This window comes from Sciurus carolinensis, chromosome 6 (assembly GCF_902686445.1).
Source record: "Sciurus carolinensis chromosome 6, mSciCar1.2, whole genome shotgun sequence".
In the NCBI taxonomy this organism is placed as follows: Eukaryota; Metazoa; Chordata; class Mammalia; order Rodentia; family Sciuridae; genus Sciurus; species Sciurus carolinensis.
The window spans coordinates 45,622,707-45,755,769 of NC_062218.1; the positions used below are offsets into that span (position 1 = coordinate 45,622,707).

At 37.6% G+C, this 133,063-nt stretch overlaps 1 protein-coding gene across 1 annotated transcript; it reads left to right on the forward strand.

Annotated features, from left to right (window-relative positions):
- The first annotated feature begins 18,176 nt into the window (after positions 1–18,176).
- Positions 18,177–89,151, forward strand: Map3k1 (mitogen-activated protein kinase kinase kinase 1). Its single transcript, XM_047555677.1, is given in 29 exon segments — positions 18,177–19,082; positions 56,785–56,935; positions 59,793–59,993; positions 63,654–63,839; positions 64,189–64,278; positions 64,280–64,320; positions 64,649–64,801; positions 71,262–71,352; positions 71,354–71,384; positions 71,970–72,051; positions 72,162–72,207; positions 72,209–72,346; positions 74,252–74,293; positions 74,295–74,348; positions 74,350–74,419; positions 74,422–74,531; positions 76,612–76,733; positions 78,696–78,787; positions 79,076–79,207; positions 79,210–79,264; positions 79,581–80,732; positions 80,734–80,863; positions 81,222–81,374; positions 82,119–82,281; positions 83,843–83,974; positions 85,934–86,076; positions 86,762–86,893; positions 89,003–89,120; positions 89,123–89,151. Coding segments are annotated over 29 exon segments (4,527 nt in total). The 5' UTR covers positions 18,177–18,594.
- Positions 89,152–133,063: the final 43,912 nt, after the last annotated feature.

The window sequence follows — 133,063 nt, forward strand, 5'->3', positions numbered from 1 at the left end:
GTCATATAGTAATGAAACCTCCCAGTCTTCAGCAACCTGATGCATGAGAGGTATCTGACAATGAGCTTCAAGTCTCTAGCAGGCATCTCAGGATGGGATTTGCCCCACACAAAGATTGGAGCTAAGGCTTCCAGGATTATCCAAGATGGCCACTCTGGCTTCGAAATGTGTTGGCAAATGGGGAACTGCAGCTCAGGGTGTGGACGTGGTCAACTGGAGGTCCTGGAGGTGGGGTGTGGTTGGTCAGGCAGGGGTCCTGGAGGTCAGGTGTGTTTGGTGTGGTTGCGGGATCCTGGAGGCCGGGTGCAATCAGTCGGTCTGGGGTCCCGGTGATAGGGCGCAGTCAGTTGGTCTGATGGTCCTGGCAGCAGGGAGCAGTCAGTCAATGTGAGGGCCCCAGAGGCAGGGAGTGATGGTAGGGCTGAGGGATCCTGGAGACGGGGCTCAGTCAGTCTGGCCAGGGGTCCTATGGGGCCTGGCTGTTGTCTCCTATGTGTATCTTTTAAAAAATTTTTTACAGACTGCATTTTGATTCATTGTACACAAATGGGGTACATCGTTTCATTTCTATGGTTGTGCACAATGTAGATTCACACCATTTGTGTAATCATACATATACGTAGGGCAATGATGTCTGTCTCATTCCACCATTTTTCATAACCAACTACCTCTCATTTCCCTGATGCCATCCTAAGCTTTCCATTGCCTATCCTGTTCTAGAATTGAGTCACCGATCCTCCAAGGCCACCTCATCAAGGGGATGTCATCCTGACAGGAAGGTGGTAAAACGGGGTAAAAGTTCACTGCTATGTTTGCCTAGTTCCTTCTTTTCCCTTGAGCCAGCGGGAAAGATGGATTTGCACTCCAGATTCTTGTGGTAGTGTTTCAAGTGCAATAAAGTTGATTCATCACTGTTTCAAGAAAAAACAGACTTGGGGTGTACTGACAGGACTTTCAGATCGTCAGGCTAAAGCCATTATTTTATGTTATTTCTAATTCAGTAACATGGAAGTATCAAGGGAGAAAAGATAAAAACCCATGCCAAGTGCTACTGTAGAAAGTCTCCCCATTTCGCCACGCATTTAAACAAATTAGATACTGATGATACTTCAAGTACAAAATACTGCAGGCCTATTCTGCCCTTTTGAGTTCAGTTAAATTTATACTTACCTGGTAAAAGGAAGCACACCAGGAAGGAGCATCACAAACTTGTTTAAACTTAAGAGCTGAGAAACAGAGATTTTAATCTGCAATTTTTCTCCAATGACAAGATACTGCTTCCTCTCTCTCTCTCTCTCTCTCTCTCTCTCTCTCTCTCTTTCCCTCCTTGGTATTGGGGATTGAACCCAGGGGCGCTCAACCACTTGCCACATCCCTATCTCTTTTTGGTATTTTATTTAGAGACAGGGTCTCACTGAGTTGCTTAGCGCCTTGCTAAGTTGCTGAGGCTGGCTTTTGACCATGGGATCCTTCTGCTTCAGCCTCCTGAGCTGCTGGGATTACAGGGGTGTGCCACCACACCAGGCTAAGACATTGCTTTTTTATGAGCTCTTTTTTTTAATCCCTGGTCAGTTTTGATCTCCTCATGTGTCCCTCTCCAGTGGACTTGTACTGGCCCTACTGGATGCAAACAGCAAAAAAAAAAAAAAAAAAAAAAAAAAAAAAATAGCATTGAAGATGAAGTCTCAGTAAAGCCTCACCTGTATTCAGGTATTCTGACATTACATCGTTTTCAGTGGAACTTTCCAATCAGACTCAGTCCAAAACTTAATTTAGGGTAAAAGTTTGATTAACATTCCTTCAATTATAAGACCTTTATAAATCGAAGTGCTTTCTTGGCATCTTTGTTATTCTTTTTTCCTTCCATAGGCAGGCAAGTATCTTTAAAGGAGGAGAAAGGGCTGAACTTTGCCAGTGACTCAATAAAAAGGTGAACATTAAGTACTCAGTTTGCAAAGCTGGGAAAATGTAAAAGTGAAAATATTACACCAGTGTTTGAGTGTCCTGAATGCTTGCCACACATGTTGGATAATCCTAGTGAAATAGGTACAAACCTACATTGAAACTCCAGCCCCACATTAGGCATGATGCTAATGAGGAGATGACAGGCAAGAACCCCATTTGAGTAACTCAGCATCATTCAAATAAATCCTGTTACTTTTGACACCTATTAAACTTCCAGCCCCAGTGAAATGCTGGGAAATTTTGTGTTGCTGCTCAGAAAAAGATTGACTGAGGAACTGTGAGTGATAACTACACTATCACTGCTCAAAAACAAAACAAAACAAAACTTCAATTGCATGGTACCCTATAAGCACTTGATAAAAATTTTCTGACTGATTAAGAGGTGCCTCTTAATTAATTAATTATTAATTAAAGGACATTTATTTTTCCTGAAAGCAGCAGTGTACAGTGGCAAGAATATGAGTTAGAAATCTATCCTTCTAATTTGCCAGTTAAGTTCTTTGAGACAAGATATGCAATCTCCCTATGGCTCCATTTCCAAGTCTGTAAAATGGGAAGAACTCTGTCTACCACAAAGAAGAGCCGTCGGGGAATTCAATGGGCTGGCAGTCTGCAAAAGGCCCAACACATGGAACACCCTTAATAAATGTGAGTTGAATCAAATCCTTAATTATTTATTCTCAGGAAAGAGTTTGTCCCTAATGTTCATCTTTCCACCAATATTTGTGATAACACATTTATTTTTGTTCTCTGGATTATCTAGTTGTCCTGCTCCCTTAAAAACAATCAACTCGTTTGGTGAAATACAAAAGCAAGCAAAAATTTTTTTAAAAATTAAATATTTGGGTGGCAACAAAAACAATTAAAATGTTCTTGGAGATGTTAATATGCTCACAGAGCCAACCAAGCTCTGTCAGGGAGACAGTGAATCTGAAAGCGACATCCCTGGAGAAGGGCCGCTGTAGCTTTTAACAAAGAACACAACTGATTTTAATTTTATGCCATCCTCTTACAAGAATGGCTTCATGAAAGTTAGTCACCTAGCCTAACATTATCATTGTTGATTACATTAATATGAAAAGTTAAGACAGATGCTGAGATACTTCCCTTCAAATAAAATGAAAATAGCATCCAAGGAAAAAGGAAGAGATACTAGGGAAGGAGCCAGGAGTCTGCTGAATTAAAGGGGCCACTTTAAACAGATGCTCAGCCACTCAGGAGACTGACAGCTCCAGGATGTGACAGGCCAGACAGTCTGGGAGCTGCCTCTTCCCTTCTGCCAGAGCAGATGATGATCAGCAACTGACACATGAATAGAGGAGTTAGGCCTGTACCTGGAACTGCAGCGATGAGCTCTTGTTCCAGCCAACAAGCCTGCAGAGCAGTTGGAGAATAGAAAAATGCAAATATCTGGACCTCCTCAGTCATCCACTGGGAGCCTAACTAAGCTGGCTGTTTCGGGAAGATCAGGAATTACCCTTAGGAAAAGATGGCAATTTAAAAACTAGCCCAGAATGGTTCTTTTATTTCAGGAGGTTTTGATTTCTAAAGGCATGCAAATGTAATTTTTGCCCCTGAACATTTTAATATTTAAAAAAAAAATTTTTAGCTTCCTCAAAATTAGATTGCGCTTATTTTTTTGGCCAATACCCTATCTCTAAAGAAGGAAGTGAATCTCTAAAACAAAACTTTCAGAAGATCTGAGATACCAAAAGTGATTTAAACACTATGAAACAATAATTTCCATGATCTGACTCTGCCTCGTTCAGTGTTTTTCATATGTTAATGAGCTATGCCATTACTCAGGGACTTTATGCTACTCTATTTAGTAATAAAGAAGGTAGGGGTAATTTCCCAAGCATTTTGAGCCCTTCTCAAAGAAAAGTCATCCTTAATTTACTTTTCCCCCATCTCAGACTGGGATAGGATACGACTTGCATTATAGTCCACAAAGCTGAGGAAAATAAACACTTCCATGTAAGCTTCCACACATTACCATGTTGTGCTGCAGTGTGACCCCGCAGATTCTGCCCACTAAATCACCTGACCCTGCAAGTGCATCCCACAATTTCCAAGAACTCTATGACAAGGGGAGGGCTCTCCACCCAGCACGCCCTGTGTATTAGAGTCAGTGCTGCAACAGTATGTTTACTATTGCATCTCAAAATTATATTTGTAATTTAATTAGGAATGGAAGTCAATGATGGGTATCTCATTAGGAAATGCAGACTGGTACTAAACTCAATCTAAAAATCAAGACCAATTCCCCATTTCACAAGTTGTAATTTTTTTTCCAGTGTGGTATTTGGACTTAGTGCCTCACATCTTCTCAGCCTATCTGTACTTCCCCTCTAGCTATAGTCTCATGCTAGTTGTGGCCCGAGAGCGCATCACTCTAGTCCTGTATCTTTATCTCTCACTTCTGCCCCAGGAGAAGGATGCCTGTGGTCACCTGATCGGTTTTTGCACAGGTGCAAACCTTGAAATGTAGGAGATTAACATCTCCTGGCAATGTTTGTCCAATGAGGATAGTTGCTGGTGGAAGTGTTATTCTACCCTTGCCCATTCCTCAGGTGAACAATTGCCAGGCACAATCAACATAACCCTTCAGAAAGTTCCCTTGGGATCAAGCCCCACCCATCCAAACGGAGGAAACCATCACCAGCGAGAGAGGGCTCCCCTGGCTGACTTCCCCCTCCTTACACCTGTTCCTCTCAGGCTCTGCTTTTTGCAGGTAAAGGGTAAATTCCTACCAATGGTGGTTGTTTCTTCTTGATCTCAACAACCTCCAACATTCTCTGCCTTTTTAAATATTGTCAATCTGATAATAAATAAATAAATTTCACTGTTTTAAGGTACGTGTGTATGCATAAGTCAAACATTTTTAAAAACCACAATCAAGAATCAGTAATTTCTTCTAAAATCAAAATCATAGAAAAATACTTTGTTGCTTCCTTTTTCTCTCCTAGATAAAGTTTTTGTTTTTTTTTTTTTTCACCCAGCAAGGATATAGCCTAACCAGAAGTGTTTCCTACTGCCTGATGGCCCTTGAAATGTTCAAGCAAGATAAACAAATAATGGCTATGTAATCTGAATTTATGCTTTCTCCTGTACGTGACAGGCTTCCATAAAATGATAGAGCTGGAACGAGTATTAAATGTCATCTAGTTCACTTTCCTCACTTTGAAAATGAAACACGGGGCCAGTAAAGAGAAGTAACTCATGATTCATTCAACATGCCTCCAACAGTGGTGGCCCCAAATGGGGACTCTCAACTCTTTGGTGCTTTTCCTACTAAATACTGCTGCCCTTTCTTTATAAATGATCATTTGGTTTTTCTAAAGCATCCTCACTCATAGTTCCTGGTAAAAATTATTAGTCACCTCTCTATTGCTGTGACAAAATAACTGAGATAATAAATTTCATAAAGGAAACTTATTGACTCACAGTTTCAAGGGTTCTAGTACTTGGTCACTTAGGCCTGTTTGGGCCTGTGGTGACACAGTGCATCATGGAAGGAGCATCTGGAGAGAAGGCTGGTTTATCTCATGGCTGCAAGGAATCAAAGAGAAAGGAAGAGGAAGCGACCAGGGTCCCAATATCCCCTGAGGACACACTCCCAATGATCTAACTTCCTTTCAGAATGCCACACCTCCTAAAGCTTCCACCACCTCCAGAAAGTGCCACAGACTAGTAACCAAGCCTTCAACACATGGGACTTCAGGGGACATTCAAGATCCATCCAAATTATTGCAAACTCCATTTATCGTTGAAATAAGACCAAAAAACCAAAAAGGTATAATTTAGCTGAGTGTGATGGTACACATCTAAAATCTAGCTACGTGGGAAGCTGAGGCAGGAGGATCATGAATTTTAGGCCAGCTCAGGAAACACAGCAAGAACACCATCTGAATGAATAAATGTTTTAATTTCACCATAGAAGCATCATAAAGGACTAGTTTTTAAGATAAAATAAACAGAAAGGTTACATCTTTGTAAGCAACTTTGTAATGATGAGCCCCTGAGAGTTTTCTGCTGTTTATTACTGGAAGGTTGGGATCCTAACATATATGGCACTTCTGTGGTGACATAAAACATGAGGTCAACACAAGCATCTAAATATATCACAAAACAAAATGGAGAGTTGCTAATGCAAAATCAAAATCAATCAACAAAGAGTATCAGGTATCTTAAATTTTTGAGAAGCCTCTATTCACAAGGAAAAAGGAACCTGGAAATCTGTATCTCACAAGACTGCATTCCAGAATTAAATGTGTCTGTTTGGAAATATTAGATCTCCTGAAATTTTCACATGTATTTTTTTTATGAATGACAAAATTATACCTAATGATAATTAAAAGTCATTGGAGGCTGGAGCGGTAAACACGGACAACTGGGATCATCGTAGAGGAGGCGGCTCAGCACAGCGCTTGGACTCGGAGCAACCACTGGGGCTCCGGGCGGCTGCCTGAGGAGGAGCTGCATGGCGAGCTGTTTGGACTCAGAACGACCGCTGCTGAACACCAGGGGGTTGCCTGGAGGAAGAGGAGGAACATGGCGGGTTGCTTGGTCTAGGAGTGACTGCATCAGAGCCACAGGCGGTTGCCAGAGGAGGAGCTGCATGGCGAGCTGTTTGAACTCAGAACGACTGCTCCAGAACACCAGTGGCCTGCCTGGAGGAGGAGCGCGGTGGGTCGCTTGGTCTAGGAGTGACTGCATCAGAGCTACAGGCGGTTGCCAGAGGAGGAGGCGAGTGGTGAGTTGATTGGACTAAAAGCGACCGCTCCTGAACACCGGTGGCCTGCCTGGAGGAGGAGCGCGGTGGGTCACTTGGTCTCGGAGCCACCGCTCCTGAACACCCGGGGGGCTACCCCGAGGAGGAGGAGGAGGAACAGGGTGGGTCACTTGGACTCGGAGTGACTGCCTAGGGCTACGGGCGGTTGGCAGGAGGAGGAGACGCGAAGTGAGTTGCTTGGACTCCTAGTGACTGCGTCGGAAACTGGGCGGCTGTCCGGAGGAAGAGGTGTGTGGCGGGTCTCTGGGTCTCGGAGCTATTGTACGGGGCTCCAGGTGGCGGCTCAGAGGAGGGGCTGCATAGCCAGGTGATTAGGTGCAGAGCAGGGTCCCAGGAGCTAGGTGGCTTCTTGCTGGAAGAGCCGCACAGAGACACGCCTAGGGGCGGAGCGAAGTTTCCAGGACTGTGGGCAGATTCTCTGGGAGAGGCAGCCTAAGGAGACTCGCCTGCGAAGGGTGAGGCTCCCAGGCCCAGGACTTAGGTCCGGGCCCCTGGGAACATTGCAGAGGAAGACAGCCCAGCCCAGGCGGTAGTTGTAGATTGAGGGGAACCTCTAGGAGGGCAACTGACCAGCGAGACGTCCCCACCGAGTGAGTCTTCCCTGCTGGGGGAGGATTTCCCACAGGGACATAAAACCAGAGACACAGGCACAAACAGGCCTTGCCTCAGCCCGCAGTCTAGTTCCCCATTGGATGACCATTGGTCAACAAGTGGAGGCACCTCTGCCCACTAGCAGGGAATATATGCCACCTGAGGGTCACCACCCCTAGAGAGGCAGCTTCTTCGTGGAGCTCCGCATTATCAACTTCCTCCAAGACTTCAGGCTACTGAAGGATAAGAGGGGATATACTAGCAATCTTCAGGGACATTATAAGTCGATAGAGGAAATCTGCAATATCTTAATGACCCACTGATTCCTGAACAATATGAGAAAACAAGGGAAGAAAATGCCCCAAACAAATCTAGATGTTACATCAATAAAATCCAACGACAGCATGGCAGAAGAAATGACAGAAAGGGAGTTCAGAATGAACATAATTAAAATGATTAGGGAAGCAAATGATGAGATGAAAGAGCAAATGCAGTCATTGAATGATCGCACCAATCAACAGTTAACAGAGCAAATTCAGGAAGCAAAAGATCATTTCAATAAAGAGTTAGAGATATTGAAAAAAAAACCAAACAGAAATCCTTGAAATGAAGGAAACAATAAACCAAATTAAGAACTCCATAGAAAGCATAACCAATAGGATAGAACACCTGTAAGACAGAACTTCAGATATTGAAGACAAAATATTTAATCTTGAAAACAAAGTTGAACAGAGAAGATGGTAAGAAATCATGAACAGAATCTGCAAGAACTATGGAATATCATGAAAAGGCCAAATTTGAGAATTATTGGGATTGAGGAAGGCTTAGAGAAACAAACCAAAGGAATGAACAACCTATTCAATGAGATAATTTCAGAAAATTTCCCAAATCTGAAGAATGAAAAGGAAAATCAAGTCCAAGAGGCTTATAGGACTCCAAATACACAAAATTACAACAGACCCACACCAAGGCACATTATAATGAAAATACCTAACATACAAAATAAAGACAGAATTTTAAAGGCTGTGAGAGAAAAGAACCAAATTACATTCAGGGGGAAACCAATGCGGATATCAGCAGATTTTTCAATCCAGACCCTAAAAGCTAGAAGGGCCTGGAACAACATTTTTCAAGCTCTGAAAGAAAATGGATGCCAACCAAGAATCTTATACCCAGCAAAACTTACCTTCAAATTTGACGATGAAATAAAATCATTCCATGATAAACAAAAGCTAAAAGAATTTACAAAAAGAAAGCCAGCATTACAGAATATTCTCAGCAAAATATTTCATGAGGAAGAGATAAAAAACGAAGAAGCAAATCAGAAAAGGGAGGAATTATCCTAAAGGAACTGGCAATTAAAGGAGGAACCAAGATGTGTCAAAAATTTTAAGTATGAACCAAATGACTGGGAATACAAATCATATCTCAATAATAACCCTGAATGTTAACGGCCTGAATTCATCAATCAAAAGACATAGACTGGCAGATTGGATTAAAAAGAAAGATCCAACAATATGTTGCCTGCAAGAGACTCACCTCATAGAAAGAGATACCCATAGACTAAAGGTGAAAGGATGAGGAAAAACATACCATGCACATGGACTCAGCAAAAAAGCTGGAGTATCCATCCTCATTTCAGATAATGTGGACTTCAAGCCAATGTGAGTCAGAAGGGATAAAGAAGGACATTTCATACTGCTTAAGGGAAGCACAAATCAGCAAGATATAACAATCATAAACATCTATGCCCCAAACAGTGGCTCATCCATGTATGTTAAACAAATCCTTCTCAATTTTAGAAACCAAATAGACCATAACACAATAATACTAGGTGATTTTAACAGGCCTCTCTCACCACTGGACAGATCTTCCAAACAAAAATTGAACAAAGAAACCATAGATCTCAATAACACAATCAATAATTTAGACTTAACAGACATTTATAGAATATACCATCCAACCAAGAGCGAATACACTTTCTTCTCAGCAGCACATGGATCCTTCTCTAAAATAGACCATATATTATGCCACAAAGCTAATGTCAGCAAACACAAGAAGATAGAGACACTACCTTGCATTCTATCAGATCATAATGGATTGAAGTTAGAAATAAATGAAAGAGTAAAAAACAGAAACTACTCCAACACCTAGAGAGTAAACAATATGCTATTATATGATGAATGGATAACAGAAGATATTAGGAAGGAAATTAAAAAATTCTTAGAAGTAAACGAGAACAAAGAAACATCATATCAAAATCTCTGGGACACTATGAAAGCAGTACTTAGAGGAAGATTTATTTCATGGAGCGCATTTAATAAAAGAAATAAAACTCAAAAAATAAATGACCTAACACTACAGCTCAAAGCCCTAGAAAAAGAAGAACAGACCAACACCAAAAGTAGTAGAAGACAGAAAATAGTTAAACTGAGAGCTGAAATCAACGAAATTGAAACGAAAGAAACAATACAAAAAATTGACAAAATAAATAGTTGGTTCTTTGAAAAAATAAACAAAATTGATAAACCTTTAGCCACACTAACAAAGAGAAGACGAGAGAAAACCCAAATCACTAAAATTCGGAATGAACAAGGAAATATCACAACAGACAAGACTGAAATACAAAACATAATTAGAAGCTATTTTGAAAATCTATACTCCAACAAAATAGAAAATTTCGAAGACATCAACAGGTTTCTAGAGACATATGAATTGCCTAAACTGAACGAGGAGGACATACACAATTTAAATAGACCGATTTCAAGTAATGAAATAGAAGAAGTCATCAAAAGCCTACCAACAAAGAAAAGTCCAGGACCAGATGGGTTCTCAGCCGAGTTCTACAAAACCTTTAAAGAAGAGCTCATTCCAATACTTCTCAAAGTATTCCAGAAAATAGAAGAGGAGGGAACCCTCCCAAACTCATTCTATGAAGCCAATATTACCCTGATTCCTAAACCAGACAGAGACATATCAAGGAAAGAAAATTTCAGACCAATATCCTTAATGAACATCGACGCAAAAATTCTCAACAAAATTTTAGCAAATCGCATACAAAAACATATTAAAAAGATAGTGCACCATGATCAAGTGGTTTTCATCCCAGGGATGCAAGGTTGGTTCAACATCAGGAAATCAATAAATGTCATTCACCATATCAATAGACTTAAAGTCAAGAATCACATGATTATTTCGATAGATGCAGAAAAAGCATTTGATAAAATACAGCACCCCTTCATGCTCAAAACACTAGAAAAAATAGGGATAGTGGGAACATTCTTTAACATTGTAAAGGCCATCTACGCTAAGTCCATGGCTAATATCGTTCTAAATGGTGAAAAACTGAAAGCATTACCTCTAAAAACTGGAACAAGGCAGGGATGCCCTCTTTCACCACTTCTATTCAATATCGTCCTTGAAACTCTAGCCAGAGCAATTAGACAGACCAAAGAAATTAAAGGGATATGAATAGGAAAAGAAGAACTCAAACTATCCCTATTTACTGATGATATGATTGTATACTTAGAGGAACCAGGAAATTCCACCAGAAAACTTTTAGATCTCATAAGTGAAATCAGTAAAGTAGCGGGATATAAGATCAATGCACATAAATCTAAGGCATTTTTATACATAAGCGATGAATCTTCAGAAAGAGAAATTAGGAAAACTACCCCATTCACAATAGCTTCGAAAAAAATAAAATACTTGGGAATCAATCTCACAAAAGAGGTGAAAGACCTCTACAATGAGAACTACAGAACACTAAAGAAAGAAATTAAAGAAAACCTTAGAAGATGGAAAGATCTCCCATGTTCTTGGATAGGAAGAATTAATATTGTCAAAATGGCCATACTACCAAAAGTGCTATACAGATTCAATGCAATTCCAATTAAAATCCCAATGATGTACCTTACACAAATAGAGCAAGAAATTATGAAATTCATCTGGAAGAATAAAAAACCCAGAATAGCTAAAGCAATCCTTGGCAGAAAGAATGAAGCAGGGGGTATCGCAATACCAGATCTTCAACTCTACTACAAAGCAATAGTAACAAAAACGGCATGATATTGGTACCAAAATAGAAAGGTGGATCAATGGTACAGAATAGAGGACATGGACACAAACCCAAATAAATACAATTTTCTCATACTAGACAAAGGGGCCAAAAATATGCAATGGAGAAAAGATAGCCTCTTCAACAAATGGTGCTGGGAGAATTGGAAATCCATATGCAACAGAATGAAACTAAACCCATATCTCTCACCATGCACGAAAATAAACTCAACATGGATTAAGGATCTCGGAATCAGACCAGAGACCTTGCATCTTATAGAAGAAAAAGTAGGTCCAGAGCTTCAACATGTCGGCTTAGGACCAGACTTCCTCAACAGGACTCCCATAGCACAAGAAATAAAAGCAAGAATCAATAACTGGGATAGATTCAAACTAAAAAGTTTTCTCTCAGCAAAGGAAACTATCAGCAATGCGAAGAAAGAGCCTACAGAGTGGGAGAAAATCTTTGCCAATCATACTTCAGATAGAGCACTAATCTCCAGAATCTATAAAGAACTCAAAAAACTCTATACCAAGTATGCAAATAATCCAATCGACAAATGGGCTAAGGAAATGAATAGACACTTCACAGAAGAAGATCTACAAGCAATCAACAAACATATGGAAAAATGTTCAACATCTCTAGTAATAAGAGAAATGCAAATCAAAACCACCCTAAGATTCCATCTCACCCCAATTAGAATGGCGATTATCAAGAATACAAGCAACAATAGGTGTAGGCAAGGATGTGGGGAGAAAGGTACACTCATACATTGCTGGTGGGGCTGCAAATTAGTGCAGCCACTCTGGAAAGCAGTGTAGAGACTCCTTAGAAAACTTGGAATGGAACCACCATTTGACCCAGCTATCCCACTCCTTGGCCTATACCCAAAGGACTTAAAATCAGCATATTACAGAGATACAGCCACATCAATGTTCATAGTTGCTCAGTTCACAATAGCCAGATTGTGGAACCAACCTAGATGTCCTTCAATTGATGAATGGATAAAGAAAATGTGGTATATATATATATACAATGGAATATTACTCAGCCATAAAGAATGATAAAATTATGGCATTTGCAGGCAAATGGATGAAATTGGAGAATATCATGCTAAGTGAGATAAGCCAATCTCAAAAAACCAAGGGACGAATGATATCGCTAATATGAGGATGATGACACATAATGGGGGGTGGGAGGGGTTAATGTTAGGGTTAGAGTTAGGGTTAGGGAGGGGGGCAAGAATGGAGGAAGGAAGGACTGTATAGAGGGAAAAGAGGGGTGGGAGGGGTGGGGGGGAAGGGAAAAAATGGCAGAATGAATCAAACAACATTACCCTATGTAAATTTATGATTACACAAATGGTATGCCTTTACTCCATGTACAAACAGAAAAACAACATGTATCTCATTTGTTTACAATAATAAAAAAAAAAGTCATTGGAGGTGATTTATATATTTGAATCAAGTGAGTTTTAAATGCATTATTTTAATTCCTACTATAGTAAAATAACCTATAAGTCCTCCTTAAGTATAGGGAGGAGATAGTAAAGTGCCTACTAACTGCTCTGCACCTTCAATAATTTCAACTTTTTTATTGTCATCTCCTGTCCTACTTTGAATTCTAGTTGATTCGGGAGGTGACACAAACACTAACAAGGGAGTGGGGAGATAAGACAGGGAAGTGAGCTGACAAAGGTTGTTTTCCAGCTGGTTACCACTGTGGGTGATCAGAGTTTAATCCTGCTGGGGAAAAAAAAAAATTCGAGAAACCATTGTGGAACACACTCCTGAATTATCTCATCCACAGGGCAAGAGAGCTGGTATGTTGATCATTGTTTAACAACCAGCTCTGGGAAAGGGTAAGAGAACCCTGATTTGTAGCATTTGTCAATTTCTATGGCGTAAATACTCTCCATGTTGCCGATTTCAAGCTACGAGTGTGACATCGCTGAAGTTGGGGTTGAGAAGAAGCATTGCACTCTGGGTTCCCATAGGTCCATGCAAGTCACCTCCAGTTGCGACTCCTGTCAAGTCTCCCCATCACTGGCCTCAAGCTGCACAGAATCTGATGGTGGGGGCACCCACTTCCAGCCTGTCATTTAGTCAACAAAGTAAGCTTCAGAGGCTAGATAGATATGGGTGTGCTGCCATGGAAATCCGGCTTATGTGTACCAAAGTAGTGGCGAGGATGAGGGAAAGGGTGAGGCTCCAAAGGTGACTACTACATTCACATGTTAATGACTGAAGTGTGTACAGTCAAAGGTCACATCGCCAGTCAGGGAAGAGCTGAGATTCAGACACAGGCCTGGCTGATACTCAAACCCTCCTGTCTTTATGTCGCACTGCTTTGCCCATAGAAAGCTTTATGTCTCACCATGCATTAGTGAACAAAGAAAATTATATTGTATTATTTAGAATAAACTGCTATACCAAATAGATATAAACATGTAATGGTTCAAGACAATATCATTTTATTCCTGGGAAGAAACTGATGTCGTCTGGGAGCCTAGGGGTCTAGGGGGACTGTCCTCAGTCCAGATGTTCCAGGGACCCCTTTATTCCCTTGCTCTGCAATCTCTTGGGCCATTGTAGTCATTTGTATCCAGCTGTGCCATTTCTTTTAAATTGGCAGCTCACATACCTAGCTGAAAGGCATGCTGGAACACATAGTTCCTGGCTGGGCAGAGGTTTCCCAGTGGCTTCCAGTACACTTGCATGGTAATGGATGGGAGAGTAGAGAATTTTGTGGGCAGCTGTCTCTACATTTTTCTGTAGACTATTTAAGCTAAGCTATTATTTTCCTTTTTTAAAATAATTAATTTTAAGACCTATAGTAATTCAAAGGTCAATTTTTCTGTCTGGTCTACAAGAAAAAAAATTTCATATAGAAAAGTTGGTATAACTTAAAACTTTGAGTTTTAAAAAATGTAAAGTGGGCTGGGGCTGTAGCTCAGTGATAGAGCACTTACCTTGAACGTGTGATGTACTGGGTTTGATCCTCAGCACCACATAACAAATAAATGAAAAATTAAGATTTCATTCTCCCCTCCAAAATACTTTTTTTAAAGAAGTAAAGTGCAGTATCCTTTCTCCATTCAAAGGGGTACATTGGTGAAGATCCTCATGGTATAATTTTCACTTCAATGTTTAAGGCATTAGGGAATAAAAGCTGCATGGAGACAAGAACTTTGAAAGATCTGGTGAATATTTTTATGTTCACTAAGAAAGTAAGAACTAACTACAGAAAAACAATAAAGATATTCTAGATTTTTTAGTAATAATGAGCATATATTACAGCTTTGAGGTTAAAAGAATGGTCTTTGGAGCCCATTCTAAGTTGAAATTTTGTCTCTGCTGCTCCTCAGCTGAAAACCCTTCGTTTTGGACTTCAGTTTCTTCATCTGTAAAATGGAGATGCTGATAGTGTCTACTGCACAGGGTTATTATGTAGATTAAATAAGTCAATATTCATTAAGTGTTTGTCACTGACCTGGCACATAGTTGATTTTTTTTTTTTTTTTTTTTTTTTTTTTTTTGCGGTGCTGGGGATCGAACCCAGGGGCTTGTGCTTGTAAAGCAAGCACTCTACCGACTGAGCTATCTCCCTAGCCCTCAATACATGTTAATTATCTTAATAGTAATTTTTAGCAGACTTTGCAGTCTAGAGACTTCCAGGATTCTCTTCCTACAACCCTTCAGATTTGTTTTATGTGTTGCAGGTGGTACACGCCTAGAGACATTTTTTTCTCTCTTTTTAAGGGTTTTCATTCTGAATGTTCAATACTGTTTGACTTTATGACCCTTAGAACCACCTTGACCCAAATGCCCTTCTCAAGTTTCCACTTCCTGCCTCCCTTTACCAATAATCTTCACAGAGGCCTCCGAAGCACAGTGAAGTGGAGGCTAGTTGGGAGACTTGCTACTATAATGTCACCTACAGTGCCCTTGTAGACGACCAGTTACCACACAGACAACTGGATTTCCTGACTTAAAACATCTGGGAACACCTGGGAAGTGTGGTGTCTGGAAAAAACATGGAGAAACAAAGCTCCAGCCCCATCTCTTCTGCAAGTATTACATAATAAAGATCAACAAGTGTGAGAGAATAGCTTTTGACCTACTCTCAAGGTTACATTCTTAGGTTTCTATGTTCATCTAAGGTAGATGTCACAAATAGAGCTATGATATGAACAAATTCACATACTGATGGACCTGAAATTCTGTGAGTCAGACCAATAAATACCCACTAATAAAACTGCAGATGAGACTGTTTTGAATAAATGAAGAAAAACAAATAACATCCCCCAGGAGGGAAAAAATTTGTTGCATGTTCACAATAGGTGCTTGATAAACAAATAATGAATGATGTACAACACTCTGAAACTGAAACATTTCTGCCAGTTATACATCTTTTCATTTTAATGCCTGTGATATTTATGCACAACCAAAAAATGTCAAATGTTTAACTGAATTCTTCAAATGAACTTGGCATAGGAACTGAAGTGTGACTTAAGCAATTCCCAGAAGCACTGTGTGGGAGCAGCCATCTGTAAAGCATTGGTGTAAATATTACTGAAATCATCATGGTGTGTAGGAAATCACTACAAGGTTTATATCTGGGTGAGAATAAAGAGCTTGGAAATGCTAACTGGAGTTTTTAGTTTAGAAGCAACCTTGTAAGACATATGTCTCCTTTATATCATTAAAGAAATCAAATTAAGGTAAGTCAGAGTCAACAGTAGCTTTGACATATGCCTCTGTGCAGTGATATAAAGTAGGATTCAAGCAGCACCAAAACCAAAGCAAGAGGCTTAATCATGCTTAAGACTCAGAAAGTTGGGTAGGAATCCTTGGAGTCAAATGCTCTTCAAAACAGACTTCCTAGTAACATATTCAAAGGAAGGACACCCTTTTGAGTCACGCTGGTCCTTTGGTGGATTGTCTCTAAGAAATTCAGTGTGTCCACTTGCAGATGCATAACAACAGCCAGAATGTTTCCATACAAGAAAAATTAATCAAAGCAACAGAATCCATAGGAAAGACCAGCACTTAGGTTTCTGCCTCATGTTGCATAATGGATGGAGACTATCACTGCTTGTTGATTGTGTTGCATTTGGTCCCCAGTTTCAATCATGCTACAGATAGAGGCAAAGTCAACCTCTTGCTGGAATCCCATTTTTACTCTGCTACTCTGGTTAAACAAAATTGGCCGGAAGTTGGAACCATTTTGAAAGGTTAAAGGGTTCCACTTACTTTTCTCACTTGGGTACCTAAGTAAGTGTGCAAATTCAAAGAATTTTTGGATCTAAAAAACAATGAGGAAAGTTTATCCCTTTCAGTTTAGGACTTGATGGGTGTGACAATCTGGGAAGACGTGGGAAATAGCTACCGTTTGGTTTGGATGATACGCTTGACTACCTTAAAAAAGCATATAATTATAATCTAAATGTAGACCCCCAAAATTAACAGATTTATCTAAATTTCAAAATTTGCATCGTTGGATGTAATGATCTAAAACTATCTTATGGCAGATGTCAGAGCAATATTCAAAACATTGAATATGAAATCAGGACCCTTTTAAGAATTCCTCTTATGTCACCTTGTTTTTCAGTTAACGTTATGCCTGAGAAGGGGTCTTTCATTTGATCTATTCTCGAGAAGTCAAAATAATTATTTTGTAGATTGTTCAAGTTTTGTCTAGATACATTAAGACTGACTCGATAGCTCTCTCCTTTCTCGGTGTAAGAAACCCCTTCTACTCCTCCCCCTGCCCCTTGCCTTAATTAATGTTTCACAAAATAAATCTAAAGACATTGCTCCCAGATTCTGGGAGATTTCTCAACATAGACAAAACGGCTAGAGGAAAAGGGATGGGGGAAGTAAACACGACACAGAAGGTCTAACTCGGTTGAAAAAAAGTCGAAAATCGTTAACATGTAAAAGTTGTTTTCCGGTCCCAAAGCACCTTCTCGCAGTCTCCCATAGTTTGCAAGGGTTTCCAACGCCACCTTGGACAACCAGGGCATTGCAGGGGTGGGGACTGGGGAACCCGGCCCGTCACCTGACTGCCGGAAAGAAGGACGTGCAGCTAGAAGCATCGGATTCGGGGAGGGCCAAGACCTGACCGAAGATGACATGAAAGAGCTCTTCCTGGCACGGCGCTGGTTACTACCCTAAACGTGCGCTCTGTGGTTCTGTATATGCCTGCCTTTCCCAAGACAGCCGAGGGAAAAAATAAAGATCTGCAGGGACCCCCGCTCCTCCCTGTCTCTCTAGCCGGTGGGTGTTTGTGCGGTGGTGGTGGTGCGCGCGGGGGGTGGGGGTGCTGTCCCAAATTGGCAGTTTCAGGATGTGAAGTGGGTACAAGAAACCTTTAAGTTTTGTGATTTGTAGCACGAGGGGTGGGGATGGGACAAAAGAGAAGGAATACTTTCTTCAAAACAGCAAAACTTTTTATTTACTTTTGGTTCGCAGCAGCACGTCTGGTAAACGTTGGCTTTCGCTTTGCAGCAGGCGACAATCCTGTGCGCCACCTGCGCGTCGGGCGCGGAGCGGGCGGGCTGGGGGTGGGAGGCTGGTCGGCGCCTGGACCCCAGACATCCACTGCAAAGAGCAGTGCGAATGACAGACAGCAAACCCTCCTACCTGCGTCCCCTTCAAGTACCATTAATCCAAGTTCGAACTAAATATTTCGCTCAGAACCTGCAACTCCCGTAGGACGAACTCCCAGCCCCCACCCCCACCTCCCGAGCTGGACAGAGATTGCCGCAAAGGGGAAGAGGCGCAAAGCTACCACCAAGCCGCCGCCACTCGCCTGTGTGGACGGGAGTACCTGGCTGCGCGGCGGCTGCAGCGCGCACACCCCAGAGCGCCCAGCGCGGGCTCTCGGAGCCCACCGTGCCCGCCCGCGCGGAGTCAGCGCACAGACCACTCCCTCCCTTCCACCTGCGGCCGCCGCCTCCACCGGCGCACCCTTTGCCTCCGCCTCCGCCTCCGCCGCTGGCAGGCAACCGCGCGCCCGCCCGCGGATCCTTCAGGCCGGGCGCTGGCGGGCCGCGCTCACGCAGATAGCGCAGGCGGTCCTACGCTGGCGGCGCAGCGCCCGCCCGTCCGCCCGCCCCCTGCGCTCTCCCCGCCCCCTCCCTCCCTCGCAGGGGCCGAGCTAATGTAGCCCGCGAGAGAAAATGGCGGCGGCGGCGGGGAATCGCGCCTCGTCGTCTGGATTCCCGGGCGCCGGGGCGACGAGCCCCGAGTCAGGCGGTGGCGGAGGGGCTCTCAAGGCGAGCAGCGCTCCCGTGGCAGCCGCAGGGCTGCTGCGGGAGACCGGCAGCGGGGGCCGCGAGCGGGCTGACTGGCGGCGGCGGCAGCAGCTGCGCAAAGTGCGGAGTGTGGAGCTGGACCAGCTGCCCGAGCCACCGCTCTTCCTCACCGCCTCGCCGCCGTCCTCCTCCACTTCCCCGTCGCCGGAGCCCACGGACGCGGCTGCGAGTGGAAGCAGTTTCCAGCCTGTGGCGGTGCCGCAGCCCCACGTTTCCACAAGCCGCGGCGGCGGCGCCCACCCTCTGGAACCAGCGGCCGCGCCGGACAGCGGCGCCCCGAACCCCGTGGGGGCCGAGCCCGGGGAGAAACCGGCGCCTGCCGCCGAGCCGCCTCCTGCAGCGGCCCCCGCCGGGTGAGCAGCGCGGCCGGGGTGCGGTGGGTCCTGGTCGGGTGGAGGGCAATGAATGAACCCGGGGCACCGCGCACGGAGTCCCGGGACTTGGCGCTGCGTGGCTCGGCGCCGCTCGCCGAGACATGCGCCCGCAGGCACCCCGGAGCCCCCCAGGGTCGGGCGGCGCCCGGGTCCCAGCCCGGGGACTGGACGAGGACGTGCCGGAGAGTTTGTTATTGTTTGCAGACATGTGACAGGCGTGCGAGCCGCGCTGCGGGGACCCGTTGGGGAAAGGTGTGGGGCCCCGGCTGGCTTTGTGGGTCTCCCGGCACCAGGGCTCCCCAAGGACCACGGACGTCCCGGGGCTGGACCAAGGGTGGGTACCAGCCCAGCGGCGGCGCCGCTGGGCGGGTGACCCCGAAGGACTGGGGGCCGAGGCCCGAGCTGGGCGGGTGGAGGTCGGAAAGGGGCGGGGTGGACTGGGAAGCCCAAGGTCGGGTGGGGGGCACGAAGGGCCGAAGAGAAGGCGGCAGGTCCCCGAGCCTAGCCGTGACAGGCAGAGCCCTTGGACTCGCGGGAGCCCGAGTGCCCAGCAGGGACCGGGACCGAACCCGGGCGCAGGCGGCGCGCCTCGAGCGCCAGCAGCTGCACTCCGGGTGGACAGCTAACGCCTGTCAAAGCGGCACCGGTGGACCGCTGCTGACTCCGCGGAGCTTGTGGACTTGTAGGACGTGTGGTTTTTCGAATTGCGTCCCCCAACTGCTTCTTGTGTTCTTGGGAATTCATACTGCATCACTGAGACTCGAGTGACTTCTGTTTGGAGTTTGAATTTGGCCTTTGAAGTTTGCATTTGGCTGAGTGGTGTAGGAGCCAGGACCGGATGTGTCAGCCATTCAGTTTCAAAGCGGCGGTGACTGCTCCCCGCAGCCCCTGCGGCGTGGCTGGGAACCGCAGCGCGGGTGCGGTGCTGCCTGCTTAGTGCAGCTGCACCGCCCGCCCGCGGAATTCCAGGGGCACAGTGCTGTGGGCTTCGGCTTAGATGGGTCTTATGGTGCATATGAAGTACGAGATGTGTAAGGTAATTTGGCTTCTTGGCTGCACTCTGCTTTGGCTGTTGGGAAATTTTTCTGTTAAAGGTAGTTCTTTTAAGTGTGACAGCTATAACCCTTTTTTTATTTTTTAAAACTGATAGTGAATGCAAAAGCACCAAGTGTTGATGGGTATTTAAAAGTCGCTGGAAATATTTTTGTGATAGTGACGCGCTGCTCTATAGAATTCCCTGACATTTATTAAGGGAGTAAATGTGTCTTACTGTGAGATGCGTCAGACGGTAGGAATCCCTGGTTTTGATTGATTCTTTAAAGTGATTTGATCAGTTTTTGTGCACTTGTTTGTTGGTTTAAAAACAAGGTCCGTTTTTTACTTGGAAGTCTTCCCCTACCAAAAAAAATCTAAAAAATATGTTCAGCACTGCACCATGGCGATATTAAGATGAAAGGAGATTTGTGACTGTAGTACAGTTTTCTGTATGCAGTGGTACCTACAACTTAGTCTTACAAGCGGATATGTTGCTCCACGGTTTCTTGTTTCTGTGCAAATTGGATTAAAACTCAATCAGAATAATTTTTAAAAGGCAATTGTTATTACATAGAATTGCAAATTTAAAAAAAATTAACCCCAAATTTGAGAAATTAGTTTTATCTTTTTTGGATATAATATATAATTTGTGGGATTCATACTGAGTAATGCATGCATAATTTTTGTTTCCTTTAAGGGATGGAGTTTAATTGCACAGTATATTAAATAATGGATTAGTAAGCATAATCTTTTTCAAAAAAATGATTTATTAACAAGAATGCTGTTGGTTCATCCCAAAAGTCATATGCAGAGATTTCATTTGTAACAAAGCATTGATCCCTATCTTTTGAAATGTGATTTTTTTTTTTTTTTCAGTTTTCTTGACAGTGGGGTTGAAATTCATTTGAAACTGTTGGTGTAAAAACTTAGATTATGGTGAAAAGACTTGTATCGTATTATTTTCATATATTTTATATACCATTTAAAGTCTTAGAAAAAAGCTGATTATAAGCAGTCTTTTAAGAACTCAGTTGAATTGTGCATTTTCCTCTTTTTGACAGTAGTTTCATTCATACTTTCAAGTCTAACACTTTAAGATTTTAAAGATTTTGGTTTCAGCAGTAGTAGAGATCTGAAGACCACCTACCTGTCTACAGCACTACTGTATTTTTTAAAAGAGAATTTTGTGATTTTTACTTCAGAATTTCCTTCAGTTTATAATTTCAGATGTAGAAATTGGAAGTACAGAAAATACATTCGTAAATGATAAATCATATAAATAATACCCATTAAAATAAAAGATTTTATGTCGGTCCCTCTTCTTCAGGGTAATAACTGAAGTCAGTGAAAGTTTAGTGCCTGTAAGTGGTGCCCAAGGGTTTGGAATTTTTCCTTATATTACAGAATTAGGGGCTTTTTCTTCCTATTTACTGTCTTTGAAGAAAAATTACAGTGTTACTCTCCATTGAACAGGCTATTGTGAGTTTGGTAGATATAATTACTCCATCCTATTTTTGTAACTTAAAAAACCAAACTATCAATTTGCTGGCCCATGAAAGAACAAGATATGCTGTACTTGTTAGTGTTAGTTTTTGCTTAAAACTAAGAATATTTCATAGGCTGCTTTTATATCCTTATATAGCCCTCAGTTTCACTTCCTTTTAGAAGCTGTTGAAATGAAAATACAATTTAATGACCTATTACTAGAGAGGACATGTAGGAGTATTATTAACTAAAAATAAGTCTTTTTTAAAATTAAATTGATGATTTTTAATAAAACAATAGAAGTAGTCACATAAGTTAGTCTTACATGAATTTGTGTTGTAATTATAAATTATCTCCAAATTCCATTTTAAATCAGATAAGAAAATGCATTCTTCAAAGATTAACCTTATTGAATATAATTCTGGAAGAGAAATATCAGAGCTAGAATTGTTGCCAACTTTTGTTTTCTTTTCATATCTGATCTTGGCAAGAGTGACTGGTTAACCAACATTCCTTAATATATGATTTCCAATACACTATAATAAATCCATTTTGTTAGATAGGAAAAACAGGAAGTAACCCTGTTCATTGATATTCTTTCATGACTTCTATAGCACCTCGAGCAAAATATGTTGCATGTTTTAGAAATGGTCACTGACTTGTCAACTTGAAGATTTCAAAATGTGAGAAGAAAGGAGTGTTCTTTTGGTTTCACCAAGAGCAGGAAAACTAGCTACAGCTTGCCTAGGCTGAGTCTGCTAATCAGTCCTTGACACTGACTGTGTGCATTCCAAAGGAAGAAGTGATGGGGTGGCAAATAGTGGGTAATGAATTGCCCCAAGTTATAATATGAGGCAGTCAGAAATGCTCTGAGTTAGAAAGCACTACTTTTACATTCTGTGTCCCACTCATTCATTGTCTGTCTGTCTGTCTGTCTCTCTCTCTCTCTCTCTCTCTCTATATATATATATATATATATCCACACACACACACAGCCCTCTAAGGCATTGTAATTTCTGTTTTCAGGAGACTGAGACTTATTAGAGATGGTAAAGCTCCATGATCATATAACTAGAAGACAGCTAGGATGTAACCCCAAGTCATTCTGACTCCTGCAGTCCATTGCTTTTCATTATTATGTGCTGCTTCCATGTTCTTTTTTAAACTCACTGGAAGTTTTAAGAAGGAAGTTATTCTGCAGGAGTCCAGTAGACCACTGACTTGGTCTCTACTCAGTGCTACATCCATCTGCTAAAAGTATTAGCATGATGCATATCTTTCTGAAACCTGGCCTTATACACCTAAGTAATATTCAGGTTCCCCCATCATGCTTGGAAGAGAGGATAAATGATTAGTGCTGAATGTTTTGTAGATTTATTGGTTTTTTTTTCTGTATTAAATCATAAATGAAAGGAGACAAATAATCTGGAATTAGTATCACTCATTCATCTTGATCACCACACAGGGTGAGAAACTTACGGTAATGCTGGATCCTACCTCTTTGTTACTGTATGAGATTTCATTCAACATTTATGAACCTCCGCAAAGTGGTAGGTAATCGAGAAAAGATCAGCAGTGCATAGCCTCTGTTTTGTTTGGTAGGTGAGGATATGGAAGGGAACCAGATTAAAAATTAGTGCTCTGAGTCTCATCTACAACATTCCACACCATACTCCTATGGCCAAACAATGTTACCTTCCTAACTTTCTAAGGAATTAATTGGCCATAGTAGTTGTGGGGGGTAGTTTTGTCTTCTCTTCTGCTTATACATTCAGCCTGATAGTTTTTGCCCTTTTCCTTTGGTGTCTTTCCCTTCTCTTAGGACACCCATGCTTTAGTTTAGGGTCACAGAAATAGAAAAAGAAATCTAGATACAGATTAGTTTCAAACTACTTTTCTACCTACTCTTAAGAGGAATATATATGGAGCTGCGAGTTCAGACATGATTTTTTTTTCTCTGCAAGAGAAAATTAAAATGAGGGCATGAGGAACAAGAAATTTAGTATCTGCCAACGTTGGTTTTAAAATTCAGTCTTTATTATTAGTAACAGCAACTCTGCTAGTTAAGGAAACAATGTAGGGAAATGTAAAAATATGCTCTAGGGCATAAGATGATCAAGAAGATATCCTTGTTTTCATCTACTTATGGCATGTCACTGTTGATTTAGGTATGTTTGGTATGGAAGGGAGTTCTATATTATTAGTGACTGAGTCCTTTGCAATGCCAGGCTGGTTAGTTTGATGTAATAGACTGAGATGTAGAATGCTAAGGAAAATCGTTAAGACCCAGTAAGTATCTATTTCTGAACATACACATCTGTCACCTGAGATTTATTAATGTGACCATTAGACCTCTTAAAGACTGGAAGAATTTCTTGGAACCACCTGGCACAGCATACACAGTTCTATCATTAGTGTATTAACTAAGTTTATCACATGCAAGCATGATGAGGGGGGTGTACATGGAGTGAGGAGAGTGGGTACTGGGCTACGTGTGGAAGCACTGTTCTTGACAAATAGATGTTATCATTACTTTCTGTGTTGCCTAAATAATCATTTAACTGATATGCTATCAAATAATCTTCAAACTGGTCTTACAGCATTCTGAATACCAAATATCAATTGTTAACAGACTAGGAATTCTCCCTTACTTTTTGTTCCATCTCCCAGCATGAGTATTTATGTTTTGTACATTGCTTGGTATTTAGTGCAGTAGTTGATATTTAATAAGCAGTCATGGATCATTATGACCAATTCAATATAATGTAAAATTTAATTAGTATATTTCAGTGACTAAGTGTAGTTCTAAAAAATTGGAGCCATACTCAAGCTGTCAAATAATTGAAAAAATTGAGTTCCTGTGTTTGAAACATCATCTAGTTACTTAGGTTAATGAGTAAGCGCCCCTGATTTTCTTCTTAACCTTGGCAGTTCTTCCTTGGTGGCCCACCTTCATCCTCTGGAATATTAATGTAACAGGACCCTTAGGGCATTCCTAGACCTTCTCTCATTCTGTCTCCTCCAAACCAACTGAGATTCATTAGTGCCCTTTAATCAGTTATTGGCCACTCACAAATGATTTCAGAGGTTATTTTCCCACTCATGATCTCTCTGAAACTTCAGACCTACACTTAACTGTCTGAATGACACTTCTGCACTTGTGTGCCCAAATTCAGATTCACAGTCTTCCCTTAACCTTCTGCTAACATGCTCTCTGCTCATTAAATGGCAGAATCAGAATCTAGGAGTCATCCTTGACCCTCATGCTCCCCCTCTTCTCAGGTGCTGGTGATTTGAGTTGCTCTCACGTCCCTGTCTCAACACCCATCACCTAGTTTGGACTAATGTCACAACCCCCTCACAGATGGCTGCATTATAGCCTCTCTCCCTCAGAATCTGCTTTCTGGGTTTTGTGGCCAGAGATATCATTTCAACACATAACCAAATCTTCACTTACTCCCTCCAGAAAAGTGAAATGAATTCAATTAAATTTTAAAACTTTTCAAAAGCTTTCTGTTTGGATAAAGACAAGACAAATCCTTAACTCGCCTACTAAGACCCTTATCTGCCTTTCCAGATCTGGATTCATCTCACACATGCCCTTGTTCCCCCCAGACTTGACTTCTTCCATTTCCTCAAGTTCAGGACACTGCCTCCTGCCATACATCCTTTGCATGCTCCCTCTGCCAGCAACTCTCTTCGAATTCCCCACATCAGCTCTTCTCTGTTAAGAAATTAGTTCAACACAGATTACCTAGTCTGGCTTTGTGGTACAGCGTCCCTACTATCAGTGTTGAGATTTATACTTGTTTTCTCAATTGGCTGAACCTTCCCCAGAAGCTGCCAAGACCTGAGTGGGCAGGGGCTATGACTAGTTAGGGACCCAGCACCTCACAAAAGTGCTGCAAAGTGAATATTTGGTAAATATTTATTGAATAAAAAGGAGAGGGATAATGCCTTAGCAGTTCCAAACTAGTGGGGTCATCTGTTTTCCTTTGTGGTCAGACGTAGTTTAGGACCTAGCTAAGAAGAGGTTAAACAGCAAAATCTTAGCCTATTGAACTTAGACAATTTCCAAATTGTGGGTTTGTGATAAACTTATTGGGAAATACCTGGACTTGAGACAAGCCTCAAAGACAGCCAAATATGGTATACAGCAAGTAGCTATATGCATGATAATCTTATAAGTTAGAAGCATTTGCTGTACATGTATAATTCTCCTGTACTTTCTGGGGATTAAAGAATGTTTTTCTAAGAATAAATGATGTACATAAAAATGTCATGCATTGACATAACTGTTCCTTTTTTCAGGTTCTCAGAATGTTACCTAAAGTTAAGATACCATTTTTAGGATACTTGTCTTGAAAATTAATTAAATTAATCCAGAATTGATTAATTTAATAAGTCAGCCTCGGATAAGTAGAAGTTCACATTTGCATTAAAGAAAAGATTTGCTAGACAACTACTATACAAGGTTTCAGGAGCTAAGAACCCATGTAACAGAAAACTTACTAGTGGTAACTAAACCCCGCAACCTCCCTTATCTAGAACAAGTTTAGCACTAAAGGGCGGGGGTGGGGGGAGTCTCTGAGCAGCCAGTGGTTCTGGAAGAAAATCTGTGCTTTGAAGTCCTTTGATTTTACACTCAGAAGAGTTTCCAGGGCATTTGCTGGCGATGGGCACTTATCTGAGATGTTGTCCTTGCAGTTTTGTTCGATTGGTGCCCCTAACATTCAGCCTGTGACAGCAGGAAGGATGGCATGTGAGCACTGCAAGAGGCAGGCGGCTTCCCTGATGGCAGCAGGGCTGGCAGACCTCACGGGCAGACGGGAGGGAGGCCGAGGAGGACTTTTAAAACAGTGCATTTGGGGGCCACCTGCTGTTGGGACAGCTAGTTCCACCTGGATGGCCTCTAAAATTATATATTACTAAATCCTAGCCCTCTCTGTTCAACATTACTTTTTTGGACTTCAGTTTCCTAACTTATGAAATGAGTACGATGAAGACTATACATGATTATTTTTATTTATCAAAGCTACTACAGCTCATTATTAAAAAGTTGTCTTGTTTCCATAGTCTCAGTGAATAAAAGTTGAAAAGTTATAATTTCTATTAAGGAAAATGATCCTTGAAGTGGTAGACCACTAAATTATCTGCGAGTTGTAATTCTGCAGCCCTGATATACTGAATAAATGAGTCGTACTTTAGAATTACATAAAATTAGGTGCTGCTCATTGGAAATGTCCTGTGAATTGTCTGTATGGAAACCTTTTTACTTTATTTGTTGGCCTGTGTCATTTTATACCCTACAAGTTCTTTAATACTTAATAAGTATTAAGCCACACCAATATATTCTGACCTTTTTTAACCTAGTTAGATTTCAAGGAGTAAGGTTCCACCTCTGTAGCATTGACCAAGTTATGTAATTACTGGAAGGTTTTTCATCTAATGAGATAGTTTCACAAAAATTCTTAATGTCTGCAGGTTTTTAAAATGATATTTGTGTCTTCAAACAGCATTTCATAGTTTCTTACTCTTTCCCCCCCCAAAAAAATCTTAATTGATTCTATGTTATCAATTTCTTGGATTTCAGTTGGTACTCTTAATTTATTTTTATTGAACCTTATATTTGAAAAAATGCAACAGATTGATGTAAATGTTAATATTCTTGAAAAATATTTTTACAGTTTTAACCTAAATTTATTTTGAATTTTGGAAGTATATTTTATGCATTCTGAAGGTGCTCAGCATCTCCATACCATTATATTGCATTATAACAAGGTTATGATGTTATTTCTGGCAATTCAAGGTCCTGATGGTATTTAGAATTTATAGAATTTAATTTCAATAACATCATTGAACAGTTCTTTTGAAAGGAATGGAATAATTTTTTTAAATTATGCCTTTATTATTTAATAAATAGAACCATACTATGCATATTACTATACAGTGTGCTTTTTTCTTAACAGTATGTTGTTAGTTATCTTGCTAAATATAGAGCTGTCAATTTAAGGACTACATAGTATTTCATCAACAATATCTCAATTAGCCAGTTTCCTCTTTTTAGACATTTACATTATTTACTTTTAAGTTCTTATACTAAGCTTTAGTGACTTCCCTTTGTTATAATTTTTATTATACAGTTGGACCTTTTGTTCTGGAAAATAAATATTCAGAAGTAGAATTCTGAGAGAAGGGTGGTGCATATTTAAAATTTTGATAATGTAATCAATTTGTCTTATAAAACATTGTGTTGGTTTACCTTTACCTCATAGTACATGAGAGTGCCCATTGCCCAGCATTCTTGCCAACATTCTGTATTATTGGTCTTCTCTTTGCCAGTCTGGTGAATGAAAGATGGCTTCTCACATTTCTTAGCTTTTAGTGTCACTGTGCATTTTGTATATATTTACAGTTTCATGCTTCTTTTGGGTATTTCTTTTTAATGTATTTTTTAGTTGTAGATGGACACAATACCTTTATTTATTTTTATGTGATGCTGAGAATCGAACCCAGTGCCTCACACATGCTAGGCAAGTGCTCTACCACTGAGCTACAACCCCAGCCCTCTTTCTTTTTTTTTTTTTTTTTTTTTTTTTTTTTTTGTCCTGGGGATTGAACCCAGAGATGCTTTACCACTGAGACACATCTGCAGCCTTTTTACTTTTTGAGACAGGGCTTCATTTAGTTGCTGAGGCTGGCCTCGAACTTGTGGTCCTCCTGCCTCAGCCTCCCAAATCACTGGGATTACACGTATGCACTACTGTACCTGGCATTTATTTTCTTTCAGACATGGAAGAGAATTGATTTTTTTTCTTAATGATTTGTAAGCACTCTTGTATATTGTAATATTAGCCCTGACATTTGTTGCACCTGTTTTCCTCTATTTTTGTGTTATGACTTTGATTTTAGTATTTGACCATTAAGAAGTTCTAAGTATTTTTTCAAATTCCTGTTGTTTTTCTTTGATAAGTTCTGCCTTTAGGTCACACACAAACGCCTTTCAGAGAGGCTGTGCTGTGTAGTAAGAAAGAGTACAAGCACCTGGGTGCTAGTTTCACTGCTGTCAAGCACTGTAACTGAGCAGTTTCGTATACATGTATTAACTCATGACTGTTAGCTATATAATTATTAGCTATTATTCCCTATTGTAAGATTTCTAATAGTATTTTTATGGGTGAATATACTTTAATCTCATATCCATCTGAAGCTTAATGGTTGATTTAGGGCTGTAACTTTATTTTCTTAAATGATCAGCTAGGTGTTTTTTGAGTTTAAAAAAAATTCCCTGTATCATCTAGTAAAATTGTTATATACTTGGAAATTCCCAAACACATTTATTTCAGATCTTTTTCTTGCTCTAAGGGTCTACATTGCTAAATAACAAAATTTCAAGTTTTGTAGAAAAAGTAAAAGAAAGTCATTTATCAGAAAGGAAAGGATCTATTTTTGCTGATTCATCGTTATTAATATTTTGGTCTCTAAAATGTCTTGCCTTCAGTGATAGAACCCTATATCCAGCTGTTACCTGGATAGTTCCTCCCAGGAGGGCCAGCTCTGCCGGTCACTGTGGCTGTCTGGATGCATACTGGACCCGACTTCCCGCCTCTCCATCCTTGTACTCAGAGCTCCTTGTCTCTCGGTGGGTAAACACTGCCACCATCTCCCTGGTTGGTCTGCTGTTTGTTGACTCCCTACCCTCGCCTTGCACTCAGTCATCGTGCTGTTTCACTTCCCTCTAGCCTTGGAACGACCCACCTTTCTCCACGTCTGTGGCCACTCACCCAGGGTCTGGGTAGTCAACCTTTTCTTCATCCTCAGGATGAATTCGAGACTTCATAAGGTCACTTAGAAGCACCTAGGGAGCCCCTCTCCACCTCTCAGCACCCCTTTCCAGGTCAGCCTGTCCTGTTGTTCACATGTGCTCATATCTGTGTTCCCCCGGCTGGCCTTTCTTCCCTCAGTGTTCTGAATGCTCTTTCCATTTTCCAGCATACTCTTTTCTGTCTCCTCTGTGAGATATTTTTTATGTTTTTATTTCCTTTCCAATAAATTATTGGCATTTTACTAAAAATAAGGTGGTTATTGGTAGAAATGAGCCCTATGCTGTTAATTCTGCTGAACTCTACAGTTTCTCAATATCTGAGTTAGATTTGTCACCTATTAAACATTTACTTTTTCCTTTATCATCATAGATAGAGTCATGACTTTCTGAGCAATAGTGTTTTCAAAGAGGTGTTTATAAAGCACATATTATTATAAAACGAATCAAAATTTCTTATTAATTCGTGTTAAAATTTCAAAGGTGAAGTGTCAGGGGAAAAATGTTGATGCTCAGCTAAGGCTGTCCTCCAGAATAATCCAAGGCCATCACAGGTCAGACAACAGATAAGCTCAAATGCTTGAAGCAGGGAGCTTTAGTAGGCATGGGCACGCCCACCACAAGATTTGTATCAGCTGCTGGACCTCTGTAGGCAAAGGTCCCAGCAAGCTGATGGAGTATAGGTAAGCGAGCACATCATGTGAGGCCTGTAGAATCCACTTTGGTCTGGTCTTTGGGTGTTTCTAGAGAAATGAAAGGGCAAAGTAGTAAGCATGCCAGAGTGAGTGCCCACTGTCAGTGCTGCCACCAGTCCTGATGAGGGACGAATGCACCAAGGAAACAGTGCTGTGAGAGGCTAGGGACCCAGTTGCGAGGAAGTATCTATCCATCCTGCTGTCACTTGGCCTGCAGGGGAGCTTACCTGATGGCAAGGGTGGCTCTGGCCTCAGTCAGTTAGGCTTGGGGGAGATGCTGGGAAATGTGAGGTGGAGTGCCCAATCCTAAAGAATGCAGAGGACTGAAATAGGCAAAAGGGCTTACAGAGAGGTTTCGTGGCTTACAGAGAGGTTTCATGGCTTGCAGGGTAGGTGAAAAGCCCATAGGCCTAGAAATCAGTGTAGGACCATATTCAGGGTGGCAAGTATAGTTCAAGTAACTCCATCCAGGTGGAGACAAGATGCAAGCAGAGCCCACAGACCAAGCTGGGGACAAGATTCAGGGCTTTGACCAGATAGAACCAGGCAGAGCTCTCTCATTATTGCTCTGTTGTCCAATCCTTAGATCTCAGTGCTTAGGACAAAATAAAAAGCCTTTGTAGTTGGACAGGTGACCACAGTGCACTAGGAAGTGGGTCAAGAGGCCCAAAAGAGGAGTTGCACCAGACCTAGAGCAGGATAGTCTGGAGCCTTACTTTTGGGAGCTGTGGCTCTTGCACCCCGGCTGTTCCCCAGGATTTCTGAGCTTTGCAGATCAGGAAGTAGTCTCAGCCATGATGAATTTCATCTACTCTTTTCCTGAATGTGGTTTTGGATCTGTGCATTTTCGTTGCATATAGTACTATGTAGTGATTGAGAATCCCATCCTGAGGAGTCTGACCTATTAGGTACTTACTGCCACTGGATTCTGGGAAAGTCACTTCATTTCTCTGAATATGAAATTCCTCATCTCTAAAATGGGGTTAGTGGTGGTGATTAGATAGTATAATGAAACATGATTCTTTTTCTAAGTTTTTTATTAACGTGTATTCATTGTGCATATTAATAGGATTCAGTATGTTCTTTTCACATATGCATGTAGTGAACCGTAACTTGACCCAGAAAGTATTTGGTTACTGTTAACTATGGGTGTACCACTGTTGCAAGTGACTGAAGACACACTACACCTTTGACTGTACCAGAGAGGATGAGGGTGCTCAAGGTCACCTTGCTAGTCACTATCAGTGTGGCAACGACAGATTGTATAGAGTGTGTATCATCTTTAGAGTAGTTAATTTTTCCCTATCATTTTGAAAGAATTTACTAGGAAAAAATGAAAAACTGAAACATTCAAAATTCTCTGATGGGGGTAAAGCATCTCACCAGTAGTGGATAGATCAGGTTCCCGTCACTTTGTGACCTAAGGCAGGTCTCCCGGGTTTTGTTTTCTCATCTCTGAAAATAAAGAGGTTGGCTCACATGATCTTAGTTCCCTTCAAGTTCTTGCAACTTTCCAAAAATTTAATTTGAAAATTATTTCTTATGACTAAATTTATCTGTAATTATTGAAACAACATTTAGTTTTTTGAACTTATTAACTCTTGAGATTTTAAACCTGGGTACCAGTAACCTTGAAAAGAAATACAAATGAAAAGCAATGAAGGTTCAGAAAGAAGAGAAAACAAGTATATTAAGTAAAAAGGCTTAAGAACCATGCTGAGAGAATATTATTTTGCAAAGTGGAGAAAATAAATTAGGGCAAAGTAGTAGCATGTTTGTGTCTAGCAAATGTTAATTACCTAGTGGGGGGCAGTTTTGAAAATCTAATTTTTGGTAAACTTACTGTTACAAGCTATATTTTTATCTCAGTTTAAATTATAGAAAGAAGGGACGTTCATCAGGGATAATCTCTAACAAGCAAAGCAATCCTTTGGTTTCTTCCTCTGTTTATAAAGGCCTGTTCATAAGTGTGTGTGTGTGTGTACTTTTTTTAGTTAAAACTTAAAAATGCATTATTCAGTGATACTTTGTTGCATTGTTTCTGATTCTGAAAATTCAGATTTAATTATATTTTAGGGGCTCTTTTCATAAAATTTGAACAGAGTTGGCAGTTACTGGAAATTACACTTTATTTTTTGTGGTACTGAGGATTGAATCCAGGAGTGCTCTCCCACTGAGCTATACCCCCAACCCTTTTTTAAAACTTTTGAGACAGGGTCTCACTAAATTACCCAAGCTGGCCTTGAACTTGTGATCCTTCTGTCTCAGGCTACTGAGTAGCTAAAATTACAGGCATGCACCACCAAATCCTACTTTAATTTTCTTCTTAATCTAATAATTTTGGTCTCAAATTCTAGAAAATTATGACTTTCCAGTAGATTTAGAATAAGACCCTTTGCCTGGTTTGATTGTTGTAGTTGTTCCAGCTTGAAGCATTTTCTCACAAATCGTCTTGCCTGGTGCTCTTTTTCATACACAGAACTGAAGCTGCTCATAATTCTTTGCTGAATGCAGGGACATCAGCAGTAATTAGTTTTTGTCTTAGATTCCTGGTAGAGATTACTTAACCCTTCCTACTTCTCTTACAACCCATGGCAGCAGTTGCCTAGTTTTTGGTGTTGGGAACAGTTATTCAGATATATTGGAGCACCTGACTGTGTGCTACCAGCACATGGATTCCAGATGAGGCTGGGATAAGGAGTAGAGCGGTCTTTGAATGTTGGTTGCTTTAGCACCGTTCTTGATTCTGTTACTGGTTCTGTTAATTGACCTTAGGTTTTGTCACCAATGAGTAAAGACTATCATCTATTCAGTGCAAACTGAAATTATCCAGCAGTTTTATAAGTGGATGGCAGAACATTCCCTCCTCTGCAAGAGGATTTGCTAGGAGAGTTTTAAATAGTGCCCAAGACACATGAGAACAAAGCCTTCCCTTTTTGGGCTCAGGTCCAGAAAGGCAGTTTGGGCATCAAAGAGAAAAGGTTATGCTCAAGAACTTGCTTTCTCTTCTCTTCTTCCTGGGCCAAGTTTTTTTGATAAGATATAAAACCATTAGTATCTGAAGTCAACTTATCTCTGAATCCAGCCGCTTGCTAAGAAATGTGTTGGGAATTACTTTGTGCAGTGTAATCTGTATTCTTGTTCAAGGGTCTCCAGAATACAGAATGTCAGAGATTTTAATTTCTAAAAACAAGTTTAGTAGAAAATTATTATGTAAGTAGAGATTATGTTTGTCCACAGCTTGAGCCAAAATGAGGTTTTGTGGGTTTTTTTTTTTTTTTTTTAACATGTTCCGTTTCCTGTTTCTCTCCTTCTTTCAGCACATACAAACCACCTTGCCCCCCACACACACCATACATGCACAAGTCTTGCTAAAGTACTGCCTTTTTACTCCTTCCTGCTGTGCTGTTCTGGTGAACTGCTCACACTGAATTCTTTGCTACAGTAAGGTTTTTGGAGTAAGAGTGTATCCAGCCTATCTTGTGTTTCCTCAGTGCATTGTTAAAAATAAATCTTATTTTATGAATTATTTATGGAACACTGATGGGGTCTACATTTGTAATCAAATGTTACCTTCCTGCTTTATGCTTGGAATTACCTATACTATACCTTTACTCCTAAGCAGACTTTCTGTTCTTATACTATTGGGTTACTTCTGTCCCAACTATTTCATTTTATATATATTTAGAGCACATGAGCTACATTTTTTATTGGCCAGAGAGTTTTAAAAACAGTCACAAAAATTAGTCCAAAGACACAGATAATTTTAAGCTGTCACTTATTGATATTTTAATGTCTAATCTGGGATTTTTTTTTAACATACTGTGGGAGATTGCATTGATAAAAAGCATTGATCACAGCACTTATATGGTTTGTAAAAAGTTTCTGATTAATGAATGTAATTTATTTAAAATGTTGATTCACTCTTTCCCCGAGGCTTGGACAGTCACGTGTCAAATCTTTTAAAATACAGTGGTTTTTTCTTTAAATTATTACAGCACCTTGGAAATTTATTTTGGCATTGCACTTTGCCTTCCAGTTTTGTTCCCATGAAAATCATGTGTTTTTTTAAGATCAGATGTGTAAATTTGACTATAATCACCGAGGACGCCTGACAGGCATCTCTGGTTCCTGCACTGTCACCTGATTCCCATCTGGGGCAGAAAGGGGGGCCAGTACTCTCTGTACTCTTAGCTACTATATTTTTCATGTTCTCTCCCACAGCCCAGTAACATTTTGGAGTCTTTTAACTCTGGGAAGTGACAGCTTCATTAGGTGTCACCCTGGGGTCCTGGGCAACACAGGGATGGGCTACTGTAAGGTGCTGCAACTAAGACAGGTGGACTCGCAGGTATGGATAATTCAGATGCCTCCAGTATTGCTCTTTCTGCATGAGGCTTGCTCAAAAGAATATTGAGCTGTTCTCCTTGCTGGAGCAGAGAAGCAGCCAACTTTTTTAGGAGACCTGAGCAAAAACAAGATGGAGAACAGAAAGTAGGGAAGGGGTGGCTAGAATCACTCTAGAGCCAGTAAACTACAATACCCAGTGAGGTGTCTCCCCGGGGAGGTAGACCCCGAGAAAAGAAGGACCATAAAAGATCTAGCTCTAATTTTTTTACCCCGTGATTTTAAGTGTTTTCCTGTTGGTTCATTTTGTAATTCAGGTTTGATTCATACCAGCTGCCAGGTGGGCATTTAGTTCACCATTTCAAAGATTGGTAGCATGTTAACATCTGCATTTAATAAATGACACTCAGAATCTCTGTTTCTTTTAGAACTTTAAATGTTTAAAAAAAAATAAAAACCTTGAACATTCTAATTTATTTCAGGGTATCTGCTATTTCTTGTGTAATACTAATGCAAAAATCAAAAACATGAATTCTGTGAGAATTTTTTGACCTCCTGTGGAGCTCAGAGACGCTGTATTCTATGTGAAGGTGAGATGTGTAGATAATATTTTGAAAACCAAAATTATTCTGATACTAAGCCCCAATTTCTTTTACTGTTTTTGTTTAAAACACCTAATCAAATTGCAATTCAAATTCAAGAGACTAGACATTTCTTTTGGACATATTTGATTTTCTCTTGCCCCTTTTAACTGTTGGAGAAACAATAGTCAGATACCTTTAGTTGAAAGATACTTAACCTGCTGTCTTGTTGCTTAAGCGTTAGCATTGGCTGAGGCTTATGAACTCTGACTCCATTACTATTTTACCACTTTTGCAGAATATTGAATAAAGTTACTCTAATCTTTTTTGAATTGATGGTCCTCTTCTGTAAAATGGGAATAATGATACCTTTAGTAATTCAAAACTTGGGTATGGGAAATGAGATGATGGATGTCCAAGAATTCTTTCAGAGGGGTAAAAATAAATTATTAGAATTTATGGTCACAGCATTTTAAAGTCAAAAAGGACAACCTCCTGACTTAAGTAATGTAGGTGGCATTAAAGAGTGTCAGTCCTCAAACTATACTTACAGAACTGTATAATAAAAACAGCATGGTATCAACACCAAAACAGACATGTAGACCAATGGTAGAGAATAGAAGACACAGAGACAAATCCACATAAATACAGGTATCTCACACTAGATAAAGGTGTCAAAAACATTCACTGAAGAGAAGATAGCTTATTCAACAAATGGTGCTGGGAAAAATGGAAAGCCACATGTAACAAAATGAAATTAAACCCTTATCTCTCACCCTGGATGAAACTCAGCTCATTGTGGATCAAAGACTTAGGCACTAGAACAGAGACCCTGCAACTACTAGAAGAAAAAGTAGGCTCAAATCTTCACCATGTTAGCCTAGGATCTGACTTCCTTAACAAGACCCTAAAGCACAAGAAGTTAAATCAAGAATCAATAAATGGGATGGACTCAAATTACAAAGCTTCTTCTCAGCAAAAGATACAATAATGTGAAGAAGAGCTCACAGATTGGGAGAAAAGCTTTACCACATGCACCTCAGATAAAGCATTCATCTCTAGGATATATAAGGAACTCAAAAAACTTAACACCAAAAGAACAAACAACCCAATCAATAAATAGGCTAAGGAACTGAACAAACACTTCACAGAAGAAGATATACAATTGATTAACAAATACATGAAGAAATGTTCAGCCTCTCTAGCAATTAGATGCAAACCAAAACTAAGATTTCATTTCACTCCAATCAGAATGGCAATTATCAAGAACACAAGCAACAATAAATGTTGGCAAGGATGTGGGGAAAAAGTTACACTCATACATTGCTGATGGGAATGCAGATTGGTACAGCCATTATGGAAAGCAGTATGGAGAGCCTTCCGCAAACTTGGAATGGAATCACCATTTGACCCAGTTATCCCACTCCTTGGTTTATACCCAAAGGGCTTCAAATCAACATACTACAGTGAGACAGCTACATCAGGGTTTATAGCAGCTCAATTCACAATAGCAAAACTATGGAACCAACCTAGATGCCCTTAACAGCTGAATGGATAAAGAAAATGTAATATACATATACACATATTCACAAATGTAATATATATATACACACACATATATATATTATGAAATATATATATATTATGATGGAATATAATATATATATATATAATGGAATATTACTCAACTTTAAAGAAGAATGAAATTCTGGCATTTTCTGGTAAATGGGTGGAGTTAGAGAATAGCATTCCAAGTGAAATAAGCCAAACCCAAAACACCAAAGGCCTAATGTTTTCTCTGATATTTGGAAGCTAATTCACAATAAGGGTGAAGGGGGATAGGGAAGAATAGTGTTAATTTATATTAGGTAGAGGGGAGTGAAGAAAGGGGAAGGGGTATGGGGTAAGGAATGATAGTAGAGTGAAACAGACATTACCTCATGTACATGTATGACTGCATGACCCATGTGATCCTGCAATATGTATAATCAGAAAAAAAATGAGATATTACACTCTATGCTCTATCAAAATGTGTAAATGCATTCTACTATCATGTACAACTAATTAGAACAAATAAAATGGAAATTTTTTTTTAAAAAAAGAGTGTCAGCTATTGTCAGGGGGCTTCCTACTTCAGTGCAGAGGTGGGGCTGAGGCTGACCATGTCTAGTACATCCTAGTTCTTCCTCCTCCTCCTGCTGTGCTTGTCTTACTTGAAATAATAGAGTTAACTTTCTCTGTGCCTGGTACACTGAATGCATTTTATGGATTGTCTCATTTAAACTTTAAACTATCTTTGTGAAGTGTATGTAATTTTTATTCCCAATTTACAGGTCAGAAGGCGGAGACATGATACAACTTGGCAAGGCACTGAAACAGCCAGTGCTTGGTGAAGCCTGTGTGTGAACTCCTGCAGTTAGACTCCTGTTCTGCACTCTAGACCTTTAGGAACATTTTTTACGCATTATTTTACTTTTACTTTTTTTTTCCTCCTTGGTTCTGGGGCTTGAACTCAGAAGCACTCTATTACTGAGCTATATCCCCACCCCTTTATATTTTTTATTTTGAGACAAGAGTCTCACTAAGATGCCTGGATTGGCCTTGAACTTGTGATCTTCCTACCTCAGGCTCCTGAGTAGCTGGGATTACAGGCGTGTGCCACCAGACCTAACTCCTTTTTCTTTTTTTAAATTATGAGATAAGTTTGAGTTGCCTTAGAACACGTTTCATTATATTGTCTTGAAAATTATTAATTTCCTTGACTTAACTTTTATCCATTCTTCCTCATACCATATATGGCAAAATCAAAACCATATCTAGTGATGACTTTTTAAATTATCTGTTTACGTCTTCCAAAAACAGGAAGCATCAGCAAAACATTTTAACTTTTTGTTGTTGTTATGTAAAATTCTTTAAAAATAAGACAAGTTGTAAACACAAATAAATTTAGACTTCAGTGTGTTTACTGTGCCAAGCTGAAGGCCAGGATCCCAGACTACAAATATGATAAAATTTCCTCAACCACATATTTTTGCCAGCTGAATGGGAGAAGAGTATGCACGTGCATTAAAAGAGTAACCGCTAACATTTGTGGAATACTTTACCCTTTAGCAAGTGCTTACCCAAACTTCAACTCACTTAGCATTCTTCCTGTTTTGTGGTTGGGAATAGTTCAGAAGGTTAGGTGGTAAGGGAGAGAGTGACAACTGCTGACCCGATGCTGTATGCCACATGTGGTTCCTCCCCTGCCTCCTCTCAGCTGCCACCTGAGTGTCCTGTTTACACTCTCTGGAAGCTTCCTTTGGTTCCGTGGGCATTTTGAAATTTATTTCTTTCCATTTAGCTGTAGCTAGTAGAGATCTTTATTAAAGTGTTGTAGGGACCAGGGAGACTAGCTCTGATGTTCATTTTCAATGATTTTAAATTTAAGTTCCTTTCTGACTTCAACAGCACTGAAGTGGTATTTTTTTAATATATTTTTTTAGATGTTGATAGACCTTTATTTTATTCATTTACTTATACGTGGTGCTGAGAATCGAACCCGGTGCCTCGCACATGCTAGGCAAGCACTCTACCACTGAGCCACAACCTCAGCCCTGAAGTGGTATTTTAATTATTGGTATAGACTGTTTACTAATTTGAGTAGAGAAAGTAGTATCTAAGAACATCATCCACTATAAAGCTATGCCTAAATGGACTTACATTCATTTTTTTCTCATATTGAGGTTTGTTTTCTACTTGTGAAATAAGGAATGCCTGCTTATCAAGCATGAGACCTTTATTTTGTGTTCGGCAGGCATCTTCTTTGATAATTAAAAGAGCTTAGTGGCTCTGGGAGAATTCAGTAATCTGCCTTCCGAACACACAAAGGAGATTATCTTTGAGTTTAAGTATAAAAAGGGCACTCAGGTAAAACTGAAGTATCCTTCAAGGCAAGATAAATATCTTTGCCCTGAACTGTGTCTCTGACATTGCATCATTTTGTTTTCTTCAATAATAATAGTAATGTGTTCACCATCCCATAAATCTTATAAATGAACTGCTTATAGAAACTCACACTATCACTTCAATTCAATGTGTATTGATTGACATGCTTTTACTGTATTATGTTACTGTGCTGGGAACTGAGTTGTCCCCAGGTTAACAGCTGGAGTTGGGCGGGGGTTCACATGAGAGTTTAATTCCTGTGAACTCGAGCTAGTTACTGATTACTTACAGCTAGTTTAATAAGAAACCCTTGGGGAAAACTCAGATGTATTGTAGGCTCTACCTGGATTGGATAGTATTCTTAGGTTTGCTGGATATGAAGATAAGAATGATGAATGAAAATAATTAAAGTAAAATGTGCTTAATTTTATATCTTATCACATCAGTATTAGTTCCACCTTCAGGATTGTTTCATGGCCTCTAATGTATTTCTCTCTAATGAACCTTTGCCTAGTTGAACTGTGGATCGCCCAGAGTCTGGCATAAATGCTGAGGGCCGAGAAGTGTATGGATAGTTCCTGTTGGCAATCATAATTCCATGATAGGTTGGCCCAGACTTGTTCCATACCATTGAAAGGGCAGCAGGGAAATGTTAGCTCAGGTTCCTCCCAAGTGCCAGTATTTCCTGGAAGAGAAGGGAGAGGATCCCACAGAGAGGCGTGAGACATTGCCAAGCAGGAAACACAGGCAAGGCAGACAAGAGTACTTTCCCGAGGAGCAAACTGTCAGCATTAGCAGTGCCACTGGATGAGGGCTACAAAGGGTGTTGTGACCGAGTGGAGTGATGAGAGTGGGCGGGTGATAGGTAGGTGCGAAGCACAGGCTCCTTTGCAAAAACCTGGACGAAGAGAAAGAGAAAGGTGGAAGCCCAAGGTTTGCAAAGACAAAGCATTTGAGGGGTTGTTTGGTTGTTACAAGAAAGCTAAAGAGATGGAGCAAGGAGAACAGGAAGTTTTATGTGTTGGTAAAGTAGTCAGCGTTGTTTTCTGAAGCAGACATTTCTTGAGAGGGAGGATCGGAGGGGGTGTTGCTTGATGGTTAGTAGGAAGCCAGTCTGTGATGAAAAGTTTGCCATGGTTATGAGACCTGAAGTACTCACAGAGAAGTTTTCTCATTGTTTAAATTAATTATTGTAGTTTATGGTGTAACAAACATTCACTCAATAAATTTATTAAGATTTGGCTGTGCGCCAGGCACTAGGAATAAAGTGATGAAATGCAAAAATCCTGCTCTCATAGAGATTGTGTTCTAACAAAAAATGGTTATAAGTATGCCCAGAGCCCATTTGCATGGTTTCTGTTCACATAATTTTTTCCCTGTTCTGCAGACTTGGCTTGGATATTTGAAGCAAATCCTTCCCTTAATTGACCAACCCTAACCCAGTTTATTCAAAGTCACTTTTTTGTCCAAGCCCTTGGGGTGGCTCTTATGTTTCTCTGCTCTCTTCCTAAATGTCCTTTCAATTTCCTCATACAGATACTGCCCCTCTCCACATTTTAACTTGGTCAGCTCAGACTTTTGTGTTGAAGCATAGGTGTGGCAACATACCTGGGGATGGGGTTGATCCAAGAATATTTCTTTGGCAATAATAATACCAGAGTTTTAAAATAATTGCTTTTTAGAAAAATAATTTAGGATCTATTTAGAAATACCCCTATAGATAACTACTTATTCTTTTGCATACTGATAGGCTTTCTTGGATGGATAACAATAGAGACATGGCTAATACTTTGGCATTTGGGCAGTTTATCTTGTAATGCTTACTTGGAACAATGAGCAAAATTGATTCAGGTCTCATGGTTTATCTTAATTTATTTGCATTTTTTAACATAAAACCTTCCCTGTGTACCCCTTTTGCAAATCTTGGAGTGAAAATCAGCACTCAAAAGATAGAAGTTATATCTTTCATGCTTATATTGTGGTTTCAAATGCATCCTGCCAGCTGTGTCCTCCAAAATAGGAGAATCCAGATTTGAGGAATCTGAATTCTGGATTCTGACACTGTCCCTTTCCTGGACACATTAGGTCACTGGCCCTCAGAGCTAGTTCCCTTTTTTTCTCCCAGGTTGCTTCCCTAGTGGGATGCGATCTCATGGCTTCTGCCTCTCCCTTTCCAGGCAAAGTCTTTGGGGGTTTTCTTCAAGGCTTTGTATTCCCACTTAACCACAGGAAAATCAACAGTCATTAACAAAATTACAGACATGGGTAAGTTCCAAAGCTATGGGAAAGTTTTCTCACTGAAATATAAATGATCTAGACTCATGGTTCTTGCTTCTTTACTAACCATGTCTTAGTGTTTTCCTGGGAATGGAATCTGTCATTTTCCGTAAGATTCTTCTCTTTTCTTATTGGGCCCTCTGGATTAATGGTGCATGCTTGGCTTACACAAGTGAAAACTTACACAAGTGAAACTTGTTTACATCTTAGAGACCTTTCTGGTTTGAAGGCTTCTGTTGGAAGTGCATGGTTTCCTTACAGCCTGCCGTGAACAAATACCCAGTACATGAAAGTCAGTTCTGCTGGAGTGAAAGATGAGTAAGACAAACCTTACCCTCGAGTAAAATCATAGCCCAAGAGGAAAGATCATTCCACTCATTTATTCAACACCTGTTATTGATACCTCCCTTGTGCCAAGCTTTCTGCCAGGGCAAGGTATATGAGGTTGAGACCTCTTTCCATCCTCGAGGTTGCACAGTCAAGTTCTAGAGACCAGGTGGGTAAGAGGGTGCTGTCTGCTGAGTGAGGACTGAGGAAGAGTCCTTTGTACTATGTTAGGGAGCTGTGGCACGTGAAGGAGGCTGAAGGCAGCATCTGGGACAGGTTCTCCCAAGGAAAGGACTGACCCTTGAACTTGAGTAATGAGGTGGGACCTATGGGCTTTTAAGACCTAGGTTAGTGCCCAAGGAAAATCAGGCACTTTTGGAGTTGTACTTTTTGCTTCATTGTGTGCTAGGTAAACTTGTGTTTTATTAACTGTCAGCTTTGTTTTCATGTTCATTTTTAGAGTTTAAGGTTGTAACTTGATTCATTACCAACCAGAATGGTAGTGAATTGAATCAGCTGTTGTCAGTAAAAGGAATATTCATGTACATGCTTATAAAAACAAGTTGCTGTCATGTTTTTAAAGAGGAGTAATATAAGTTCTGTATTATGAGTATAATTCTTTGTCCCATTTCCATTCATACTATTCTTTTATATCTGAAATTATTAAAAGTAGCAAATGGTTATGATGACAGTCTTTTTTGAAGCATATACCAGATGTTGTAAGTCAAAACCTGCCATTGTACAGTAGATGCAATTTGGTTCTGCTAAATTGTTGCTTTTACTATAGTGGAAAAGAAATCGGCATGTTTATGAACAACTCCAGGGGCCTACTGCAAGCCGGGAAACATTATTTGGGAAGACAGTGATTCAGACTATATTCAGGACAGTATGTAGGAGTTAACGTGCCATCTCTTTCAAGTGAACAGTGGGCAGACATTTTGCTATTAGTAATTGCCTAAGAGACATTTCTAAGGAAAGAGTGCCACCTACTGAATAGTTTTTTCTTCTCTCCTTTTTGATTCCTAGAATCTTCTGTTTCACTTTGAATTCTAGTTTCTCTGTGTACTATAATTAACTCCAATAGGTGGCTTGTCCCAACAGTGAGACCATCTTCCAGTGAATTAAATAGGGTGGCTAGGACTCTCGGAGGGAGTTTTGCCTCCAAAAACAGGTGTAGAAACAAAACCTAAGTGTAAGCATGATTCAGTATTTGGCAGGTCTCAAAACCTTCCCATACTTTAATGTACTCCCTGGCTCAAACTTTTTTTTTTTTTTTTTTTTTTTTTTTTTAATCTTAAGCTGGCCATGTGAACATAGTAAATGGGAGTAGGTGAGTAAATGACTGGGAGGAAATGAACTAGTCCGAGGAGTACTTGAAGAGGATTGAGGAACAAATGACATTGGCCAAGATCTACTGGGGAGACCTCAGTTCCTGGGGGATAATATTAGTACAGATATCGTTTGATGAAATTGCAATCCAAAGACTTACTTCAGAATGATCTATATGGTGCTTTTAAGGAAGTTCTTAATAATAATATATTATCAGTGATAAGTTGGGAACACAAACACTAGCAAACACATCAGCATCAGAATTAAAGTGTATTGTTTTAGAATTTACATTGCCATGGTTTGTAGTATATTGGCACATTTTTGGTGATGTGTTTTTAATTTGCAAAGGCATCAATCATCTCCTGCTATGTTTACTTGACTTTTGAACTATAGAAGCATAAAGGGATTTTCAAGGATGATATCCTATATGCTAAATTGATTTATACTTGCTGATATGTTCAGATTATTATTCATGGGCTGTATTCTGCAGCCTGATTTAAAAAAAACTATAGTATTAGAATTCATTCCACATAAAATATGTTTTTAAGACAAATGTGACAAGATAAGTCCTAAACGCTAGGTGTTATTAACCAAAGGTTAGTCACCATTTTTCCTCAGTTCTCTCAGTTTAAAAGACAACTTGCAGTGACATGTACTCATGTTAATTAAGTAATGAGTGTCAACTGACTGAATAGAAAATGTTCTCTGCAAGCTTTATAGGTTTAAATAATACAGAAGCAAAAATATTTTGCAATAATTGTGTTTTTGAATTCACATTCAAAATGCTAGTATTACTCTTATTAACATTGTATCCCAGCTTTTCTCCTTAAAAAAAAAAAAGCAAACCATAATTTCTGTGACTTGACCCAGATTAAGCATTTCTTACTGTTATTACGCTCATGAGAAAAGTAGGATACAGTAAGCCCTGCCCCCAGGAGTTAGCTTCAGACATCAGCACAACTGAACTGAGGCGTGGTCAGACGGTATACATGCTTCCTTTCTCATTTCAGGCCACTACTGTATATCTTCTGACTCATTAGCCCTTAAATATGGAAAATGATTATATTATCCTCTAGAAAAATATATTTGTGACATGTTGTTTTGTTTGCAGTACTGGGGATTGAACCCAGGGGAGTTCTACGACTGAGCTACATCTCCAACTTTTTATTGATCTTTAGACAGGGTCTCACTAAGTTACTGAGGCCTGGTCGCAAACTTGCCATCCTCCCCTGCAACTTCTGAGTTCCTGGGATTATAGACGTGTGCCCGCGAGCCCAGCTGTAACATGTTAAAAAAAAAAAGACTAGAATAGTTAATACTTTTAGTGCGAGACCTTAAAATCCTAATCTTAAATGTTCCCCTTAGTTGTTGGGTCTTTCTGAAAGAGCTTTGACAGTCTTTTATATAAATATTCTCATCCCTTATAGTAATTAAGTTGGATTGCTTTCATAGTAGTGAATATTGGTACTAAATCTAAAAGTTTATAGCAATATTTCTTAGCCTGAGTTATCATAAAGGGTCTGTAGATCCTCATAGCTTCCATGTAGATGGTAGCAATAATGTGAAGAAAGCATTCTCATACTTGAAAACATTGGGAGCCACTGGAGTAAGTGGCCAAAGATTGTTTTACACAAATAAAATGAGGCACTGTCCAGATTTAAACAGTTAAGGGGAGTTTGTGGTTCCTATTAAGCTTTATATTTTTTATGCTCTATCTTTATAGCAGGAATACAGCATCTATGTAGTGGTGGTAAAGTGTGAATCGTAATGTTTGCACTGAGCAGCCCCTGTTCCCTCCCTCAGGGGCCCAGAGGCAGCCTGTACAACAATCTTCACATTCCATACATCTCTAGTTGAAAGTTACTTTCCGAAAAAATAGTTGTTTTGCTACTTTGATCTGTTTTTCAGATAACCAAATAGCATTAAAAGAAATGAAGTAGCACAGTGTAGGGTGCAGAGGCTAGGACCTGAGCTGGAGAGACTGGTTTTGAAAACCCAGGACTCCCCACTTACTGTGGCTATTTAATTAAGCCATTTAATCTTTCTACAAGAGTTTATCCATGCAGTGAAGTTGAAGTGTCACCTTGTAAACCTTGGTGAGACCTAGAACCACTGTAGGACTGTACCTAGCATAGTACCTAGAACAGGAAGTACTCCACAAAAGATAGCTTAGCCTCAGTGGGGTTGTCATTACGTTTGTGGTGTCCTTTCCATTTACTTGGCACTGCTGTAAGTCTTTGTCCAGGTTCATTCATTTTAAAACTTGGGTGAGAACTGTATCCAAAGGGTTTAGAAACAGGTTGTAGCCCCTTGTGATTGAGTCATAAGGTATTAACTATTAGTATTGGCCCCATTTCACAGAGGAAATTAATGGGAGCAAATATGAAGTTAACTTCCTTCTAAGTTACTTTTGCACATAAACTCACTTACTTATAATAGGCACTTTGTATGGTAGTACTGTTATCCCCACTTTACAGTTGGGAAATGGAGGCACAGAGAAGTCAAATAACTTAGGACCTAAATCACACCTAAGCTCATAAATATCAGACCTTGGACTTAAACTCAGGCAGTCTAGCTCCAGAGCTCATGTGCCTGATCACTGGGCCACTCTTCTCGGTTATGTATGTGGTATGACTTACTACCTTTTCTGCCCTGTCCTAGGAACGTATCTTTCAAAAGATACATAATCTCTGTTGTCTAAGAAACTCTTTTGGTTCCTTGTGTATGCAACCTAAATTTCCTAGTGGACTCTAGCCTGAAACTGGGTGTCACTTTGAGGAAGCTACCCAGATTTTACTGGTTAGGGGGGTTTTTTGCCCTATCAGCACCTGTAGCAATCTCCCCATTCCTGCCAGTAGCCCGCCACACACACAAACTGCTTCCTAAAGTCCCTAGTGTTGGGTCTTAAACTGTGCGGGTGAAGAGCAGTGTTCAGTTGCCTGTCTCCTTCTCTTGGACAGCCCTGCTTCCTCACCCATAGCCATCCCTCCTTCCAGTTGTGCTGGTCTTGCTGCCTCTGCCAGGTACTGATGCTGATTTGTTCAACCAGTCACTGCCAGTGCCTCCATCGTCAATGCTGGGCCAGAGCTCTGGGGTCTTGGGTCTTTTGCAATGAAATGAGAACCATTCCTCCACCCCTTTTAAAATTTCTTGTTCTAGGGTTTTCTTGTAGCCATATAGAGATCTTTACAGAAAATGGTTCATCAGGTGTTTTTGCTTTTTGGGGTTTTTTTGTCTGTTTGTTTTAGTTGTTGATGGACATTTATTTATTTATTTATTTATTTATATGTGGTACTGAGAATCAAACTCAGTGCCTCATACATGCTAGGCAAGCGCTCTACCACTGAGCACAAATCTGCATCAAGTTTTTTTGTTGTTGTTGTTGTTTTGTTTTTTTCCTCACAGCTTCTTGTCTTCACCCTAGACCTGAGTCCTTGGCAGAGAGTGAGTAGACTGGGTCAGGGATAATCTTTGTAACAAATTCTGGCCTCTGCCAGGTGGTTAAATTGGGCCAAATTCCAATGGCTGGCACCTGCTTCCCTTAGGTGACTACTTGTCTTGCTGACTGTCAAATAATCTTTTCTCCTGATATTTTGCAGTTTTGAGCCTCAGTTGCAATGAGGCATACTGAATTTTGTAATAGCTTAAGAAGTCTTACATTAAGATAACTGGTGTTAGTTTCTTTGAGTTTTCTTCTTAGAACTACTGACTTTTTGGAGTCAGAGAGTCTGTAGAAAAGATCTACTACAGATTTGTTTGCAGTGTGTTCTGAAGAACACTTCTAAACCAAGGTACCCTGCTAAAAAAAGACTTCCATACCCACACAAGTGTGACTCATGATGCACAGGGGTCTTTATTAGAGACTCTGAAATGTCCCACAATAAATAAACCCAGCTAACTTCATTTTAGCTCATGTTTTCTAATATGCAGATTGTAAGAGATTTCATAGTACAGAACATGATATTTACCAAAGTTGTCTTTTGCCTAGAATATCTTCTTTTAGCCAGCACCAGTACTATGCCTGCCAGTCCTGTTCTTTACACACATTCAGGACTTACCTGCCCGTGGATCTTTCCAGACCTACCCTAGATAAAATTAACAATGGTGTGTCCTATCATGGCTCTCTGTGGTTATTTTAAATACTGTCATAGCAACCATGGATTATCTTCTGTTAGAGTGTGTCTGGAGGACTAGGGCCCTGTCTTACTTATCTTTTTGTTTATTTTCAACAAGGCTTATAAATGGTTGGTGTGCCCGCATTCATTGGATGGAGTAGTTTACAAGCATTAAAAGCATAGAGAGGAAAAACTGCATATGTCAGGAAGTTACGCTTTCTCATTCTGAGCAACCCATCTAACATACCTTTCCACCAGCCAGAAGGAAGTAGTATAGTTACTGTTTCACAGAGTTCTGAAAGAAATCATTCTAGCAAAAGCTATAAGAGAACTTTATGTTCTAATTTAGTGATATTCCCTCTTTTCCATTAATTATTATTTTGATAACATTCAAACCAAATACAGGGTTTTATTCACATAGAAAGTACTCACTCATAGTGTTACATATTTAACTTTAAACCACTTTGCTTAAGAGCTGGGAGAGAAGTGTGTGCAGTAACAGAGGGCTTTCCCCCATTACTAGCCTTTTATTTGACCTCTTGAAGAATGTTTAAACTAGACTCCACATTTCTTCAAGATAATCGATACAGTAAAAAAGTAGTCACACACATTTGGAGAAGATTCTAAAGAAAAACGTAAACACCAGAGCCTCTACGTAAGACTGGCTTGGTATCTTTTCCATGTAAGCCAAAACGCTGGAAGAGCAGCCATCTTTTCTGACAGCTGCCTGCACCGCGCCACAAGCGCTGTGCCAGGGCTGAGGATAGAGCAGAGTGACCATGACAGATGGCCTGGCCAAGAACTGCCCTGCAGCGGCAGTGGTGTTGGGAGTCCCGGTCTAACTTCTGCAGCGTACTGTGAGCTCTTCCTTAGGTGTATGCGTCGTCCTCATGTAGACAGTTCCCAGCCCTGTGTTTGTCAAGTAGCACAAAAGGGGAATTCTTGAAAGGAAATACACATTTAGCCAAATACTGTAAAAAATGAGCATCCTTTTCCTTGCTTATTGATGTTTGTTCACAATTAAGGAAAGGATGCTCACGACATGCCATTTTTTTCTAAAAGGTTTACTAAAGGGTCTTCGTCCGCCATCAAGGACACAGCAAAGGAAGAAGCAAACTGAAATTTTTAGCAATGAGTAGCAAAAGAGTACAGGCTCCTGTGGAGTTTTTGTTGAAATGAACAAATGGGAAATTAGACCATATTGATCTCAAACTCTCTCAGAAGACATTGGCTCTCAGATAATTGTTTGTATTAAACCCAATAGATTTTCTGAGTTCCTGGGTTATAAGATGTGAATAGAAGTAGAAGTATAGAGGCAACTACTTTGATGAGTGGGAAAAAATATTTTGAGAAATATTTCAGTTTAAGAAGTAAATATTCAAGAGACAGCCAGTGATTTTACAATTCATTTGTTTTGTCTATCACTGATAATGGAATAGTACTTTTTTTCTGTCTCCAAGGTTTTTATACATTTCATGAGATGACAAATCTTACAAAAGTGCCATTCATATTTCTATCCATTTCTGACCATTTTCCTACTTGTCTACATAAATATTACCAACAGAAATTTTATTAGGTCACAATTTCTGACAAGTCAGCGAGTGACACTGAACTTGAGATTTTAGGTTCCTACAGAATTGACAAGTTGGTTTCACTTTAACTAATTTATTTTTTTCTCTTATGCCCATACAGGAGAGGTGTTAACCTAAAAAGATATCTGCCCTCACATCTTACTTTTTCTCCTCAGTTGATATTTTAAAAACATAATCTTACCTGAACTGAAATTGCTAGTCTTGCTGGAGATGTAGCTCAGTTGGTAGACTGCTCGCCTCTCATGCACAAGGCCGGGGGTTCAATCCCCAGCAATGCAAAAACAAATAAACAAACAAAAAAATTACTAGTCTTCCAGGATTTTCATTTTATTACCAAACTAACTTGATTTGTCTTTTTTAGTTTTCCTTAAAATTCTAACAGTCATCTTCTAGTCTTAACTGTCTCTGCATAGCTATATCACCCCCTCCCCAATTTCTGATGTCTTTTTTTTTTTTTTTTTTTTTTTGCGGTGCTGGGGATCGAACCCAGGGCTTTGTGCTTGCAAGGCAAGCACTCTACCAACTGAGCTATCTCCCCAGCCCCTGATGTCTTTTTAATTGACTTTTCTCTCTTATCTTTTCCTCCTGGCAAAGTCTTCTGTTTCAGTTTGACGTTTGTTCAGCCTGTGAGTACTATGATTGTTCTCAAGGACTTAGCAGTATACATACTGGTCTGAATTTGGTTGTTGTTTATATTCATCTATTATTATACATTTAGAAGGAAGAGTTATTCTTTTTCTAGATTTGGATAGAACATTCCAATTCCATTGTTTAGTGATACCATCAGTTGTACATATTAGATTCATTGTGTTACATTAATAACTTGAATGATGGTTTTTAACAGAATCTTCAGTTACATTTCTGAGAGACATGGGTATATCGAGGAAACACTTCAGCCAAGATTTTGAATTCCTGCTTATTTTCTTTCTGGGACTATGTAGTTGTAAAGAGATGATTTATAAAATCTTTTCAAATTGTGCCATTTTTTATTTATCTATTTTGAACTCAGGGAATACAGCGCTTTTGTTTTTAACTTTTATTTATTTTCATTAATTTTTTTTGACACTGATATTTTTTTAAAAAATTCTTTCCATACATGTATATAAGGTAATAATGATTGTCTCACAATCTACCATCCTCCTGCCTGCCCACCCCACTATCCCCTCACTTCCCTCTGTACAATGGAAAGTTCCTTCATTCTTCCCTACCCACCCCTCACTATGGATCAGCATCCACTTATGAGAGAAAATATTTGGTCTTGATTTTTTGGGATTGGCTTATTTCAAATAGCATGATACTCTCCAGTTCTATCCATTTATCCTGCAGATGCCATAATTTTGTTCTTCTTTAAGGCTGAATAATATTCCATGTGTGTATATACCACATTTTCTTTATCCATTCATCTGTTGAAGGGCACCTAGGTTGGTTCCATATTTTAGCTATTGTGAATTGGGCTGCTGTAAACATTGATGTGACTGTGTGACTGTAGTATGCTGATTTTAAGTCCTTTGGATGTGAACTGAGGAGTTGGATAGCTGGGTCAAATGGTGGTTCCATTCCAAGTTTTCTGTGGAATCTCTGTACTCATTTCCAAAGTGGTTTCACTAATCTGCAGTCCCACCAGCTATGTATTATTACACTTATTATTGCTTGTATTCTTGATAATTAGAGTGAGATGAAATCTTAGAGCAATTTTGATTTGCATTTCTCTAACTATAAGAGATGATGAACATTTTTTCATATATTTGTTGATCGATTGTATTTCTTCTGTAAAGTGTCTGTTCAGTTCCTTAGCCCATTTAAAGATTGGGTTATTTGTTTTCTGGTGTTAAGTTTTTTGAGTTCTTTATGTGTCTTGGAGATTAGTGCTCTATTTGAGGTGCATGTGGTAAAGATTTTTTCCCATCAAATATAGCCCTTTTAGTTTATAACATTTACTTGTGTGTAAGCATGGCCACATAGAAGTCTAGCCTTGATGTTTTAATAAATATGTCAGTAACTTTGGAGAATATTAAAATAGATTCAGAATGTTTGCATGTTAATTTTACAGGTTTATTTTTGCTTCAAGGGAATTTTTCAAGATCCTATTTAAGTATTCCTATGAATATTTGTGATCAAGAAAAGTATGTTTTAATCATAAAATATTCTTAAGTAGATTTCAAAAATATAACCTATTAGACAAACTAAAATCATTTTTTTAATTTTTTTTTAGTTGTAAAGGGGCACAATGCCTTTTATTTATTTTTATGTGGTGCTGAGGATTGAACCCAGTGCCTCACACATGCTAAGCAAGCGCTGTACCACTGAGCTACAGCCCCAGCCCTAAAATCTTTTTCTTAATAACATGCCTTGTACTCATTATAACAGTTCCCTAGTCTGTAGTTGGCAGTAGTTTATGTGCATATTATTTTGTAGGTTTAATAATGTCTGAAATTTGTATCAGAGTTTTAATTACCAGTAATAATTTACTTAGCAATCCCTTGGAGTTTATGCTGTATTCTGTAGAATGTCAGTTGCTTAAAATATATTCATACATTTCTAACTTAAGAACACATAGTACAGGAAAACTATACAGTTAAAATACAGATTTACTTGTTTTCTGCTAAAGGGAGACTTGGGCAAGTAGTTAACTCCATAGACTAGGTCCAAGGCAATTGACTGAAAGAAAAAAAAGGAAAGAGAGAGAGAGAGAGAAAGAGAGAGAGATAAATCCATGCAGAGTTGCTAACCTTAAGAGCGGAGTGATATTGACTAGTAACTCTGCCTTTTATAAATTCCTTTGTACTACATTTTCATGGTGATTGTTAAGCCAGACTTACACATATTACTTACTAATTTAGAAGTTGGAAAACACTTTGAATATCCTCTTTGTTCTCCGTGAAGTTGTTTGCATGATCCCAAAGGCACTAATTGGTGGTAGGAGTTACAGGTTGTTAAGGGCTATGTGTGTCCATCATGTGTGTTATTGCCTAGATCTTCGTTGTTTAGAAGTGATAACAGCTACTGGCACCTGTTGCTCCCAGTACTGGGTTGGTCGCTGCAGGACAGGACAGGGAAAGGTCCTGCTCTCAAAGCACTTACTCTTTTCTCGTCTAGATTGACTAGTGAATGGGTTTTTGCAGTGTGATTGTCCATTATTTTGGTTTAATTTTTGTTAATTTCATACATAGTCTTCACATTTCCATACTCTTTTACTTTCCAGAAATGCTGCAATTCTTGGTGGGGATTACTTTAAATTTTAAAACTCAAAATGGAGTAATATTTTAATAGAAACTAATCTATGATTTCAGATAAATGAATTTATAGTATGTATATGATAATTTAGAATATTTTATAAATGTGAATCAATCAAAATCACTGAGGTGGTACAAAATTGATTATGACCATTGTATATAATTACGTTCTTTATTATTTTCTGGTGTAGAGTCAGCATATCATAAGACTGATTATACTGTGCTATACCCACATTAAGATACCAACAGTTTTTTTTTTTTTTTTTTTTTTGTTGTTGTTGTTGTGCTGAGAGGCTGTTTACTCTATAGGGAGGAAAGTAGACTTGTTTTTCATAATTAAATGAAATTGCGCCATCATTAATTCTCAGAGTCAAGCATCACTGAGTAACTTGGAATAAAATCTTTTGGGAACTAATTTCATAATGTGAGCCATTTCGATATACTGTTATTTCTTATGTAAACTTCTCTGTATTGTAAGTGTTGCATTTTATAAAGATGGCAGTGGTTTTATCTTATCCATCTTGCTCAGAAGGAGGAAAAGACCGACAACCAATGACAGTGTATCTCTGCAGAAAGTGTCTTACTGGAAAACAGAATTGTCCCAGTACTGAGATACAGAGTTATGCTTTTGTTTTTTGTTTTCCTATTTGCAAGTGCCTTACAACTAGGTCAACAGATTTCAAGCACTTGTAAATACTCATTTTCTTTTTGTCCTATAGGTAAAAGAGACAGTGAAGGCTCTCAGATCTGAGTTTAAACCCTGTATTTTTTTACATATAGACTTTATCACCTGGAACATGTGACTTAACTTCCCTTGTCTTTTCTCTTCTATGCAATGGAATAGTAAGAGTCTTGTCTCGTGAGAATTGACTAAACTAACCCTATGGAGTTAGCATGGTGCCCTGTCGGTGGTAGGGGGTTGCTGGCCCTTTTGTCTTGTGACAGTGTTCCCGCTCTTGCCTGAGTCATTCCTCCTTTAGCCCTTTTCCTGGAAACTCACATAAAGGGTGTCATAGTGGACTAGTATTGATTTGGGAGTTAGCTCCTCCCTTGTTCTCCTCTCTCCTGAACAACAAAGCTCATAAGTTTGGTAGTATATGAGTTGCTGCTGGTAAGAGAACTTCACAGGTGACTCTGAATTGTCCCTGCCCCAAGTAATCTAGTGTATTTGAGGGTTCCTTGAGATTCTTTGGCCATCCTGAGAATTAAGATTTTTCTCTGGGTAGAATTACCCGAGAATCAAGACTTAGGGAAATCTTTATTTATGCTAAGGTTAAATTCTATTACTTTCCAAAAAGTTTTTTTTTTTTTGATCACTATAGTCATAGTTGCTCCTATTGTAACAGAATTTTTCTAATAATGAACATAATTAATGTGCTTCTTTAATTTGGGTAGTAAAATGGTCATATCATAAACTCTTATTAAAGCTTACTTGTATGATTATCAATAGACATCAGCATAGATGTCTGCTGATGTTTTAATAACAAGTCAGACTTGGCTGTTCACTATCAGAGCAATGAAGAGTACATGCTCTAGTGTCATACCTATAGAGGTTTGAATCCTGGTCCTGGTACCTCTTACCTGCTGTGCAACCCAGCCTTTCCAAGCCTCAGATGGTAATGACTTCTTCATAGGATTGTTCGGAGGATGAAGAAAGTTCATATACACACCTAGCACCTTGTCTGGCATGTAACTTTTAACCCTTTCTGTTATGATATAATCTGGCAATTATTTCTCACTTTCACTGGATGTTGACTAATGTAATATTTCCTTGCTAGAGATGAATCATTTAAGAAATAACTTTTTTAAAAAAATTATAGTGGACTTGGTAGGATTCCATTTTCAGGTGTTACTGAGTGTCTTCTGTGTGCCAGGCATTTACAGAACTAGTATTTTAGGCTCTTTGGGATTGCACAGAACAGAGATGTGTTATGGTGTATTTCATTCCAAAGTAAATAACCCACAAAGGCATTTCCTCCTTTGTAGCGTGTGCATATGGCCCCTGGAAACTAGACATTCATTGCCCAGGTGATATACAGGTAGCTCTAGTTGTCTAGTAGCACATGAAAGTACCCAGGAACAACGCTTACATTTACTTTTATTGCCTTCCCGTTGTTAACTACATCATCTTCTGACCAAGATTTCTGTTCACCCGATGAGGCAGGGTTGGAGACACTTTGCAAATTGCAATGAGCACTTTAAAGGAAAAGTACATGGGCTGTGAATTAATAGAACTGGGAATTCCTAATTGAGACTAGGAAGGTCTCTAAAGAAGTTGAGGAAAAACCTAAATAGAATGGATAGAAAGTGAGAAGGAGGCAGAGTGAGAAACAGCCTCTTCAGAAGCCCTGAACAGGCAGGATCCTGGGGTCCTTGAGACAGTGAAAGAAGCAGGAGAGTGGGGTTTGTGCCTGAGAGACAGACATTGAGATGGGGCCATGGTGCAGAGCCTCATTGGGCCTGTCTTGCCTTTGGGATTTTAGTCTGACCACAGGGGGAATCTGCCAGAGAATTTTAATGGGAAAGTGAGCATGGAGTCTCTGGTAGATTGAACAGGAGTAAGAGTCCAAGAGAGGACATCCTCTTAGAAATCTGTGTTGCTAGTTCCGACCAGATTTGTCTGATATAACAGCTCCACCTGGGGAGTGCAAGTGGAAGATACATATCCTTGAAGAAAATTTGCCAGTATTATCAAAAGTCTTAATTTGTACACATTTTGACCCATCAATTCCATTTCCAGGCATTTAAAGAAAAAAATGTCATGTGCAAAAATTTAGCTGCTAATATGCACATCCCTATTGCTTATAATACAAACTTATTTTAAAAGATTATAGTATTTTTAAACAAGTGGTAAGGAAAAAGTAAATCGTTGCAGACTCGTAAAGAGACCACACCATCCAGTCCTCTGGCCATCTGGGTGGGTGCCAGGAAGAGAGGTGCTGAAAAATGAAGAGAAAATGCAGAACTGAGGTGAGACCCTCCCTCTCCCCAGCTGGAGGAAAAACCAGAATTAATGAGAAGAGATCCTCCTGAAACAAATTTGGAAGAGGGGAGACATGTAGTCTTAGAGGGATGAGTTTTAGGAAAAACATTTCAACCCTGTCTCACCTGCTGTCCCGTGTTCTGTTTCCCCTGCCTCTCCCTTCCTCATTCTCCCTCTCTCCTCTCCTGTCTTCTTCCCGTTCCTCCCATTTCTCTCTGTTCTTATCCCTTCCTCTTAACTTTTTCCTGCATATACCCATAACATTTATGTAATATCACCAGAGCATGAAAAAAGCCAAATAATTCTAAGTAAATGAGATAACCTTTCTTCACAAAAGATAAAAACAACTATTTTTTTTTCCATCTCACGTTCATTTATGCTATATGACAGTTTTTCTGTGTGACAGAAATATTTTACTATATGGTCTTAATGTCCATTTGCCAGATTCAACTCAAATGTTGTATGTTCTTTGTGTTCCTAAAAATATCTAGACCAGTCTCCAACGTTAAGACGTTGGTTCCCACTCCTCTACAGTGTTGTTGCACCATTGAACCCTGTTAAACATTTCCTTTTTAGTGCCTGTTTATTTCATTTTAACTAGATGTTTTTGCTGGTTCTTTGAAGGTGTTACTTCAAAGTTGTGATTAACTAGAAAATTCCTAAAGGAGTTTGAATTTGACTTCTTACTAAACTTACATTTATCATCTTTGGTATTTCCATGTTTTCCTTTTCCTATCAGTATTTTAAAAAAAAATCAGTATTCTCTAGCTTTATTGACTTTCCAAAATAGTTATTAAAGGTAGCATAGTATTTTAAAAATTGTTACTTCTCCCAGAGTACAGTTTAACTGTTTCCTTATGAACCAGGTTTTTTTTTTAAATCTATGCATATTATGTTTGTGTATATATATGCACACACATGTAGATATGATTTTTTTTTTCTGAGAATGACACTTTGCCTATGAAGTTTTATAGAACTAACTCTCAAAAGTTCCTAGCTTAGAAGTTATTTAGGTAACTCCATATTATTTTATGAAGTAAAGGTCAAATGTTTATACCAAGTAATTTTTGCTCTTTAGGTATGGAGTACCCAAGTGCTTTGTTACAGAATTTCTTTTTTTTTAAGGAAAATACAAACTTAATAATACAGCCTTTGAAACATTATTTGGATTATAGAAGATCTATTTAAGTTTCTAGTTAAATATTTATTTAGTTAATTTCAGAACTAAATACATGAGTATACCTATCAGATTCTGTCTATGGTGACATAAATTATTAGAAATCCTGGGGTAAACGGTAGTTAAGATACCTATCCTTCCTTATAAAGAACCAATAAATAAATAACAAAAACAGGGGAGAAAAAGATACCTTCATAAATACTTTTCTGTCATATACATGAGTGTGTTAGGGTGGTGGAATTAGAAGCAGTGCAGTCTTTATGAGTGTGTTTGTTAAGGCAGTGCTTAATGCTTAGGATCCATTTGGGTAACTACCTGAGATATTAAATTCATGTTATCAGGCAATATTCAACACTTTCCACTTTGTAAGTTGAACAACACAGTAGTATATAATTTGTAATATTTTCATTCCTTGCTTAAATCATTCAGGACTTACTTGTAGCAATTTTTTTTTCTTTTCTTTTCTTTTTTTTTTTTTTGGTACCAGGTATTGAACTGAGGGGCGCTCGACACTGAGCCACATCCCCGGCCCTATTTTGTATTTGGTTAGAGACACGGTCTCACTGAGTTCGTCTCACTACGTTGCTTAGCTCTTCTTTGTTGCTGAGGCTGGCTTTGAACTCAGGATCCTCCTGTCTCAACCTCCCAAAGTCTTTTGGTTATATGTTCACTGAAGGTATGAAACAGAACCTTACTGTCTTAGAAATTATTTCTCCAATATAAAAATTCTCCTTTTCATTTCACCCTCTATTTTAGTCGTGAGATGGAGAGTAAGGAAACTCTCAAAGGCTTGCACAAGATGGACGATCGCCCAGAGGAACGAATGATCAGGGAGAAACTAAAGGCCACCTGTATGCCAGCCTGGAAGCATGAATGGTTGGAAAGGAGAAACAGGAGAGGTCCTGTGGTGAGTGACTGGGATTACCTGCTCTGAAGCATAGGAGGAAATGGAAAATTAAGCATAAATAGATCCCCTTACAAGCTTTCTTTTTCTTCTTTATTTTAAATGCAGTAGTTTTATTTGCTTGCTATTCTGGCCATTTGAAACAAATCATAACTAAAACTGTGCTAATTGAGAAGCCGTTGGAGAAACTTAACTGTTTGGTGGAGGGCTAAATGCTTAAAGCAACACTGCCCTCTAATGTCAGTATCTAGAATCCATTTATTGGAGCAGTTTTTTCAATTTACTTTGGATTGTTTTATCTCTAAAATAGGATGCAATGTTCTTAATTCCAGAAGTCTTCTAAGAAAGCAGAAAAACTAAATAGACACAAGGGGTTTAAGATAAATGAAAACTTTATGGGGTTTGCTAAAAGAAAACCTAAATTCATAGATTAGGAAAGTTAGAGATACTCTATATGAAGATAACTTTATGAAACATGATTCTTCATTCTTATAAAGGAAGAAATAGATCCCAATTGTTACAGTGTCCTAGCACCAGTCTACCGGCAAGTTTTTATGTTTTTTCTTTATTAACAAAAATAGCAGCATAAGAGTCATATAAACTTGGGTGGGGGGGGATCTAAACTATACCCCTGTCAAATATCTAGCCTCACTTTCATTTCACACCTGTTTAAATTTAAATTAAACATAAAAGTAAAAATGTAGTCCTTCAGTCTCACTAGCCACATTTCAAATGCTCAGTGACCACATATGGCTAGTAGCTGCCATTGGGCAGGGCAGTTACAGAGCATTTCTGTCACCTCGGGACTGTTAGAGGTCTAGCACTGACTAGAGTTAGACATCTCAGTAGCTAACCCCTAAGGCTGTGGACACCCCTCATCACTGAGCATCAGCTGTTACTTGTATTCTGCCTACTGGTTCTAATTCTGTCCCATGGACTTAATACAGAATAAGTCTGTCCTTTACCTGCCAGTGTTTTTTGGCTACCATGGTGCCCATGAGTTATTTCCTTTCTAGCTAAACCTAGTACATTTCTTATATTTCTTCTTCTCATGAGACATGGGGGAAACCCCTCATCATTTTATTATTCAGAGCCTAACCCTTTTGAGAAAACCGTAGAGCAGAAATCACAACTTTTTAAAGAGGAGCCAACCATTTGTCCTTTATTACGCACAAATTAACATTTTCCAGTTTTCTAAAACCAAATTTTGTTTTTTCTGTCTACTTTTCAGGAAATACTTAAATACCTTGTCTGTGTATGTAGAACAAGAGTGAAGAGGGAAGAGGTGTATAGAATAAGACACTTAACACATCATCCCTAAGCTTAATTACCCCATCCTTCAGATTTCATATTACCCTTAAGAAGTTAACTGTCACTGGGCATGGTGGGGCACACTGAGGCAGAAGGATCTCAAGTTCAAAGCCAACCTCAGCAAAAGCAAGCCAGTTGCTAAGCAACTCAGTGAGATCCTGTCTCTAAGTAAAATACAAAATTGGGCTGGGGATGTGGCTCAGTGGTGTAGTGCCCCTGAGTTCAGTCCTTGGTAAAGCGACCCACCTCCACAAAAAAAAAAAAATTAACTGTCTACTTGAGAAATCCGGTTTTATTTTTGTTATGTCTTATGTAAGTTATATTCTATGCTTCTTGAAACGTAAGTAAGGCATAAATATTTTGAAATGGGAAACTAAGGCTTATACACAATAAATAAAGTAATGCATGAGATATCACAAAGTACTTGTGACTAGGAGCTATTGTGTGGAGTGTGCAGAAGAACAGTAAGGACTTAGGAAAAAGAATGTCAAGCTGTAGCATTAACAAACATTCCACAAAAAGTAGGATTTTTAACCATGCCTTAAAAATGGATGAGTTTTCAACTGTAGAGAGGGAAAAGAGGATGGGGGGGGGATTAAAAAATAACAGAATGAATCAAACACCATTACCCTATGTAAATGTATGATTACACAAATGGTATGCCTCTACTTCATGTACAACCAGAGAAACAAGTTCTACCCCATTTGTTTATAATGTAAATTGAACAATTAAAAAAAAAAAGATGAGTTTTTTTCATTTAACGGTGTGCTGCCTGGGACATTGCATGTTGGAAATGAGGATCTGGAGGAGAATGAGTGGAACACAGAGTGAGGGAAGGTCAGGCAAAGTCAGTGGGACAGTGACTGTGGAGAGGAGTAATAGGAAGACCCGAAGGTTTGGCCGTCTGTTTACCGCTAGGGTCAATTTGAGAGCCTTAAGTGTTTTTTCTAAAAAAAAAAAGGTAGGTCTTTTAAACTGCATTTCTGCTTGAGAGATTCTTCAAGATTCTGACTTCTTTTGGTTCTCTGAGATATATTTCTAAACTATTATGAAATATAATGGCTTGAAAAAATAAAGGGCAAGATGGTTTAATATTCATTAGATATTTTTGATTACTTAAAATCATGCTGAGTTTTTAAGATCCTTCATTTTTCTAAAATAAATGAAAAAGTCCTCATTTATTGAGTAAATTAACTATAGAAGTTATATGTACCTCTTTTTCACATTTGTTGGCTAACTTTTGATTACTGATTTCAAATATTGAATGAATTAGAGCATATAATAACGGTACCATTTCTAAAATGTACGAAAACATTTTAACTAGTTAAACCATAAGTGACTGGCATTTGTGTAAGTAAAAATAGTCTTTAACATTAATGGTTTAAAGTAATACCAAATTAAAGAAATAAAGTAATGCCAAATAAAATTTGGTGTATTGTCTGGCATATTTGTATAATCTCATTAAGTTAACTTCCTCGTCTGTGATGTTCAAGTACATTTATCTTTTATGTTTTTGAGTAATCGAAATGTTGGAACACTTTTTATTCAGGTGGTAAAACCAATCCCTATTAAAGGAGATGGATCTGAAATAAGTAACTTGGCAGCTGAATCCCAAGGAGAGGTCCAGGCAAGTACTGCTTCTCCAGCTCCCAAAGGCCGTCGGAGCCCATCTCCTGGTAGCTCCCCATCTGGTCGCACCGTGAAATCAGAATCTCCAGGAGTAAGGAGAAAAAGAGTTTCCCCAGTGCCTGTAAGTTAACGTTTTGGCGAATATGTTAGCTTCTGTCATTTCTAGTCTGATTTATAACAGAAAATGTTGCCCATCCAGCCGTTAGAATTTCAAAGTATGATCTATACACTCATGGCAGGAGTGCAGGTGGTATCCTGAGACCTCCTCTGAGAGTCTGTTAGGTCAAACACTAATTTTGTAATAAAACTACATGTCTTTTGCATCTTTCACTGCACTGGTAATTTTAGTGGGTAAAACTTTAGGTGACTTCACCTGAATTAAGGCTGACAACAGAATATGTCTTTATTACCATATATTGACCATTAAAAGAAAGAGTCGCTTTTACTTAAGAATGCTTTTGACAAAGAAATTAATTTTATTAGGTCTCAACTCTTACTAAATGCACACCTTTTAAATATTCTGTGATGAATTGGGAAGCTTTCATAAAGCACTTCTTCATGCCAAAATACAGTAGTTGCCTCAAGGAAAAGTATTCATGTGATTGTTAGAGTCACAAAGTGAACTGATAGTCATATTTTCATGAAATAACATTGTTATTTGAAAAAAGGACTGACCAACAAACTATGATTATTCAAAGTTGGGTATTTGACAGATAATTTTCTTAGGACAAAGTAAGTGAGACAGACTCTTCACCAATGACAAAATTTTTAGATTTCAAAGCAAAAATTAGAGTTTTAGAAAACTCATATTCACCACTGTGAACTTGACAGTTTCCCAATACTTAAGACTTCTTTAATAAAATAGGTGATACCAAATGTGATTTTTTAAAAATACTGTATAATGAAATGTGAGTGTTCGGAAGATCTGCATGACTCAGTGAACTCCAGATGAGCATTGTGTGGTATAAAACAGTGATTTCATAGGATTCACTCAAAGTGTATAATAGGTTGTCTGGATTGTAAGCAGTAGGAAAAAGTTGTTGGTGTGGTTTCATGTTTCACATTACAACTACCTGTAAGAAATCACTTTTGAGCCTTGGTGTACTACTAAAGATATGCATAATTATTTGAAAAGTCTATCAGAATTTTCCTTTCTTTTATAGCTACATATCTAGGTGAGGTCAGATTTTCTTTTCTACACATACTTCAGTCAAAACCTAGCAGCATATTGAATGCAGAAGTAACTATGAGAATCCAGCTGTTTTTTATATTAAGTCAGACATCAAAGAGATTTGCAAAAAAGACAGGCGTTGCCTTCATGAGAGGGACTTCCAATGGTAGGATAGATGTTAAACTTTCTAACTTTGAAGAGCCAATGAGTGAATAGAAAAATGGTTAAGAGAGTGAACAAAAAGGGGAGTTTGGTTTTCCTCAGATCTGGAGTTCTGAAAGCACATAAATCCTTTTTATTTTATTTAATATGTGGTGCTGAGAATCTAAGTCAGTTCCTCACACATCCTAGGCAACCACTCTACCATTGAAATACAACCCCAAAAACCCCAAAAACTACAACCCCCCCAAAAAAATCCTTTTTTTGAAATGAGACAGACATCATTACCCTGTGTACGTGTATGATTACACGGATGGTATGAATCTACATTGTGTACAACCATAGAAACGAAATTATGTACCCTATTTGTATACAGTGAATCAAAATGCAGTCTGTAAAAAATTAAAAGCTGAATGAAAATAATTTTTAAAAAGTTCATTTTCATTACTAACACAATAACCATCTTTTATTACCTCACAGATTTGCATATTGACACAGCTCAGCAGGGGTGGCTTTCTGCTCCCCAGGCATCTGCTGCAGCTGGGCTGACCAGGGCTGCTTCTCCACTCACATGTGTGGCTTCTGCTGGAATGCTAGAATAGTTGGAGGCTATCAGCGTCCCTTTCCTCATAGCATGGTGGCGGATTGCAACAGTCGTGTTTCCGGAGGGCAAGTTACAACATGCAAGCTCTCCTCAGGCCCTCCACCTGTATCATTTTTGCTAATGCCTGATTGCCCAAAGCTAGCTACAAGCTCAAACCCACAATTCACGTTAGGGTTACACAAGGCTGTAATAGTGGGAGGTGTGGTTGTAGGGGCCATCACGTAAAAGTATACAGGAATATAAGCAGAATTGCATCTCCACATCTCCCCCCTAAAACAACCCCACTCTTTAAAACAAAATAAGCAGTGAGACCTTTAGTCTGGAGCTGTTTCTGTACCTGGAAACCGAACTGACCATTGACCAATCACAAACAGCCAACCTGCCAATTGGTTATATAACTAGGGACTGCCAGATAAAGCAAAAGCCTCCCTGTGGCCATCCAGCACTTTCTTTACTTTTGTGTTTAGCCTATAAAGCTGACGTTGACTTCATGCTGCCTAAGTTAGCGCTCTCTGACTCTCTTCTAGTTTTGAGTACTGCCTGATTCATGAATCATTCTTTGCTCAAATAAACCATTTAATTTATTTAGTCTAAAATTTTCCTTCTAACAGCAGACTCTGTCCAACCCTAGGCAATTCTAGTCTGTTTTCTGTCTCTATATATTTGCCTCTTCTGGACACTTCATAAAATGGAACCAATAGGTGGTCTTCTGTGAAAGAAGCCAGTCACTGTCAAGTTTTATCCATGTTATATTACATGCATCAATATTACATTAATTTTCAATTGCAGAATAATATTCTTTTTATGCACATATACCATGTTTTGTTGACCCATTCATCAATTGTGCTACTTCTACCTTTTGGCTATTATGAAAAATGCTGCAGTAAACATTAATTTACAAGTTTTTATGGGGGCATATATTTTCATTTCTCTTGGGTTATTCCTAGCAGTGATATTGCTGGGTAACATTTACTATTTTGGGTAACTACTATAGTTTCCCAAAGCAGCTACACAGAGTATTCTAATTGCTTTGTGTTCTTGCCAACATTTATTATTTTCAACTATTCAGCTGCAAATCCAAAACAACCAGTATTTTCACGGGGTAGTGATGGAAAGACCAAGTTGTAGAAAAATCGGTGAAGTGTAGTAAGAGTGGTATATGTTGCTCACTCCATAGGCAGTTTTTGTCAGCCTCCATCAGGGTTTATTTACTTATTTATTTCTTTTAATTTTTCTTGGTACTGGAGATTTGAACCCAGAAGCAGTGAGACAGTCTTGCTAAGTTGCTATTACTGGCCTCAAACTTGTGATCCCCCTGCCTCAGCCTCTCTAGTCACTGGGATCCAGTGAGATATTTTAATCAAGGACGAATTTCTATAGAAGGTACAGTAGGAGGAGTTCCAGGACAGTGTTTTTAAGTTCCAAGTCACAGAAGAGGGTTGTAATAAAGCCTTCTGTAGAAGCCAGGAAGTTGGATGTTTAATTTTTACCCCTAGATATAGTCGTTTGGCTGCTTCTGGCATTTGCTTTTTATGCTTTTATTTTCGTTTGCATAATACTTTTCAAAGCATACTTTTGAATGTTTACAGAGTAATTTGTGAAGTTTGCTATGTGGTTGTCTCACTCAACCAGAGTTAGCATCAGTTATAAGGATGACTGAGATTCCAACAAGTTCACCTGAGATGAGTATGTCAGACAATAGCATTTTGCCTGACTTAGTTTCATTATACATTGAAGCATTTTTGTCAGTATATAATCTCCCGTATGGCTATCTGGTAGGATTCTTTTTTAATATAATTTCTTATTGAGAAGTAAGAAACTTAGAAACCAAAAGCAATGTCATAAAGTTTCAGAGCGGCAGAATCACACCACCTCGAAGAGCCCCTTCCCCAGACGGCTTCTCACCATACAGCCCTGAGGAAACAACCGCCGTAGTGAACAAAGTGATGCGGGCCAGGCTCTACTTACTGCAGCAAATAGGACCCAACTCTTTCCTGATTGGAGGAGACAGCCCTGACAACAAGTACCGGGTGGTTTATTGGGCCACAGGTAGGATGTGTCACCATCTTCTTTTGTATTAGCATCTGGTACCACTCACACTTACTATCTTAAATTGAGATCACTTAATTCCATTGAGTAGACTAAGTGAGTTAACATGTATTTTGGACTAATAACATTTTTCTAAGTGCATTTATGAGGTTTTTACTGTGACTCAATAGCTTGAAACAAATTTGATCTGTTTAATAAGTTCATTGAAATAAGAGATTAGTAGAAATATTTGTAGGCTTGTCATATATATGAAAATATTAATAGACAATTTTACTATAAACACATTAAAAAATATTAAGAAAGTGATAAACCACAGATTTATTAACCCATCAGTTTTCTTTTAATTCTTCAGAACGCAGCTGTGGACGTGGAACATTTTGTATTCATCTGTTATTTGTTATGCTCCGGGTATTTCAACTAGAAACCCTCAGATCCAATGTTATGGAGAAAAACTTTAAAGAATTTGAGGGGTAACTTTTTTATAATGCTTTGTAATGAAATTGCCAACAGACTTTTCTAATATATTCCTGAAAGTTTTCTATGACCTCCAAATTTAATCGACAGTGATCATTTTGAAGGTATGTAAGAATTATTTGGTACTGATAAATAATGTTCTTGAGATCTATTGAGTGAAAAAGCACTGAATGCTTTTCTAAGTAAACTGTTTCTTAATTTTGAAGCTCTTAACTCAGTTTATGAAAAATATGTAAATAAAAGATATATAGTTCAACCACTAGAACTCTTCATATGTATATTGTGGCACAAATATCCATATTACTGTCTTTTTCCAATGTTAGGTTGAGAGTTTGTTCCAGAAATATCACAGTAGGCGTAGCTCAAGAATCAAAGCTCCATCTCGTAACACCATCCAGAAGTTTGTTTCACGCATGTCAAATTCTCATACATTGTCATCATCTAGTACTTCTACATCTAGTTCAGAAAACAGGTTAGTACTTCTAAGGAATTAAGCATTAATCCAGTGTTACTTTTTAATTTTAGAGGTACTTTTTCATATCACTTGTTAAATTACTCAAAATGATTTAATTATTAAATCTTGGCTTTCATGTTAAAATCAAGGAAAAAATATAAGTCATCTGAGGACATTGTGTTCTAAAATCTAGATTGTTAGAAATGATACATCAATATAATAAATATCCATTTCATAAGAAAAATCATGTGGCAGATGTGAAATACTAAGTGACTACTGTCTACCAGTCATTACTTTGTGCCAAAGCACCTGATATGTTATTCATTCTGTTCTAACAACATTGTCATTAGGTAGTCAGGTGTTATCACTGATTTATAGGTAGTGAAGCTGATGGTACTTGTGTAATTAGAAGGAGATGTCCTGTAGTTTTTTGATAATTATTTATATTTCCAAATCACTTTCAACTAGAGGACTTTTTAAATGTTTTTTTTATTTCTTTTTGTGGGTACTGGGGGTTGATCCCAGGGGTGCTTTAACACTGAGATACATCTGTTGTCCTTTTATATTTTATTTTGAGACAGGGTCTCAGTAGTTGGTGAGGCTGATCTCAAACTTGAGATCCTCCTGCCTTATCGCCCCTGGGTTGCTGGAATTACAGGCATGTGCCCCTGCACCCAGCTTTAGGATTTTAAATTATATAACATTATGTCTTTCAGAGCAATTTCCAGAGAATTCTCTTTATATAAGACTATTTTGCCTTTGAGAATGTAAGCATATTCCAAATAAATAGACTTATCAGTTGTAATTAAGAAGTTCAGTAGCCTGTTAATCAGTTATTACTTGAAACCTATAGTGCTTCTGAAACTTTCGATGGCCTTGTTGCTAATAAGATGAATTTATAAGCCTTGAAGGATCTGAGATGTAGCCCAAAATGACAAGTGTAAAATTCTTTTCAAGTCTCTAGTTTTATCATAATTCACGTGAATTTTTTCTTTTCTATGAGTTTCTTTATTAGTTTTAGCAGGAAATTGAGATATTTAAATTACTGCAGAAAGGAGCTGAGGGTACCTCCTGTTTGTTACCAAGGCACCTCAGTTCGAGAAGCACTGGTCTAAGTGTTTGAGTCCCATGTTCATCCCATCATCCTTTTAAGTATTATAACTACCTCAGAATTCAGAAGAATGGGAAAGTGATGGCATGATAAGGGCTAAATGAGAAAGAGAACTATTTTCATCTGTGGAAAATATATAAAGAATTTCTTAAATGAATCAATTGAATTAAATGAATTGTTTGTAGAATCATAGATTTTTCCAAGTTGTTTGGGACATTAAGATGACCCAAGGCCAAAGAGGTCATGAAGCCTACCTGAGTAAGAGCGTAACCAGGTGTCTTGGCTCTTAGTTCAGATCCCTTTCTCTCACATCTTCTCTCTTCCTAATAGGATGGAAAAAGTGAGAGAGAGAGTTAGAAAGCTTATTTCTGTAGCTGTCTGACCCAAACTTATCCTAGATCCTTTCTCCTTTGGATTGACATTTCCCTAACTTTTACCTTGCAGAAAAGTAACAAATACTTAAAACCAGAAAGCCAAATTAAAATAGAAAGTTACTCTGTGAGATGAAAAAAGATGCCTTGCAAATATGGACTGATCATAATTTAGGGATTCTGTTGATTTACTTTGAGTTGGTATATCTGTGAGGAGAAACTACAGAGGTATAGTCATGATATACTTAGTTAGGTTTTTTTTCCCACATAATCATGTTTTTATATATAAAGACTAAAATCAATAAAAGGAAATTTATCTGGAGATCTAATTACATTAAAAATTTAAATGACACTTCAGAAATAATAAAAATCAGAATTAGAGCAAATTGAAAATATTTTACAAAACTTAACAAAACCTTACCAATAAATAAATAAAACTGCAACAAGGAATCTAGACTCTCAGTGCATAAATGGACAAAGGGCATGATAAGGATATTCATAAAAGAATTTTAGGGGCTAACAAACATATAAAACCTCATTTAAAAAAAAAGATAATAGTTTTTATTTACAGAATTAATGAAGACTTTTAAAATAAAACAAATCAGTTCTTAGAAGGATGTGCTCCATGTATGTAAAGTGTTATTGTAACCTTTCTGGGAAAAAGGAATGTGTCTTTTTAAACAGTTTCAATTCATTAATCCACCTAAAAGGTTTTTAATGGATAAATAGGCTCACATTATGAATATGTAATGCAAGCATTAAAATTGTGCTTTTAAAGACTATTAAATGGCATGGAAAAATGTGTATAACTGAAAGCACATTCAGGTTATACTACTATGTCATGGACGAACCCAGATTTTTAAAATATATATTTTTAGTTGTAGATAGACACAATACCTTTATTTAATTATTTATCTTTAAGTGGTACTGAAGATCAATCCCAGTGCCTCATATGTACAAGGCAAGTGCTCCACTACTGAGCTACAACCCTAGCCCTGAACCCAGTTTTTAATATATGAAAAGTAATAAAATTACATAAAAATTATAATGGTTATTATAGGAGGTATTATTATAAGTTAACTTTTTTTTTTACTTTAACGTTTGCTTTGCGGACTGTTGGGTTCTGTTGTAGCTACTCAGCTCTGTCCTTGTAACCTGGAGAGAGTCATAAATAATCTGTAAATGAATGGACGAAATGCATTCAGGTCAACTTCAGTTTATGGAAGCAGGCCACAAGTTGATTTGTTCTCCTGCAGTTTGCTGCTCACTGCTCTGTATTCATGTGCTCTTCTGAAAAAACTGCCAAAATGAAAATAATCTAAAATGTCAAAACAGTGGACACAAAGATGTTCTTAAACGTTTCTTCAAACAACTCAGATGACAACAACAAATGGATACTTAACCAGTTATCTAATCAGTGGAAAATTGTAGCACCATTAAAAATTACACACATACATAGAGTGGAAGCAGCCCAAATATTCATCAAGGGATGAATGGAAATGAAATTCAAAACATTCATACAATGAAATGTTATTCTGTCCTCAAAAAGGAAGTAAATTCTGATATTGGTACGACATGAATGAACCTTGAGGACATTATGCCAAGTGAAATAAGCCAGACGCACAAAAACCAAATACTGTTTTATTCCAGTTGTTTAAGGTTTTTAGTCAAAATAATAAGATAAAAAGTAGAAGGGGGTTGCCCAAGGCGGGAGAAGATGAAATGGGGAGTTATTTATTTATTTTTATGTGGTGCTGAGGATCAGACCCAGTGCCTCACACTGCTAGGCAAGCACTCAACCACTGAGCCACAGCCCCAGACCTGAATTGTACTCTTAAAAATGGTTAAGATGGGGTTGAGGTTGTAGCTTAGTGGTAGAGCACTTGCCTAGCACCAGTGAGGGACTGGGTTCGATCCCTGGCACCGCATAAAAATAAATAAATAAAACAAGGCTTTGTGTCCATCTACAACAAAAAATATTTTTTAAATGGTTAAGATGAAATAAAAAGTTTAATATAGCAAATTTTAGGATAATATACATGTTTTACCACAACAAAAAAAATTTTTTAAAGTTTATATATATCTATGAAGCTTAATGTTTAATAACAAGTAAAATGTTATAAATTTTTATAAATATGAAATACTGTATGTATATAGATAGAGATATAAACAATGTATACATTGGGAAACTTTGAAAAATGATGGGTAGAAAATACCTGAAATGGTTATACTTGTGGTCAGAAAAGCATTTAAATAAATTGTCCTTATACTTTGATTTAAATAAAGCAACTTTATTTTTGCTCTTGAATAAGCCCATAATTATTTGAAAAGTTGATTGACCTTGCATCATTTTTGCCCATAAATATTTTTATTAAAGTTGTTAAAGAAATCATTTTTGTAACATTGCTATTTATTGTTTATCTTTAATACATGCATATTCTGACAGCTTTTCCACCTACAGATAAGTGAAGAGGGAGAAAAGATTATCATTGTGACTTACCTCAAGAATTATGCACTGTGACTCTTTTGACCTGTTTGTTGAGCTTATTGGGGAACTGATTATTTTTGCTGTTAGTCCCTAAGACCAATTTTTCAGGAATTATCAGCTTTAGATACTATAAGTACAATATTGGACCCAATGAAAAGCCTGGGCTTAGCAGAGACTCTAAATTTTTAGGGGTAAGTAGATGATGGCATATTCTTCTAAAGTAAAAGTTTAATGATAGGTCTGCCACAGATTGGTTTTATAACTAATTTAACATCCCAGATTCTTGGATTTATGTCATATGAATATCATTGATTTTAAAAGCTGTTTATCACATCACAAAGGTTCAAAGTAAACCTTTATAAAATAGAAACGTTTTTCTCCCAAACTGCACACAAAGTAACTATTGTTAAGTTTTGTACAACTTTTTAAAATTATATAAATTATATAATACAAGGAAATACAGTTCCTTCCTTCTCTATGTATAAGCATAGAGATGCATGCGTTTGCTCGCGCGTGCGCACACACACACACACGCACACATACTCCTCTTTTTTTTTTTTCTAACAAATACAAAGTTATGCATATATTTTGGCCTGCATCTTGCTTTTATTTTCATTTTCTTTTAAATATCATTTTTCCCAAGAAAGTCCTAGGGATGTGGCTCAGTAGTAGAGCACTTGTCTGGCATGTACAAGACCCCAGGTTTAATTCCTTGAGAACTTGTTTGGAGTTTCTAGCAGCGGGGCGCAGCTACTCGTATACCCTTGACGGGAGAGAACGGTCTCTGTCGGAGAAGGTCGTCCTCTTCGACGAGCCGCGCAGCTTCGGGAGGGACGCACATGGAGCGGTGAGGAAGGGAACACCTGCCTAAGCCAGCCAGATCAGCCAAATCAACCCTGGCTATCAATGGGGGTGGCAGATTGTCACAGCCAGATCACCCTCACATCCCCCAGGTTTAATTCCTACCACCACAAAGAAAAAAAGAAGAAGAAAGAAAAAAAAGTCAGTGCGAAAATACTCATTTCTTTTTTCATGGCTATATAAGACCATAATTGTACACCATTATACACCATAATTTATTTTGTCATTACATTAGTTAATTGATACTAAGTGTATCTATAGCTATTTGTTTGCCTGTTAGTGCAGCCAGTTTTTGTTTTTCTGCTCACATGCTTAAAATGTATCTGTAGGATAGCATCTTAGAAAATAGAATTTTTAGATCATGAATATATACATTTTAATATTTTAAGGATTACTAACAAAATTACCTTCTAGAAATTTCATTTTTTTATTCCTGCCAGCAGTATATATGACAACCTGTTTACCTAAGCCATTGTCAGGGGCCAGATGTTACCAATCTATTTAATTTTTGCCAATCTAAAAAATAATAATAGAATAAAGTGTGGATTCATTAACATGCATTTTGTACTTCTCTTTTCATTGTTTATATTGGCTATTGGTTTTTATTTTAATTGCCTTTTATCTCTGATGTCCATTTTTCTATTCAGTTATTAGTATTTTTCTTGCTGATTCTTAAAAACACTTTGTGTATTAGGATTATTCAAATAAATACTACATAATTGCCCATTATATATTCTAATTTTGACATATTTTGGCATAAATGCAATCATTTGGTACATGCTAGAATTCTGTCATGTTACCTTTTCTTTTACCCTGTAATATATTGTGAGCATCTTCTTTTAATGGATCTTTTCATTCCTTTTGAAAAGTTTATAGTGTCTGGTTGAACATAATTTTTTAAACTTCTTTTTGATGTTCATTTGATTGTTTTCATTTTTCATTATTTTACAATAATATTGCAGTGAATATTCTCACACATATCTCTATATTTTTGTTTCATCATTTCTTAGAAGTCTAGGTGAAGGGTTAAGTACATTTAGAATGCAGCAGGTCTTCAAATCTAGTTCTAAGAAAGTTGCCACCAAAAGTGTCTAAAATAGGGCTGGGGTTTATAGAATGCTTGCCTCACACGCACAAGGCCCCTGGATTCAATCCCCCCCAAAAAAAAATCACCACAAAAAAATCACCACAAAAAAATCACCCACACACACACAAAAAAAAAGCGTCTAAAATTAACATTTAGATTTAAAATGGAAATAGATGAGCTCTAAGGTTGAAATCTTGAAGCTGATACCATGTAGTTTTATTCATACATTGTCAAACCTTATGGCAGTTTGTTATTCAAAAGGCACAGTAGCAGCATTTTAGGGATACAAATACTCTTTTTAAGATTACAGTTCATGTATTGTATTCATGGTAAGGACAGATTAACTCACACAATCTGTGAATCACATGTGGAATCTGATTTGAAATTTCTCTACATTAATAGGAGAAATAATTATCCTTGAAATAGTCTATAGAAGATGCTCTTAAATATTTCTAATAATGTGTTCATATTTTAAGGAAGCATAATTGTAATTAGCATATTGCATTAATTCTGTCTTATATTCTTTTATACTTAGTACTTTTGCTCCCCCTTCCTTACAGCATAAAGGATGAAGAGGAGCAAATGTGTCCTATTTGCTTGTTGGGCATGCTTGATGAAGAAAGTCTCACAGTGTGTGAAGATGGCTGCAGGCAACAAGCTGCACCACCACTGCATGTCAATCTGTAGGTGGCTCCTTTATCCCTCTGCTTACCCAACAAGTTGCTCTCCAGCTAACTATGTTATTTGGAATTATAAGGTGACTTGTGGGAAGATTGGTGAGAGCAGGAAATAAAAAGCGTTCCTAGGCCATATGTAAGTTTTCAACAAATTAGTGTTTGGGATTTATTAAGAATTGATCGTCTGAACAGTGACATCCAGTACAGTGCAATACATGTGGAAGTGCAAGGGAAGTGCAGAGTTCCCACCTGTAAGGTGTATATGAAGGGAGGGAGGTGGAAGAAGGTCTGGGGAAGCTTTACAGAAAGGGGAACATCAGCGCATGATAGGGAATTACCTAAGCATGTAATCAAGTGGGGCAGAACATTTTGAACAACAGTGAGAAAAATATACATTATCGTGACTAATAACATTTGCAAAGGCGTCAGAATAACTGAACGCTACGCTTGCATGCTTTCAGATACTCCAGTAATTTTTGGTGGTCCCTTCCATATAAATCCTATACTAACTGACTGTTATGAACAGTTATAACATAAATACTTAAGGCAACCTTACATTTTTGTAAGTTTTTTTTCCTTTACTTTTTTTAGGGGCAGAAGAATGTAGAAGAAATAGAGAACCTTTAATATGTCCTCTTTGTAGGTCTAAGTGGAGATCCCATGATTTCTACAGGTAGTAATTTTAAATTAATGATTCGCATGTGATAAATAAAAAATAAAAATGCTACCAAAAGTGATTTAAATCTGTTAATATTTTTTAGCAAGTTTGTGTTTTCGTTTTAGCCATGAGTTGTCAAGTCCTGTGGATTCCCCTTCTTCCCTGCGTGCCTGCACAGCAGCAAACCGCACAGCAGCAGCCTTTGGCTGGATCACAAAGAAGGAATCAATAGAGCAATTTTAACCTTACTCACTATGGAACTCAGCAGATCCCTCCTGCTTATAAAGATTTAGCTGAGCCATGGATTCAGGTAAGTAGTTCATCATTCTTCATTTCTCAGAGGAAGATTTGCAAATCAGTTTAATGTGTTTGTCCCCTTTCCTCACCCTTTTATAATTTACTAAAATATTTTGCTTGCCTTCATCATGACTCGGTCCCATTGAGAATTTTACTTTTATTTTGGTGTTAATACAGCTCAGACTTAAAACATTATTTGTAGGTTCAGATTTTGTATATAGAAACATCTCTTTCTAAACTAACAGATAAAAGTCTAAGGGTAGAACTGAAACTCTTAAGTACTAGCTTTTTTAAGTCCTTTTTAAAAATCCTCATTCCTGCCCAAAGTTTCTATTTGCTACCATTAAAACTCAATTTCTCCTTTCTGTATCCTACCAGCATATAAAAATTGGTGTTTGCTTAGTGGACAAATAAGAAAAATATATGGTAACTACCTTGTATTTATAAGGACAGTTTCCATATTTTACCTTCTCTTCTGATTGCTTTTCATCCTCAGTAAATAAGATTTTTGGTTGCTTGGTCTGTCGAAAGTTTCTTGATGGTTGAATGCTTGGTCTGTTACTTAGGAAAAAATGTGGAACTCAAAACCAGTGTCTCCAGTAAACAGTAATAAAGTAAAATATGTATTTTTTATAATCTGTTAAATTCTGTTGAATACTGTTAAGTTGTGAATAGGTGTATTAACTCATTAAGCTTTTACACATTAGGCTTTGTTCCCCTTTCTTTTTGTGACCATTATAAGTTCTACGGCTTTGGAATTCTCTTTTCTCATCATGTTAGCAACCTATTATCTAATAAATCCACAAATTAATAAGCACATACCAATTCTTTTATCTAGTTCACTAATGATATTTAACATAGATCTCTACCAGCTCCTTCAGGATCCTGTAAAGAATCTCAAGTTGATTCTAAGCGGTTAAATGCTGTTTTTTTCAAGGCCATAGCATAGTTCATTGTCCTTAAGATTTGTTTTGGTCTAGGTTATATATTATCAGTTTTGGTTTTCTTTTTTTAAAGAATGTTTTGGACAGAATTAAACTTAAGACAGTGATATGCTACTTAAGAGTGCCAGAAGTTTATATTCTTGTTGGTTTATTCTCCTTTAGGTCTCTTTTTAACAGGAACACATACAATTAAGTATATTATGATCTGCTTTCCCTAAACTGTTTGTTCCTCTTTAATATTTAGAATTTTTCACACAATGTTATCTCAGTTGTTAAACTTATTTTTAACCAATTGGTTCATAACGTCAATGCCATTTACCTTATCCTTCTTTAGGAATTCTGTAGGGATTCTGCAGCTTTGGAGGCATGGTAGTGAAGAATGTAGCAACATTCATAATTCTGAGAGCATCGCTACTGATTTAAACATGAGCATCCTTACTTTAGTTGTTTGGTTTTTCCTCTCTGTTCATCATAGCCCCCTGTTTTGCCTAGACCCACCTGTTCTTTCAACCATTTTGCACAAGACAAATTCAGATAAATTCTTTTGATTTACTATAATCATCTGTAAGAGAAATACTGTGTTTTGAAAACTCCACTCTAGTACCTTTCTTGACTTGGCTTCTTAAAAAATTTTACTCCAGTTGTTTCTTTGTAAACTACTTTAATATGACTAGAAAGTTGGAATGCTTCACAATTTTTTTGGTGTGGCCTTTTTGTTATTTTGTTAAACATGAAGGGTTCAGGCATATCCATCTACTCTTAATTTTACTTGAGCTAATAGTTGTTAATGACACCTTAACTCGAGTGTAAAATTCCTCCTTAGGTTTTCTAAGTAACTAGGCATATTTGAAATTGAGTAGTACAGTGAAGAATTAAGAAATGACCGATTTTTCTTTAATAATCAAAAATAATGTTTAACTCAACACACAGTGGGTATTTTAGTTTTTTCTTCACTTTGTGTTTGTTTAACATAGGTGTTTGGAATGGAACTCGTTGGCTGCTTATTTTCTAGAAACCTGGAATGTAAGAGAGATGGCTCTCAGGCGTCTTTCCCACGATGTTAGTGGGGCCCCTACTGTTGGCGAATGGGGAGAGCACTGGAAATTCTGGGGGCAATAGTGGAAGCAGCCCAAATGCTGGAGCACGAGTGGGTCTTCCCAGACCAGCATCTCAGGAGACGTGGTGGAGGCATGCTGCAGCGTCTTATCAATGGTCTGCGCTGACCCTGTCTACAAAGTGTACGTTGCTGCTTTAGTAAGTAGTTTTACTCCATAACCATATCATTATGGGCAGGTTTTTTTTTTTTTTTGATGGTTCATAGATATTGTTTTAAAGATAAAATAAAATGACCGTCTTTCCCTCTATAGCTAGTCCTCGTCTTCAATGTGCATCTACTTTCCTAAGTCAATCTGTCTGTGTCTCTGGAAAGAAAAGGCAGGGGAGTTGGGAGGCAAGTACAGTAAAGGTACTTTGCCTGATTTAATTTTGGAAAAATCCAAATTCCACTTTTATTTCATAATCTTGGGATTTTATAATTTTCCATTTAATCTTTTCATTTGAATTTTACTGGTTTTAATCTGTTGAAGTTTCCTTTATATAAGCTGCCTACACCCCTCAAATAACAGTGCCTTGCTATTCATGTTTTCCTAAGCAGTTACCTCACACACGACCCATTAAGTTTGTTTTGGGGATCGAGAAGTAATGAAAGTTACTTTAATTTTTATGTTGTCAGTAGACATTTAGGAGAATTCTTCCTTTGCATTTTTTAGGGGTTCTCCATGTTTTACTCAACTTTGCATATTAATCTTTGTCAAGTAATGTTTGTTGAGTGGCATGCCTTCCATTAAGGCACTGAAAATTCCTTAATATATTATAATTATTTTGTAAATGCATTTTATAAGTAAAGCCCTTGGATTTGCACCTCAGCACTGCAAAATAAATAAATAAAATATAATGAACAAGTCCATTTAGTTTTTTTCCTTTATCTTCTATTGTTGTAATTGTTTTATATTTTCAACACAAATAAATAATATTTGAATGGTTAAGGTTAAAGTTATCAAACTTAGAACTATTACTAAAGAAGAAGCATTAAATATAGAAAAATTATTTTTATAATTGATCTTTTGGAAATTCTTCAAGGAGAATTTATTTATGATAAAAATTTTACTTAGCTCTTTGTAAACATTATGTGGAAATTCAGGAAGCTTTTCAGAAAAGAGGGTTCCATGACATAGACACCAAGTTGTTTCAGGTTTAACCTGTTAAACAGTTGTCTCTCATGAGTGGGTAGAGCAATAGAGAGGTAATTTTACAGACAAAAACCTTGTATATCTCTTTAGACTGTTGTTTCTCAACCTTAGCACTGTTGACATTGGCCAGATAACTGTGAGGACTGGGAGGGCACCAGGGATGCTCTCCTGTGCACTGACAGGACGTCCAGCAGCATCCATAACCTGTACACACTAGACAGTAGCAGACCCACCTCACCCCTCTACCCACTCAGCCCCATAGTCATGACAAGTAGGACTATCTCCAGGCATTGCCAAATGTGCCCTGGGGCTCAAAATTGCCTCCAGTTCAGAATCATGGTTGTAGAATAGTTCTTACCGCGTATGTTTTGAAAACTCAGTCTCTAAACTACCTTTCAGAGTCTTCTTTTATGCCTTTTTTTTTTTTTTTTTTTTTTTTTAAATGTGGTGCTGGGGAGCAAACCCAGTGCCTCACATGTGTTAGGCAAATGCGCTACCACTGAGCTACAACCATAACCCCTAAGAGGAAAAGCTGCTTTTTTAAGCCATGTCTTCCCACTTGTGCCTAATAAATTGTCTTGAGAATCAATACAGTATGATGTTTGGGGTTATAATTGAGTGACTTCATCATGTATCATGCCAACTGGAATACTGAATGATGTATCCATTAAACTGGGACTAGTGTTGACCATGTGGACAAATGGCAGATTATAGAGATCTGATTCACATTCTGTTTTCCCATTTGCTAGCAGCATGACTTTAGTAAAATTATTTAAACTTCTCTTAAATTTAACCTCTCTTAAACTTTAGTGTGCTCATCTGTAAATAATGAAAATACTTAACTGTTAGATTTGGAGGGAATGTTATGTAGAAACCTAACCATGATGCCTAGCACACTTTAAGAATGTTGAATGGATAATACCTATCATTAGTTTTCTTAAACACCATTTTATTAACACCACTTTGAGTTATAATCCATTTCTATCATGATTTATTTGGTTCTTCATATGGTCTCAGATTAGATCATTGTTTCTAATGCTTTTTAAATGTAGTTAAACTGACCTTCAGGGTTTTTTATCCCCCAGAAAACCTTGAGAGCCATGCTGGTATATACTCCTTGCCACAGTTTGGCAGAGAGAATCAAACTTCAGAGACTTCTCCGGCCAGTTGTAGACACCATTCTAGTCAAGTGTGCAGATGCCAATAGGTAAGACCTTATTGATGAACCACTTCAAACCACTGTGTATTTAAAGTTCAAGCTGGGCAGGGTGGCACATGTCTGTAATCCCAGTGAGTTGGGAACCTGAGGTAGGAGGATAACAAGTTCAAGATTGACCTCAGCAACTTAGAGAGGCCCCAAGCAACTTAGCAAGAACCTGTCTCAAAATAAGAAACTAAAATAAAAAGGTTTGGGATGTGACTCAGTGATTAAGTGCCCCTGGGTTCAATCCCTGGTACCAAAAAAAAAAAACAAGCTGAAAAAAAGTTTCTAACATCAAGCCTCACACCTAATAGAATATTTGATGCATATTTGTTAAGTGAGTCTTCGAATATTATTTTCTAATATAAGATTTGAAATTAAAATTTAGAAATGTAAGACTTAAGGTCTAGCAAAAAGAACTAATAACAAGTAAAGCTAGAATAACAAACTGCATGGACCTGCACAAATTTTATTGTGATTGCTTCTCTTAAATAACTTCTTAATCTGAAGTCCAGTGATAAGAACAATAGCTGACACATGTATGCATACAGTGTAATCTCATTTTAGAGAAAGAGTTACACAAGATAGGCACCAATAACATCTTTATACCTACTCACACCCTCTTTTCATAATCAGAAAAGAACTCATTCCATTATTTTCATTGTAATGGAATTTTACTCTAATTATGATGGTTTCGTTTTTTAAATTTTATATCCTCCTGCAATGTTCTTAAATATCGACAATAAATGAGAATAATCCGAACTGGGGAGAAAAATATGAAGTAGAAAATCACAAAGTTTGGTATAGTAAAATGCATATAAACCATGCTTTTTCAGATCAGTGGTTCTGTCTTCCCCTTCCATAAAATAGTAGGAAAAGATCACTTTCATTTAATAAACATCGCTATAGTACATGATTATCTGTTCCTCTCTTTACATCCCAGCAGATCTTGAATTGCAAGAAATGTTGAATCTCCCTTGTTTTGCTTCTTTCGTTGCACTCAGAGCTCTGTCAATCCAATCTTTGTCTTTCTCCCAAAATTATATGAATTAGTCTGCAGCGGGCCTCAAAAACTAAGTACCTAGGGCTGGGGATGTAATTCAGCAGTAGAGTGTTTGTTTAGCATGCAACAGGGCCCTGGGTTCAATCCCCAGCACCATACATGTATACATGACAAAAAAAATGAACTAGCTAGCTGTGACTAGTTTCTTATCCCATGAAGTCTCCATTGTTTTCTCACATAAGTCTCCAGATTGAAAGTATTAGAGGTTTTGTAGTTGCTTGGGGAAAACATTGTAATATCTGTAAAACATTGGCAAATGAACCAGTAATTTGAAAATGCATAGGAAAAATCATGTCAGTTTTCAATGTTAGAATAGGTAATTTTCTGAGAATGTTTTTGTGGCATTTGTCGCCCACTTTCTGAAATTCTTAAGTCAGGTCGTTTACTTGGTGAATTGGAATAATTGAAACTATAAGAAATATTGTAAAAGGATTTTATGATATTTGGAAATCAATCTGGAGAACATAAGGGATGGCAAGGTTTTGTTTTTAATTTTAAAAATTCCTTAATGAAAGTTCAAAGATAAAAAAATCAGAATTTGCATTTGTTTTATTTTAAAAAGATAATATATGAAAATAAACCTTTTATCTGATTTGATATTTAAATAGTTGCTGTCTAAGAGCCAGTACTGAAGATTCTGTGCTTCATGTTCATGATAAGTCAAATTTATGAATTAGACCTACTAATAAATATTATTACTTATAGTATCATTGTTAATATGGTTTTAGTGATGGAAAAGTAAACACTTATAGTATCATTGTTAATGTGGTTTTAGTGATGGAAAAGTAAACACTCCTGAAAAGCATTGTTTTGCTGCTTATCACAAAACTTTACATTACTGCTCTGATATTGATATATATTTTGTCATAGATACAGAATTTATGTTGCTTTCCTTTCATTTTTAGCCGTACAAGTCAGTTGTCCATATCAACACTGTTGGAATTGTGTAAAGGTCAAGCAGGAGAGTTGGCAGTTGGTAGAGAAATACTTAAAGCTGGTAATAACTTTATTACTTATTTTTTTTACTTAAAATTAATTCAACATGTTTTATCATTTTCCTTAATCTAGCTAGTCTTCCCTGGGTCGATTACAGGATTTTGAAGTAATTTTGTAAATTGATTCACCCAGCTAAGGTTAGAAATACAAGTTTATCTAAGAAATTCTTAAAACTAATATAATCCAGGGTATTCTCATTGGCCTCACACCATTTAAGCCTTGTTTAATTTTGTTTTAGATTTTCATATCACTATTTTTAAGTCATTTTATTTTTACTTTCCTTTTGTAGGATCCATTGGTATTGGTGGTGTTGATTATGTCTTAAATTGTATTCTTGGAAACCAAACTGAATCAAACAACTGGCAGGAGCTCCTGGGCCGCCTTTGTCTCATTGATAGACTGTTGTTAGAATTTCCTGCTGAATTTATCCTCATATTGTCAGTACTGATGTTTCACAAACTGAGCCTGTTGAAATCAGGTGATTTTTCTTCTGCAAATATATTACTTTACTCTTCCTACCTACCCTACATTCTCCCCAAGAATAATATATTTTATGTTTATGAAAAACTTAGAAATTAAAAAACATAAATAATTACTCGTACCTTAATATTTGCCTGGCATAGAACCCTGATGTCTAAGCTATTTAATTAAAAAGTTAAAGATCCCTTGTATCAAAATTACTTTTGAAGTTTACAATCTATAAATTACCTTTTTCAAATTTGTATACCTTTATAGTCATTTGAACTTGTCTAGTAATTGAATATGTTTCGTTCTGTTTTCTTTTTTCCTTTCAGGTACAAGAAGCTGCTGTCCCTCTTAACCTTTGCCTTGCAGTCCATTGATAATTCCCACTCAATGGTTGGTAAACTCTCTCGAAGGATATATTTGAGTTCTGCAAGAATGGTCACTGCAGTACCCCACGTGTTTTCAGAGCTGTTAGAAATGCTGAGTGTTTCCAGCTCCACTCACTTCACCAGGATGCGTCGTCGTTTGATGGCTATTGCTGATGAGGTGGAAATTGCTGAGGCCATCCAGCTGGGCATAGAGGACACCTTGGATGGTCCACAGGACAGTTTTTTGCAGGCATCTGCCTCTAACAGCTATCCAGAAACCACAGAGAACAGTTCCCTTGAGCGCACAGTCCATTTAGAGAAAACTGGAAAAGGATTATGTGCTACAAAATTGAGTGCCAGTTCAGAGGACATTTCTGACAGACTGGCCAGCATTTCAGTAGGACTTCATAGTTCAGCAACAACAATGGAGCAACCAAAGCCAATGGTTCAAACAAAAGGCAGACCCCACAGTCAGTGTTTGAACTCCTCTCCTTTATCTCATCATTCCCAATTAATATTCCCAGGCTCATCGACCCCTTCTTCATCTGCCCCATCTGTACCAGCGGGCTCTGTAACAGATGCCTCTAAGCATAGACCTCAGGGATTTGTTCCCTGCAAAATACCTTCTGCATCTCCTCAAACACAACGCAAGTTTTCTCTACAATTCCAGAGAAACTGTTCGGAAAACAAAGACTCAGATAAACTTTCTCCAATCTTTACTCAGTCAAGACCCTTACCCTCCAGTAACATACACAGGCCAAAGCCATCTCGACCCACCCCTGGTAATACAAGTAAACAGGGTGATGTCTCAAAAAACAGCATGACACTTGATTTAAACAGTACTTCGAAATGTGATGACAACTTTGGCAGTGGCAGCAATAGTAGTAATGCTGTTATTCCCAGTGATGAGACAGTATTCACACCAGTAGAGGAGAAATGCAGATTAGATGTCAATACAGAACTCAATTCCAGTATTGAGGACCTTCTTGAGGCATCTATGCCTTCAAGTGACACAACAGTCACTTTTAAGTCAGAAGTTGCTGTCCTCTCTCCTGAGAAGTCTGAAAATGATGATACCTACAAAGATGATGTGAATCATAATCAAAATGCAAAGAAAAATGGAAGCTGAAGAAGAAGAAGCTTTAGCAATTGCCATGGCAATGTCAGCGTCTCAGGATGCCCTCCCCATAGTTCCTCAACTACAGGTTGAAAATGGAGAAGATATTATCATTATTCAACAGGATGTAAGTATAATCTTTTAAGAGGTTGAGTTTCCTTGGAGCATGCTAAAATAAATCTAGTTCAGAGATACTTGCTTTTATCATCACAAACAGGTTGTTCACAGACAGATATTAAGTATAATAACATCTACATCATTTAAACAGCAATAGTTCTGGCCTATGTCAGAAACACTTCTTTCTGATTCTGTAATGGTAATCCCTTCTGCATTAAAATTGTTTGCCAGCATTGTCCATTCAGAGATGAAGTTTATAGGTGTTTGGGAAACCAGACTTAACAAGAATAATATTTTGTCAGGCTAATTTTACACAATCTTGCTCTTTTAATTTAACAGTAAAAAGATTGCTTTCATTTAATATGTAGACACCAGAGACTCTACCAGGACATACCAAAGCAAAACAACCTTACAGAGAAGACACTGAATGGCTGAAAGGTCAGCAGATAGGCCTTGGAGCATTTTCTTCTTGTTATCAGGCACAAGATGTGGGTACTGGAACTTTAATGGCTGTTAAACAGGTAAATATCTAGTGAACACATAAGTGAAATTATTCAAATATAAAATGAACCATGGGCAAGTGAAAAGAATAAAGGACATATGTAACCATGCTTTCATATACTTTAGCACTTTAAGCTTTGAGAAACATAAGTTTTAAAGTAGATGTTACCAAAGCACCACAGACTCATGAATTCTTTATTAAACGTTGAAGCATGGTTATTGTAAGATACAATAGCAAGATAGGCCTTATGGATGTTTGGGTTTTTTTAAATTTGCTTTTGCCTTTCATGGTTAGTAGAAGTATGGTTTCATATTCCTTTGGCAGTATACTGGTGTAATGCTGCCTAGGTTTCTGTGGGTTACTTTTTATAATGATCATACTTACCGGGATGTGAAAAAAATAATGCTTTCATTTTTAAATCATACTGCTGTTCTTCCATGATCAAGCTTTTCTCATTTTAACTCTGTCTTTAAACAGTCAGTATCTTGATTATATCCCAGTTTGGTTTTTGGTTTTAGTTTTGTTTTTTGGGTTTGTTTTTGGTTTTTATTTTTCTGATATTTCATTGCTGCTTATGCTGCATTCTTATTTTCTAAAACAATGTGACTTGGCTTTTTTTAAAATAAAGTACACTGCACTCATGAGAACAGATGCCATCTGCTGTTAATGTATAAGCTAATTTGGATTTGTCCATTTTAAATCAGGTTATTCAAACTAAAAAGAAACACTGGAATTTATATCTTTGTGAACTTGTTTGAAACAGGTGACATATGTCAGAAACACATCTTCTGAGCAAGAAGAAGTGGTTGAAGCATTAAGAGAAGAGATAAGAATGATGAGCCATCTGAATCATCCAAACATCATTAGGATGTTAGGAGCCACATGTGAGAAGAGCAATTACAATCTCTTCATTGAATGGATGGCAGGTTTGTTCATGTATTGAATTATGAGTAATAGTGCATGGACTTAAATTTCTGCTATTTAGGGAAAACAGAGTTAATGAACACTTACTTTTAAAATAGTTCGGGTTTCTAAGAGCACATCAATAATAACATACTAATATAAAATACAACTACTTTGTTTTATCTTTTATTTTAATTATAATAAAATACTACCTCTATCTTTAAAATTTTATCAGTGTTTTTAGGTGATTATATAGTATTGGTTTATAAGAATCATTATTTTTTTAAACTTGTATGTATGATTCATATTTTTCTGGGTGGCCATCATTAATTAAACAGATTTAAGTATTTCCACATAGTAAAAAATGAAGTTATAGCTTGAAAAAAATTACTACAGGTAAACTAGTTGAACCTTGTCATCTTGAAAAAAGATTGAATTTTATTTTCTCTTATAAAGGTATACAATAAAATAAGTGATTAAAGATAGTGACTAGATTGTTAATTTTTTAGATTTGCTTGTGTTTTAAGAATGCATTTTAGTTTATCCATCATTTAGATACATATCTGTTGTTGATCTTCCTAAGGATGTACAGAGTAGATAAGTTGAATATTTGTTTTATATGACATCTCTTCAACTTTTGAAAGCATCTATTACATTTATCTCTGATTTACTTTTTAAGTTAAACATAATTATTTCACCATCTTATATGCTTTCTTTGTACAAATTTTGGAGTCTTCTTAATCTGTAAGCAGAATTAAAGATAATATGTAGACATGTAGACATTTTAGACTTATCTCAGAATAAAGACATTACGTTTTTATTTTAGTTATATCGTCTAGTTATTTTTGTTATGTATTTTAATTTATTCTAATGTTACCGCATTGCAGGTTATACATTTACATGGATACTTACGTATCCATAGCATTTATGGCAGCATAAAGATTTTTGAATATATTGAAATAGATGATATTTGATAGATTTATAATACTTTAGTCAAGAATTCTCAGAATTGTTTTTCTTTTAATTTTGAAGAACAATAATATTTTAAATAAATACTTTCAAATGAGGTCATTGAGGTTTATGACTTGTTTCAGGTCAGAGCTAATAAGTGGTAGGATATGAATCCTAATTCTGGCCCTTTGACTTCTCCCTCCGGTCTCTTTACCTTCTGCTAAATAACATGTGTTAGCATTGTTTACTTAAGTCAGTAATAAAGGCATTTGTGTATTTTGATTGAAAAGACAGAAGAGTGAACTGTATATTTTAGAAATAGTTCCATTCAAAATTAACTTCTAAAGCTTTCTAAAATCTTGGCCTTCCAGTAAACTAGCTTCATGGGGATTCTATAAAAATTGAAGTAAGAGATTTTTGAAATGATCTAGGAAGGCAGTTTCACTTTGGTTTTTTTGTTTTGTTTTATTTTTGTTTTGTCAGTTTCACTTCTGATAATAGGGTATAAATTGAACATTTCAAATGAGAATATGAGTTCTTGCCTTCCAAGCTTAAGAAAACAAAGTGTAATAAGCAATTTTAATTTTGGCCTAAGTTTATGATAATCATTACTATTTTGTGTTTGTCTTACAGGAGGATCTGTGGCTCATCTGCTGAGTAAATATGGAGCCTTCAAGGAATCAGTAGTTATTAACTATACTGAACAGTTACTTCGTGGCCTTTCTTACCTCCATGAAAACCAGATCATTCACAGAGATGTCAAAGGTAAGAATTCTTTAATTTTCCACTAACAATAAGAAAATAAATGTCATTTTAAAACTTGGACATTTGCTGATGGTTTCTAACTTAAGTCTCTAACTCTGAATAACTTAGATTATTAGAATACTAGAACTGAAAGGAGCCTTAAAGGTCCTCTGATCTGCATCTCATTTTATAGAAAAGTCAGTACAAGAAAGGCTGTGGCTTTTTCACAGTTTTACTGCTAATAGCAGAAAGTATAGAATCCAGTTCTTCTCTTGTTTTGTTGGCTTCATGGTGTGCTACCTCCCAGGAAGTTTCTTTTCCTAGTTTTATTCAAAATAATTGGTAGATCATAAACTTCTATTAAGAAATATTATTTCAAATCTTTTGTGGTTCAATTTATTTTTATAAAGGAAAACTTTGGTATTTCATCATGAGGCTCTTTAGTACTTCCCATAGGGCATTCTAGGAGTGTTATAAGATTAATTTTTAGGAATAAGACCAGAAACTTTTCAACTGATAAAAAACAAAAACAAACGAACAAAAAACCTAACAGAAATACTCCAACATAGAGGCATAGGTAGCAACTTCCTCAGTAAGACTCATGTAGTTCAGGAAATAATACCAAAACTCAGAACGTGAGGTAGCATCAGATTTAAAAGTTTTTGCACAGCAAAGGAAACAACACTGTGAAAAGAGAACCTACAGAATAGGAAAAATATCCTTGCCAGTTACTCTTCCAATAGTTTAATATCCAGTAAGACCTCAAAAAACCCCAGAACCCCTTAATAATCCATTCACTAAATGGGAAAGTGAACTAAACAGACACTTCTCAAAAGAAGAAATACAAATGGCTTACAGTTATCTGAAAAAATGTTTGACATCTTTAGCCATCAGGGAAATACAAATCAAAACTACACTGAGAGGGGCTGGGGATATAGCTCAGTCAGTAGAGTGCTTGCCTTGCAAGCACAAGGCCCTGGGTTCAAACCCCAGCACTACAAAAAAAAAAAAAAAAAAAAAACTACACTGAGATTTCTTCTCACTCCAGTTAGAATGGCAGACATCAAGAATATAGATAACAAATGCTGACGAGGGTGCACTGAAGAAGGAACTCATACACCATTGGCAGGAATATATAGCCACTATGGAAATCAGTATGGAGATTCCTCAAAAGAATAGGAATGGAACCACCAGATGACCTAGCTATTACCACTCCTCAGTATTTATGCAAAAGCATTAAAGTCTACAGAGATATAGAGATATAGGCATACCCATGTTTATGGCAGCACAGTTCACAATAGCCAAGTTATGGAATCTGCCTACATGTCATCAACAGATGAATGGATGAAGAAAATGTGGTGTGTGTATGTACAGCAGGAAGTTTTGTTCAGCCAGGAAGAACAAAATTAAGTCATTTGCAGGAAAATGGATAGAACTAGAGAGCATTAGGTTAAGCAAAATAAGCCAAACATGGAAGGACAAGTGTTGTGTGTTTTCTCTCATATTCTGAAACTAGAGGGAAAAAAAACAAAAAAAAAGATTAAATTTTTATTAAGCTATAATTACGAAATGAGTATAAGTTTAAATTGGTCTAGATCAGTATGTTTCCACAAAATTTTGTCTTAAAATGTAAATTATAATAACATTTGAATTTTGGAGAAAGGTTTTCTTGGCAATCATTATACTGAAGGTTTATAAACTTATTCTTGAAAGGATCACCAAGTCTCTGCCCTTCATCTCTGTATTCCTTAAGATTTTTTTTTTCAAATTTTGCTTCTGAGACTTTAGATTTCATTTACACTGGAGAGATCTCTGTGTAAAAATGAAGTGAAGGGAGATGAGAGGAGCTTTTTCTTAACCTCCGACATGTAGTCCACTCCTTTCTTTTGTCATTGTCCTTTTTAATTATTACTGGGTTTTCAAAATCTGTCCTTACTTTTGTTTTTAACATACAAGGTCATTTGCTGTTTCTCTTAACAGGTGCCAATTTGCTAATCGACAGCACAGGTCAGAGGCTCAGAATTGCAGATTTTGGAGCTGCAGCCAGGTTGGCTTCAAAAGGAACTGGTGCAGGAGAGTTTCAGGGACAGTTATTGGGGACAATTGCATTTATGGCACCTGAGGTGAGAAGTAGCTTTGTGATGAAAGAAAATATTTTGGAGGTCTGTGTGACAGCATTATGCCACATTACTTCACAGTGGTATCCAGTCCAGGGCCCTTAAAAGGAGATTTTAATAATATCTACATTTCAGACCCTTATTTCAATCCAGCCTTTGCATCTATGTCTTGAAAAAATTACAAAAGATAAGTTTTAATAGATTTGCTTCAAGTCTATTTCTAACAAAATACTGTGGGGCAGTTTATCATAGTTGTTTTGTAGTAAACCCAAAGTGTGCATAATAGAAATATTTTTAAATTATCTGTTCCCTAGGGACATGCGCCCACAGAGGCAGCAGTTTACTGTTAACTTCTGACAAGAAACTTGTCAGAAGTTTACCGCCGAAGTACTGCTCTACTGAACCCCGCCTCTCCTGTGGGGTTCACAGCTTTCACGTTTGTCGGCAGTGATTATTTGTTGTCTGCTTGCCCCATAGTTCACTAAGAACACAGGGGCTGCCTTGGAATTCTTTGGTGTTTATTTCTGTACCACATAAGAGATTAAGCTTATCAATGACACATCAAGCAGTCTAGGAAATTGCTAATTGTTCAATTTTTTGCTCTGAAGTAACAATTTAGAATCCAGAACTACAAAATGTTTTCTCTTTTTTAAATGAGTCATGTTTCCAAATGAACTCTGCTCTCTTTTAGGTCCTGAGAGGTCAGCAGTATGGTAGGAGCTGTGATGTATGGAGTGTTGGCTGTGCTATTATAGAAATGGCTTGTGCAAAACCACCCTGGAATGCAGAAAAACACTCCAATCACCTTGCTTTGATATTTAAGGTAATTGTGAGATAAAAATGACTTCTTTGTGACTTAAATTCTCATTGGTTCTCCCTGTCAGTCTAACATAAAGGTATATCTTCCTCGAAATAACATACATTATTATCTCCAGAAATTTAGATAGTATTGTCACTTTAAACTACTTATCCCACTGTTCCAGGTAGTTATGGTATATAAAGTCTCTACGAACACTGAATTAGCAAACACTGACTCACTGCTCCCAGGCAAAATATCTACATATTTCTGTCACTTTAAAAACTTGAAGCTCTTCATGTATTTTACACAATTCAAATTTTTTTTAAAATCTGATTTACTGTTTTCTGTATTTAAAAACTTCACTCTACATCAGTTGTCAAATCCTGTCTACCTTTTTACAACTCCCAAGTCTATCTCCATTCCCACCATAGACTAGTGTACTGGTTGAGACTTTTAGCTTTTGAGTAGACACGAGATGGGCTTTGGAGTCATACCAACCTGGTTTCGAACCCTTACTTTCAGGAAAATCACTTTTTGTGTCTACCATTTGTTTTCTTCTTTGTCAGATGGATACAGGAATAGGACTTATTTCATGGCATTACTGTGAAGACAAACAGAAGTACCTCTGGGACTTAGTCAAGCACTTGGCCCATAGTCACCCCTCACTTGCCGTAATTTCCTTCAGTTCTTCTCGCGCTTAGTCACCTCTCTAACAGTCTTTGTCTTGTATCACTCACTTCCTCTTTTCTTTTACTCTTCCCATGTCCCTTCTCTGTCGCGATTCAGATGCCGATCTCATTAAGACACACACACACCCCACTCCCCACCCCCCCCCGCTCCTTCTCCAGGCTCCCGGAGCACTTCGTATTTGTCTGTTGCTGATGCTTCCTGTGTTGGTATCGTGGTTGTCTGTGTTCTTGTCTTACCTGTTTCAAACTGACACTCCTCAAGTTGGTTTGTGTCTGATCCATTTTTCCCTTCCAGAGTCTTACACAGAAGTTACTCAATAAATATTCATGACTAGGGTCATTTTGAAGTTTGATGTTATTTTTAGAGCTTTGTTGAAATCCCAGAAACAAATGGAAATGAGGTTTTAAATGGGCATAGTTAGTATTATAACAGATTTCATTGCATTCTGCCTCATAGGTAGAGTTTAAAGAGAATTATACTATAACATTTTCAGTTTCCTTAACTCCCAGTAGATACTTGGAGATCAATGGAAGCCACAAATAAGTAGAGAATCAGCTTTTTCAAATACTTTTATACCCTATTTATGCTAATTTAAGTTGCTATAGCACCTTTTTTTAGAGTGTGATTTGGCAGTATCTGCCAAAATTTTAAATGCACTTATTCTTTGACTCAGCTATGCCCATTGTTAAGAATTTACTCTTAAATTTACCCATAGAAAGTTGCCAAGTTCAGGATTATCCATTGCACAATTGATTGTAGTACCTAAAACCTGAACTAATGGAAGTGCCCAACAGTAAGAAAGTAGTTAAATTATATACACACTGTAAAACTGTACAAAATCTAAGAGTAAAGTTAGTGGTGTTGATTTAGAAAGTGCTGTGAGATATAGTAATAAGTGAGATGAGCAGAATGTATGAAGCAATGCCTTTTCTTTTATAAAGAAAATCAAAGGTATGAAGGTATTGCCATTTTTTTCCTTCGTGAAGGAAATAGAAGAAATAAGTGAATGAGTACATTTGGAAAGAGGGAGAATGGATGTCATTTTTTGGTTTTTATTTTTATGTTTCTGGTATTTAAGATGTATTTGTATGAATCAAGTGTATCTTGGTATGAGATCATAGGCCTTCAGAATTTTTCTTTATATATCTGCATTTTTTAATCCAAAGCATTCACTTACTAGGGTGGGAAAAGGGAGAGTTTTCTTATGATTAGAAGTAAGTAGGTAGGTTTAAATTATTTAGATTCATTCTTAACCTGTTTATCAAAAAATTAGTCCTTCATGGCGTTTGATACTAAGAATTAAGGTGTGTCCATTATTGAAGATAAAAATTAATGCAGTGCACAGGCATGTAAGGTAGAGATTTTGAAATACACTCATGTGTTTTTCTATATCCGAAGTGCACATGTGGAAAATTCCAATGTTGTGGCTTTTTTTTCTTGCAGATTGCTAGTGCAACTACTGCTCCGTCAATCCCTTCACATCTGTCTCCTGGCTTACGTGATGTGGCTCTTCGTTGTCTAGAACTTCAACCTCAGGACAGACCTCCATCAAGAGAGCTACTGAGCATCCAGTCTTCCGTACTACGTGGTAGTCAATTATACAGATAAACTATGATAGAGACAGGATGCTCAACAAGAAAAAAAAACTTCCGTGGGGAACCACGTTGGTATTCTGCTGGCCTTCATGCCACTGTACCTATGAATGAGGCCAGTGGGGAACCCTTACCTAAGTATGTGATTGACAAATCATGATCTGTACCTAAGCTCAATATGCAAAAGTCACAACTTGTGCAGAAACTGTAAACCGTGCCTTTCAACGAACTGGCCCTAGGTGAACAGGAAAGCAGCGAAGTTTGCATGACTAAACAGAAGCATAATTTTACTTTTTTGGAGCACTTTTTCAGCAATATTAGCAGCTGAGGGGCTCAGGATCTATTTTAATGTTTCAGTTATTCTTCCATTTCATATAGTGATCACAAGCAGGGGATTCTACGATTCCGTTTTTTTTTTTGTTTTGTTTTGTTTTTTGTTTTGTTTTTGGTCACTGGCTATAAAAATCAGAATCTGCCTCTTTTATGGTAGCAGTAAATACATAATTTTTAAAAGTTGATATCTTCTTGACCCACAGTTGACTTTTTTTTTCTTTTTTTTTTTTTTTAATGCCTGGGCAATTGTGGTTCATGTGCATTTTACTGTTGGCCCATTCATTTCGTTTTTAGAAATTATGGTTCTGTATTTTCATTTCACCTTCATTTTTGTTTACTATTCAGGGAAAAGGTGATCTTTTCAAAGCAGAAAAAAAAAAAAAAGAACTAAGTGTGAACTAGAATTTTTTAAATATCTTGCTATTGCAAGAGTTTTTAAACACAGATTTAATTTTTTTTAATTGGAATATAATAAAGTACTGCCTATATTGAGTCAGTCACTGCTTTTACTGTGCAGGTTAAATATAATTTAACAAAATCAGCTGTTCAACTCACAACCAAGAACAGGATTACCTTGAAATTTATTTGAATTTATTTAGTGTTTCGGTTTCTTTTGCTAAACTGTAGGAAACTTCACACCATGTAAGTCTCATTCTATATGTAACAATCTGTCATTCACCATTACCATTGATTATAAAATGTAACTGCTATTTTCTTTCACCATGCATCATCTCTTTAAACTAGGCCTAGCTGATAAAGAAAAAGTAATTGAATTACTAAACTGTCAATCAGTAATTTTTTAAACAAATTTGCTTTGAACTTAAAAAAATGTGCAGGAAAAAAAGCAAAATTGAATTTCATTTACACAATAATTCCTTGGATTTTGCACAGTTATTTAATGGTTTTAATCTGGAATTGAATTCAGATGCATGGAATTCTGAAGGAAAATGGTAGCTCTTTTATCCTTTCATGTGTGTGAGTCTTTAAATCAAGTACTGATTAACTATTAAATACAACTTTGAGATGTTAAGTTTTAACTCTTCAGAAGCCAGTGTGAATAGAATTGGTAAATCTCAAAGACTCAGGATAAACTAATAAGCTATATAGAGTACATTTAGAATGTACAACACGAATTGGAAGTAAAATAAGTTACAAGATAAGTTTACAAGGATATATTGCTATAATTTTTAAAAGGCAGTTTTTTTAATGTGATTGTGTTTCTTAGTGAAATTTTACATTCCTTTGTTTTGGAAGATTGGCAATATTTGAAGAGTTAAAAATAGTACAGAAATGTGAAGTTTGGTAGCTCTAAATGTGTTGTACTTTGCTTTTTTATTTTATTTTTTGTTTTTGGTTTTTTGACTACTTAGAATTTTCACAATTCTAATAAGATTGTTTCCAAGTCTCTCATGTGCAAGCTTTAAAGGATGCACTCTTGCCATTTATGTACTGGAAGATCATCGGTCAGATTAATACTGTGTCTGACAGAAATGTAAACTGTATAAACTGAGGAACCTCAGCTAATCAGTATTACTTTGTAGATCACCATGCCCACCACATTTCAAACTCAAACTGTTCCTAGACGTCAAAATCCATTGTGTTTGAGTTTGTTTGCAGTTCCCTCAGCTTGCTGGTAATTGTGGTGTTTTGTTTTTTGTTTTGTTTTCAATGCAAATGTGATGTAATATTCTATTTTCTTTGGATCAAAGCTGGACTGAAAATTGTATTGTGTAATTATTTTTGTGTTCTTAATGTTATTTGGTACACAATTGTAATAACGTCTACTGCTGTTTATTCCAGTTTCTACTACCTCAGTGTCCTATAGATTTTTCTTCTACCAAAGTTCACTTTCACAACGAAATTATATTTGCTGTGTGACTATGATTCCTAAGACTTCCAGGGCTTAAGGGCTAACTTCTATTAGCACCTTACTATGTAAACAAATAGTACAAAAAAAAAAAAATCTCTGGGTTAAGAAAATTTGGCTTAAATGTATCCTTTGTTATTTTAAATATATCAAGATATTTTAATTAAAATTTTTACCCCATTGAACCAATTTTATAGTATTTGTACCTATTTTGGTGTTTTGTCTTTATAGTAAATAAAAGTTTTTGAACAAAAGTTAATTGTTACTTTTGAGATTTTTTTTAAAAATAATTTCATACTCATAAAATAGTTGCAAGACACCACAAATAAATGCTATATGTCCGTCACCCAAAGCTCCAATCTGATTCTGGCTGCCTGATTATTCCTTGATTGCCAGAGAATCCAAACCGGGATTATGTGTTGCTCTTCCTGTCATTTCTTCAGGCTCAGAAACCAGAACGGGTCCTTTGTTCTTCCGTAACTTTTGGACTTAATATTTTTTGTAATTAGAGGTTAATGGTTCGTAGAAGCCCCTCAGGTGGCTTTGGTGCTGCCTCGTAATTAGTCTCAGTACATACAGGTTTGGCTGCAGCAGCACAGAGAGGCTGTGCCCGGCTCAGCGCATCACAGCAGGAGGCGTGCAAGGTCCGTGTGTCCCATCACTGGTGACAGATTCTGTGGTTGCCACCGGAAAGTTTCTCTTTCCCTTATAGTTGATACCCATCTGCATATTGAGTACCCCGTGGAGATAGAGCTTTGAAAAGACGACATAAAGACCCCATTTCTGTCGGTTGCCAGCTCCCTGCTGGTGTCACTCAGATGGTTGCCCAGTGGCATTATTTTCTCTTTGTTTCGTGTGTGGTACTTGTTGCCATTTTGCTGTTAAGAACTTTCTCTTCCATAGATGTATCACCCATCATCGTGAATTTGCACAAGTTCTAACAGATCTGACTAGTAGCTTCTGAGAGCTAGCCGCTGTGTCCTCGGCAAGTCCCCATCGTTCTTGGGACACCTCCGTCACTTCCAGTGCCATCTTACATGTCATCAGCTGGGTTCTTGGATCAGCCATTTTGTCCAAAGAACTCTTGATTCCTTTGGTGGAAAACGATACCTGAGAACCCAGATCTACATAATACATGCCTATACATGGAACGTCGCATGTTACCCCCAAATATGTACAATTGTTTCTTAATGTATTAGTTTTAAGACAATTAACTCAAAAGCAGGAAGAAAGCCAGTTCAAAGCCAGCCTCAGCACCTATTAGCAAAGCCCTGTCTCAAAAAATAAAAAGGGGATGTGGCTCAGTGGCTAAGTGCCTCGGGGTTCAATCCCTGGTACCAAAAAAAGAAAAGAAAAAGGAAGGAAGGAAAGGGGAATCAGAGTAAAGGGAAAATGGCATAGAAAAAAATAGGAAAATGTCAGACCTAAGTCCAAACTGTCAGTTAGACTAAATGTGAATAAATTATTCATGTAAAAAGCAAAAAATAAAAACCAAGATCTGAGTGCTACTCCTTGCTACTGTGTGTCACTGCTCCCCGGTCCTCTTCATAGAACTAGAACACATACACGAATATGCACAGTTTCACACACAAATACAAAATAGCATATATACACCTACACATACACACGTACACACACCAACCCACGTAAACCATGACTTCACAATAATTTATGATTTGATCAAACACTGAGTTTACTCAAGCATTTCCTCTTTCCAAATTTACAACTCTCTGAGAAACTTGGTTCCAATTCTTTTTCTTGGTTTTTTTGTGTGTGTGTTTTGGTTTTGTTTTGTTTTAGTTTTGGTACCTGGGATTGAATCTGGGGTGCTTAACCACTGAACCACATCCCCAGCCCTTTTTATTTTGAGACAGTCTTGCTGAGTTGCTTAGGGCCTCACGAAGCTGCTGAGGCTGGCTCCAAATTTGTAATCCTGCCTCAGCCTCCTGAGTCACTAGGATTACAGGCAAGCACCACATGCCCAGCTTCCAGTTATTCTTACACCTGCTTATTCACTCAATTCCTCCTGGTCTTACTTCCCCATGTAACTAATCACATATCCCCCCTACTTGTCCTTCTGCATGTGGACTGTCCTCACTTCAGCCTAAGGGTTGTTTTTCCTGAGATTTCATTTTTTTATTGTTCTTAAGCAGTCTGTACATATGTATCTTTATTTCAACTGATAAATGTAAATTGTACACACTTAATGGGATACTATATGATGTTTTTTATTCTTTTTAGATATAAATGACAGTAGAGTGTATTTGACTCCATAATATGTATAATATTATGACATATTATACATTCATGGAGTAGAATTTCCCATTCTTGTGGTTGAACATATGTGGAGTTACATTGGTCATGTATTCATATATGAACAGGAAAGTTGTGTCCAATTCATTCTACTGTCTTTCCTAGTCCCATCCCTCTTTTCTTCCCTTCATTCCCCTTGTCTGATCCAATGAACTTCTATTTGCCTGACCTTATTGTGTGTTAGCATCTACATATCAGAACATTTGGTCTTTGATTTTGGGGGATTGGCTTATTTCACTTAGCATGACAGTCTCCAGTTCCATCCATTTACTGGCAAATGCTATAATTCATTCTTGTTTATGACTGAGTAATACTCCATTGTGTATATATACCACATTTTATTTATCCACTATGTGATGTTTTGATACTTGTATATATTGTGTAATGTACAAATCAGTAAAATATCTCTTCAAACATTTTCTTTATGGTTAAGTCATTCAAAATCTTTTCTTATTGGGCTACACACACACATACTTATCTATAGCCATCCTACTATGCAATAGCACACTAGAACTTTTTACTCCTATTTTACTATAACTTAGTACCTGATGATCAACCTTTCTTTAACCTTCCCTGTCTATTCTCCCCAGCCTTTGGTAACCATCTTGCTACTCTCAATTTCTGTGAAATGAACCTTTTTAGGTTCCAGATGTGAGTGACATCAGGGGGTACTTGTCCTTCTGTGTCTGGCTTATTTCACTTAACATAATGACCTTCACACCCATCCATGTTGTCCCAAATGACAGGATTTCATTTTTTATGGCAGAATAGTATTTCATTGTGTATGTGTTCCTCATTTATCCATTTATCAGTTGATGGATGCTGAGGTTATTTCCATTTCTTAGCTATTATGAATAGTGCTGCAATCAACATGGATGTACAGATGTGTCTTTGACATACTGATTTCCTTTCCTTTACATATATACCCAGGAGTAGGATTGCTAGATCACATGGTAGTTGAATAGACTTCTTTTTTTTTTTTTTTTTTTTTTTTTTTGCGATGCTGGGATTGAACCCAGGGCCTTGTGCTTGCGAGGCAAGCACTCTACCAACTGAGCTATATCCCCAGCCCTAGACTTTATTTTTTAAAAACAGGTTCAAAGCAATATCCTTGATGAATATAGATGCAAAAATCCTTAACAAAATACTGGCAAACCGTATCCAAAACATATTAAGAAGATAGTGCACCACGATCAACTGGGGTTCATTCCGGGAATGCAAAGATGGTTTAACATCTGTAAATCAATAAATGTAATCCATCATGTCCAATAGACTTAAGGATAAGAATCATATGGTTATTTCAATTGATGCAGAGAAAGTGTTCAACAAAATACAACACCCCTTTATGCTCAAAAACAGTAGAAAAAATAGGGATAGTAGGAATATACCTCAACATTGTTAAAAGATATTTATACTAAGCTCACAGCCACATCATTCTTAGTGGAGAAAAACTGAAATCATTCCCTTTAAATATGGGAACAAGACAGGATGCCCTCTTTCACCACTTCTATTCAATGTTGTACTTGAAATACTAGCCAGAGCAATTAGACAGACTAAAGAAAGTAAGGGTTACGAATAGGAAAAGAGGAACTCAAGCTGTCACTATTTCCTGATGACATGATGCTCTATTTAGAGGATCCAAAAAACTCCTCCAGAAACTTCTAGACCTCGTCAATGAATTCAGCAAATAGCAGGATATAAAATCAACACACATAAATCTAAAACATTTTTATACATAAGCGATGAAACATCTGAAAGGGAAATGAGGAAAACAACTCCATTTGCAATAGCCTCAAAAAAAAAAATAAAATATTTGGGAATCAATCTAACTAAAGAGGTAAAAGATCTCTACAATGAAAACTACAAAACACTGAAGAAAGAAATTGAGGAAGACCTTAGAAGATGGAAAGATCTCCCATGGATAGGCAGAATTAATATTATCAAAATGGCCATACTACCAAAGGCACTATACAGATTTGATGCAATTCCAATTAAAATCCCTATGACATTTCTCATAGAAACAGAAAAAACAATCATGAAATTCATCTGGAAGAACAAAAGACCCAGAATAGCCAAAGAAATCCTGGGCAGGAAGAGTGATGCAGGAGGTATCACTATACCAGACCTTAAACTCAGCTATAGAGCCATAGTAACAAAAACAGCATGATATTGGCACCACATAGACAGGTAGATAAATGGTACAGGATAGAAGACATGGAGACATACCAACATAAGTACAATAACCTCATACTAGACAAGGGTGCCAAAAAACTTACAATGGAAAAAAGATAGCCTGTTCAACAAATGGTGCGGGAAAACTGGAAATCCATATGCAGTAAAGTGAAACTCACCTATCCCTCACCCTGTACAAAACTCAACTCAAAATGAATCAAGGATCTAGGAATTAGACCTGAGACCCTTCACCAAATAGAAGGAAAAGTAGGCCTGAATCTCCATCACGTTGGCTTAGGACGAGACTTCCTTAACAAGACCCCCCATAGCACAAGAAATAAAAGCAAGAATCAATAAATGGATAGATTCAAACTAAAAGTTTTTTCTCAGCACAGGAAACAATCAATAATGTGAAAAGAGAGCCTACAGAGTGGGAGAAAAATCTTTACCACATACACTTCAGACAGAGCACTCATCTCCAAAGTTATAAAGAACTTAAAAAACTTTACACCAAAAATAAAAGAACCCAATCAATAAATGGGTTAAGGAAATGGGCAGACACTTCACAGAAGAAGATACACAGGTGATCAACAAATATATGAAAAAGTGCTCATCATCCCTAGTAATTAGAGAAATGCAAATTAAAACCACCCTAAGATTTCATCTAACTCCAATTAGAATGGCTATTATCAAGAACACAAGCAATAATAAATGTTGGCATGGATGTGGGGAAAAAGGCACACTCGTACATTGCTGGTGGAGTTGCAAATTGGTACAGCCACTCTGGAAAGTAGTATGGAGATTCCTCAGAAAACTTGGAATGGACCCACCCTTGATCCCAGCTATCCCACTCCTCGGTTTATACCCAAAAGACTTAAAATCAGAATTGTATAGTGATGCTGCCACATCAATATTCATAGCAGTTCAATTCACTATAACTAGATTGTGGAACTAACCTAGATGCCCTTCAATAGATGAATGGATAAAGAAACTGTGGTATATATACACAATAGAATATTACTCAGCCATAAAGAAGAATAAAGTTATGGCATTTGTTGGTAAATAGATGAAGTTGGGAAATATCATGCTAAGTGAAATAGGCCAAGCCCCAAAAAACCAAAGGTCGAATGTTTTCTCTGATAAATGCATGACAATATATAACGATGGGGGTTGTGAGGGGAAGAGAAAAATGAAGGAATTTGGATGGTGTAGAGGAAAAAGGGGTGGGAGGGGGTGGGGATGGAAAAACAGTAGAATGAACAGACATTATTACCTTATTTATATGTAAGATTACATGAATGGTGTTAATCTACATTTTGTACACCATAGAAATGAAAAGTTGTACCCCATTTGTGTACAATGAATCAAAATGTGTGTAAAAATTAAAACATAAAATTAATAAATAAATAAAAACAGCATGGTATTGGCATTAAAGCATACACATAGACCATTGGAACAAAATAAAGAGAAAAGAAATAAAACCACAAATCTACAATCAGCTGATTTTCAACCAAGGTGTTAAGAACCCATAGTGGAGAAAGAATGGTCTTCAATTAAATGTGCTGAAAAATTGAGTGTCCACATGCATAAGAATGAAACTAGATGCTTCTAACCAGTTACAAAATCAATTTGAATTGAATTAAGGCTTAAATGTAAGATGTAAATACATAAAACTACTAGAGGAAAACAGGGGAGCCAGGCAACAGTGAAGCACACCTCTAATCCCAGCAATCTGGGAGACTGAGGCAAGAGGATCATGAATTGAAGGCCAGCCTCGGCAACTTAGTGAGATCCTGTCTCTAAAATGGACTGGAGATGTAGTTCAGTGATAAAGCATCCCTGGATTCAATCCCCAGTACCAAAACAATAATAAGTACTAGTGTAAAACCAAATAAAGTTGTTGTTTGAAAAAAAAAAATAAAGGAAAACAAAACTACAGGAAAGATTGAGGACATTAGAATGGACAAGAATTTTTGGAGAAGACCCCAAAGCCCAGATAACAAGAGCGAAAATAGAAAATGGGAGTACATCAAACTAAAAAGGGTTTTGCACAGCAAAGGGGATAATCATTAGAGTGACGACAGCTTGCAGAATGAGAAAATATCTTCAAACTACACATTTGTGTAGTTTGTGACAGGGGCCAATATTCAAAATGTATTAGAAACTTCAAAAACCTCCATAGCAAAAAAGAAATAAAATAAAATCCAATTTAAAAATGGGCCATGAACCTCAGGTAGAGCATTCATCTCCAGGATATATAATGAACTCAAAAACTTAACACTAAAAAAACTCAATAAATAAATGAGCATAGGAACTGAACAGACACTTCACAGAAGATGAAATACAAATATATGAACAAATGATCAAAAATATATGAAAAATATTATCATCGATAGCAGTTAGAAAAATTTGAATCAAAACTACTCTAAGATTTCTTCTCACTCCAGTCAGAATGGCAAGTATCAAGATATAAGCAATGATAAATGTTGGTGAGGATGTGGGGGAAAAGGCACACTCGTACATTGCTGGTGAGAATGCAAATTGGTGCAGCCACTCTGGAAAGCAGTCTGGGATTCCTCAGAAAACTGGGAATGGACCCATCATTTGACCCAGCTATCCACTCCTTGGCCTATACCCAAAGGACTTAAATCAGCATAGTACAGAGATACAGCCACATCAATGTTTATAGCAGCTCAATTCATAATAGCCAGTTTGTGGACCTAACCTAGATGCCCTTCAATAGAAGAATGAATAAAGAAACTGTGGTACATATACACAATGGAATATTTACTCAGCCTTAAAGAAGAATGAAGTTATGGCATTGTAGGTAAATGATTGGAGCTGGAGAATAAACCAATCCCCAAAAAAACCAAAGGCTGAATGTTTTCTCTGATATGCAGATTATAATTCATAATGGGGTGGGGAGGAATTGAGTTACCTTAGATTAGGTAGAGGGAGTGAAGAGAGTAGGGGGTATAGAGGTAAGAAGAACAGTAAAATGAAACAGACATTATTACATGAGTGGTGTAATCTATATCATGTACAACCAGAAAAATGAGACGTCACACTCCACTTACGTACGAAGCGTCAAAGCGCATTCTACTGTCATGTATAACTAATTCGAACAAATAAAATAAATAAAAATGGGCAATGAACCTAAATACACACTTTTCAAAAGAATATATACAAATGGCCAACAGGTATATGAAAACACTAGGCATCACTAATACTCAGGGAAATGAAAAATAATGAGATATTACCTCACTCATTAAGAATGACTATTATCAAGCTGGGGAGATAGCTCGTTGGTAGCTTGCTTGCCTTGCAAGCAAAAGGACCTGGGTTCAATCCCCAGCACCACCACAAAAAAAAAGAGTGGCTATTATCACTCAGGAGGCTGAGGCAAGAGGATCACAAGTTAGAGACCAGTCCCAGCAATTTAGGGAGTTACACTGTCTCAAATAAAAATATAAGAAGTCCTGGGGATGTAACTAGTGATAAAGCCCCCTGAGTTCAATTCTCAGTACCAGAAAACATCAATAGGTAATAAGGTAGTTAGGAATAAGAAGTTCTGGAGTGCTATTGTACAGTACAGTGATTAGAGAAACAAGTCTGTACTGGATATTTCAAAACTAGAACAAAGGAATCTGAATATTCCTCATAATAAATGATAAATGTTTGAGGAGATAATATGCTTAACTTGATTAGAGCATTACAAATGTGTGTTTATTAAAATGTCACATTATACCCCGTTAATATATACAATGTTTATGTTCTACGTGTCAGTTAACATATAAAACTAAAAAATAAAATGTACATCTTTTAAATAAATGTACATATTTTAAATAACATATTTTGGATATTGTGAAAATGAGCATTTCTAAAAATTTTTAGACTATTAACTTTGGAGAGCTGGGAGTATAGTTAAGTGGCAGAGGGCTTACCTCATATGAAAGGCTCCGGGTTTTAACCCCACGCTACAAAAGAATTAAAAGAATATTCACTTGAGAAAAGTTTGGTTTCAGATGAATTAGGAAAATCAGTTAATTCTATTGTCTCTTGATTATATTGAATAACATTAGGAATTTTATCAAATGATCAAACCTGCAGGTTAGATAGTATTTAGAAAATGTTAAGGGGTCTTGCTCAAGGACATGCCAATGACTGCATCTGTGAATTCGTAGTCATCCCCGTGACAAATGAAAGCATGAAATACTACATTCTATTGGGGGAGGGAATAGCTAATAGAAACATACAAATCGCCATCTTTCTATGTATTATAATTCTTAGGCTGTGAATTTTAATTAGGCTGTGAGCATAAATCTCAGGCTAAGTAAGCATAAGGAAGGAAAGGATGGGTCTTTTAAGCAGGTGATAATGACAGACTCGGAAACTACAGAACTGGAGCTATAATGTGGGTGAAGTCCGTTCCTGACACTGACCAGCTATGTAACCCCCACTCAGCTTTCTGAACCTCCATGTGTGCATCTGTAAAATGAAGCGCAGTATTGTGAAAAGAAAGAGAACGTATCTTTAACTGACCTATAACAGTAGTGGACACACAGTGGGTGTACAGTGTATGTTTGTATGAATGACAGATGACCCAAAGGGCACAAACTCAAACACCTGTGGAACTAGAAGTGTCCCTTGCAAGGCTTGTGGCAGACCTAACAGAATTCATGTCAAGTTCATGTCCAGGGGGAGCTATGGTCGCCATGTAGGAATGGAGCCAGTGTTGCCAAAACCTCTAAATTTTCCAAAGAAGCTGGGAATCTAGATTTTATGTGCAATTTCCTGATATTTACATTAAAAACTAATTTTAAATGTTTGTCAAGAACCAAAAACTAAACAAAACTCACCTACATTGGCCTGTAGCTGGCTGCTTTTTGATCTCTGATCTGGGCCCTGTGTTAGAAAAGAAAATAGAAAATTGGAGGGAAATCTTAACTTTGGGGAATAAAATCTGACTTTGTCTTCTAAGATATGAGGTGAACAAAAGTGGAGATGCTGATTATAAATGCCCTGGGAGGCTAGGCAGGTGGATCGTGAGTTCAAAGCCAGTCTCAGCAAAAGCAAGGCACTAAGCAACTCAGTGAGACCCTGTCTCTAAATAAAATCTAAAATAGGGCTGAGGATGTGGCTTAGTAGTCGAGTGCCCCTGAGTTCAATTCCTGGTTACCCGCACCCAAAAAAAAAAAAAATTCCAGAAAGGTAAACTCTGAAAATTGATATCTAATTATATGTATTAATGTGACATGTTTACACTAAAACCCAATTATCAGGTAACAAAGTATGCATATGTATTCAAATGTTATCACAGTGTTATATAGTTAACTGAGTTTGGTTTTACAACAGATAAATCTATCTACAGAATCTGTCACTAAAATAGAACTTCATCCATGACAGAAACCAGTTTTATCACTTGGTAGCCAACCTGGGCATCTTTATGCCTCATGCAAGTTCCATGGAGATAGATCTAAAACTAAGCAGGTGTTCTAAGGGACAATTTCTTCATGCCCCAAAGTTCCTTTTCCCACAATGCTGAAATACTATTAGAGTTCATTTTGATATGGTAGTACTAGCTTCCCTTAAAGTCAATTTTCTTAATAAGATTTCTCATCTATATGGACATACTGAGAGAATTCGAGTTGTAATAAGGCAGAAGGGAGAGGAAGAATAGGAAGAGAAATTAAGAGGTTCAGGGAAATTTTCAAAAATCTTTGGCAGGAAGTGGAAGGATCATATTTGTACTTCAGGAAGATCACTCAAATAGTATTTTTTTAAAAAAGTATTTTTAATCATAGATAGACAGATAATCTTTATTTTATTTTTTTCATGTGGTGCTAAGGATCAAATCCAGTGCCTCACAGATGCTGGGCAAAGGCTCTACCACTAGCTTCAGCCCCCGACCCTCTGTCAGCATCTTAAAGAGCAATTCCAAAGGGGTAATACAAGAAGCACAGAAAAGAATCAGAAGGTAATTGCAATATCCAGATGGAATATTCAGCTTCATGTAAAGTGACCTGACTTCGCCAAGATTCTTTTCTTGTGTATGAGAAAAGTCTAGAAATAGGCCTTCTCCGCTGATGTCATTGATGTTGCTGAGTTTCCTCTTTCCACTCTCCTTAGCATAAGGCTTCTATTCTGAGACTCCACCTCTGCTCTCCAATTTACAATCCAGGAAAGAAAAAGAAAATTAAAAGTTTGTCCCTCTGTCAGAAAAATACAAACGTTCCTAAAATCCTTGGCATATTTTCATTCACATCTCATTTGACCAGAACTCCTAGTTGTACAGAAGTCTGAGAAGACGGACGTCAAGCAGGGAACTTGATGGAATCTACCTTAACAGTGGTGAGAATACTGGAATAGTGGAGAATATGCTTAGTGAGAAGAATGCCCAAGACCTTGTTGACGACAAAGATCTAAGGCATATGCAGAAAGGAAGTGAAAGAGTAGATGAAGGAGACACGAAGTCAGCTCAGAAAACTAGGAAAATGGGGGTCAGGATTTCATGGGAAGAGAAAGTCTTAATAAAAGGTCAGAGACTGGGAGATATAGCTCAGTAGAGAGCTTGCCCTAGGATATATAAGGCCCTGAGTCTCCAGTACTAAAAATAAATAAATTTTAAAAGATCAGTAATATTGTTGTGTGTGGTGAGTTTATTTACAGCAAAGATAAAGATACGACACTGTGTCACAAGCAGTGAGTAAGAGAGGAATCAAGTTTGGTTCCAACAAGTGGATTTTATTCACACTCAACTTAACATTCCTAACAGCAAGTCACAAATACATTGAAGATTCACTCCCTTGTTCACCTAGAGTCCAATCCCCATGGACTTATTCAATGCAATGTCTCTCTTAGCCAAGAAGTCAGTCAGCAAGACCCGAGGGGATTCTTCTCAGCCGTGGCCTCTCTCAGCTCCTTGGATGTCTCTGGCTGTCCTTGGGTGTCCAACAAGCCAGGAGGCTGGGTGGCAATCATTGTCGCAGGAGCGGTGGTCAGTCGTCTGGTTGATCAGCACTGGCAATAGTGTGGGCAGCAGCCAAGGCAGTCAAGAGACAGAGCGACGTAGAGTCCTCTGGTCAAGTGCTGCTGACAGTTTGCTCTAAGGGGTTTAAGTAGTAATGTTCAGCCCAGCATGCTCTGACCTTCATTGATAAAGACCAGAACATGACTAGACTAGGAACCACCACTCAAATCATAGATAAAGGTTCATATCAGCATTGCTCAGGAGTGTCATCCAGCTACACAGCAAGTTTGTCACCAGGCGCCTTCTGTGATTTTAGTTTTACAGTCCAGGCAAATACCAAATACGGCTTATTATTACTACATAACACACAACCCTAGCAATTCCTATTATTCCTTGTCTCATTACACATTGTCCCACTGGTAACCTGTGGGGTTGAGACCCTTCCCTCATTTCAAAACTGTAGCATACAGCTCCACCATGGCGCATGCTGTGAGTGACAGAAAGACAGGTGCCCCTGGGTGGCGCGATGGGCAGCCTGCTCATGTCCTCTGGCTCAGGGCATACGAGATACTTAATTACAAGATTTCTATTCTGTATAGGCATCAATTTACAAATCAACATTATTTTGGAATAGAAAAGAATGGAGCCATCTGATTTCTGATTTTAGTCAGAACAAGATCAGTAATTTCCAAAGCCACAACATCAGGTAAGATACGGATTCAAGTCTCAAGATGAATGGCAGCACCCACTCCAGTGGAGCAGACTAATTGATATAATAGCACTAACGACTGTGTGTAAAAGGAAATGTGGATGTGGAGATGGGTGAGCATGACTCACTTAGTTTAAAAGCTTGTCTGTGAGCAAAAGTGAAGAGAAGCACTACAGGACGCATAGGCCCAGGGAATGAAACTCAAATGTTTAGTGTGGCTTAAAAGATTCTTCTCGTGGTCTGGCATCTACTCGACTCTCTGGCCTCCTGACCTGGCACTCTCTCATGACCAGGACACCTCACAGTCCCGCTATTAGTATAGGCACGTCTCTCTTGCCATCACACTCCTGTGCCAGGACTCCTGTCCCTCTCATCCTGCTTGTTCTTCAAGAGTCACTCTTAGTTGCTCTAAGAGTCAACCCTGCTCCGTGTGAGTCACCCTTTTCGGTAAAACCTTGGCATCCATGGGTCGATTTATGTGGTCCTTCCTCCACTGCACTGTAATGTTGGGGCCACTTGTTTCCTATGCATGAAGTCGTGAATTTTGCAGCTATAGAAAACAGTATCTTACTTATTTCTGTAACCTCTGTGACTAATACAGAGACTGAAACATACAAAGGTTAGTTGCACTAAATGGCAAGGAGAAACCACCCCACTAAAATAGTTGATTTCTAACATCAATAAAATATCTCAAGTTTAAGTAAATGAAAAGATTTCTGACCACATACCTCTAGAGGAACACATTTAAAGTATAAAAAATGAAAAGAAATATTTGGTTTTGGTAATGGTGTACTTTGAAAGCATTTATGTGTAGTAGAATAGAGTGAATAAATATTTTGGCATTTTGCATATAGTAAAATAGAGTGAATAAATACATATATTGATGTTTTGGGAAACAAGGTTTCTCTATAGAAGAATAGGAGTATAAATATGAATGTGAGAAGGTAAAAAAAATCATATGGTATTTAATTTTCAAATGAAGATGGGCTCATGAATTTCAAAATATCGTTCTTGGTAACAATGAGCACAACTATTGCTTAGAAACTGGCTTCTAAGTAATAAAAAATAGGATTCCTTGTTTAAATAATTATTCCAGATCTGGAGCAGTAGAGTACAAAGTGAGCCTGGTCTATTTTGTTGTTCTAAAAGGCACATGGTGCTCAAAAATTAATGGGAACATGTCAAAAAAATACAGCTCGATAGGACTCGTCCGCATTAAATTTGGAGCAATTTGACTATCAAGTAGAATAATGTTCACATACTGATTAAAAAGATCCATGTGACAGAGATTCAAGATGGTGGACTAGAGGAAGACTGCATTTCCAGTTGCTCCGGGACTCAGGATTCAAGCAGCGGGAATTCTCTTCTCAGCATGTCGCTGAAAGCTCGGTCCTTGACACCAATGCCTACTCAATAACGAAGACATGGTTTTGAGGAAAAAGGGAAAAGACAGTTGATCGCTTTGCTAGCAAAGGAGACAACACAGGGGACTCCTGTCCCAGAGGCTGTGACTCTGCCCATCAGCAGGAACAGGTAGCTTTTATAGAGGTGTTTCAGAGGGAATAAGATTAGAGAGGAGAAATCAGGGAGGAGGAGATCAGGGAAAAGCAGATCAGGGAGGAGAAGTTTAGGGAAAAGATCAGGGAGAAGGTCAGGGAAACGGTTGGGAAAAAGAAAAAAACATGTAAGTTTCAAAGTGAAAAGGGATATAGTCAAAGCATCAAGTGAACCCCTGTTACAAGCAAGGTGGGTGAAAAGGGGAATTCACTGAAATCCAATACCAGACAGTCAGAATCTCTTAGAGATTCAGAAATTTGGGTGCACCGAACAAAGAACAAGAAACAGTACTTGGGAGCCAAGCTGGTTGCTACAGTGACACTGGTTCACTCAGAGGGAAGAGATAATACAGAGAGAAATACAATGGACCAATTTGGTATGGAAAAATCTGTGGATCAAACAACAGCTAACTTAGCTGATCCAGAGGCTGCAAGGCAAACTGGTGTCTTTCAGAGCTCCGTGTTTCTCAACTGGTGAGCAGAGAGCCAAGTGGGAACCATCTTGGGGGCCATGAGGCAGCTTGCAGCTGCAGGAGCCCAGGAGATCAGAGCAAACTGTCTTGGCAAGTGACCACCATACGGTCCTGACAAGCAATTACCATGTGGCCTAGAGTACCTCGAAAAATGTGAGTGAAACAGGCCCCGAGAAGACTGTACCTGAGGAGAATCCAAGTCAGAAATACAAAGGAAAGTGCAACTCACTTTCCCTTTGAGTCGGGCGGTTCACATGAGGGTCAGAATCTCAACAGGCAGTGAATACGCACAGGGACTAAACCTGGGAAGGCCATAGTTGTGGGCAGCAGTGTATGGAGGGTTGGCTCCCTGCCCTGCAAGTGGAACTCTTGGGAGATTGCTAAGATCCAGACTCCCAGCAGAGATCAGCATCTGCCTGACCTACGGTTGTGTTGACCTATTCTCTCTAGAGCAGATACAACCCAACGAAGTCCCGAAGGCCCGATCAGACCAACGCTCCAGCTGCTGGAACTCCATTCTTAAAACTCAGCAGCAGCCCCACCCTGGGAATGCATCCATCTAGTCTGCAAACAAACTCCAATCAACAGTACCCATTCTGTTTTACCTTAAACTGGAGAGAGGGGAAGGTGAGAGATATTTCACTGGTTAGTTTTAAACCACTCCAGTTGGCAGCTTGTGAGCAAACACAACGAAGGAATTAACAACCCCAACCCTTGCGGACACACGTGTGCTGTCTCCATCTCTCTTTCCTCCAGTACAAGCTCCTCCCCGCCAAAAATGGAAAAGATAGTTAGACACGGACAGTGAACATCCCTCCTCCTCGACAGCCTGACCACCTCCGTGGAGATTATGCTTTAATTTTTTATTTAAGAATTTTTTTTGTTTTTTAATTTTTATTTTTAGTGTATATATGTATGTGTATACATAAAAAGAATATTTTACACGTACGTATACATATTTCTTTTTTCTCATTTTTAGCATTTTTTAAATAAGTTTTCCTTGACTTTTAAAAGCTAGGCTTCCTTGTTTATTTTGGTATTGTTTTGTTTTTGTTTGTTTCTCTCTTTCCTTCTCTGCTAATAATTTCTTTCTCTCTCCCTTTAGTTTGTTCTTTCTACTTTTCTCTGCCTTCTTTATAGCCATCACCTCCTACATTTCTTCTGCCTTCTCGCTGCTCACATATTGAACATCCTAAACTTTCTTTTACCTTCCTATCACATTTTCCTTTCTCTTAACAAACTGTGTTTTTCCCATCTTTTTTTTTTTCCTTTGAATTTTGTACCCATTCATTTTGTTGCAGTTATTAATACTGTGGACAGCATAGCTGATACCTGCTGTGTACATTAATGCCAAATCTAGTTCATGGATATTTTTTGTTTTCGCTGTCGGCAATTGCTGGTCCCACCACTTCTGTTTTTATGGTAATTTGTGTTGATGTCATAGTAGGAACTATTTTAATGCTATATTGTTGGCACTCAAGGCTGCAGCTGTGTACTACACAATTCTGGGACATAATGCATACTACAGTCCTACTAGATTTGTGTATTTATTATAATTATGTTCCAGTAGATGGCAGTAAAGTGGCAAAGGAAAAGGGATTTTTGCTAATTCACACAAGAGCCAGCAGAAAACTTTTTTTCTACTTTTGATGCAATATCTTAGGTCTTGCAGCACAAAGTAACTTAAAATATTCTGGTCTAATTTAATCATTATGAAAAACATACAATTATAATTCTTAGAACTGGTATTAGTGTCAACATCAGATGAAATGCCTTGGCACATGCTTTCCTTCTCAAAATTTTTGAACCCTACTGTATTGTTCTACAACAGATTTTCATTTTTGTCTGCAGATCGCTTTACACTTTTAAAAATTATTGGTCTGGGGTATAACTCAGTGGTAGAGCACATGTATAGCATGCACAAAGCTCTGGGTTCAATCTCCAGCACCAAAAAAAGAAGTCTTTCTAAAAATTATTAAGAGCCCTTAAAGAGCTTTTGTTCATATGGCTTTGATATATGATAGTCACTGTATTTCTATTAAAATTAATAGACTTTTGAAATATTTAATTATTTTTTAGAAATAATAGTGAAAATATATTACATATTAAAATGGATAACATATCTTTACAAAAACATCTACTTCATCCCACCAAAATAGTGAGGAGAGTGACATTTTGTAATATTTTCAAATCTATTTAATTTGTGTTAAAATTAAGACAGCTGGATTCTCCTATCAGCTTTTGTGTTCAATCTGTTGATTTATCAGGCAACCTCTGAAAAAATCACATTTTTCCTTTGTGAAAGAATAAGAGGAAAGACAACAATTTCTTAGTATTATTATAAAAGTAATTTTGAACTTGCATATTCCAGAAAAGATCCTAGGGACCTCCAGTGTCCCCAGGCCACATTCTGAGAACTACTGGCTTCTGCTACACCTTCCCTTCCCCTTCTCTTCTATTTGTCTTTGAAACATTCCCTAACTCCACTAACTCACACTAAAAATACTGGTAATTATATTTATTTTTTCTAAAGTATGTTCTCCCAATAAACTCTCGTCTTTTGAAGCCATATGTAGGCACACAGTTGTCAGTGAATAATTTTTTGTCAGTTTTGTAAACCCTATTAGACAATACGCAGCCAATAGCCTGCGGAATGTCCACCATCTCTAAATATCATCTCTTCTCCAACAGAATTGTGAAATCAAAGTCCTATCCACTACTCTGCCTGTTTCCCTGCCTCCCAAAACACACACACACACACACACACATACACACACACACACACACACACACACATGCACACGCACAAGCGCACACACACTGGCACGCACATCGATTTGTTTATTTTGGTTTTGGTACTAGGGATTGACACGAGGGGCACTCAACCAACAAACCACATCCCCAGCTTTTTTTTTTATTTTGAGACAGGGTCTTACTAAGATGCTGAGGCTGATTTTGAACTTCCAATCCTCTTGCCTCATCTTCCTGTGCTGCTGGGATTACAGGTGTTCACCACACCCAGCAACTTATTCCTTTTTTAATTAAAAAAATTTTTACCATTTTTATTAGTGTCTTATAGTTATATAATACTGGCATTCATTTTGACATAATCATACAAGCAGGGAATATAATTGACTCCACTTCGGTCCCCAGCATTTCCCCTTTCCCTGTCCTTCATGCTCCCTTTGTTTCCCTTCCTCTACTCTATTGGGCTTCCTTCTATCTAATGACAGTTATCTTTTTAATTAGTGCTTTATAGATATACATAAAGTTGGAATTCACTGTGGTATATTCATATGTGTACCTAGCTCGGTTTGGTCAGTTTCATTCCACCATTCCTCTTCTCATGCCTCTCTCCCCTCAATCAATTTCCTCTGTTCCACTGGTTTCCCTTCTATTATCGTGAGACTCTGTTTCAGTCAGCTTTTATACTGCTGTGACTAAATGATCTGACCAGCACAATTATAGAGGAGAAAAGGATTTTTGAGGGCTCATGATTTCAGAGGTCTTAGCCATAGAAGTCTGGCTCCATTCCTCAGGGCTCAAGGTGTGGCAGAACATCATGGCGGAAGAGAGTGGCAGAGGGAAGCAGCTCACATCATCAAGAAGCAGAGAGAGAGAGTATCTACTCTCCAAATACAAAATATATACCCCAAAGCCTCACCCCAATTCCCACCTCCTCCAGTCACACCCTACCACTTCAATTAATCCCATCAGGGATTAAATCACTGATTGGGTTAAGACTCACAACCCAATCATTTCTCCTCTGAACCTTCCTGCATTGTCTCACATGTGAGATTTTGGGGGACACCTCACATCTAAACCATAACAGACACCCTCCCCACCTTTTCCCCTTTATTTTGGTCTAGCTTCTGCATATGAGAGAAATATTTGACATTTGACTTTCTGAGTCTGGCTTATTTCATTAAGCATGATGTTCTCCAGTTCCATCCATTTATCAGTAGATGCCATAATTTCATTCTTCTTATGACTGAGTAAAACTCCATTGTATACATATAACATTTTCTTTATTCATTCTGTTGATAGGCACCTGGGCTGATTTCATAACTTGGCTATTGTGAGTCACACTCCTATAAACATTAACATGGCTGTATGTCTATGATATGGTAATTTTAGCTCCTTGGATAATTACCAAGGAGTGGGATAGCTGTGTCACATGGTGGTTCCATTCCTAGTGTTTGGAGGAATCTATTCTGCTTTCCAGAGTGATTATAATAATTTTCAGTCCCAACAATAATGTGTAAGTACTATTTCCCTCATGTCCTGACCAGCATTTATTATTTTTTTTGATAATTACCATTTAGACTAAAGTGAAATGGAATCTCAAAGTAATTTGATTTGTATTTTCATGGTTTCTGGAGATGTTAAACATTTTTTTTCCTATTTTGTTGACCATTTGTATTTTTATTTTTTAGAAGTATCTGTTTAGTTCTTTTGCCCATAACTGTGTTATTTGGGGCCTTTTTTGGTGTCAAATTTTTGAGTTCTTTATATATCTGAATATTAATTATCTGTTGGAGGAGCAGCTGGCAAAGATCTTGTCCCATCCTGTAAGTTTCTCTCATCATTCGATGCCATCCCACTTACTGGTTTTTGGTTTGATGTCTTGCACTTTGCTTGTCTTATAAAGGAAGTCAGTGCCAGAACAAATATGTTGGTGTGCTGAGTCTTCTAGTTTGTGAAGCTTCTGGTCTAATTTCCAGGTCATTGATCCACTATAAGTTGAATTTCATGCAGGTGAAAGATAGGGATCTAGTGTTATTCTTCTACATGTGGATTTCCAGTTTTCCCAGCACTATTTGTTGAAAAGGCTTTTTCTCCAGCATATGTATTTGAAACCTTTTTCAAATATCAGATGACTGTATCTATGTGGATTTGTCTGTGTTTATTCCATTCCCTTGGGCTTCCTGTCTGTTTTGGCGGTAATACCATGCTGTTTTTGTTATTAGAATTCTGTAGTAAAATTTGAGATCCACTATTGTGATGCTGGTAACTTTGCTCTTCTTACTCAGGACTGCTTTGGCTATTCTGGATCTCTAATTCTCCCAAATGACCTTCAGGACTGCTTTTTTTTTTTAATAGTTCTGTGAATAATGTCATTGGTATTTTGATGGTATTTGCATTGAATCTGTATAATACTTTTGGCAGTTGAACCATTTTGAAAATATTATTCTGCCTGTTCAACAGCATGGGAGTTCTTTCCATCTTCTAAGGTATTCTTCAATTTCTTTCTTTAGTGTTCTCTAATTTTCACTGTATAGTTCTTTCACTTCCTTGGTTAGATTTATTCCCAAGTTTTTTTTTTAGATTATTATAAATGGGATCATTTTCCTAATATCTTCCTCAGCAGATTTGTTAGTGGAGTATAGGCAAGAGTGGTTGTTTTATGTATGCTAGCTTTGTATCATGTTACTTTGCTAAATTTATCAACTCCAGAACTCTTCTGTCAGAGTTTCCTTTTGTGTGTGTGTGGTGGGGGTCTCCTAAATATAGGATCAAATCATCAGCAAACAGAGATAATTTTACTATTTTTCCTACTTGTATCCCTTTAATTTCCTTTTCTTGCTGATTGTTCTGGCTACTGTGCCAGGAACTATGTTGATTAAGAGTGGTGAGAGCCAACATCCTTGTCTTGTTCCTTGTCCTAAAAGAAATGTTTTCAATTTTTCTTCACTCAGTATGATGCTGGCCTTGGGTTTGTTGCATATAGCCCTTAAAATGTTGTGTGAAATTTATTCTATCTCTGGTTTCACCAGTGTTTTTAATATGAATGAGCACTGGATTTTGTTAAATAGTCTTTCTGTATCTATTGAGATGATCCTGTGATTCTTAACTCTATGTGGTGATTACTATATATAGATTGGACAAACTATATATGTGTGTGTGTGTGTGTGTGTGTGTGTGTATACATATGTATATATGTGTATTAATATTAGAACAAACTTGCTTCCGTGGGATGAAATCTACTCTATCAGGTGTCCTGTCTTCTTAATGTGTTTTTAATGTGGTTTGCCAATCTTTATTAAGGATTTTTGCATCTATGTTAATCAGGGATATTGATCTGAAGTCTTCTTTCCTTCATATGTCTTTGTCTGGTTTTGGTGTTATGGTGATACTGACTTCAAAGATAAATTTGGCAGTGTTACCTCCTTTTCTAATTAATGGAATAATTGAGGACTGACATTAGTTCTTTTAAAATTTGTTCTAATTAGTTATACATGACAGTAGAATGTATTTATGCACTTTGATACATATCTATGGAGTATAATTTCTCATTTTTCTGGTTGTACATGTTGTAGAATCACACTGGTCATGCACATAGGATAATAATGTCTGTTTCATTCTCCTATTCTTCCTACCCCCATACCCCCTCCCCACCCTTCATTCCCCTCTACCTAATCTAAGGTAATCTATTCTTTCCTTCTTCCCTAGCTGCCCCATTGTGAATTAGCATCTGCACATAAAGAAAATATTTGACATTTGGTTTTGGGGGATTGACTTATTTCGCTTAGCATGATATTCTCCAACTCCATCCATTTACCAGCAAATGCCATAATTTCATTCTTCCTTAAGGCTAAGTAATATTTTTTTTTTTTTGGGTGCTGGGGATCGAACCCAGGGCCTTGTGCTTGCAAGGCAAGCACTCTGCCAACTGAGCTATCTCCCCAACCCGAATAATATTTCATCATATATAGTACATATATATATATACATACACACACTTATTGTTATAAATGGATAAAGAAAATGTGATATATATATCCATTTATCTGTTGAAGGGCATCTAGTTTGGTCCCCTAGCTTAGTTATTGTAAATTGAGTTGCTATAAACATTGATGTGGCTGCATCATTGTAGTATGCTGATTTTAAGTCCTTTGAGTATAAACTGAGGAGTAAGATAACTAGATCAAATGGTTCCATTCCCAGTTTTCTGAGGAATCTCCATGCTGCTTTCCGGAGTGATTGCACCAACTTGTATTCCCACCAGCAATGTATGAGAGTGCCTTTTTCCCCACATCCTCAACGATGCTTATTTTTGCTTGCATTCTTGATCATTGACATTCTGACTGGAGTGAGACGAAATCGTAGAGTAATTTTGATTTGCATTTTTCTAGTTGCTAGAGATGTTGAACATTTCTTCATATATCTGTTGATTGATTGTATATCTTCTTCTGTGAAGTGTCTGTCAGTTGCTTAGCCCATTTATTGATTGGGTTATTTGTTTTATTGGTGTTAAGTTTTTTGAGATATTTATAGATCCTGGAAATAAATGCTCTATCTAAGGTGAATATGCTAAAGATTTCCTCCCAATTTATAGGCTCTCTATTCACATTGTTTCCTTTGCTGAGAAGAAGATGTTTAGTTAGAATTCATCCCATTTATTGATTCTTTTTTTTAATATATCAAGGACCTTTATTTATTTATTCATTTATATGTGGTGCTGAGGATCAAACCCAGTGCCTCACACGTGCTAGGCGAGTGCTCTACCACTGAGCCACAACCTCAGCCCCCATTTATTGATTCTTAATTTTTGCACTTTAGGAGACTTGTTAAGGAAGTTAGAACCTAGGTTGACATGGTGAAGATTTGGGCTTACTCTTTCTTCTATTAGTCACATGATTTCTGTTCTAGTGCCTAACTCTTTGATCCACTTTGAATTGAGTTTCATGAAGGTTGAGAGACAGGGGTTTCATTTCAGATTTCCAATTTTTCCAGCCTCATTTGTTGACTAGGCTATTTTTTCTCCAGTGAATGTTTTTGGCACCTTTGTCTAGTGTGAGATAACTGTATTTATGTGGGTTTGTCTCTGTGTCCTCTATTCTGTACCAGTGGTCTATGTGTCTGTTTTATGCCAATACCATGCCATTTTGTTACTATAGTTCTGTAGTAATAGTGTAAGGTCTGTTGTTGTGATGTGATGCCTCCTGCTTCACTTTTCTTTTTTTTTTCCATTAAAATTTTTATTTTACAGACTGCATTTGGATTTATTGTACACACATGGGATACAACTTTTCATTTCTATGGTTGTACACAATGTAGATTCACACCATTCATGTAATCATACATATATAAGGTAATAGTGTCTGTTTCATTCTACTATCTTTCCATCCCCCAACCCCTCCCACCCCTTTTTCCTCTACATGATCCAAAGTTCCTTCATTCTTCTCTCCCCCACCCCCAACGCCCCTGTTATATATCGTCATTCACTTATCAGAGAAAACACTCGACCTTTGGTTTTTTGGACTTGGCCTATTTCACTTAGCATGATTTTCCAACTTCATCCATTTACCAACAAATGCCATAATTTTCTTATTTATGGCTGAGTAATATTCCACTGTGTATATATACCACAGTTTCTTTATCCATTCATCTATTGAAGGGCCTCTAGGTTGGTTCCACAATCTAGCTATTTTGAATTGAGCTGCTATGAACATTGATGAGGCTGCATCACAGAGTATGTTGATTTTAAGTCTTTTGGGTATGAACTGAGGAGTGGGATACCTGGGTCAAATGGTGGTTCCATTCCAAGTTTTCCAAGGAATCTCCATACTGCTTTCCAGAGTTGGCTGCACCAATTTGCAACTCCACCAGCAATGTGTAAGTGTGCCTTTTTCCCCACATCCACGCCAACACTTATTATTGCTTGTGTTCTTGATAATACCCATTCTAATTGAAGTTAGATAAAATCTAAGGGTGTTTTAATTTCCATTTCTCTAATTACTAAGGATGATAAGCACTTTTTCATATATTTGTTGATCACCTGTATATCTTCTTCTGTGAAGTGTCTGCCCAGTTCCTTAGCCCATTTATTGATTGGGTTCCTTGTATTTGGGATGCAAAGTTTTTTAAGTTCTTTGTAAACTTTGGAGATGAGTGCTCTGTCTGAGATGTGTGAGGAAAAGATTTTTTCCCACTCTTTAGGTTCTCTTTTCACATTATTGATTGTTTCCTTTGCTGAGAAAAATCTTTTTAGTTTGAATCATTCCCATTTATTGATTCTTGCTTTATTTCTTGCACTGGGGGGGGTCTTGTTAAGGAAGTCTGGTCCTAAGCCAGCGTGATGGAGATTCAGGCCTACTTTTCCTTCTATTTGGTGAAGGGTCTCAGGTCTAATTCCTAGATCCTTGATCCATTTTGAGTTGAGTTTTGTATAGGGTGAGAGATAGGGGTTTAATTTTATTTTACTGTATATGGATTTCCAGTTTTCCCAGCACCATTTGTTGAAGAGGCTATCATTTCTTCATTGTAAGTTTTTGGCACCTTTGTCTAGTATGAGATGACAGTACTTATGTTGGTATGTCTCCATGTCTTCTATCCTGTACCATTGGTCTACTTGTCTATTTTGGTGCCAATACCATCCCATTTTTGTTACTATTGCTCTACAGTAGAATTTAAGTTCTGGTATTGTGATACCACCTGCATCTCTATTATGCCCAGGATTGCTTTGGCTATTCTGGGTCTTTTGTTCTTCCACATGAATTTCATGATTGCTTTCTCTAAGAAATGTCATTGGGATTTCAATTGGAATTGCTTTAAATCTGCATAGCACCTGTGGAAGTATGGCCATTTTGATATTAATTCTGCCTATCCAAGAACATGGGAGATCTTTCCATCTTCTAAGATCTTCTTCAATTTCTTTCTTTAATGTTCTGAAGTTTTCATTGTACAGATCTTTCACCTATTTGGTTAGATTGATTTCCAATTTTTTTTTTGAGGCTTTTGTTTACTGAGTTGTTTTCCTCATTTCCCTTTCAAATGTTTCATCACTTATGAATAAAACTGCTTTAGATTTATGTGTGATTTTATATCCTGCTAATTTGCTGAATTCATTTATGAGGTGTAGAAGTTTTCTGGTGGAGTTTTTTGGATCCTCTAAATATACTATCATGTCATCAGTAAATAGTGACAGCTTGAGTTCTTCTTTTCCTATTTGTATCTCTTTAATTTCTTTGGTCTGTTTAATTGCTCTGGCTAGTATCTCAAGGATGATGTTGAATAGAAGTGGTGAAAGAGGGCATCCCTGTCTTGTTCCAGTTTTTAAAGGGAATGCTTTCAGTTTTTCTCCATTAAGAATGATGTTGGCACTGCTTCTCCTTTCCAGGCCACGCATGCTGTGCTCAGGGGTCCAGATGACTGTGCAGCCTGTATGCCCGTGAGTTGCAGTGCCTGCAGGTCCCTGGAGAGGAAGCTGAGTCACCATGGAAGCAAACAAATGGTCTCAGTGACCATTGAGGATGTGACTGTGAACTTCACCCAGGAGGAATGGGCTTTGCTGGATCCTTCCCAGAAAAACCTTTACAGAGATGTGATGCAGGAAGTCTTCAGAAACCTGGCTTCTATAGGTAGATCATCTCTCACTCTGGACACAAACCCTACAAGCATGAGGAATGTGATGAGGATCCATGTGAATTTAAACCCTATAGGGAATATCTGGTTTCTCTCAAAAGTGTTCTAACAAATATTAATAACAACTGGAAATGGACCTTATAAAAGTACAGTATGTGGGAAAGCCTTCAGTTGTTCCAATTCCATTCAAAGGCATGAAGAAACTCATACTGGGCACAAACCCTATAAATGCGAAGACTTTTCTTCTCTCACAGGAGTTCAAAGTCACATGATTACACAGAGGAGATAAACCTTTTAAATGCAAGGTATGTGGGAAAGCCTTTCCCTATCACAGTTTATTTAGAATACATCAAAGAACGCATACTGGAGAGAAACCCTATGAATGTAAATACTGTGCTCAAACCTTTATTTCACCCCCAAGTCTTCAAAGGCACATAGTAGTCATGCACACTGGAAATGCACCTTTTAAATGTAAAGTATGTGGGAAATACTTTGTTTATCCCACTTTTTAAAAAATACATCAAAGAACACATACTGGAGAGAAACCCTATCAATGTGAATGTGGTGGGAAAGTCTTCACACATCAAGGTTCTTTTATAAGACATCGAAGAGCTCATACAGAGCAGAAGTGCCATGAATGTGAACAATGTGGGAAAGCCTTCATTCATTCCTCTCACCTTCAAATACATCAACAAACTCATACTGGAGAGAAGTCCTATAAATGTGAACAATGTGGGAAAGGCTTCACTACTTCCACTCACTTTCAACTACATGAACGAACTCATAGTGGAGAGAAACCCTATCAATGTGAACTTTGTGGAAAAGCCTTCACTCGTTTCTCTCACCTTCAAACACACGATCAAATTCATACTGGAGAGAAGCTCTATGAATGTGAGCAATGTGGGAAAACCTTCACTCGTTCCTCTCACCTCACTCACATGAACGAACTCACAGTGGACAGAAGTCCTGTGAATATAAACACCGTGGTAAAGGCTTTACTAGATCCAGGCAGCTTCACTTACACAAACAAACTCATATGAGAGAGAAATTCTACTAATGAGAACAATGGGTAAACCGGTTACCATTTCACTCCTAAACAGTAAGAATTTTACTGGAGAAAATTCCTTTGAATGTGAAATGTGGTAAATCTATATTCTTTGTCACCTTGAAAGACATGAATGGTCTCACACTGCAGAATAATTTTTGTTCTGTGGATTTAGTCCATGGACACTACCACTGAGCCACATCTCTAGTCCTTTTTTGAGACAGGGACTTGCTGAGGTGCTTAGGGCCTTGCTAAGTTGCTGAGGCTAGATTCAAACTTGTGTTTCTTCAGTCTCAGCCTCCCAAATTGCTGGCATTACAAGTGTGTGCAACACCATATCTCAGTAACATTTTAAATGTGAAAAATATGGCAGATCATCTCGTTTTTCCAATTACCTTCAAAGCCACTTCACTCATACTGGAAAACAAACCCTCTGAATGTGTAATGTTTCATTTTTCTTGTCATCTATGGAAGTCCTTGTGGAGGGAAGCCCTGTAAATGTGAGAATGAGTTTTCCCAGTTCTATCTAAGGACTGGGAAGATTCATCTTGAAAGATTTATGTCAAAAAATAAATAAAATAAACCCTATGCAAGTAAGAAATGTGAAGGATTCAGATGTTCTAGTTCGTTCAGTTGTGTGAAAGAACTCCTCTGTAGGGAAACCTGTGGATAAGCAATGTGGAGCAATATTCAACTTTCACAGTTTCCTTCAAAGACATAAAAGGATCCACATCAGGGAATCCCTTCTGCCCTTCAGGAAATGTGGTAACACTTTCAACATTCCCATTCTCTTTGAATACCACAGAAGAGCTCACTAGAAAAAAGCCTTCTGTGTAGGAATGTGGTGTGGCCTTCACTTGTTTCAGATTCACTCAGAGTTGAGTGATCTTTTATTTATTTATTTTGTACCAGAGATTGAACCCACTGATCCACAACCCAGTCCTTTTTAAATTCTGAAAAATTTTGAGACATGGTCCCATTGAATTGCTTAGGGCCTCACTAAGTTGTTGAGGCTGACATTGAACTTGTGATCCTCCTGCCTCAGCCTCCTTATCTATTGCTGCCTTCAGCAAGTGACCTCTTTTCTTGAGGGAAGGTCTGTAGAGTTGTAAAATGGTGTGTGCTTTCATTTCTCCTTGTCTGTTCAGAGGTGTTGGAAATGTACCCTGGGGTATACATAAGCATCATATCAGCATGAAAATGTGAAAGAACAACATACTTTTCTGTGTTAAATCTCTTTCCATATTGTTAGATTCAGTTTTCTCATATTTTAAACTTCCCGTCTATATAAAAAATTTTTCCATACCCATGGGTAATTCTGATGTTTTCCGTGTCTCAAATGTCTTATGACTTTATGTTGTGAAAAAAAAAAAAAAAAAAAAAAAAAATTGAGAAATTCCAAATTTAATTACCAGGGTTAGAGAACAGAGGGAGAAGACAAATGGGAAATTATTTTTTTAATTTATATCAGGTGTGCTTAAGCACTGAGCCACATCCCTGGTTCTTTTATTTGTTATTTTGTGACATGGTCTTGCTAAGTTGCCAAGGGCCTCCCTCAGTTACTGAGGCTGGCTTTGAACTTGGAATCCTCATGCTACAATCTCTTGAGCGACTTGGATTACAGGTATGTGCCATGACGCCCGACTCCTCAATGTTTCTTGGCAACCTGATGTAAATCAGAGTGTGACTTGTTTGTGTATGGTGTCCAGAATTTATCCAATTCAGAAACAAGAATTAGTTTCTAATGCATGTATGTAAATTAAAGTCCTTCAAGCTCTAAGATTCTAGAATTATACTGATAATCATAAGAACATTTATACAGATGTCATATACCAAATTTTGTTAGTCCTATTGAATTAACTGAAGTTTACTTGGAACATTTTTATTTTATTTTATTATTTTTTTGAAAATTATGAAACATAAATAAACATAATGAGAAATATGCATGACCATATGAAGGAAAACTTCAGAATTATTGTGGAACATACAATAAAAGCTATATGCAGCATTTTTCTCTTTTCTTCTCTCCCAGCCCGGAGCAGAAGCTCTAGTTGTCGTCCAATAAAATCCCTGGTCTGAGTTCCCTGTCTGGAGTGGCTTTCTGGGTGCTGTCTCTGGGCCGCAATTCAGACCGGGCACCCCAGAGTGCTTGCTCCTCTGGATTCAAGGATCTGAGCTGCTTTGGGACCCAAACTGAGCCACATATTTTGTACAATAGCAAGGTTTAAACTGTTTATTGAACCATGAAAGTACCTGCAGGTTTGATTACACGTGGCTGCCACCATTTTGAGACAACAGCCAGGCCCCGTAGGTCCCCTGGCTGGACTGACTGAGCCCAGTCTCCAGGATCCCTCAGCCTGACCGATCACTCACTGCCTCTGGGGCCCTCACATCGACTGACTGCTCCCTGCCGCCAGACTCCCAGACCAACTGACTGCACCCTATCACCGGGACTCCAGACCAACTGAGTGCACCCGGCCTCCAGGATCCTGCAACCACACCAAACACACCGGATCTCTAGGACCCCTGCTGGACCAACTACATCCCGTCTCCAGGACCTCCAGCTGACCACGTCCAACCCTGAGCTGCAGCTCCCCATTTGCCAACACATTTTGAAGCCAGAGCGGCCATCTTGGATAATCCTGGAATCTGTAGCTCAGATCTTTGGGTGGGGCAAATCCCATCCTGGGATGCCTGCTGGAGACTTGAAGCTCATTGTCAAGTACCTCTCATGCATCAGGCCACTGAACACTGAGAGGTTTCATTAGTATACGACTGTTATACAGTAGATTTCTTTTTTCTCCTTTTTAAAAAAATTAAGTTTTTATTTCTTTACTTTTCTTGCTCTCTTTTCTTTTGTTTACCTGTTCCGTCAGAGTCTCTTACTCCCTTTTTTGCATGCTAACATCCGATTTCTTTTGATTACACTCCCACACTTTCTATTTTCTAGAACGTCTGTATATTCTTTTCTTATCCCATTAACAGCCACATTCTACATCCCTCTGCATCCTCTTTGTCCTCCACTAGAAAACTGCAGACCTTATTGCAAACCTGTTTGTTTTACTGAAGATAATATTTGAACTCATTTTGTTTATTATGACAATTATGTTATTGTCCCCATAGGGGCTATTTGGTCTAGGATTGCAGAGTGTCTGATTTGGGCACTGCTAATATTGATCTCCCCTTAAAGAAAGGGTTTTGGAAACCTATAGGGCCACTATAATCCTATAGGGGGAAATCTGCAATATCCCAGATCTGCACTGCTAGAGGGGAAGATACATGAACAACATGAAAAAACAAGGGAAGAAAATGATCCAAACAAATCTAGATTCTATATTAATAGAATCCAATTACAGTAGGTTAGAAGAAATGTCAGAAAAGGACTTCAGATACATGATTATGATTAAGATGATTCACGAAGCAAAGGATGAGATAAGAGAGCAAATGCAGACAATGAATGATAATACCAATAAGCTGAAAGAGCACCTGCAGGAAGCAAAAGATCATTTCAACAAAGAGATAGAGATTCTCAAAAAAACAAAAACAAAAACAAAATCAAAAACAAAAAACCAAACGGAAATCCTTGAAGTGAAGGAGACAATAAACCAAATAAAAAACTCAATGGAAAGCATCAGCAACAGACAAGACCACTTGGAAGACAGAACCTCAGACAATGAAGACAAAAGATTTAATCTTGAAAATAAAGTTGCCCAAACAGAGAAGATGGTAAGAAGTCATGAACAGAATCTCCAAGAAATATGGGACATCATGAAAAGACCAAATTTAAGAATTATTGGGATTGAGGAAGGCACAGAGAAACAAACCAAAGGAATGAACAACCTATTCAATGAAATAATATCAGAAAATTTCCCAAACCTGAAGAATGAAATGGAAAATCAAATACAAGAGACTTACAGAACACCACATACACAGAATCACAACAGATCCACACCAAGTCACATTATAATGAAAATGCCTAACATTCAAAATAAAGATAGGATTTTGAAGGCCGTGAGAGAAAAGTATCAGATTACATATAGGGGGAGACCAATATGGATAGCAGCAAACTTCTCAGCCCAGACTCTAAAAGCTAGAAGGTCCTGGAACAACATATTTCAAGCTCTGAAAGAACATGGTTGCCAACCAAGAATCCTATACCCAGCAAAACTAACCTTCAGATTTGAAGATGAAATAAAATCCTTCCAGGATAAACAAAAGTTAAAAGAATTTACAAATAGAAAGCCTGCGCTACAGAATGTTCTCAACAAAATATTCCTGAGGAGGAAATGAAAAACAACAATGTAGGTCACCAAAGGGAGGAACTACCTTAGAGAAAAACCACTCAAAGGAGAAACCAAGCCAACTTAAAAACCAAAAATAAGCCAAATGACTGGGAATACAAATCATATCTCAATAATAACCCTGAACATTAATGGCCTAAACTCATCAATCAAAAGACAGAGACTGGCAGAATGGATTAAAAAGAAAGACCCAACAATATGCTGCCTTCAAGAGACTCATCTCATAGAAAAAGAATCTACAGACTAAAGGTGAAAGATTGGGAAAAAACCTACCACGCACATGGACTCAGTAAAAATGTGGGGGTTTCCATCCTTATATCAGATAAAGTGGACTTCAAGCTAAAGTTAGTCAGAAGGATAAAGAAGGACATTTCATACTGCTTAAGGGAACCATAAATCAGGAAGACATAATGATAGTAAATATTTATGCCCCAAACAATGGTGCATCCCTGTACATCAAACAAATCCTTTTCAATTTCAAGAATCACAGACCACAACACAATAATTCTGGGCAACTTTAACACACCACTGTCACCACTAGATAGATCTTCCAAACAAAATCCAACCAAAGAAACCACAGAACTCAATAACACAATCAATAACCTAGACTTAACAGACATATATAGAATATTCCATCCATCAACAAGCGGATACACTTTCTTCTCAGCAGCACATGGAACCTTCTCAAAAATAGACCATGTGTTATGCCACAAAACAGCCCTCAGGACATGCAAAAAATAGAGATACTGCCTTGTGTTCTATCAGATCATAATGGACTGAGAGTAAAAATCAATGACAAAATTAAAAAGGGAAATACTCCAACACTTGGAGACTAAATAATGCTATTAAATGAAACATGGATAACAGAAAACATCAAGGAGGAGATTAAAAAATTCTTAGAGGTCAATGAGAACGATGGTACAGCATATCAAAATCTCTGGGACACTATGAAAGCGGTACTAAGAGGAAAATTCATTGCATGGAGCGCATTCAAGAAAAGAATGAAAAGTCAACAACTAAATGACCTAACATTACAGCTCAAAACCCTAGAAAAAGAAGAGCAGAATAACAGCAAAAGTAGTAGAAGACAGGAAATAATTAAAATCAGGGCTGAAATCAATGAAATTGAAACAAAAGAAACAATTCAAAAAATTGACAAAACAAAAAGTTGGTTCTTTGAGAAAGTAAGCAAAATAGACAAACCCTTACCATACTAACAAGAGAAGGAGAGAGAAGACTCAAATTACTAAAATACATGATGCAAAAGGAAATATCACAACAGACACCACTGAGATACAGAACATAATGAGAAGCTACTTTGAAAATCTGTATTCCAACAAAATAGAAACTACCAAATACATTGACAAATTTCTAGAGACATGCTCCTCCCAAACTGAACCAGGAGGACATACACGATTTAAACAGATCAATATCAAGCAATGAATAGAAGAAGCCATTAAAAATCTACCATCCAAGAAAAGCCTGGGACCAGATGGATTCTTAGTCAAGTTCTACAAGACCTTCAAGGAAGAACTCATTCCAATATTTCTCAAAGTATTCCAGGAAACAGAAAAGGAGGGTTCCCTACCGAACTCATTCTATGAAGCTAATATCACCCTTATACCCAAACCAGGAAAAGACACATCAAGGAAAGAAAATTATAGACCAATATCCTTGATGAATATAGATGCAAAGATCCTTAACAAAATATTGGCAAACCGTATCCAAAAACATATTAAGAAAATTGTGCACCATGATCAAGTCGGGTTCATTCCTGGAATGCAAGGATGGTTCAACATTCATAAATCAATAAACATAATCCATCATGTCAACAGACTTAAGGATAAGAATCATATGGTTATTTCAATTGATGCAGAAAAAGCGTTTGACAAAATACAACACCCCTTCATGCTCAAAACACTAGAAAAAATAGGGATAGTAGGAACATACATGAACATTGTAAAGGCTATTTATGCTAAGCCCATGGACAACATCATTAATGGAGAAAACTGAAACCATTCCCTTTAAAAATGGGAACAAGACAGGGATGTCCTCTTTCACCACTTCTATTCAACATTGTCCTCGACACTCTAGCCAGAGTAATTAGGCAGACTAAGAAATTAAAGGGATACAAATAGGAAAAGAGGAACTTAAACTGTCACAATTTGTGGATGAATAATTCTATATTTAGAGGATCCAAAAACCTCCTCCAGAAAACTTCTAGCATCAATGAATTCAGCAAAATAGCAGACTATAAAATCAACATGCATAAATAAAGCATTTTATATGCAAGCGTCGAAACAGCTGAAAGGGAAATGAGGAAAACAACTCCATTTGCAATAACCTCAAAAAATAAAATACTTGGGCATCAATCTAACCAAAGAGGTAAAAGATCTCTACAATGAAAACTATAAAACATTAAAGAAGAAATTAAGGAAGACCTTAGAAGATGGAAAGATCTCCCATGTTCTTGGATAGGCAGAATTAATATTGTCAAAATGGCCATACTACCAGAAGTGCTATACAGATTCAATGCAATTCCAATTAAAATCCCAATGATGTATCTTACAGAAATAGAGCAAGCAATCATGAAATTCATCTGGAAGAATAAGAAACCCAGAATAGCTAAAGCAATCCTTAGCAGGAAGAATGAAACAGGGGGTATAGCAATACCAGAACTTCAACTATACTACAAAGCAATAGTAACAAAAACAGCATGGTATTGGCACCAAAATAGACAGGTAGATCAATGGTACAGAACAGAGGACAGGGACACAAACCCAAATAAATACAATTTTCTAATACTAGAAAAAGATGCCAAAAATATGCAATGGAGAAAAGATAGTCTCTTCAACAAATGGTGCTGGGAAACCTGGAAATCCATATGCAACAGAATGAAATTAACCCCTATCTCTCACCCTGCACAAAACTCAACTCACAATGGATAAAGGACCTCGAAATCAGACCAGAGACCCTGCATCTGATAGAAGAAAAAGTAGGTCCAAAGCTTCACCTTGTTGGCTTATGATCAGACTTCCTTAACAGGACTCCCATAAAAGCAACAATCAATAAATAAAAATAAAAGCAACAATCAATAACTGGGATAGATTCAAACTAAATAGCTTTCTCTCAGCAAAGGAAACTATCAACAATGCAAAGAGAGATCCTACAGAGTGGGAGAATATCTTTGCCACTCTTACTTCAGATAGAGCACTCATTTCCAGAATATATAAAGAACTCAAAAAATTCTACACCAAGAATACAAATAATCCAATCAAAATGGGCTAAGGATATGAACAGACACTTCACAGAAGAAGATCTACAAGCAATCAACAAACATATGAAAAAATGTTCACCATCTTTAGTAATAAGAGAAATGCAAATCAAAACTACACTAAGATTCCATCTCACCCCAATTAGAATGGCGATTATCAAGAATACAAGCAACAATAGGTGTTGGAGAGGATGTGGGGAAAAAGGTACACTCATACATTGCTGGTGGGGATGCAAATTAGTGCAGCCACTCTGGAAAGCAGTGTGGAGTTTCCTTAGAAAACTTGTAATGGACCTACCATTTGACCCAGCTATCCCACTCCTCAGCCTATACCCAAATCAGCATACTACAGAGATACAGCCACATCAATGTTCATAACTGCTCAATTCACAATAGCCAGACTATGGAACCAACCTAGATGTCCTTCAATTGATGAATGGATAAAGAAACTGTGGTATACATATATATAATGGAATATTATCAGCTATAAAGAATAATAAAATTATGGTATTTGCAGGCAAATGGATGAAATTGGAGAATATCATGTTAAGTGAGATAAGCCAATCTCAAAAATCCAAAAGACAAATGATCTCACTGATAAGCAGATAATGACACATAAGGGGGGTGGGAGGGGGCAAGAATGGAGGAAGGAGGGACTGTATAGATGGAAAAGAGAGGGGAGGTGTGGGGGGAAGGAAAAAAATAAAAGAATGAATCATACATCATTGCTCTATGTAAATGTTTGAATATGCAAGAGGTATGCTGTTACTCCATATACAAACAGAGACAACATGTATCCCATTTGTTTACAATAAAAATAAATTTTAAAAAAATTAGTTAACTTATGATGACATATGAATAACAAAGCACACTGCACACAGAAACTACATACACAAAATACTACAAGTATCATATCTGTGTAAAGATGAATATTCTTCATTGAAGTAAAAAATTTATATAAATATCAAGATACTTGCATGCCATATACATTTGAATAAATGTTCTTGAAAATTTTTTTTAAAAAAGCTATATGCATAAAGAAAATAAAAAATGATGTTGGCTGTGGGCTTAGCATAAAGAGCTTTTACAATGTTGAGGTATGTTCCTACTATCCCTATTTTTTCTAGTGTTTTTTAGCATTAAGGGGTGTTGTATTTTGTCAAACACTTTCTCAGCATCAATTGAAATAATTGTATGATTCTTAACCTTAAGTCTATTGATCTAATGTAGAATATTTATTGATTTCCGGATGTTGAACCAACCTTGCATCTCTGAGATAAACCCCATTTAATCGTGGTGCACTATTTTCTTAATACATTTTTATGTGTGATTCACCAGAATTTTGTTAAGGTTTTTTGTGTCAATATTCATCCGAGATATCAGTCTAAAATTTTCTATCCTTGATGTGTCTTTGTCTGGTTTGGGTGTTAGGGTGATACTTCACAGAATGAATTTGGAAGGGTTCCCTACTTTTCTATTTCACTTTGAGGAGTACTGGAATGAGTTCTTCTTTGAAGGTCTTATAAAACTCAGCTGAGAATCTCTCTGGTCCCAGACTTTTCTTGGTTGTAGGCTTTTGATGACTTCTTCTATTTCATTGCTTGATATTGATCTGTTTAAATTGTGTACGTCTTCCTGATTCAGTTTGAGAGGATCATATGTCTCTAGAAATTTGTCAATGTCTTTGATACTTTCTATTTTGTTGAAATATACATTTTCAAAGTAATTTCTCATTATCTTATGTATTTCAGTGATGTCTGTCATGATATTTCCTTTTTGATCATGAATTTTAGTAATTTGAGTTTTCTCTCTCCTTCTCTTTGTTAGTGTGGCTAAGAGTTTGTCTATTTTGTTTACTTTCTCAAAGAACCAACTTTTGCTTTGTCAATTTTTTGAATTCTTTTGTTTCAATTTCATTGATTTCAACTCTGATTTTAATTATTTCCTGTCTTCTACTACTTTTGGTGTTGTTCTATTCCTCTTTTTCTAGGACTTTGAGATGTAATGTTAGGTCATTTAGTTGTTGACTTTTCATTCTTTTCTTGAATGCGCTCCATGCAATGAATTTTCCTCTTAGTACCGCTTTCATAGTGTCCCAGAGATTTCGATGTTATATCATTCTCATTTACCTCTAAGAATTTTTTTTCTCCTCCTTGATGTTTTCTGTTATCCATGTTTCATTCAATAGCATATTATTTAGTCTCCAGGTGTTGGAGTAATTTCTGTTTTTTATTTTGTCATTGATTTCTAATTTCATTCCATTATGATCTGATAGAACACAAAGCAGTATCTCTATTTTTTTGCATTTATCAAGGGCTGCTTTGTGGCATAACATATGGTCTGTTATAGAGAAGGATCCATGTGCTGCTGAGAAGTGTATTCACTCATTGACGGATGGAATATTCTCTATATGTGTGTTAAGTCTAAGTTATTTTGTTATTGAGTTCTATGGTTGCTTTGTTTAGTTTTTATTTGGAAGATCTATCCAGTGGTGATGGTGGTGTGTTAAAGTCACCCAGAATTATTGTGTTGTGGTCTATTTGATTCCTGGAATTGAAAAGGATTTGTTTGATGTACATGGATGCACCATTGAGGCATAAATATTTATGATCATTATGTTTTCCTGATTTATGGTTCCCTTAAGCAATATGAAATGTCCTTCTTCATCCCTTCTGACTAACTTTGGCTTGAAGCCCACTATATATAAGAATGGAAACCTCCACTTTTTTACAGAGTACGTGTGCATGGTAGTTTCTTTCCCATCCTTTCAGTCTTAGTCTGTGGATGTCTTTTTCTATGAGATGAGTCTCTTGCAGGCAGCATATTGTTGGGTCTTTCTTTTAATCCAATATGCCAGTCTACATCTTTTGATTAATGAGTTTAGGTCATTAACATTCAGGGCTATTACTGAGAAATGATTTACATTCCCAGTCATTTGGTCTTATTTTTGTTTTTTAACTTGACTTGGTTTCTCCCTTGATTGACTTTTCCTTTAGGGTAGTTCCTCCCTTTGCTGACCTACATTGTTGTTTTTCATTTCCTCCTCATGGAATATTTTGTTGAGAATATTCTGTAGTGCAGGCTTTCTATTTGTAAATTCTTTTAACTCTTGTTTATCATGGAAGGGTTTTATTTCGTCTTCAAATCTGAAGGTTAGTTTTGCTGGGTATAGGATTCTTGGTTGGTAACCATGTTCTCTCAGAGCATGAAACATGTTGTTCCAGGCCCTTCTAGTTTTTAGGGTCTGGGCTGAGAAATCTGCTGATATCCGTATTGGTTTCCCCTATATGTACTCTGATGCGTTTCTCTCGCAGTCTTCAAAATCCTATCTTTATTGTTTATGTTAAGCATTTTCATTATAATGTGCCTTAGTGTGGATCTGTTGTAATTTTGTGCATTTGTTCTGTAAGTCTCTTGTATTTGATTTTCCATTTCATTCTTCAGGTTTGGGAAATTTTCTGATATTATTTCATTGAATAGGTTGTTCATTCCTTTGGTTTGTTTCTCTGTGCCTTCCTCAATTCCAATAATTCTTAAATTTAGTCTTTTCATGATGTCCCATAGTTCTTGGAGTGTCTGTTCATAATTTCTTATCATCTTCTCTGTTTGGTCAACTTATTTTCAAAATTAAATCTTTTGTCTTCATTGTCTGAGGTTCTATCTTCCAAGCGGTCTAGTCTGTTGGTAATGCTTTCCATTGAGTTTTTATTTGGTTTATTGTTTCCTTCATTTCAAGGATTTCCATTTGTTTTTGTTGTTGTTGTTGTTGTTGTTGTTGTTTGTTTTAGAATCTCTATTTGTTGAAATGATCTTTTGCTTCATGCAGTTGCTCTTTCAACTGCTTATTGGTATGATCATTCATTGCCTGCATTTTCTCTTTTATCTCATCCTTTGCTTCATGAATCATTTTAATTGTGTATAATCTGAACTCCTTTTCTGACATTTCTTCTATCAAGCTGTCACTGGATTCTATTAATATAGAATCTGAGTTTGTTTGGATCATTTTCTCCCTTGTTTTTTCATGTTTTTCACGTACCTTCCCCTCTAGCAGTGCAGATCTGGGGTATTGCAATTTTCCCCCTATAGACTTATAGTGGCCCTAAAGGGTTTTCCAAAACCTCTTCTTTAAGGAGGAGATTAATATTAGTAGCACCCTACAGAAATATGCAGCCCCAAACCCAATAGCCCAAAAATATGCAGCCCCAAACCCAATAGCCCCTATGAAGATGTTAACAATATTGTCATAATAATCAGAGCAAATGAGTTCAATTATATCTACAGTATAACAAATAGATTTGCAATAAAGTCTGCAGTTTCTAATGGAGGACAAAGATGATGGGGAGGGGTGTAGAATATAACTGTTAATGGGATAAGAAAAGAGTATATGGAAGTTTTAGATCGTAGAAAGAATGAGAGTGTAATCAAAAGAAGTTGGTTGTAGTATGAGAAAAGGGAGAAAGAGACTCTGAGGAAACAGGTAACAAAAGGAAAGTAGAGAGAACAAGAAAAGTAAAGAATTAAAAACTTAAAAATATTCATAAAGAAAAAAAAAAAAGAAAACACTATAACAGTCATATAGTATTCAAGCCTCCCAGTCTTCAGTAGCCTGATGCATGAGAGGAACCTGAAAATGAGCTTCCAGTCTCCAGCAGGCTCTCAGGATGGGATTTGACCCATCTATAGATGGGAGCTACCGCTTCCAGGATAATCCAAGATGGACACTCTGACTTCCAAATGTGTTGGCAAATGGGAGCTTCAGGTAGAGGTTTGGGCATGATCAGCCAGGGGTCCTGGAGTTGGGGTGTGGATGGTGGGCAGGGATCCTGGAGATGGGGTGTGGTTGGTCTGGTTGTTGGGTCCTGGAGGTAGGGTGTAGTCAGTCTGGGTGTCCTGGAGGCAGGGTGACGTAGGTTGGGCTGAGGGGTCCTGGAGATGGGGCTTTGTCCATCAGCCGGGGACCTGCAGGTCTTGGTTGTTGTCTCAAAATGGCAGCAGCCACGTGTAACCAAACCTGCAGGTACTGTGACAGTGGCCTTCCAGGCAACAGCAGGCAGCTGGTGATCCACTGGTCATCTGCAGTCATTCTGCAGGCTCAGAAGAACAATCAGCAGGTGGCCCTTGGGCAGTGGGTGATGGGTAGGTGAAAGGCAGGTGATGAGCAGCAAGACGAAGGCAAATAGTGGATGATAGGCACCAGTGAGCAATCTGCACTCAAAAAGTAGTCGATATGCTGGCAGACTGCAGGTGATCACAGTGGACAAATGGGGTAAACAGCAAGGATTGATAAGCAACAAAGACTGCCTCATTGAGAAACAGATATTCTCTACTTGAAACCTGAATTACAGAGCAACAAGGAACGCAGCCTTCTTGGATCCTCCTCTAGTATGCCATCCTGGATCCTCCTATCTCCTGCTTCACTTTTCTTGCTAAGTATTGCTTTGACTATTCTAGGTCTCTTCTTTGTCCAAATGAATTTCATGATTGATTTTTCTATTTCTATGAAGAATGTCACTGGGATTTTAATAGGAATTGCATTAAATATGTATAATCCTTTTAGTAGTATGGCCAATTTGACAATATTAATTCTGCTATCCAAGAAGATGGTAGATCTCTCCATTTTTCTAAAGTCTTCTTCAACTTTTTTAGTATTCTGTAGTTTTCACTGTAGAGGTCTTTCACCTCTTTTGTTAGATCAATTCCCAAGTTTTTTGTTTTTGTTTTTGTTTTTGAGGCTATTTTGAATGGGGTAGTTTTCTTAATTTCTCTTTCAGTAGATTCATCACTGATGTATAGGAATGAGTTTGATTTATGGGTGTTGATTTTACATCCTGCTACTTTGCTGAATTCATTGATGAGTTCTAGAAGTTTTCTGGTGGAATTTTTTTGGATCTTCTTAAATATAAAACCATGTCATCAGCAAATATCAATAGTTTGAGTTCTTTACCTATTTGTATCCCTTTATTTCTTCTGTCTAATTGCTCTGGCTACAGTTTCAAGGACAATGTTGCATAGAAGTAGTGAAAGAGGGCATCTTTGTCTTGTTCCAGGTTTTAGAGGGAATGCTTTCAATTTTTCTCCATTTAGGATGATGCCGGTCTTGGGTTCAGCATATAGCTTTTACAATGTTGAGGTATGTTCTTACTATCCCTAGTTTTGCTAGTGCTTTGAACATAAAGGGGTGCTGTATTTGTCAAATGCTTTTTCTGTATCTATTGAGATGATCATATGATTCTTATTTTTAAGAATCATATTGTATATATTGATATGATAAATCATGTTTATGGATTTCTGTATGTTATACCAACACTGCATCCCTGGGATTAGCCCCATTCAAAAACACTATCCTTTTAATATGTTTTTGTATGCAATTTGCCAGAATTTTATTGAGAATTTTTGCATCTATGTTCATCAGGGATATTGATCTAAAGTTTTCTTTTCTTGATGTGTCTTTGTCTGGTTTTGGTGTCAGGGTGATACTAGCCTCATAGGAGTTTGCAAGTGTCCCCTCTTTTATATTTCATGGAATATTTTGAGGAGTATTGGAATGAGTTCTTCTTTGAAGATCTTGTAGAACTCAGTTGAGAATCTGTCTGGTCTTGGACTTTTTGGTTGGTAGACTTTTGATGGCCTCTATTTCCTTTCTTGTAATTGATTGGTTTAAATTGTGGATGTCCTCCTGATTCAGTTTGGGTAGGTCATATATCTCTAAAAATTTGTTGATGTCTTCAATATTTTCTATTTTTTTAGAGTATACATTTCAAAATAGTTTCTATTATCTTCTGTATTTCAGTTATGTCTGGTGTGATATTTCCTTTTTCATCATGTATTTTAGTAATTTGAGTTTTCTCTTTTTCTCTTCATTAGCATGGCTAAGGGTTTATGAATCTTACTTATTTTTTCAAAGAACAAACTTTTTTGTCAATTTTTTGAATTTTTCCTTTTGTTTCAATTTCATTGATTTCAGCTCTGATTTTAATTATTTTCTGTCTTCTACTGGTTTGATGTTGATTTGTTGGGTTTTTTTTAGGGCTTTGAGGTGTAATGTTAGGTCATTTATTCATTGACTTTTTATTTTTAATGAATGAGCTCAATGCAATGAACTTTCCTCTTAGTACTGCCTTCATGTGTCCCAAAGGTTTTGATACATTGTATCACTATTCTCATTTATCTCTTAAGTATTTTTTATTTCATCTTTGATTTCTTCTACTATCTATTCATCATTCAATAGTGTATTATTTAGTTTTCTTGTGTTAGAGCAGCTGCTATTTTTATTTTATCATTGACTTCTAATTTCATTCCATTTTGATCTGATAGAATGCTGGGTATTATCTTCATTTTTTGTATTTACTAAGAGTTGCTTTGTGGCAAAAGATATGGTCTATTATAGAGAAAGATCTGTGTGCTGCTGAAAAGAAAGTGCATTTGTTCATTGGTGGATGAAATAGTCTATGTGTCTAATAAATCTAAATTATTGATTGCATTATTTAGTTCTATAACTTATTTCATTTTTGTTTGGGAGATCTGTCCAGTAGTGAGAAAGGTGTGTTAAAGGCATCTGGTATTATTGTGTTGTGGTCTATTTGATTCTTGAAATTGAGAAGGGTTTGTTTGATGAACAGAGATGCTCCATTGTTTGGGGCATAAATATTTACAATTGTGATGTCTTGCTGATGTATAATTCCCTTAAGTAGTATGAAATGTCCTTTATCCTCTTATTAATTTTGGCTTGAAGTCCACTTTATCTGAAATGAGGATGGAAACCCCTGCTTGTTTATGTAATCCATAGGAGTGATAGGTTTTTTTCCCCATCTTTTCACCTTCCATCTATGAATGCCTTTGCCTATGAGGTGAGTCTCTTGGAGACAGCATATTGTTGGGTCTTGTTTTTTAACCCAATCTGCCAGTCTATGTCTTTTGATTGATGAGTTTCGATCATTAACATTCAAGGTTATTATTGAGATATGATTTGTATTCCTGGTAATTTTGGTTAATTTTTGGTTTTTAATTTGGTTTAGTTTCTCCTTTGATTGACTATTCCTTTAGTGTAGTTCCTCCCTTTGCTGGTTTTCACTTTTTTTTTTTTCTTTTTTCACTTCATTCTCATGGAATATTTTGTTGAGAATGTTTTGTAGTGCAGGCTTTCTATTTGTGAATTCTTTTACACTTTGTTTATCATGGAAGGTTTTATTTCATCTTCAAATCTGAAGGTTAGTTTTTTCAGAATCTCTAACTCCTTACTAAAGTGATCTTTCACTTCCTGTATTTTCTCTTTGATTTCAATTCCTTATATCATTCTTTACTTCGCAGATCAGTTTAACTATGTACATTTTAAACTCCTCTGACATTTCTTCTACTGTGTCATCAGTGGATTCTGTTACTGGTGCATCTTGGTTTGGGGCACTTTGTTCCCTTGTTTTTTCATGTTTGTGTGTTCTCCCATCTAACAGTATGAATTTGAGGCAGTACAGATTCTATCCTATAGACTTACATTGTCTATGGAAGGTTTTCAGTACCACGTGTTTAAGGGAGAC